At 44.3% G+C, this 125,000-nt stretch overlaps 6 protein-coding genes across 8 annotated transcripts; 2 read left to right on the plus strand and 4 right to left on the minus strand.

Moving 5' to 3' along the window:
- Positions 1–8,931: 8,931 nt before the first annotated feature.
- LOC307245268 (gap junction delta-3 protein-like) lies at positions 8,932–9,807 on the minus strand (the record flags this gene model as incomplete). The annotated part of the gene is made up of 1 exon (XM_080020744.1): positions 8,932–9,807. The coding sequence occupies one exon, from the start codon at positions 9,805–9,807 to the stop codon at positions 8,932–8,934; it is 876 nt and encodes a 291-aa protein (XP_079876870.1).
- Positions 9,808–15,786: 5,979 nt separating this feature from the next.
- Positions 15,787–42,139, minus strand: top2a (DNA topoisomerase II alpha). Its single transcript, XM_080020958.1, has 35 exons — positions 42,030–42,139; positions 40,941–41,087; positions 40,718–40,808; positions 39,311–39,374; positions 39,033–39,178; positions 38,782–38,879; positions 38,474–38,686; positions 37,057–37,230; positions 36,008–36,109; positions 35,554–35,691; positions 35,317–35,455; positions 35,066–35,223; positions 33,113–33,238; positions 32,561–32,671; positions 31,159–31,264; positions 30,918–31,027; positions 29,175–29,267; positions 28,963–29,077; positions 28,760–28,881; positions 28,517–28,665; positions 26,813–27,044; positions 26,238–26,372; positions 24,825–25,025; positions 24,544–24,739; positions 23,862–23,953; positions 23,608–23,760; positions 22,224–22,307; positions 21,912–22,121; positions 21,317–21,437; positions 20,371–20,547; positions 19,409–19,571; positions 18,430–18,482; positions 17,061–17,165; positions 16,346–16,572; positions 15,787–16,160 (listed from the first exon to the last, which is right to left on the minus strand). Exons 1-35 carry the CDS (start codon positions 42,045–42,047, stop codon positions 16,017–16,019), a joined length of 4,713 nt encoding a protein of 1,570 aa, XP_079877084.1. The 5' UTR covers positions 42,048–42,139; the 3' UTR covers positions 15,787–16,016.
- A 7,881-nt stretch (positions 42,140–50,020) lies between these two features.
- Positions 50,021–55,915, plus strand: lrrc3ca (leucine rich repeat containing 3Ca). 2 transcript variants are annotated; one of them, XM_080021025.1, is made up of 2 exons: positions 50,021–50,325; positions 54,572–55,915. In XM_080021025.1, exon 2 carries the CDS (start codon positions 54,658–54,660, stop codon positions 55,450–55,452), a length of 795 nt encoding a protein of 264 aa, XP_079877151.1. In that variant the 5' UTR covers positions 50,021–50,325; positions 54,572–54,657; the 3' UTR covers positions 55,453–55,915. The 2 variants fall into 2 exon arrangements, with proteins under 2 accessions (XP_079877151.1, XP_079877152.1); XM_080021026.1 differs by having other exon boundaries at positions 50,247–50,321.
- Positions 55,916–57,981: 2,066 nt separating this feature from the next.
- On the plus strand, positions 57,982–71,296 carry csf3b (colony stimulating factor 3 (granulocyte) b). The gene is made up of 5 exons (XM_080021108.1): positions 57,982–58,029; positions 68,975–69,153; positions 70,322–70,429; positions 70,522–70,662; positions 71,053–71,296. Exons 2-5 carry the CDS (start codon positions 68,995–68,997, stop codon positions 71,230–71,232), a joined length of 588 nt encoding a protein of 195 aa, XP_079877234.1. The 5' UTR covers positions 57,982–58,029; positions 68,975–68,994; the 3' UTR covers positions 71,233–71,296.
- Positions 71,297–72,336: 1,040 nt separating this feature from the next.
- On the minus strand, positions 72,337–104,724 carry med24 (mediator complex subunit 24). Of its 2 annotated transcripts, none has more exons than XM_080021696.1 (26): positions 104,659–104,724; positions 104,270–104,400; positions 103,785–103,867; positions 103,668–103,706; positions 103,504–103,577; positions 102,647–102,870; positions 101,731–101,842; positions 101,494–101,644; positions 100,488–100,601; positions 98,159–98,212; positions 97,569–97,651; positions 97,327–97,413; positions 96,875–96,974; positions 95,272–95,414; positions 95,113–95,150; positions 94,882–94,964; positions 93,518–93,696; positions 92,904–93,003; positions 92,297–92,472; positions 89,700–89,964; positions 89,405–89,586; positions 81,816–81,909; positions 81,634–81,733; positions 74,301–74,381; positions 72,901–73,049; positions 72,337–72,673 (listed from the first exon to the last, which is right to left on the minus strand). In XM_080021696.1, exons 2-26 carry the CDS (start codon positions 104,397–104,399, stop codon positions 72,557–72,559), a joined length of 2,958 nt encoding a protein of 985 aa, XP_079877822.1. In that variant the 5' UTR covers position 104,400; positions 104,659–104,724; the 3' UTR covers positions 72,337–72,556. The 2 variants fall into 2 exon arrangements, with proteins under 2 accessions (XP_079877822.1, XP_079877821.1); XM_080021695.1 differs by having other exon boundaries at positions 104,519–104,712.
- An 11,521-nt stretch (positions 104,725–116,245) lies between these two features.
- kcnj12a (potassium inwardly rectifying channel subfamily J member 12a) lies at positions 116,246–117,556 on the minus strand (the record flags this gene model as incomplete). The annotated part of the gene is made up of 1 exon (XM_080021626.1): positions 116,246–117,556. The coding sequence occupies one exon, from the start codon at positions 117,554–117,556 to the stop codon at positions 116,246–116,248; it is 1,311 nt and encodes a 436-aa protein (XP_079877752.1).
- Between the last annotated feature and the right edge of the window lie 7,444 nt (positions 117,557–125,000).

The raw sequence follows: 125,000 nt of genomic DNA on the forward strand, positions 1-125,000 counted from the left end.
CAGCTCCAGCTCTAGCTGCAGAGAGAACCGATGAGACAAATAACCGGGGATATTGACTGCATTTATCATCCGCTGACAGTGGATCCACACTAGAAAATTGACACTAGCTCATAAACATCTATCATAGGCCTGTGCATTTGGGAAAGGAATGCGTGCCAGCTGAGTCAGATGGGGGGAGGGGGGCAACGGGTTCTATCAGGGTTTTCCTTTTCCTCCATTGTTGTTGCGTATGTGAGTCTTCAGTTAACCTTCCCTTAGCTGTGCATCGGCACTTCTTCCCTCTCTCTCTCTCTCTAACCCGCTCGCTTTCTGTCTGTGATTCTGCGGTTTGACATTCTTTTTTTTTTACCTTTTTACCCATACCTTATCTGCCATCTTTGCAAGGTTGACTGAGCATGCTTTTTCCCCCATCAGTCACACTGCTTGAAGTGGAAAAAATAAAATAAAAATGTTCCGGTACTCCCCTTATTCACATGTTGGGGTGGGGCAGGCGCTATTGGTGTTGCCATTTAAGTTGGAATTTCAGAAATGATCGCTCTTGCCCGAGTTTACCGAGATAACAGACCTTCTGTTGCAGCAACATGGCAACCCCGGAGCTCACAGCTAGTGTGTTCTTATCTTTTTTTTTAAAGCTCCGACTCAATAAGATATGATATATTTCACAATATCACTTGATTTGTCCGCTCGTGAGAGGGCAGAACAGAGCACTGCCGGCTTGTGAGAAGTGCGCAAGAAAAAGTCCCAGTACGCCAAAGAGTAAAACGTAGAAGTGCCCGTACTGCGTACCAGTGAGTACCGGCACACTTCCAGCACTGGTCCCACTGCTTCACATTGACACAATTTGCAGCAACTTTCCAAACCACAACCAAACCCTCCTCTGAAACACTTGAGGATTCGATACTCTGTCCTCGCTTTCCGCTTCCTTAACTGTAGAAAAGGCCTCAGTCAGTTCCACCAGTTGTGGAAAAAATACTCATGGGGAAATAAAAGTATAATTAGCCAAAGAAAACAGTAAAACTATATTAAATGTATTGAAACACGTCATATTTCAGTGTGAAAACACAATGAGTTAAACACTCTCATTGTATCGCTCATATGAAAAACCCCTTTTATTAGAATATAGAATGATGGGGAATCCCCAGAACGTCTAAGACTCGTTTTGTGCCCACTCAAGTGGGCACAAGAGCGAGGAGGACCTAGCTCCGCCCTGACGCCTCCACCGGACCGGAGGAGACGCAGACCGGCCACATTCGAGGCTCCTCGACCACCAAGAATCCCCGGAGCCGCTCTCTGCTGTCACTGGAAGCAGATGTGTTAAGAAAGAATCCATTTTCCTCTTCTGTGTAAAACGCTCATTGCAGACATGGCTCTGGGCCAATATGAAATCTATATCTGTCAGAAAGGTCACGTTCACGAAGCGGAATGGATCCTTTTCCACAAAGACATCACAGTGGCGTAAGCAAGTTTTTTCGGAGCGATGTCAATGTTGTGAATGACAATTGTGTTTTAATCCATTATTAACTGTAATTCTGTTAAATAACTCTTATATTCACTTTAAAATTATCTTTATTTATTTTGTATTGTTTGAGGTTGGCTTCTGGGCCTCTACAGCTCATCACTCCCGGGAGGGTGTACAGCAAACAGAGGCATTCTTACTGAGATTGAAACGTAGGAGTGATGAGCTTGAATCTCCCCATTGGATAGAAGAGTAGGGCACAACAGGTGCATGCAGGGGAGGTGGAGGGAGGGCAGCCACACAGGAGAGCAGCCAGAAAAGCAGGCAGCAAGACAGCTAGGGCAGGATGGATTGGCTGCTGGAATAGGCCGCCTTATAGGGGCGTGGAAGTGTGTGGCGCCGTCAAGTTGTCTGACAGAACCAGCTACGCATCATTTCGTTAAAATGAATGATGGGTCAGTTCTATTTAGGTAGACATATTTTAAATGTATTGTCGATGTGAAATAATCCATGTTGTGTTTTTGTTTCCAGCTTTTTTTTTTTAACGGTTCGTATCAAAAGCAGTGTTGATATGTTTTGGGGGAAAAAAGTTAATGCAAAGTAATCACAATTGGGATGGTGCACAAAGCTTGGCTGCGAAATTATAAGAAAATAAAGTGCAACTCTGTGCAGAACGTCGTCTCTGTGACAAGGACGGGGAAAAAAACGTATCACATGAATATTTAATCAAAACCAAAGTCATTCCTCCCACACAAAACACATCCACGCGGTCCCTCTCCGAAACAAACTAACAGCGGCGGAGTCGCTCGGGCCCTTCAGGAAGAGGAGGATCAAAAAAGAGACGGGGAGGGGGGAGAAGGCTCCGAAGAGGAAAAATGGAAGCCTTTAGAGGCGATGTCTTGAAGTTCAGTGATCCACAATGTTTTTTGCATGCAGCCCCCTCCCCGAGGACCGAGAACAACATAGGGCAGAGAGAGGGGGGTGGGCGGCGGGGTAGGCCCGTAGAAAGAGAGTAGAAGAGAAAGAGCGAGAGTGCAGGAGGAAAAGAGAGCGAGGAGGGGGCGAAAGGAAGATGCACTGAGTCAGAGAGAAAACACAGGCACTGGGTGCGTTTGCCTTAATATAGATCCATCCATATAAAAGGTCAAGAGTGCTGCTTCTAAAGACCCCCACATACAGTATACATATATATATACATATATACATATATACACACACACATATAGATATATATATATATTCACGTACACATACACACATATATGTATATACTGTATATACACACACACATATATACAGTGTATACAGTATATATACATACATACATGCATATGTACACATATATTTGTATATATATATATAAATATTTAAAGTATATATATATACAAATACACAGTATATGTATATATGTATATATATACACACACATATATATATACACACACATATATATACACACACACACACATATATATATATATATATATATATATAAAACAGTCTGTCTGTCCATCTTATATCTATTAAGTATTAAAGACAGGGCATTGTAGTATTTGAGTTGTCTTTTTAAGGCACACAGCGTTCCTTTTGTAATAGATGCATGGAGCTTGGTGAACTCATCCTCCCGTCAAGGTGCCCTTGAGCAAGGCACTTAACCCTTGTGCAGTGGCCATTAGCACAATATGATGCGAGTCCGAGTTGACAGCTCTCAGGTGTGAATGTGTGGAAGAAAAAAAACAAAAAACGTGCGAGCGGGGAAGCGGCTAAAAATAGAGTGATTTTCCTGGAAAGACGAGCGAGGGTGTTAAGAGGAGAAGACAAGAGGAGGCAGCTCTGGAGGAGCGCTCATGGCCGTCCACCGTGCTGGCACACACCGTGGATTCGGGATGATATGGGGACGGGGCGGCTCGTCTCACGCCGACCCCTCCCCTGCTGCCGTGGCAACCTGGGGGGGTCGAGGGTCAAAACTAAAAGTAAAAAGCAAAAGGAGGAAGGAGGAAGGAGGACAAGGAAGAAGGGAAGGGAAAAAAAACAACCCCGGTAACGTCAGGCGACTCGAGCCCTGCTGTGACTGTCACCTCCACTCAGCGTCCAGAAGGCACTCAGCCAGAACAGAGCAGAGGAGACAGGACGAAGGGGAGGAAGGAAAGACAGAACGAAGGGAGGAAGGAAAGACAGAACGAAGGGAGGGAGGAAAGACAGAAAGAAAGAAAGAAAGAAACAAACAAACAAACAAATATAAGGAGGATAAGGAGGATAAGGAGGATAAGGAGGGATGGATTACTGCTTCTATGGCCGTCTGAGAAGTTGGGGATGCAGGAATGAAGGTATGTGGGTTGGTGCTTGGGGTCTGATGGTTCTGTCTCCGAGCAGAAGATGCGAAGGGGCACGGGGAACGGGCGGGAGCCAATGGGATGTGGGCGGAGCGGCGTGGCAGAGTGGGAGTGGGGGGTTGGGGTGGAGGGGTGTTGGTGGGTGGGCGAGAGCCGCGGCCAGTCGCTGGTATTTCTGTCCTGTCACATTGCGTTAGTGTGCAGCCGAGCACACCGCCGTGGACAGCTCAGGACAAACACACACACGAACACACACACACACACACACACACACACGCACACACGCGCGCACACACACTTAACTTTGGCTACATGTAGATTTGTGAACAGTTGCGTCCACACACACACACACATAAACACGTGCACAGAGACAACTAAATTCACAAGGACATAAGCAAAAATCGTTCAAATCAACTCGAGTGAATGCATTCCAACACACACACACCCACACACACACACACACACACACACACACACGCACACAAACACTTTCTTGTACTGGTATCAAAGTGGGGTCCAAGTAAATGCACCTGGTAAGTGAGGACCCATGTTTCTTGTGCACTTCTAAATCAAATAATAGTCAATTCGGAGACAGGTCCTCACAAGTAAGGAGCAAAACAAACACACACACACACACACACACACACACACACATACACACACACACACACACACACACACACACACACACACACACACACACACGTACATAATACACACACTGGCACTAAAGTTTGAATTCACAAGGTGACACACCCAATATCTTCTTCACTCAAGCACTCGAAATGTGTGTGTTACACACACACACGCACATACACACATGCACACACACACACACACACACACACACACACACAGATACTCCTGTCTCACGGGGACCGCCAAGGACATCCGACATGAGTGAGCTGCAGACGGAGGTTTGACAGGAAACAGAGAGAGCTCTCAGCTCGCATGCTTTACCCAATGTATACATATTCTCTGTGTTCTTTTCGTGCCTCCACTCGAAATGACATGTTAGGACTTTTTCCTTCTTGAAGGTCACACTTAAAAAATATATTATTACCATATCATTTCTGCTGGATAATTAATAAGAAAACGGTTTAGGGCAAAAAATCTAAGGAAACTATCAAACCCAAAACAGGGAGACCTAGACAACCAGAACATACGTGACTATTACGAAGCATTAGAAAAGTATAAAAATACAACATAAAGGAGGAATCTACAGAATTAAATCACTTCTGGGAAAATTCGAACGCTCTTAAAGAAACAAAAAAACTCAAAAGACCAACCAATCCGATCTCTCTGGTTCTCAAAGAGAAGGACAAACCAACCAAAGTACGTGAAAGCCATGAAAGACGCCAGAGTCCCCAAATGACACCCAAAGAACCACGCGACAAAGTAAAGAGCACTCCAAACCAGGAAGGCCTGGTGGAGTCGAAGGGCATGACGGGAAATACTGTGGACGTGAAATTCTAAGAATTGAGAACACTCAACCCTCAAAATTCAAAACCACCCTGAGCTCTGGGATCTTCCCCCGTCTGATAACTTCCCCTGAATCCTCTGTGTGATTATCAACCAGATATGAGGATGTGTGGTGAGTGTGTGTGCGCGCGTGTGTGTGTGTGTGCGTGTGTGTGTGTGTGTTCAGAGTGACAAAGTGTGATGTGCGGTGACCCCAAAACTCTTTGGCGACGCCGTGAACTTAGGGGCCGTCACGCTTCACTGGGCTCCGGCGAGGGAGCGGGAAGGCGAGGTGGGCGAGAGAGAGAGAGCGAGCGAGCGAGCGCATCATGTCATACGCTCACGACATTCCTCTCTAAAATGGCGACAAAAACACTCGAGGCCGCCCCGGCAGCCATCGTCCGGGGAAGCAGCGCTGTCCTGGGGACGCCGATGACGGCGCTCGTCCCTTTTTAGAGACTGGCTCCGTTGGAGGGCCTCGGAGGGGCTGATGCAGTCGAACCGAGGCAAGTACGGCCTCATCCGAGGGTACTCAGCGAGACGCTCGGTGGCTCGAAACTCGATTCTCCCGGAGACGACGTCACTCGTGTGAAAGCGACCGGGTTTGCTGTCTCGTGCAGGTCGACCCAGACGACGCGGAAAAAAACCTCGAGTATTGCCACTGGAATAAGAGGGTCTCTCACCGTAAATCCGGTCACGGTGCCTCGCGGCAGGAGGAAGTTTATGCGGCGCTGCTTCCACCTGGTGGCCGCAACGTGCAACGACGCCGCGGACGCTGCGCCACGGTCAGAGTCACGATCACGATTCGTTTTATTTTCGTCACGATCACATTAACGAGGAATTTCTTCTGGTGAGGATCACATCCATATCAAGTCTCAAAGCACTTATTTTTGTCAATGAATGTTTTAGTTACTAAGTAAAATAATTATAATAATAATAACAATAATAATAATAATAATAATAATAATAATAATAATAATAATGATAATAATAATAAATATTTCAATATTTCTTTATTCGAGTGATAGTATATGCAAGATTGAACGGGAAAATGCACGTCGATGGGCACATTTTCTTGGGAGGAGGGGACCCCCCCCGAAATAAATCTATTGAATCTATTCCTTTTAAAGTCTGTCAAATAACGAATTAATATTTGACAATAATCAATATTATATTTGTGGCAGAGGGTGGTGTACAAGTATTATGTGGTTAAAAAAATGGAGGATATTTTGGCCTCTGTGGTTCTATTTACTCGGTATCAATTTAAAATAAAGGGTCACACTTTGTGCAATGTGAAAGTGGCGATAATTGGTATAATTCTGCGTCACTTATTGGAAATGGATTTTTGATCATTGCATATGCAACACAAATTATGCTATGTCGCGCCTTTTCAACAAGTTAATACAGTGGTACCTCGACTTCATCTGCGAACGACCAATCCAAGATACGAGTAGCAATAGTCGCGAAAATTTGTATCCACTTGGGACCGACGGCTCCAAGATAGGACCGTGAAATTTGCAGTTGGCGCGTCGGCGGCCAGTCAGCAGTCAGTCAGCAGTCAGTCAGCAGCCAGTCAGCAGTCAGTCAGCAGTCAGTCAGCAGGCGACCTACATCATGTGTGCACGTAGTTTGTGGCTTATCGATATTTTATTCATATATACTGTGTTTGTGCTGTGTATTTTGTTTATTTTCACCCTTCATGATTTCATAATTCATATGGGAAAAATGGCTCCGACATGCGACTGTTTTAACATACGACCGTTTTTATAGAAAGAATTACAGTCGTAAGTCGAGGCACCACTGTATAGGTCTCTGAGGTCCCCAAAACATGTCTTTGAAGTTTGTTTTGCTGAAATTACCACTCAAATGATGCATTTAAGCCATTGTAAGATGCCTCAAAATCATAGAATTCCACAACGGGCTGTTTCTGCGTGTGTAGCTTTAAACGTATGAGCTGCCAGGCCCCTAGTTCTGTGAGCCAAGGGGCTTTGAGCTTTACTTTCGGATTCCGTTGTATTTCTCTGTAAACCTTCACTGATTTCACCTTATCAGTACACTACAATCTGTTTCTGAACAAATTTGAGGTGAAAACGAAGCAATCCAGCTGCTAAACCTTCACTCATATTAGAGCCACAAGACCTGTTTTCAAAGTTTGTTTGTTTGTTGTTGCTTCATTCAATTACGGAAACGTCGGAAAAGAAAATGCATAAAATAAATACATCTACGGTTTTGTTTGGATAAAGGTGGAGCGGATCACACGCCGCAGCCTACAGTCCGGTCAACTTTACGTGCACACACACACACACACGCACACACGCACACACACACAAATAAACACACAGCAGATACTTACATTTCCATCGTCTGCATTTTTGTCACAGATACTTGGTATTAATTCCTCCTCCTTTTAAAAGATTTGTGCTGGTCTCAACACAGCACTCCCCATAAGCCGTGGGTGGAGTGACTCGGATGGGGGATGCTGTTCTAATTCCAATTTGTCTCAATGCTACGTAGTACTGAGACACAAAGCAGAACGGCTCGTTTTAGGGCATGTTTTCTGAATTGGAATGCTCACAAAAAACTGAGTTGTCTTATTTCACAGCTTGTGTGTTAGTAGGCCCAGTAGAGCACTGAAAAAGAGAAAAGAGTGTCATATTGGCTGCACTTTAAAAGTCCATAATTAAAAATTCAATTCAATTTTTCTATATTTTTTTTATTACACATATGCGTATGATGCTGAAATATATGTCACTGCAAACTTGGAGCTGTGCAATCTCTTGAAAATGCGGCCGATTGGTCCAAAAGCTGATTGTGTTCATGTGTGACCCTTCATTTAAGGTCTGGCCGGGGTTCCAACTAAGTGCAGAGATGGCCGGCAATGAGTGACTCCTGCTTGGATACCCATTATGATACCAAGGCCCATTTCATCGACGTAATTACTGTTTATTTTGTCCATGAAATGGGCCTTGGTATCATAATAGGCAGGTTGTTCTCTAGAAAAACGAATTATACACTGGAACGAGGCCTCTGGGGCTCCGAGCTTGTAGGGCATGATGAAGCATATGAAACCTTTCATAGATTTGGTCTCATATGCAACTTTCAATACTACAGCACTTGAATGTTTGCTTACTATATTAGTGTTGACATGAGTAATTCCCCAACAAAAACTGATTACCCAGGGTATTTCACTTTTAAGTAAAATGTATGTGTATATATACATATACATATACAGTATGTATACATGTATATATATATATACAAATATAAACATATAGATATACACACATATACATTTTCCCACTATGGCTCATAGATTTGGATCAGGAACTGGATTAAGAATGTTTATTTGAAGTAAAACAGCATGTGTTTCCGTTGTCACGGACTAGAAAACACAAAAACACCTCGTATTCAGAAATCCCTTCTTTAAATAATGTCTAATAATGGTCTCAGGACACACAAAAGTCCCCCTAATACTGAGATTAAAATAAAAACCAGATCAAAAGTGAATGAAAGCAAGTGTGCAATGGGTTTCTATCAGTCATCTACGGTTCATAAATGTAACTGCCTCTAACAATATCTTTGCAGTTTGGCACAAACTGTGTTTTCGGTGGCTGAAATAACAGAAAGAAGCAGTGCCTGAGCGAGGGACTCTTTAATACTGAGGACGGATCGCTACGCGCTTCACACCATCTGCATTCTGCTGCTTGAGTATCTAGGGCTCTTGCGTCCCATGATGCCGTTGTTCCGGCCGGCGCTGCTCTTGGCGGAGCCTCCTTTGAGCTTCACGCTGCTGGATCTGATCTCCGGCATAGACCTGGCCCGGGGTTTCTTCTCCTCTGTCTCCACCTCCTTGTCCTCCTGTGTCAGGTTGTGGGGGTTCCGGAAGACGCAGGAGGGCTCCAGTGGGGGCTTGGAGGCCTGCTGCCGTCTCCTCCGAGGGTGGAACCACTTCAGACAGGCGTAGCACAGCTCGGCGAAGCTGGAAAGGGCCGCTATCACGCCCACAATGAAGTAGAAGCAGAGGAAGATGGTCTTCTCGGCGGGGCGCGAGGTGAAGCAGTCCACGGTGTACGGGCAGGGGAAGCGGCTGCAGGGGAACTGGGCCTCCACCCTCCAGCCATACAACCACCACTGCCCTACCAGCACGCCCACCTCGGCCACCAGGCGGAAGGCGACGTTGACCAGGTAGAGCCCCCTCATGTGGAACTTCCCCCCCTGCTCCTGGCTGCTGAGGCGTGAGCCGCCGGCCCCCTTGGTGTGGTGGTGCATGGCGTACACCAGGAAGAGCAAGGAGGGCGTGGAGATGAGCACAATGTGGAACACCCAGAAGCGGTACAGGGAGATGGGGAAGGCCGTGTCGTAGCAGACCTGCTTGCAGCCGGGCTGCAGCGTGTTGCAGGTGAACTCCTGCTGCTCGTCTTGGAACAGGTCGGTGGCCACGGTTCCCAGGATCACTATCCTGAAGACCAGCATGAGGAAGAGCCAGAAGCGGCCCAGCATCGGCGAGTGCACCTGCAGGTTTTCGAAGAGGCTGCCGATGAAGCCCCACTCACCCATGATGGGTATCGGTTCGAATCTTCCAATCAAATTTTCTTGGATAATATCTACTGTGCTTCTAGAGAGTTCCAGAGAGCCACCGAAGTCCTTGCCCCCTTACAGGTCAATCCGCAGGTCTGAGCCTGGGCTGCGGCGATGGGCATCACCCTCAACCGGCCTGAAAAGAAATCCAAGTCACGAAAATCAGGGAGTTCCCGCATGAAGACGTTTAAACTTAAAGTGGTAAACAGACAACTTTCTCCCGCTGGTGTTTCGCTTTAATTTAGACACTGTTTCAATTTAGACAACGCCGCTTAAACAAAGTTGCGAGTTCGTGGCGAGATTGCATTCCTTTGTGCCGTGAACCGAGCCTTCAATTTTTGGGAGATCGTAGCCGGTGGTAGACAGAATGCATAGTGATATCGAGGCTTACGCGAGGGTCACACCGCCGGCGACGGGAACCGAGCAGCTCCCGTCTCGTCGCCGCATGGTCACACCGCCGGCCTCTGCCCCTTCTGAGTTTCGGCGCCTTTCCTTGTCGCGTATTTGCAGATTCCTAAACGAGGTAGCAGGTTCATTTTTTTGAACACTTTCAAAAACCAAATTAAAACGTTCTACAGATCTGCAGAGAACCTGTTTGACAGGAAACACATTGCGGTCAGCCCTGGCCTTTGTGGGCGTGTCGGCTCAAAATCGACTGGCTGTTGTGGGCGAGCCAAACATTTCGAAACCTCTCTCCCCTCCCATATTTAATATACATTATATAGATAGATCGTGCCATGTCTACTCATTTTGTTTTTTTGGTGTCATTTGTTTAGTTAGCAAGATAAATAACCACTTGAAAAAGTTACGTAAATTGCCATCCATCCCTTAAAATAAAGAATTGTCCTTGTTGAAGAAACATGAAATGACGTGTTCCTCGTTTTATCGATCGTTTGAGGGACCTTTTTCATTTAAAAATCGAATCTAATCGTGAACAATTACGCAGTGGTCAGGGCCTGCGTCCATTTTTCACGGATCAGCACCATTGAGAGATTATCTTCCCTCCTATCGGCTGTCGCCCAGCGCTCGGCGCTGCTCGTCTGTATAAAGTTGGAAGCTGTGAGCTGGTCGCCGTTTGGAAAGCATCGCTGCCTGTCTCTCTGCGGCGCCCCCGTCGCCGGCGGTGCGACCCCTACCATTATAGGGAACCAATCTAAACGGCGACGGTGTCGTTACGGTCAGTCATTACACCGTGCAATCAACATTAACTTCATGATGATAAATAAAAGCAAAAAAGTTGTCTATCCCCCCCCCCCCAAAAAAAATAAAAGCATCACTTTCTCTCACCATCAGGAAATCATCTCAGCAGACGTTTAAACCATCGTCCGGCCAGCGACATATTGCGGGAGTAAGAACGCGGCTGAGGCTTTCTCCAGATCTCCTAAGCCTCGTCAGCAAGCCATGGCTTGCAGATGCCGGCTGACTGGTCGAGCTGCACTACGCCCCCTGAACGCTTCACCCACCCAAGGTGTGTATCGCACGCCCGCCAACGACGGGGGGATCACCCACCCCTCCCCCGAGGCATTTCATATAACTGAGAAAATGAAAGCAAGTGAGATGTCCCACGCAACGATCTCTACTCCTTCTCACGCTCCATCGACTCATGGCGAGCCAGCTTCCCGGCTCCACCGTGTGGCTTTCAGACGCTCGCGATGCATGTGTTTAGGGTTCGGTGACCGGTGGGAGGGCGGCGACAGCCGAAGGAAATTCCTGCTATGTCCTAATCAGTGCCCATCGAGCTCCAAAGCAGAACGCTGTTTACTGTAGCGAGGGGCCGAGCTTCCGACCGACACATTAAAAGCTGCGGCCCTAATGGCAGGAAGCCTCTCCGAAGCAAACATGACCGGGGGGAAACCGTTAAGTTTGAAATAAAAAAGCTGCCGCTGCTGTCTGTTTTGACTGGCCGGGATTTCTGCAATGTATCCGCGGAGCGGCGGTTCACCACCTTTTTCGGACTGCGGCGACTTGAAAATCTGGCCCGCGGCCCACATCCGACCAGAAGTAATACGGGAGCCAAACAGTGTGTTCTCAGAGGACGTTTATTCTGACAATCAAATGCATTCTCAATCAGACAGTGCAGTAGTGCAAAAAAACAAAAAAAGCGGTGGGTTAAAAATAACCGTAACGGTCGTGACGTAAAACGAACAATAACAGGAGCACATTGATATGAACCCACCTAATGAGAAGGCTGGTGTTGCCTGGCAGACACCAAATGCTTGATGTCTGGCTTAAGGACGACAGTCTCAGGTGAAGATCTGGCTCAACATTCAGTTTATTCCTGTATTTCGTCTTCAGTGCCACAGGCGATCTATCAGTGATGAGGCATTTTTGAAGGTTTTAAAGAAAAAAAAACATGAACTGATGTTTTTATTTTTACCTTTAAAAACGTTTTTGTAATTAATATATATATTTTTTTCAATAAAAATCTATGTGTTTGCCCATGATTTGGCAGCCCACTTGCAATACCCTCGCGGGCCATAGGTTGGGAATCGCTGCCGTAGAGAATTTGTGAGATTACTGTTTTAAGATGACCCCCCCCCCCCCCCCCCCGGATTTTAGAAGCTATTTGTCTCAGTGTCTGTATGCGTGTCGACATTTCTGACATTCATATTAGAACTTGGCTTTTCATGGTTCTTTGGAACCTCAGGAACCGGTTGAATCGGGGACGGAATGTGTCAGCGACAGAAAATCAGACACATGTCGCACCAAACCGGTTGAAGTGACAATCGGCAAGATTGTGTTGTTAAAAAAAAAACCTTAAACAAAAATAATAATAATGAACCCTGTCATTTTTCTACTTAAGTTATACACCGCGTTCCAAATAATGATGCAAATTGGATTTAAGTGTCCTAAACATTTCATTTTTTGTTTTTCAATTTAAACTCATGGATGGTATTGTGTCTCAGGGCTCTTTGGATCACTGAAATCAATCTCAGACACCTGTAATAAATACTTTGCCAGGTGAGCCCAATTAAAGGAAAACTACTTAAGAAGGATGTTCCACATTATTGAGCAGGCCACAGGCCCAGCAATATGGGAAAGAAAAATAATCTCTCTGCTGCTGAAAAGCGTCAAATAGTGCAATGCCTTGGACAAGGTATGAAAACATTAGATATTTCACGAAAACTTAAGCGTGATCATCGTACTGTGAAGAGATTTGTGGCTGATTCAGAGCACAGATGAAGGCATAATGAGGAAAGTTTCTGCCCGACAAATTCATGGGATTAAGAGAGCAGCTGCTAAAATGCCATTACAAAGCAGCAAACAGGTATTTGAAGCTGCTGGTGCCTCTGGAGTCCTGCGAACCTCAAGGCGTAGGATCCTCCAGAGGCTTGCAGTTGTGCATAAACCTACTATTGGGCCACCACTAACCAATGCTCACAAGCAGAAACGGTTGCAGTGGGCTCAGAAATACATGAAGACTCATTTTCAAACTGTCTTGTTGACTGATGAGTGCCGTGCAACCCTGGATGGTCCAGATGGATGGAGTAGTGGAAGGTTGGTGGATGGCCACCATGTCCCAACAAGGCTGCGACGTCAGCAAGGAGGTGGCGGAGTCATGTTTTGGGTCGGAATCATGGGGAGAGAGCTGGAAGGCCCCTTTGGGGTCCCTGAAGGTGTGAAAATGACCTCGGCAAAGTATATAGAGTTTCTGACTGACCACATTCTTCCATGGTACAAAAAGAAGAACCGTGCCTTCCGTAGCAAAATCAGTCGGGATCCAGATGGCAAAGAGAATGTCACGGACCCCGAGCGGAGCGGTCCAGCCGAGAGGCGTCCCAGCCGCCCCCCGCTGACAGTATGAGCGGCTGGAACAGGAATCCTCTCCACCGTCATCAGCAGCTGCAGGCTTTGGCGGTGAGGAGCAGGAAGGTGCGGAGGACCTGAGTCGCTACAGAGAAGAGATTGGTGCTGCTGGACCATCGACTCGACCTCGAGTTTGAGCACGAAAAAGACGCGTTTATCGAGGCCCCCCGTCCACTCGGAAACACGAGCGCGAGGGCCCGAAACGAAAACACGAGCCGACGCCTCGGGTGGGGCCGGAAGATGTCATCAAACACATGAACCCCGGGTGTGAGCCTCCCTACTCTGAGAATGTGGCAGGAGGCTTCATTTGTGGGCGTATCCGCCCTGGTGCCATCGCCACCAGAATCCACAGCATGCCTCTCCACTTGTGTGAGTGCATGGAAACACGCATGGGCAGTTCATCCCTGGGTAGAGAGAACGAGGGTTATGCGCTGCAGTTTGCCCTTCGTCCATTGGCGTGTGCTGGAGTCACACAGGCCGAGGTGTTGGACTCAATGTCTTTCATCCTGAAACAGGAAATGCTGTCCTTGCTGGAGAACGGAGCCATTCGCCCGGTAGTGGACAGGGGGAGAAACTTTTTCTTCTTTTTCAGAAGATATTTCCTCATTCCAAAAAAAAAAAAAAAAAAAGACGGCTCTTCTCTGAGACCAAAATTGGATCTGAGGATTCTTGACAAAACATTGAGAAAGCCTGTTCAAATCTGTCCCACGGCGAGACTGGTTCCCACCGGTGGATTTGAGAGGTGCTTACTTTCACGTACCAATTGTGAAAAGAATTGACGGATGAGCCATCAAATGTTGATCACCGCCCCATCAGTCTTCTGTCAGCCTGGTGGCTGCTGAGATCTCAGGCTTGTTGTTTGCAGTTATAAATTGAACCTTTTGAGGGTATAAGTAAAAATAATATCAACTAATTAGGAATATTGAATTGAACACTAAACTTCAAAATGTTTTGCTATGTGAATCCCCTTTTTTCTTACCCTCTCTAGTTGGAGCTGTGGCTACCTCGCCGGCGTCGTTGCGAGGCGTTTCAGGTCGAGGTGGTGTGTGTGTGTGTGTGTGTGTGTGTGTGTGCGGTGCTGCATCCTGGACTACCACACTACACGTCACCAGATTCTACGGTCTCGACATGACGGCGTCAGCACCGGCGCAGGCTGTTTTGACAGCTGCCGAATTACGCCGAGTGGTTACGGGCAGGTGATACAAGCCCAACTGTATGCGGAACCCACAAGCATTGCAGTGGGTCAGGGTTGTAGCGCAACCCAAATTGTTTTCCCCAATCTAGCTGTGAGCGCGCTCAGGTAAAAATGGCGGCGTTCGCGCCACACGACCAATCGCATGGTAGACTCGTCTAGACGCATATTTTACGGAAGATGAGCAACCTCCAATATTAAATAAATATAAAGAATTTTCAAATATAATCCAGCCTAAAAGCAAAAAAAAAAAAAGTGTGAATGTGAAGATGATTAGGCTTATCAATACCACTGTTAATACCTGTATCATGCCATCGTTTCATACGCAATTGAGTCCAAAAATCAGAAAACCAATCAGGGGCTGTTTTGATTGTTCTGAAATTAAAAATGGAACGTGAGAAAATGATGTTTTTATCATTAAATATTTCAGGTTTGGTGCGCCCGAGCCCCGACCGGGGGTGGCTACGCCTTCCCTGTCACCTCCCTCGCAGTCAGGATGAGAATCTATATCTTTCATGTAGATACTCATCAAGGAAACCAAAAGGGTTTTAGCGTTCTCTAAAAACTCTTGCCTTCCTCAGAGACCCTCTCACCATTCGCACACCGAGATCCACGGGATCTTCTGGGAATGGTGGTGTCCTTTCCCAAGAAAATGGATTGGTCGGCACGGTGCTTTTATACGTGTTGATCGTTTATATCCAACATAACCTGCTCTGGAGCTATGTTCGCCGGTAAAAAGTGAACGACTAAACCTGAACTTAGCTCGCGGACCCCAAACCCTGCTTCATAGTCCAGGCCTCAGCTCCCAGACCATCAAACCTAACCGTGTCAAATTGCTGACGTTTAAGTGAAAGTTACAATTTTACACCGCTCCTTTCTGACATTGTGAAAACGCAGCACAAGCTGTTCCATATAAACAACTTTTATTGTTTGTAAACAAAGGTAAACGTTGACAGCCACTGAAATATTTACAAGAGGAAAACATGTATAAAAAAAAACAAAAAACAACAACGTACATAAGAGAGCTCAAAAGCTTTGCAGTTAACACCATCTTTAAATGCACCTTCATAGGAATTGAACACAGTTGAACAATTCATACGAATAAAAAAACATGAATAAAAATTCAACCTTGAGTGTGAATGCAGTCTATTTAAACTGTTATAAGCTAAAGTGGTGCGTAGAATATCCGCTAAAATCCGAAATCTTCGTCCGAGTCCAGTTTGTACGTGACTGGCTTCTTGGCACGTGACGGCTTGCTCCTGGCTACCACGGCAACCGGAGACTCCTGGTCGGACAGCTGGAAGCTAGCGTCGTCCTCCCATTTTTTAGCTTTCTACAGACGAGAGCAAACAGGACGGGGGGCTTACAAAGTTATCATAGTGACCATGATGCTGATGAATGTTAAACGTGTTGAAATGAGGAGTTTCTCCACTTTATCTCCATTTCAATGCTCCGTATACTGTTCTGTATTCATTTCTACTTATCTAAGGAAGGGGCGGTGCCGGGCCCGCTGCTCACCTTGCTGGCTGCGGCGCTTTTGCCTTTGATGCGGGACATGAGGTTCCCGCTGCAGCTGTCCGAGTCGTCGCTGCTCTGGATCTGTTTGCGTTTGGCGACTGCTTTCGCCGGCGCCGGGGCCGCGACCTCCTCGTCAGAGTCGACGGACACAAACGCGGGCGCCTTCTTGGCGCCGGGCTTTGGCTTTGGCTTGGACAGGGCGTCCAGGATCGACGGCTGCTTCACATCTGCAGTACGGACAGGGGTGTGAATCCATTAATAATAATAATCCATTTTAAGCACAATCCCCCCCCCCCCCCCCACACACGCACACTCAAAAACAAAAAACACAAACTGAATTCTATAATGTTAGAAATATACTATGTGGCCAGACCTGCCAACCTTGGAAAAACATTTTGAGGACCACAGCAGTGTAACAGGGAGTCTCCGGGGTGTTTGAGTCACTGTATTATAACTCTCCCACTTCCCATTTGAGCTCACAGTGCAGCGTTACACCTCGGTGGATAATAAAGTACTGCTGCACTCAGTGCTGTGTATCAGTGGATGTTGAGTGAGAGGGGAGGGAGGGCTTACAGAACCACAGGTCGTAGCTTCAGGTCAAATCAGAGGGATGGAGTTTAAATACACAATAAATGCTCTCTCTCTCTCTCTCTCTCTCTCTCTCTCTCTCTCTCTCTCTGTCTAAAAATCAAAACAAAAACAGAGGGTTCGGTACCTGCAGCCTTCTTCCTGGGCGCTGGGGGCTTCTTGGCGGCGGCTGCCTTCTTGGCCTTGGGCTTGGCTGGAGGCTTGGACGGCACCGGCTCGCCCTCGGACTGCGCTGCAAAAAATATAAAAACAAAACAGGAAATCAACCCCAACACACACACAAAACAGGTCAAACACTGAGCTCCTAATCACATCTCAGGCCTGTGCGTTGACATTTAGTAAAGCTGGTAATCTATTACAATATTAAATAGTGATTAATCGCATGATTGTCCATGGTTAATTGTGATTAATCACAAAGTATTTGAACTTTGTTTATCTGCCCAAAATTTACCAAATGACACATTTTTCAATCGTTTAATCCTCTTGGGAGTGGACAAGTATGCTTGCTTTATGCAAATGTGTGTTAATTGGAGATCAATTAACAACCCAAAACAATTACATATATTGTGGAGAAACTCTTAAAGGTACTGCATTAAGCATAAATAATGTTAAAATCACAACATGGAAAACTCAAGTCCAACAGGCAACAACAGATGGGCAAATTGACCTGCGGTGACTTGAGTGTGAGCCTCTCCAGTAGCTCTGTCTGTGTAATTCATTTTTTTCCCCCCTTAACTTTTTGGACTGCTTGCATTGTGCAGTATCATATGGAAACTGCTTTTTCTTATCTGCAAGACAGTGCAGAAACCTTGTTTATTCAAGGGAGCAGCTGCTCTCACTCCAAACAATGGGGCACACCGGCTGTGTTTACCCCATACAGGAGGAATGTACCCGTCCGCTCTCACAGTGGTGAATTCCGGTAAATCCACATTAGCGTCCAGAGTGTTGCCGGTTAGCCATGTTTCCGTGAAACAGTAAGTTACATTCTGTAGATCTTCTGGTTCCTCACCGGAGCTGCCAGCAAGTTCATATTCCCAATCACTACCGACACATTATAGAGCTTGTACCTCCACCACTTTACCATGAGCTAGCCTTAGCTTATTGCCAGCTCTGCGGCCTTGGAACTGTGCCTAAGTTAAGTGGCGAGCGCAAAGGAGGAGGACTCGCACTCTGCAGTCAGCACACTGAGCAGCTGGCGGTGAGTCGCCGACCATAATACATGGCCAGGGAGTTCTCGCACGGCATTGTTGTTTGTGTGTAAGTCTCTCTGTGGGCGCACACAGAGACCACTCCACTATCGCAGAGCTACAAACACAATACGTGTTGGCGCCATTTTAACTACGGGTCCGGCGGTCTGAACGTGTGTGAATGCGTCAAAATATTTAGCAGTGTTGTAATGAATTTGCGCTTACGCTTTATTGTTGCTTTAACCATAAGCACATAAATATTGAATTATCCTGGGGTAGTAAGTGAGTTTGCCCTGCGGAAACACTTACAGCTGGATTTGCTTTCGGGTTCTTTCGCCGCCGTCGACTTGCTCCTCGCCTTCCTGAGCGAGGAGATAGAACAAAGTTTACAATGTGAGGTTTAACCGTCAGTTAGATCAGCAAAAACACAGCTGTGTGTAAAACAGAGGTACTCAACCTTAGAGGGTCACATTTACACCACAACCGATGCAAATGGGGACAACTTGTTATTAACACATTTATACAGTTTTATTGACTATTTACTACTGCTGTTTAACCATTTATATTTGACGCTAATGTTATTGTCTGCATTGTCTCTACAATGCACTTATTTTAAATAAAAACACTTTTATCAACTAAATATAATTAAATTAAATAATTAAACTGTGTCATATTGATATCTGGTCGGGAAATAAGAGTCTCCCCACGCCTAAATAAATAAATAAATAAATAAACCTGGCAGATCCCACGGTGCACCATGCACTGAATTGGAGTGGAGTAGATTTATTTGTTACATCTCCTCTAGTCAGTGGTGCACCGTGCGCACGCGCCAGTTCCCGACTCCCGTGCCGATTTCCCTGTGTTTTTATTTTAGATGTATTTTTTGTGTTCTGTCCGATTACAAAAAGAAATATTGAACATCTAACGTGTCCCCACTGTCCCATGCTGCTTCACTGCCCGTTGCTATGGGACTTAATTTACTAAAAAGGTCATGTTTTTGTGTAAATAGTTGTAAATAATAAATTCTGCACCTCTGTAATGGGGATACGGCATTTGCCGTATTACATAACATTGTATGCACCCACGCTACTCCCCCCTTCCCCATAGAACCGGCAATCGCAACCCCCCGCCAGCCATCGCCGATTGTGATTTTGCTCGACCGCCCAAGCCTATTATACATTTATAAGCAGATACAACCTGGGCCGTAAAAAAAAAAACGGCTCATGAGCCGCCAGTTGAATAAGTTGGGCGTATAATATTTTGTACCGGCGCCGTGGCTACAACTCACACTGCTGGAGCTTTCGGGGGAGGGGCTGGGGAGTCTGTGTCGCTGGGCTCCGGGATGAAGCTGGTGTCGTCGTCGCTGACGACCGCCTTCCGCGTGGGAGCACTGGACCTGGCACCGTCGTCAAACTCGTCCTCACTGTCGGACAGGATGAAGTTGATCGAGCCTTGGGAAACCCGAAACACACATTTGTTGCATTAACAACCTGTAAACAAATTCAGGGTTTTTTTGTAGTATGGGATTTATTTGTGTTTTCTTGGAATGATTTATTTTAAATTAAACGTCTGTGTCTGATTATGGGGACCAGCAGTTTGTTTCCCTAAAGTGAGAGGAAGGATGAGGAGAGTCTCAGGAAACTTCCTCAGAGTTTGCGTCAGTGTTTAGGTTTTCAAGCCCTAAATATTCTTGCCTTGATTGCATCTCATGGGCCTTAATGTTAGTGTCTGGTAGGAACAAACCAACAAACAAAACAAATTAATAATATATATTTTTTAAATAAATTCAAATAAATAAACAAACAAACAAACAAACAAAAATAATCATGAAATTAAAATAAGAAAAAAAGAAAAAACAAACAAACAAAAAAACCCACCCAAGACTCACTGAACACATGTCTGACAGCTGTATATTTAATACAACACAGACAATTAATCCTATTATATAATTATAGAGCCCAGAATCGTGATTGTGACACCGCCCCTTGCGGCCGCCTGCGTGAGAACCGTGTGTCGATTACGCACGTTTGAGTATTTTTCGAGCTTATAGAGCTTGTGCGTAATCACCGGGTGTCATGACATTTCACTGCATATATGTACGACCATATGTGTATGTATGTGACAAATAATCACTTGAACTTGAACTGTTCCTGGATCGGATCAGCTTAAAGTCCTGATGAAGTAATAAAATAATTGTATTGTTAGAATAGATCAGGTCAGGATTCGGGGGAGGGGTGTCAGAGGCCTCACCTTTGGTCTTGCGCTCCTTCTGCTCCCTCGGGGCCACAGCCTCCTCTTCCTCGGCAGACACCTCCATCTCGCTGTCGGCCCCCGACTCGTCGTCGGCCCAGGGGTTTTTCTTGGTCTTGGGCTTCTTGGTCATGGGCTTGAACTGGAGTGTGCTCTGCTTAGCCGTTTTAGACGCCGCTGCAGATGGGATTCAATCTCACGGTTAGTTGCCAGAATAAAAACTCACCCTTTTTACGCAAATTTAAATGTATTTAAAAGTATTATTCATATATTTTGTGCAAAATTGGCCGCTCTCGATACAAATGAGCCAATTCACAAAAAACTGGCGCTAATAGCCACATGCAGTTAGAATGAAACTTTTACTGTCTTCAGAGAGCTGGTGCAATTTAAGCACATTAATAAGGGGTATCATGCCTTACAGATCACTTTCAAGTGATCTGTAAATTATATTGACAAAATTGTTATAATAAGAAAACCCAGGGTCCATCGCCACCGGACAATTTATATTATTTTCAAATCTCCCCGTCAGGTCCCCACAGCAGCCCCTCCAAGGATTTCCTAATATTTTCATTAAACACTTAAAATGAAAACAACTACTGTCCAACAATTATTTTAAGTTGTAAATTGGCCTAAATGCGTACTGACTCTCAAATGCACAATTCATGGTGCTATTCGCGGCCGAAATCCATTTCTTGGTGAATTCGCCCCTGCTTTTTGGACAAATCATTTCTCAAACATTAGCTTCAGTGGTAGCCTAAGAGTTTCAGAACACCAGAAATGTTGAGTCTGATGCAGAAGAATATGACTCATTTTGACGGAATAAATATATAGATAAATTAAGACCTCAAATTCAAGACTAATTAACACCTTTAATGGATATTTGCACACATTTTAAGGGCCTGTGGACAGCCTCATAAGAGATGTCACTTGGACAGTGTGTCCTCACCCTTCTCCTTGGCCGGGGCCTTGGTCTTCTTGCTCAGTCGCGCCGCCAGGCTCTTCTCCTCCATTGGCTCCATGTTCTCCTCCTCTCCTTCGAACTCCATCTTCATCACCACGTTGTCAGTCTGAAATAAGGCGACAGCATTCCAACACTTCATATTAACACACACACTATAAATTTTTTTTGTTATTTTATTGTATGTTTTTATTTGTTTTTACATATTCAACTCGAATGAAATGAAATGTATTAATATATTTAGGGGTGATAGAACACCAATGAATGCATGTAGAATAATAAAAGCATCTTTAGTTTCACACTGTCATCATTTACCAGTTGCTAGTAGTGGTAATAGTTATTTCTATTTATAGGTGCTTTTTGCTGTTTTTGTTTTATTTTATTATTTTGAAAAAGTAAAATGGAAAGGAATTAAATAACATTTTCCAATAAAAAGACAACTTGAGCAGGACTACTTATATCAATAGCATTTGCAGCTTTCACACTGTTTCAAAATGACAAACCAGGGACATCATATTGTTTTTTTACGTGTATTGACAGCGAGAGGCAATATTTCAGGAGAGGCCAAAAGGGAAAGACAGACCTTGACTTTGCGACCGCGCTTGCCGTCTCCCTTCTTCAGGTCCGCCTTTTTGTTGGCCTCCACCTTCATGGCACTGGTGATGCACGGGACGACGCGCCGGCCCTGCGGCGTTGGCAGCGTCTCCTGCTTCACCTTCATGGCTTTGCCCCTGCCGGTCTTGCCCTTCACAACTTGAGGGAGGTTGCTCTCCTTCTCCTTCTCCTCCACACGCTAAGTGAGAGATTTGTGACAGTGATGACATTTCCTCAAAAAACAAACAAACCAAAATTTAGTTAATTCATAAGGGGTTAGTTTCAGCTGGTGAGGATTTACCTCTAGTTCCTCGGTGAAAAGAGCCAGGTCTTCCTTCCACAGGTCGGACGGAATCCTTCTCTTCAAGGTGTTTAGCTCGGTCATCTGTCGCACAGCAGCAGAGTAAGAAACGAGGAGGATGTACTTGGGACCAACAGATCGTCTAAATTACAGTGGAATCTCATTATTGGAATCCAGTATTACTGGATTGGTTGAAATGTGAGCAGCGACAATACTCAATCCACACCTTGTGAGAAAGATCAGAAAAGTAACAGAAGGTTCAAAAAGCAGTAGAGACTATTTGAGGTATACATGCTCCAAGACCATAATAAAGTCGCTTAACTGACCTGATAAATTACTTTCACACCAACATGGCTTGAGATAACAGAGCCTGCCAGTCCATTTACGTGTCCTAAGACTAACGTTCACAACTTACCAAGGAACAGAAACGGACTGATTACTCAGCAGAGTGCTCTTGATGGTGACAAGTGTTCAAAAATGTTCATTTAAAAGCATTGAGTTAAGAGTTAAATTACCTTTTGTAAATATTTATTGTTGAAGTATATCGGCCTAAAATTTCTGTTCTTTATCTTATTGATTGCCAACAGTGGCATCTGCTCCCCAGTAGGCTTGGGCGAGGCCCAAGTGTTATACTGTGATACACGATATGATCATCATCGTTGTGGGGGTTGGTAAGAGGGACTGTTCACAGGGGTTTTTTTTTTTGTTTCATTCGATTACAATAAAAACATTCTGAATTTGTTTTGCCGGATCACGGCGAACTGATCACAAGTTGCGCGGGGGCGTTAACGTAATGTGCGTGTTGAAAGTATCTCCTGTTCACCACACGAACAGTGACGGCACTAAGCAAGTGCAAACGAGGAAATATATACGTAGAAAAAGGAAAGAGAAAAAAAAAAAAGGATGTAATGTTGCTTATTTTAGCATTCTGAACGTGAGAAGTACAAGGTGTGGCGCGTGAACTGGTTGATATGCGTCTCACGGTCAAAGCGTGACACTTGGCAGCTCTGTACAACATTTTTTTTATAATATAATTTTAGTAATTCAAGTAATAACCTGGAGCCGCAACATAAGCACCACCCACGCCACCACATCCAAATCCTCCCTATGCTTCCTCGCTGTTGTGCGCATACGCGAACATACTGTACATCCTCTCTGTGCGTGCAAGTGAAGGAGCTTTGTCTGTGTGCTCCGCTTCTCCAAACAATGCTCCCGGGGTCCCGCAGACGGGTGGGGGGGTATCGGAGGCAGATACCTCGATGTTCTATATTATCGACGATCGGCTCAAGCCTACTCAACGGAGAATATTTCAACTTTTGGAACAAATTCCTGAGAGCGAGATTGTCCGAGAGCGAGCGTGCCCTGGGCCATGTTAGGATCGCACCTTGGCATCCCTCTGTTTGCACAACTCCTCTTTCTTCTCTTTGCTCAGGTACCACATGGGCATGCTCAGCAGGTAGTTGTAGTCTGGCCCGCTGGCGTCCTCCTTATCTTCCCCCTCCTCCTCCTCCTCTTGGTTATCCAGCTCTTCCTCGTTCTGGCAGCACATGAAGCAGACATTCACATTTTAAATGAATGAGTCGATGGAGTCGGCCGTGGCAGAGACCTGCTGCTGGGAGTTGTTGGCAGAAGCCCTACCTTCTCCTGAGCCTGCTTCCAAGCCTTGACCGGGTCAGAGTCGTAACCCATCTCCTGCAGCATGCGGATCAGCTCCTTCTTAGGCTTGTTCTCTGAAGGCCAACAGAAACATCTTTAGACAGGCACTCCAAAGTCACAATTATGGGGTTGATAATAGGGATGGGTATTGGGCTGGAACTCTGGATCTTCTAGTTCTCGAATGGGGGTACTCTTACCCCTAGAGGTACTTTGGGTACTGCTGGGAGTGTGCCAAAATTTAAAAATAATGCGTCTGTTAACCCTAACCCCAAAAAAATATTTTGTTTAAATATAATGCTAATAAAAAAACAAACACATACCACTACACCAACAGTACACAATTTAGGTTACTTACAATTTTTTCCCCTCCCAATGCCAGTGAAGAGGGTACTTAGCTAGAAAAGGTTTGAGAACCACTGGTCTGTTCTATAGGAATCTATATTGATATAATAACATTTAATAGATAACATGACCGGCTACCACTTACAAGTCATAATTAATTCATTACACATTCAGTTTTACACTGATGACATTGTCAACTTCAATTCCATTTCTGCCATCTTTCACCTCATGTTTTTCAAAGCAATTATTCAAAGCTCTCCTTCTCTACTGTTTGGCACTTCTATCAGAATGTTTAGGAGTTTTTTTGGAGGGTAAGGCTCACCGATGACAAGCGTTCCCTGGATCTTCTCCAGGATGAAGCGGGCCTGGTTGGTGAGCCGGGCGGCCTCCGCCCCCAACATGCCTACCAGCCAGTCCTTCCTCAGCACGTAGTATTTCATCCTCAGCTCAAAGAAGCTCTTCAGGATTTCCTGCACGGACTCGTACTTTTTCAGGCTGCCCACGTGGTCGAACAGCACCTAAAACATTATCAGCTCATTAGCTTACGTATTTGAATAAGTAAGGGGGGGAAAACAAGAGGACAACCTCAATCATAATTGTTACCATTGAATTGCACGTCAGCGGGTTCTGCAGCTTGAAGACCTTGTGAAGGCCGGCGACTTCTGCCTCCCTCAGCTTCTCTTCGGTCATCTTCACCAGGAAGCGCACGGTGGTGTCTGTGTGGTACTCCTTGTAGTCTGTGATGAGGGCCGGGATCTTCTCCGTGCCGTTGAGCATGGTTTCCAGGACGTTCTCCTTGTAGGCCTGAACAATGGTAGGAGACGGACGATTAAGGGGGATGGGTCTCTTCGGACACCACTTTGGGCCTTTAAATTCCAGACTAGATAGCACCCTCCAGGGCTCCAGGCTAACTTTTTCCACTAGAAGCACTGGTCCTCACTTCTGAAAATGTTAGGAGCACCAGCACAAAAATTAGGAGCACCACTGAAATCAACATGCAACGCAAAACATTCATATTTTTTCCATCTTAACTGTATGACTGATATATGCTTTGGTTACAAAGACAATTTACAGAAATAACAGCGTGCAGTTTAATTTTAAAGGAAAAAGTCACAAAGTTGCACTTAAACAGGGAATAAAAAAAGGTTAAATTGTGATTTTCTTTAAACTCAAAACACCAAATAATAAATGAGCAAATGTAAACTTAAGATATTTGGTCATTAATGTACACTACTGTCATTAATTATGACAGACACAGGGTCTCACCAGGGGGCAGCACAGTGATCCGGTTATAAAGTGGCTTTATCCTTTGTTCTTTATTTTTATTGGGGGGGGCGCTTTCTACAATCTAACAAAGAAAGATAAAGAGCGTAGGTGCCAAATAAATGTGTAATAATTCCCCCTCCCGGTCTGGGTTCTCTTCCCCCCGGAGAAGGCAGTGGCTAGGGGCCGCGATTGGACAACTCAAATTTGGCATGATCGCCCAAGACACACACACACACACACACACACACACACACACACACACACACACACACACACACACACACACACACACACACACACACACACACCCACCCCTAGTGTTTCACATGATATATGTTGATTAAAAATAAAAAAATATTTAAAAAGGCAATCCAAATATTGACATATTTGCATGATGCGCTGGCGCTCCAAGTTACAAAATTAAGTAGCACTGTCTCCAAAAATGATTGCTAAAATGAGACTAAATGGTCACAGTCTGGAGCCCTGCCCTCTATAAGCATTCCCTCCGGAAACTCCAATGCATACGAGGCAATATCACAATGGTCAATTATTCTTCAAAGCAACAATGATTTGAAAGAAAAATAACACTCAGTCATTAGTTTCCGGGACATTTTTTGGCAATCTCTACTTGAATACTATATAAAGTAATATATAAGATATTACCCTGTAACAATAAACATGAGAACATAAGCATGAACATGAACCCTTGCAGGGCCGCTGCACTATAGGGATCAAGTGGGATTGGCTGACCTGTGTCCAGGTTTTGACGGGCAGCTCGGAGATCTCGATGGTGGTGGAGTCGATGATGGCGACCTCTCCGATGTTCATGTACTGGTTGGTGTACAGTTGCTCAATAGTGCCCTTATAGCCTTTGTAGTTGGGAAGCTGCCAAGAGCAAAGCCAATTATTCTTTTTCGGCATCGACATAAGAAATTAAAACCAGAATGAGTGATTTTCGAGGTACAGATGCATGATGGTTCATCATGGTTCATTTCAGGAGGCAAAAATAAATAAATAAACAAACAAAAAAGCAAACATACCAAGAAACCTTTTCTTTTAGCCTGCCAGTTCTATCACCTCCCAATTCCCATTATCACTGACTAAACCGGCTCAATGTTCACCATTGATTAGGAACAAATGAGATTTGTTTTAACCGTAACCATATTTTTTCGTCATTGGGAGTCACCCAAAGGACATCCACAATGTGTGTAGTATCTAACTTGTCTGGGACAGCCAAATCAGGGCTTAAATTGAATTTAATTGTTCCCACTCATCCCAAGCTGATCGGGGGCCGGACACAAGAGGAGCGTCCTTCACGTCCTCACCATGACCAGAGGCTCCTCCCCGTTGAGCATGCGGTGAATGTTCCTGACGATCTCTCGGACATCGTAGTTGGGGATCTTGCTTGCCCAGCCGGTGCCGATGCCGTCGGCGCCGTTCACCAGCACCATGGGGATGATGGGGATGTACCACTCAGGCTCCACCCGCTGGTTGTCGTCGTAGTTGTACTTGAGCAGGTTGTCGTCGACGGCGGGGAACAGGAGGCGGGCCAGGGGGCTGCGGAGAAACCGGGCAACAATCTGTGTTCAACCCCTGAAACACTGCTCATTTTGTGTTATACAGTAAGAGCTGTAGCAATAATTACATCATTGGCTCGGGCAGATTTATAATTAAATCGTCAGTCGGCGACCGACTCCATCGATCGCGACTGACATCTATAACGGACGTTTTTTTCCATTTTATCTGCCAGGACAAATCGTGCCCTGTTCTGAGTCTGGAGCAGAGATATGCAGATCTTTTGATTATAATATAGCAATATATTATATAATATCAGAGAGAAAGGTTTTGATTTATTTTGCTCCCTAAGTTTCTTACTTGTACGGAAAATGAAAAATCTGAACCTAAATCAGAGAATTAGAGTGGAGTACTTTTTGTTTTTCTTTCTTTTAAATACATTTTTTTTTCATTTCTCCTCCAGACAGCAGTGCAATGGTTCCCAACTCCGGTGTCTGTGTTTTTATTTTAGATCAATTTATTTTCTATGTTTACTACATGAATGAAACAACTGAGTTAAGGCACTATCCCATTATAAAAAAAATAAATAAAAAAACAAAACAAAACAAAAAACCTGTTCGCCTCCTCTCTCGGGAGAATGGGGACGCACATCTCCCCGTTTCTATGGGACTTAATTTCGTTTTTGTGTAAATACTTTACTCGGAAATAAAATATCCCGCACTTCTGTAACGGGGAGACCGTATTTGCCACATTACATGACGTTCTATCCATGTGCGCAGGCAGGCTTAGCGGATTTTTTCTTTGGCTAAGAAAACCAAAATAATAAATGAATGCTGTACAAATATTCTATTTCTACAGATAGCTCTGAGGGTAAAGCCAGGTGCTTGACTCGCCCATCAGCTCCAGCAGCAAAACACTATTATAGCTATGAATGTACAAGAATTGTTGATTTAATGTGACCGTTTAAGAGTTTATTTAAATTCGGTTCAAGCTTATTCCCCTTTGAAAAAGTATATTATCATTTATCATTTATTCAAATATTAATATTCGGCATACATGCCTAATTTTATATTCTATTTTTTTTTTTATTGTTTATTTTATCAGTCAGTTTTATATTTGTTTACCAAGTTAAATCCTTTAGGGAAAAGGAGCATTGTAATTTATGTTCAAACATAACATGTTCAAATGTTATTAGGCAGACATTCTACACTCCGTTAGGATGAACGTTTTTTAGAAAACTTTCAGTGAAATAACAACCCAGAATCCTAAAAAGTAAGTACAATGTAGCAGGGGAACAGAATCAATAGTCCACTCCCCAAAATCTAGGTTGTTTTCATTCTCCCGCTCTGCCATTTGACAAAAATCGAAAGAGAGCCTTATAATATTTAGGATACTTAAGAGTACAATTTGAGGTAATTCAATAGTTTTAAGACCTTTTATTTGCTTGATTAGGCAAACAAGTCTGAGACTGTTAAACCCAAACGGTTTTGTTTGTGATAGTGTCCCATGCTGACCTGAGCATGGTGAAGATGTATCGAGGGCTGGCAGAGTCCTTGCCACCGTGGAGCCGGGTCCCAAACTGACCCTGAGGCTGCAGCAGGTTCAAGTTGTTGCTTCCCACAAAGTTCTGGGCCAGATTGATGATAGTCATCATCAGAGAGATCTGCAAGATACACCGATAGCACTAACATTAATTACACCGTCCCTTTCAGCTCCTGCACCGACATGTTGCTGGGTTGAGAGACGGGAACCCCGACCTCGCCGTGGTGGTAGGCGGACATCTCTGCAACAGAACCTGCCAGCTGGGCCACCTTCACCTCCCGCTTGTCGTTCCTCTTGAAGCAACAGAAGAGGACCTTCCTCTGGCCCGGCTTCATACCTGAGAGAAACATACAAACACACATTGTACACTCTGCAAAACCCCGTCTTCCTACTGGCTGGTTTTGGTCGCGCTACTCACCGTCCACCAGACAGGGGATGGACCTCTCATTGTCCGAGTTTGAGAACAGCACCAGCTCCTTGTTGACAAAGCTGTTGTAGGAGAGGGAGGTGGTGGCGTCGCCGTACAGGTACTCCTGAGCGCAAGATGGACAAGGTTAGTATAAAGCAAAATGATTGGGGAGGGTGGGGCAAAGGTTGACAGTTCAAATCGTAACTTTGATGGAGACGTACTTCAGGCAAGTTGTTCTCCTTGCGCTGACGCCGGTTGACCATGAAGTTGGTCAGCCACTCTTTGCGCTCCTCAATCTTCTTCTTGCTAAAGGCCTGTCAGAGCAAAGAGATTAAGGATTAAATGTAGATCACTATAATCTGATCGTCTGATGTTATTCAATGTACAGTCCCGCCAGGAGATTGTGGCCGCAATAATTCATGCACATTCCACTGATGAATGATATATTTACGAGCTTGAAATTTTCCCTCAAAATTACAAAATCAGAGTGCGCACTTGCCTCCCTTTCCCTGAGAAGGGAGAGCCTCATGATACAGTACTGATTTTATGGCGCTTACTGTATGTAAGCTCCATAATAGCCCCCATTTGACGTGCAAAAATTGCCAATTCCAACAATTTTACTGAACCCCCACCCCCCCCAAAACCCCTCAAATCTCTGAATTGTAGGGCTCCCCCCGACTAAAGATTTTCCTAGTTGACTATAAGTCAAGCCATTAGTCGACTGATCGTCGCACGTTTATGATATTACTTTAATTATTTGAATATGTTCTTAGGGCATCAGAAAATGGTTTGAGTTCCGAGGCTGAGAAAGAATGAGCTAACATTGTTTACACTGTGCAACATTACAGATAAATCCAAAACCTAATAACCAACCAGCTTTTAAAATATTAATTGAATTTACAAGCGCTGTGCACACAAATGAAACCGGTTAATCATTACAGCAACTGAACTAATTTGGCCCTATTATTATTTTATTGATGTAAACCTTTAAATTACATATTGACATAATTTGCACTGAAAGGTGGCGTAAAGATAATTTCTTCTGTGTCGCCGTCCTGTCAGGGACCACTTGACGGGCGCACTTCCTGGAGCCGCGGACTCTGTTACTCGCCGCCCCTTCCTCCTTCCCCCTTCCGGGGAACTGCCAGTTTTAAAGTGCTGAACTTGCCGTTTCCCAAGGCCACGGACTCACTCACTTGCTGCACCTTTCCTGTTGGGCACTTAAAATTTGATTTGGTTATTGAAGAATATGATTAACGGCTTTAAATGGCTCTTCATTCATTCTTCTGAATGTGTCAGAACCAGCAGCAAGCTAGTTACTAGTTACATTACAAACATTTAATTTTGTTAAAATTTGTTTAAAATTAAAAACCATCTCCCGTTCAAAACACGGGTCCAGCTAAATAGGCTTTTCAGGTTAATTTTGACAAGAAGCTCCTGAATAGTTAATTTATTTTCTTGTGACTTTCTTTCTTGACGACTAAGACTCTTCTCGTCGACTAAGGTTTGGTCGACTATTTGGGGGTAGCCCTATTGATTTGCGTTGCATTTTGAGAAAAAACGCCACAAAACCAAACATTTTTGATCACTACAATAGTGAACCCCCCCCGACAGCATTGTTGTAGAGCAAGACTGTTGTCATACTGGCTTCATCGCCCCTGCCGAACCCAAGCTGTCAGCATGACAAAGAGGGGAGAAACATATTTTATGTGTGTATGTGGGCTTGACCAGTGCTGCCTGAGGGAAGGTTTGCGTTGTTTACCTTCCCCTGTAATGAAGTCATTTATCAAATCAGGATGCACAGTGATTAATCAAACACTCATCCAAAATCAACTGATGTTGTTTGATAAATCTATATCGCCGAGGAAGCCAAATCCATCAGAGCGGCCCATTCCCAAGGCCCTGGAATGACAGCCGCGTGTGGAATGACTGAATAAACCAGGTAACACGGCGGCCTGGCTCACCAGGGTAATTGCTTCATCGTCCTCTGGTCCAGCGTACTTAAACAGAATGCGATGCCTCTGCATGTCTGAGAAATACTCCTTCGCTTCCTGCGATGTGCTGGTACCCAAACCTGGAGGGATGGACCCATTGGAAACCCCGTTAGATATTATATCGCACACATGCGTGGATGTAGGCAAGTTCAGAAAGGAGCGTGTGGCTTACTTGTTGCCGTTTACTACCACACAGCGGTTTGGCACAAACCTTTGTAGTACTTGACTTTCCAAGATCTGAAGTTGGGTTGGTTATCCTTCCACCTGTTGAACTCTGGGATACTGTAGAAGGACATCTGCGTCTTCTTGTGGGAGACCTGAGAGGAGACGGTTTGAGGTTCAAGAACCATGCCAATGTCAAATCAAGTTTTATCCCTTTTGACTAGTGAGCACACCATTTTCCTGATCACATTTTTTATATATTCTCATTCTGGGTTTTTGAAAATTTGTACAATATGTTGAGAAAACTTCCTTATAATGATCTCATGGTTCCTCTGAAAAAAAATTTGCGTAGCGATATTTTATTATATATATTGCAAACACAAAATTCTTCGATGGGGGGGATTAATAATATATTGCAGTATCGCATCCTAATTCTTTGTGTATTGCAAAACAAATAATTGCAATATTATCGTTTTGGGACCCAAGTAAAAGAGATAGTGTAATATAGTGTTGTATCGTGAGGTCCCTAGCGATTCCCACCCCTTATATATGGGTCACAGTTACTTACTTTTGCCGTAGTTTGTAATTGTTAATTCCATGTCAAAGAAATTTTGCTTCCTTTTCAAATAGAATTAACAAATTAAAAAAAACATGCCAAAACAAAGTGACTTAGAACAATCAATCTTCTTCTCAAGCCCGCTGCTCTGAGCTCCACGCTGCTCCAGACACCGCAGTGAAAGTTGGAACAAACATTTAAATTAGGCCTTTTAGATCTAATGAGTGAAGATTCAGCAACTGGATTGCTTATTTCTCGCCTCAAATTGTTTCAACAGATTTTAGTGTACTGATAAGGTGAAATCTCTGAACGTTAACAGAGAAATATAACGAATCTGGAGTAAAGCTGAAACCCCATTGATTCATAGAAGTGGGTGACAGAGCCACAGAGGGTGGCTCAACCCACTGGAACAGCATGTTTTCAGACAAGGTAGATTGGACACATGTTAAAATGGATCAAATGCATAATCTGAGTGGTACTTTGAGTAAAAACAATTAAAAAAATGTTTTGGGGACCACAGAGACCATATATCAACTTGGCGAAATGGAGCACAATAGGTTGGCTAGGGGAAAAAAAAAAAAAAAAAAAAAAAAAAGGGAATTTGAGACATAGTATACATTTTTAAAATAGCTTAGCGTTGCAAACTCCCATTACTGACAGCTTAATTTCAGTGAAATACCATTTAATTCACCAGATGGCAGTGTTAGACTACCATCTGTTGTACCACTGTACAGTGGACTGCTGAAACTGATGTCGTTCTAGGTCAGGAAACTTTTCCGGTGCTGGATTTGGGCATTTCAATTTTTTTTTGTTAAACAAGATAACAGCGGCTCCAAATGATGGGTTCTTGCGGAACTGGATATTGTTTTAAAACAAGACCAGAGAATATGAGTACCTTGATGATGGGGGTGATGAACTCTTCCAGGAATTCGTGGCGGAGCAGAGAGGGCCAGTTGTGGTGGATGAAGTTGATGAGGAGCCCCTTGATATGGGAGCCATCTTGGTCCTGGTACAGTTTGGGAAACAGGAAGAGTCGGCTTTTATAGTTTTTCCAAATTCACTGTGGCTGCTTTGTACTTTGTATTCTTGTTGGTAAAGGTGGACCTACATACATATATACATAGCGTAAATTTGTTGTATGGCTGTTATGGCAGCTAAATAAAGTAACAAATATGGGATTTTTTTTTTAAATTATATATACACAAAATAGTATAACAGGTGACTACTTTAAAGTAATGAATAATTTAAAAGATAATTTTCTTTGGGCAACCCACAGCAAGAATGATAAACACGTGATCAAATCCCTGTGACTGTTCCACTTACAGACCTAAATAAAGTTTCAGTTGAAAGTTTTGAATCTGCACGTCACCCATTTTTTTTCTTTCTATGTCCTATAAGTGAGAGGTTATAAACGAAACAATAAAACACGCTGTTTTAGCATGCAGACCTGATCTGTCATGATCATGAGTTTGCCGTAGCGAAGGCTCTTGAGGGACTGGGGGTCGCTGTAGTTCTTCTTGTACTGCAGTCCCAGGATCTTGATGATGTTGTTGATCTCTGCGTTCTCCATAATCTGAGAAATAGGAAGAGGAGGTAATTTACAAAACATATGCATCTAAACATCTTATGTATTCAGAATCTGATGTTATATCATCAAACCGTGTATGGGGGTGTCATGTTTGGTGTGAAACCAAAATTCTAGTTTTCAAATAAAACAGCCTTGCATTTCAAGAATCTTTGTCCATTTTCTTTACATAAAGTCTGAATTTGGACTATAGGTACTCCGCACTTAACGACCGAGTTGCGTTACTAGGACCGGGTCGTTAAGAGAATTGGTCGATAAGCGAGGACCCATGTTATTTCACGGTAAGGGGGCGTGGCCATTGTAAACACTACTGTAGTGAATACTGACAGACTGCGGGAACGAGACTGAGCACGATGATGAGATGAGGTGTATACAGTGAATATAGTGTATATATATAGTGCATACAGGGTTTATAGTGCATACAGCGTATATAGTGCATACAGTGTATATAAAGGGTGTTGTGCGGTGAGATGCTTGACACTGAGACGCATGGTATTGTACAATACAGACTGGTCAGAGAGCTGGTCCTAAGTCTGAACGATTGTTAAACGGGTAGGCCGTTCAGTGAACCTGTATATATAAAATGTTCCGTCACAACATGCCGAAGGTTACTGCACAGAGAAACTAATGCTCAATAAAACATCTTGTTTTATTATTTAGCACCAATAGTTTATCTGCCTTATCTGAAAATTCTATCTCAAAGATTACTGTCCTGGGTGTGAATAACAGTCTCAGGTACAGCCTCAATACTTCTGTTGATGTTAATAGAGTATTGATGTATTTTTTTTTTTTAAGACAGTTGTTTCCTCAGCATTATCTAGTGCTGGTCACCATCACAGCTACAAAGGTATTAATGTGAGAAGATCCCCTGCAAAAGTACAATTAACTGGATGTTTGATACATTTTAATTCAGAAAATTTGAAATAGGAATCAAATACAAAACCGTAATTTCCATTAACCTGGAAGGACACACACAAAGGCTAAGTGTTCAGACAAGGAGTACTTTTCTTGTGGCACAGAAAGCGAGCCAGAATTATAACCTCAATGTGAACAGTCAGCAGTACAGTGACCAGAAAACAGTATTGTGAGCAAATAAGGCATTTATTTACCCTAACTAGAATTGGCGCAGTTATTATGAACCGCCTGATGGCAATTATTTAAAATAACTGTAATCATTTTGTAATATTGTTCGATTCCGCAATTACACGTTTCCATCCAACTAGAAAGGCCAATTTTAAGCCATCACTAGAAAGGCTACTAGAATACAAATGAGGCGAGTTGTCATTAGCTTCAGGCAAATGCATAACCAGTTGCTTTGAAGCATGTGGCCAGTGAAATCTTCTGAATCTCGCTCACCATTAAGGCTCTGTATTGGGCCGGATCTCACGATTCGATTTAGATGCAAAGGGTTGCAATTTGGTTCAAAATCAATTAAATTCGATATTGATAAAATGGCTCGCAATAGGAATCTATATCGATATACATAGACATTTTATACATAATGAGAACTGCTACCAACTTTTCAGTATAAAATCGGCTGTCCATTAGAAACAAATTCGGTGTAATGGAGCTTAATTATTGAAATTTATGACTATGTTAATAATTAATTTAAGCTGAGAATGGTTGCATAACCGCCAAACTAGGTATTGATAGTCTCATTATCAAATTGAACAGAAAGAATTGAATCAGAGTATCGATCTTTTTTTTTTTTTTACCCCAGTCCTACTCTATCTAATCTCCCCAACTTGCGCTTTGCCACTTGCTACAGTGCAACATGCATCTGTAGGGGATAGGGGGTGGGTGAATGTGTGTGACCTGTTTGTGTGAGGCCTCCCGAACGTTGAGCATCTTTCCCCTTAGAGGGAAGACCCCGTAGCGGTCCCTCCCCACCACACCGAGCCCGGACACGGCCAGTGTCTTGGCCGAGTCTCCCTCCGTCAGGATCAACGTGCAGCCCGCCGAGTTCTTCCCGCCTGAGAGAGGACATGGCACACAGGAACCATGGTTTGTGCAATCTGCGAGAGGGTTGGGTGTCAAAATGGCAAACTGAAGTCATGATGTATTACCGGCATCGTTGGCGTCGTCCAGTTTTGGCACCCCTTTGATCTTTGTGTGTTTGACGGCCGAGCACTTCTTGTTGAGCTGGGTCTGAGCTTTGAATTTGACCCAGTTCATGATGCTCTCCACGATGCCACATGAAGTAGCCTAAGGGGGGGGCATAAAGTAAAAAATAAACAACAAGTGGCAATTGATTCCATTAATAATCAAGAGTTACAATAACCAGTTGGTTTGAAGCATGTCACCTGTTTAATGAACTTGTCGCTCAGTGGACAAGTGGACCCGAAGCTCTTCTGCTGCAGGGTCATGTTCTCCTTGGTCTGGGAGTCAAAGGTGGGGTTCTCCACCAGGCAGTTGACAAAGAGCCACACGTGGTTCTTCACCTAAAATGAAATAATGGAGGAGTAATTCAGACAAAGCGTCACTCATGGGTTCTTATGGATACAGATTTACCATAACAAACACAAAAAAGCAATTTCCAGTCGCAAACAAACAAACAAACAAACAAACAAATAAATAAATAATGAGATCGCTAATTTTGAAGACCAAGTGCATTTTGCCATTGCTTTGTTTAAACAAAACTTGATAAAAACATGAAACTGTTGAAATGTTGTTCGGTATATGTGTATCCCTATGGTCCGAGGCCAGCAGTGGGCAGACATGTTACCCCCAAAGCCGATGAGAGAAAGGAGACCATACCTGGAAGGGCTTGACTGTCACCCCAACCTTGTTCTTCTTCTTCACCACGTCGATTAGTTTGGCCACAACCTGGTCAGCCACGTAATCGGTGTGTCTTCCTCCCTGCGTTGGGGCAGCGAAAGCACTCAGTACAGACACGGTTGTCTCAACAACAGAAAGTCCCCACAAGTCCCAACCGCTTGGACAAGTTTGGCTGGGACTAGGCTTGGCCGATCATGCAATATTCCAATTGGCGATCGCTGGGGAGCAGCGATCGGGGGTGCGCATAGAACATAATTTAATGTGGAAAATTCAGCCTTCCGATTCCAGTAGTGCAGGATTTATGGTTTACAAGTAAATTATTTCCACTAAAACATCCAGTTTTTACTAAATTAAGTACCATAGCAACAGGGAGTCTTCCTGTTGCTTTCCATTTTACTGGACGGCACAGTCCCTTAACCAAGTTGTTTTTCAAAATGTTTTAAAAATGGCATTCACAACGCCTAGAACCAGAGCTGGGGGTCCATGTGCATTTTTTATTTTCATTTTTTTGAGAACCGCCCCATTAAAGTTTCGGCACAGGCCTGTAGAGCGAGGAAGTGAGATTCGATCACCAGTGGTTATTCGATGGCTCTGAGCGGAGAGGGCAAGAGCCTCCGCCCCCTCTCTCCCTCAACCCCTCCCCACTCCAGTTTCAGAACATGGTAAAAGGCCCTTACACAATTCCAATGCTCTGATTTTTCCTGGCAGATAAAAAAGAAATAAAATAAATAGTCTGTCATCAATGTCGATACGAGAAACGATGCGTGATTTAATTGTAAATCTGCCCAAGCCTAGCTGGGACAGCGGTCAAGCTAGTACCAAGATTGCCAGAGGTACACAGCTTGCAACTTTGATCAATCCCCAAATACTTCACAGCTGCCAAGAGACAATTTTAAAACATTTGTTCACAATGCAGATCCAATTTCAGACATACAATTCTCAGCCTTAAGGTCAAGGCTATTTCGAAGGCCAAAAAGTGAGTATCTATAGCACTAAACGACAGCACGCTGAACACGTTGGGACAGTACCTTGGTGGTGGCGATGCTGTTGACGAAGCTGACTTGCTGGAAGCCCTTCTCGCTCATGGTGAGGCAGACCTCCCAGCGCTCGTTGACCACCTCGTGGACCACGGTGAGGGGAGAACCCAGCTCGTCCACCTTATCCTTCAAATACATGTCCACGTAGCTGAGGAAATTGGTCACCTGCAGCACAGAGAAAGGGCTTGTTTCGGCATACGAAAATCACACACAATTTTCAGTGAGAATGGTAATGCCTAGGGCTAGGTGAGACAACAATACTGTTAATCATTTGTCAGTGACATCAGATAGTCATGATAGTCCAAAATAAATTACGGATTTAAAAAGTAGAAATTATCATACATTTTGCTGAGTATGAGTTTCATTCGAGAAAGTTTCATTCGAAAAACTAGAGGAAAGATGTCTATTTTAATGAGCATCTTTCTCCACAGACATTGAAAAATAGAAAGCGGTAGCCACAGAGGCCAATATTTGTCAAATAAAGTTTGGAAACTACGGCTGTACCCGACTCACAATTTTGTCAGTTGAATCAAATCCAGCTGTGCAATGCGAGTATTTTTAGGCGGCAACGGGTGGGCGGTGGAAGCGGGAGCAATTGGCACACCAGAACAATGAGTTTTTATTTTACATCTCCTTATGGAACGAAACTGCGCGTAATGGGGACACTTTCGCCGCGACCACCCCCTCTGTGAGTTTTGCGCAGAAAATAATCTTAGCAACGCTTCAAGTCATGCCCCATTCCTCTGTTCCCCGTCCCCACATTGTTTTAATTATTTTTTTATTTTTATTTGGAGGCATGGGGCTCGGCTCTCCGTGTTGCTCGTGCCATCAGGGTACATGAAGAGCCGTGTCTGGACGCGGCGATGATTTACACACAAAAATAGATTCATGATTCTCCTTATTTATAATTCCTCATTGAAATGTTATCCCTGTGCATTTTTGTAAGCTTCTCTTTTATCCTGATATTGCAATGGGCACTGACTGTAGATTAAAAAAAAAGAAAACAACAACAATGCTCGATTTGAACAATCTCAGACGACTGACGGGTTTCCGACTGATAATTTGATTGTTTCAGGGGGCAGCCCTATTGGAAACATCTTCTTTTCTGACGCCTACTGAGTGAGCAGCATGGTTACGTAATGAGTGAGAGCAAGAGAAACTGGACTGTTGAGCTAGAGCTTTAATTGTTGACTGCATTTAAAGATTTTAGTCGTAATATATGATTTATGCAGCGGTAGCCTGGACAAAATGACTGCCTGAGGATTTTTATTGCACTGAATAGTGGAACACGAGGATGGGTCTGAATTTAAGCATTTTATCAATACTTTCTATTTTTTGGTGGGGTGGGGTTTTTTGGTCTCCACTTTATGAGCGCTGTGAAACCATCACAACAACAAAGGAAACTTACAGGCAGCCTGCTGCCGTTCAGGAAGACACGGACGCCCTTGGAGGATCCTGCGATGTCGTACGCCCGCCGAGTCATGAGAGCCACCGTGTCCTTATCCAGGGAGGTCATCTTAAACTTGGCCAGGTCGGGTTGGAAGGTGATGCAGGTGTACTCCTCTCTGTCAAAGGCCTTGATCTTGACGTCCCCAGCCCGACCCATGTTGTCGTACCAGGTCTGTGGAACCGGAAACAAAGCAGAGCGTGAGCCTGGGCCGGTGTTTAGGAATATGGTCGGTTAAAGGCCAAGAGCTGGCGCAAACTCGTTCCCACCTGCTTGAAAGACTTGTTGGATTCCTTGCAGCTAGTCTCCACGGTGAACTTGGTGCTAAAGATGTTGCAGAGCTTAGCACCATAACCGTTTCGTCCACCTGGAGGGTGTTTGGATGGACAGACGGGTCATGCACAGCAGCCCGTATTTGAATATGATGAAGAACGTCTTGATACTTTTCTATTCTTTGGAATGAAAAGATCTCTGAAACCGTAACACCAACGTGCTCTGTGCGCCACCTTCCAAGCCTTACCAGTAACTTTCTTCTGTTCGTCGTCGTAATTACTGGAGGTGAGGAGCTGGCCGAAGATGAGGGCAGGCACGTACACCTTCTCCACCTTGTGCTCCACCACAGGGATTCCCTTCCCATTGTTCCACACGCTGATGATGTTGTTTTCACTGGAAAACAAAAAAAATATTTTTTTGCATAAAAGGACAAATGGGAGTCTGAAAATAGCCCCTCTTTTGTTACTCCAATGCCTTTTTGAGAACTGATTAGAGATATTCGGCCGGTGGCAGTCTGATACTCACGGGTCGACGTTGATCTTGATGCAGGACATGCTCTTGTCCCTCTGCTTGTTGTCCGCAGCGTTAACTATGTGGAACGTCAAAGATTTGGAGGTACAGATTTAGTGTCATAATCTGATAATTACAATGGTGCCGTGGTGAAAAGTGTAGAGCACTGTGTTCCATTTGCAGTAAACATTGGAAATTTGGGTTTCATTTTGTATCGGATTTATACTAGTATCATGTATCAGTTAGGGGTGTCACGATTCCAATTCAAAATCAAAAATCCGTCTAAATGACCGTTCGATTTCAAACTTCAAAATCAGAATCAGGTTTGCGATTCTCCCTGTATTTTTTGTGGGTCATTTTGTCTGACACGGCCGCCATATTAGGGCGATCAAGATTCGCCGGTAAACAAATGCAGTGTGCGCCGTGGAGTGTCGACTGCAGCTCGGAGTTGGGTGAGCTGTGGTCAGCTCTGGAGGGTCCGCTGCTCAGCATCCTTCAACGCACACTGCACCGCCCACCTGCCACTAGGGCTGCAGGAAATAAATCCGGAAGAAATGGGCTGCATTTGCCACCAGGCCTTGAGAACAAGGGCAGGATTTTTTCAGGAGTGATCTGTGATCTGCTCCGCAGCAGCAGGAAAAGGAGTATATGATATACATCTAGAGTTTTTATTTGCTCTGTTTGGAGAGAAAAAACACTCTGATCGAAGCTGCAGGTAGAAATTTGTCTTTCACTACCAGTGTCTGGCAAAAATAGCATTCGTTTTTTCTGCGCTTGTTTTTCCTTTACAAATCAAGACTCGATAGTCCAACAATGACAGCCGTTAGTGCTGAAAAAAAAAAAGTTTAAATAAAAATTTGAAAGTCAGATATCATTGTTTTGGAGAATTGTGACATGCCTAGTATCAATCCAATATTAGACTAATAGAATGTACAAAACAAAGTGAAGAAAGAATATTCCCTGTAACAGTGTGCGAAGTTCGCGTCGGCGGAGACGCACAAGCACACCGGCACCTTTCCCTCTACAAGGGACAGCGCCTTTGACCAAAATATCCAGTAATACCACAGATGTGGCAATGAAAGTCAGAAATAAACCCGACCATCTTTAGTGCAGAGGCTCCCAACCACTGGCTCGCGGATCGTGCCGGGCTGCGGGGTATTTAACACACTGGGCTGTGAGAATGCGAGCGATCGGCAGGACACACAGTAAATTAAATACATCAAGAGTTTATTTGCTTAATTTGGGAAACCGATCGCTCTGATCGGAGCTGCAGTACTGTATGTAAACCGCCTGCCCCCAGTAAGAAAGGCGTGGCTCAATGACAGTTACAATATAATAACAATTTTAACTTTAAAAAAATATCCTTTCCTATTTGAGCATTAAAGCCTTCAGTCGAGATGTAGCCCAACAGGCTTTACTTACCAAGGATCTCGTCAAAGATCTTGTAGAGGCCCGGTACAAACGTGACATCTCGGGAGTTCATTCCCACTTGCTCGTCATACACCCACATTTGCTGAGGAAGGAGACCCAACTGAGTTAACCGAGCACAAACATCAAGGCGCAACAGCAATGTCCTTTTCCCGGTTAAAAATAAACATCCTTAAGAATCTGGAATTAGAGTAGACTCTACGTGTAACCTTGGTACCTGCGTGACGGGCTCCACAGAGCCGATGTAGGAGTCGGGCCGGAGCAAGATGTGCTCCAGCTGAGTCTTCTTCTGGTAAATCCTCTCCACGGACATCCGCTTCGGGTCCTTCTTTTTATTCTGAAGCTGCTTGTTCTCAAACAGGTTCTGTTGAAAACAAACACAATGGTGCTTTTTATTTCGGGGTGAACTGACAGTCAAGACTGCAAACTACCATCCATCACACATAACCCACAGTATCTGCCACGCTGAAGGGCCCCGGGCCAATATTCATTTGGAATAAATCTTGTAATGAGTTGTACACCATGTAAAAAAAGAGTCCTCTGAGCATATAATGTGAACAGAAAAGGTGCCTATGATAATACCAGGATAGTAGCCTTCTTTCCTCACTGACAATGAAGAATACAACACTATGCAACTTGTGCAGTCAATTCAAGATCTATACTAATCAGATCCACGTGTTTACTAACCCGAATAGAATTATAGATTTGTTAAGGGGTAATAGAACAATAGTGGTTAATGTAGTGATAAACTCCATTTCCATACATTAGGCATATTTTTGTAGTAATATACCCCGCTTGAATGATGTATTGATAAGGCTTTAGCAAGCAAAGCTGGTTGGTTCAACATTTCAATTTGTCATTTATTTCTTCTGGATTGCCAGACTTGGGTGTTAGAATCCCTCAGAGCCATATATAAAAATCCATAAACATCTGAAACACTGGTTGCACTGCTCAGAATTGGCGGGATTTCATATTGTGCTAGAGGACACTTAATACATCTCAACGGTGGAAAAAAAAAAAAATCTAAATGAAATAAATAACCCAGCCACCTTTGCTCCTAAAATGTAAAAACAATAACAACTTAAAACCATCTTTATTGGTGAATATATAAAATAAAAAATAAAAGTCAAGCACGTAGTTTTAATATTCAGTGTCGTGCCAATTCAATCATTTAACATGGTGTTGACCCCCAGAGAGCAGAACGTGCTAAACGTGCTACATGCTAAATCTACAGAAGTTATCACGGTCACTTCCTTGCGCTTCGCCATCTCTCCAAAAAGCGGCGATACACTGCCACATTAGTTACCTCCAGCGGCTCCGCCATTATTGTTATTTTCTACGTTTTTTCGCTCACGGAGACGAACTGAAAACCAAACGTGTGGTGCTGCAGGAGTCCCTTCTTCCAGCCGGGCGCCCTTCTCTGATGAGCGGAGAAGAAGATTGAAACGCCCGGTCCTCTCCGCGCGCTTTCACCGGGGGCCAATCGGACACAGCCCGTTTGAATTTCCCCTCCAGTAAGAAACCGAGAAAGCAATCACTCCGCCCATTTCTAGTGAAAAGCCAATCACCGACGTGGTGACATATTTTAAGCCCGCCTGCGTATTGTATTTCCGTCCAATCAGCTTTCCGTATTTTCCAAACTAACCCTCCCTACAAACTATGCTGCGTTACTTTATTATTATTATTTTTTTTTTTTTTTTTTCCAAGTCGGAATTTTGGGGCAAAGCGCTCGGTCCCGAGTGTACCGAGTCAACCGATAAATACGTCACAGTAATATGGCGTCACACGCCATAACGATGAAGAAAGTTCTCTCCGCGTATGGATTTTTTTTTTTTTTTTTTTTTTTTAAACAGGTCTAACTTCGATTTAAAATATGATGTTGTTTCCGAGTCTTCTGGAACGCATCATAACCTTTGACTGCGGTTCTCACGGAATACAGACATTAATTAAAATGATAATAATAATAATAATAATAATAATAATAATAATAATAATAATAATAATAATAATAATAACAATAACAATAATAACAATAATAACAATAATAAAATAAAAATAATGGACATTGTGTTAAAGTGTAAGCGTCACTGCTTGTAAAAGAAAATGTGTATATATATCTACAAGCAGTGATGCTTGTAAATATATATATATATATATATGTATATATAAATTTATGATTGTAATTATAAATTACTTAATTACTTAATTACTTAATTACTATAATTACTTCTTGTGTGCTATCACCGGGTGCGTTGCATTACATTTCACTGCATATATGTATGGAAGTATGTATATGTATGTGACAAATAAAAATCTTGAATCTTGAATCTTGAATAAAATGACAACATTCAAAAGAAACCAAATTAATTAGCATCATTGTAGTGATATAATACAACCAGTTTGTACAGACATTTTGTAACACAGCAGTAGAGCCATATTTCCCGATTCAATGTTTCCTGCAATCCTGACGGTTAAACGCGACAGCAGATTTCATATTTGATATGGGCTGCAATGGAATTAAAATCCACGTTCCAACACATTCAAGAGTGAAACAATTCACCACAAGATGGGGCTTTATTTCCACCTGACGTTATTGCAGTCTCTCTAGCTCTTTCTCTCCTTCACACACACACATACACACACACACACACACACACACACACACACAAAGACTAAAGAGGAAACACAGAGAGCCCATTCAGCTGAGATTGGACCAGTTGAATCGACTTTGGGCCCTAACTGGACGTTCCCACAGTCATCTTTTACTGTAGTATAATGGAATTCTGGGAAACCGGGAGCTGCTTTCAGGGCTTCAGAGCTTCAAATCGGATTTCCATGGTTTTGAACCAGTCAAGTTGTCTATATCACTTCCACGACTTTAACAGCAATGAAAAAAAAAAAAAAGAAAATCTTCTCAGCATGTTGAAAACACACTGTGGCCGTTTCGCCTGCCACACGCCAGCCAAGTGGCGTTTTCAGGGATGTGGGGATGGGGTTTTTTACCTGTTTGTCCGTGAGACCAACCAACGAGCAACAGCTTTGCAGCCACTCTGACCCTGGGCCCCGATTTTCTAGACCCAGGACAGGTGCGGCCACTCAAACCACACAAACATACAAACATATAAACCTGGTCCCTTTGCGCTCGGGAGTGAGAAGAAGTTAGCCGCGGCGCCTCGCTTTCCGCGCTCTTCAAGCAACGTCGCTCTGATTTGAAGATATTCCATTGTAATCGGGTTTAGGCGCCTCGTCGTGGGTGGTGATGATCACTTTAGCTCATACGCCACTGCAGCCGAGTATCGTCGTGCATTATATCGAACAGTCCTGTTTGGCAGACATCATATGATTTGGACGTACGGCACGTGATTCAGTGTGATACGCCGGGAAAGACGGGTGAGATTCCATGTCAGGTAGGCGTCTGTGTTTCAGATTCAGCCCCAGCACTGGGAATACAGCACCCGGCTTTCGTTCTCGTTCTACCATTACTTTTATCTAGTTTCCTCCACTGAGTCACCCACTCATCTGACCTTCCTGCGTGGTAATAATAGGGCTCGGAAAAAAGTGGTGCGCCGCATGCTCGTGCACAGCCAATCAGCCGTATGCCAACGCATGCTTGTGCGCACACACGCACACGCACACACACAGACACACACACACAGACACACACATTAATATCGGAGAGGTATGATTTCTGTGCTCGGTGTCTCTGAGCGCAGTGACGAGGCTAAACCAGGCTGTTCATGGAAATGAACAAAAATTGCCTCTCATCACGAACACTTCACTGCCTTAAGGCACACCCCACCCTCTATGTTCGTCTTTCTCTCTCCACAACACACACACACACACACACACACACACACACGCACACACACACACACACACACACACACACACACACACACACAGGCAGATCCTCTGCCCTAAAAGACTTGGGCAAAGAGTAAATCCAGCATCCCTAAGAATATGAAAATAGGCACCGTAGTCATAGATGGTTGAACATAGTAACGGGAGGAACGCTTGCCATCCCAGAAACACCTCCTTTCCCCATTTACTTATTGATGGCCCCTGTCCAACAAACCCTGTCCGACAACCCATTGAAACGAGGATGCGTGGCTCCAAAAGACAGGAGGAGATGGCGAGCCGGAGGCTCTCTTCTAACGGACGGTACTGTATCAGAGCAAAGACTGAGATGAACGGCCTCTCAGCTCAGTGAGCGACAAGTAATTACTAATCTTACTAATCTTCCTGAGCCACCATCCCCTAAAGGGGATGGTGGCTCAGGCGGTAGAGCTGGTGGTCTAGTGATCTAAAGGTCGCTGGTTCGATCCCAGGCTCCTCCTGCTAGCATGCTGTAGTGTCCTTGAGCAAGACACTTAACCCCTAATTGCTCCTGATGGCTGCGTCCGTCAGTGTTTGAACAATTGTAAGTCGCTTTGGATAAAAGCGTCTGCTAAATGACTAAATGTAAATGTAAATGTAAATGTAAATCTCATCTACTCTCGCCCACCGCAACCTCACGCTGGCAGAGCAGCCATTCATTATGCTGGAATGTTTGCCATAGACCAGTGTTCCCCAACCCCGTTTCTGCCACGGCACACTTTTTACAATGACATAATCCCACAGCAGACCACGATCCTGTTAACCACTAAAAACATCACAAAACGTCACAAACCCATAGAACTGTGCTTATTAATATGGCCTCGTACTAGTAGGTGATGCAAGACTCACGAACAATTTCGTTCATAACGAACAAATCTTTTAAATTACTCCGGAGTCGGGAGTCACTCCGACAAAAGCGGAGCGGGTGAGCCAGTGAATCGACACACGATCTGAAAATAATTACTGTGGGCTAAATTAAAGAAGAACAACATTCCAGGCATTTGGCGTAATTAATTTCAATTTCAATTTAAATTTTGCATTCCACTGAAATGATTCATTTTGACAGGAAGAAATGATTCTTGGAAGAATTCCAGTCACAGCTCGGAAACCGACCCTCCTGACTTTCGTTCATCCTCCACAGGAAGTTCCTCCCTCGCTTACGGATGGCTACACCAACCGTACCAAACGAACAAAGAGTCAGAAAAGTGAACAACTCTGAGTGACTCTGAGTGCCAAGAACCGGATCTCAAAAAAGAGCCGAACCTTTCATCCCGGCTCATAGCTCTCACTTTCAATTTGAAATAAAGTGGTTCTGCTGAACACAGAGCTCCTATTCGGGCTGTAACTGATGAATTAGTGCGGCCTTGCGATTTTGATCTTGCAACACAAGAGCTAGTTTTCAATTTTTTATGTATTTCAAGTGGAATTTGGAACATTTTCACGGCGCAAATGGCGAGCTCTCACGGCGCAGTTGTTGAACACTGCCATAGAAGCTCTGCACATCAGAAAAACAAGCCTTAACCATTGTAAGCGTGGAGCACATTTTAAAAAAGCTGGACAAAAGTAGGACAAGAGGTGACTACCACCGTTGACATATTTGTTTTTTTTTAGTCCTTGTGTTTTTTCGTGACACATTTCCATCAGCGTGATTAGAGGCCTAGAACATGACCTTTGAGGCACCGCCCCTCTCCCCGCAGTCAGTCTTTGTGAGAACGTCTGAGAGACACAATAAGCCCGTTGAGAATTATTAATTACCCTGAAAGGTCAGCGGGAGGCAGGGTCAGGCGTCTGCAGCACGGGTTCATAGCGGAGGCACGCAGCATCGCATGGCCCGCTGCCGGTTGACTCGGAATCGCAGACCGCGAGGTAGTAAAAAGATCCCGGGAGCAAACCCAGCGGCGGACTTTGGGCGACACCAAATCGATCGCCAGGAAGGGTCTATTCATTGCACGCCGAGGTATTTGTTTGCAGTGAGGGCTGTGGAGCGCAATTGAAAATCACGACAAACAAAACAAAAAACCTCAAAATACATTCAACTCTGGAATACCAAACTCTTGGGGGGGGGGGGGGGGGGAGCACGGAAACGCAAGAATATCAGATCCCCCCGCATCGTGTCCTGTCCGTTCTATAGTATGACGACGAAGGTTAATGCGGAGATAAGAATGGACGTGGCCTGTAAGTTGCTATATCAGTCAATCTCCTCGGGCCTCGATTGGCTTACCGCAAGGCCACTGGGCTTGTTAAATCATGACTCACAGCGAGGGTTTTATAAGTTATTCATGCTTCTAGACGTCTCCGTATAAGAAAAAAAAAAAAAAAAAACCCCTAGTTGGATCGATGAAGCAGAAACCCACCCCGGCACGATCTGTTGGTTGGTACATGCCATCATTATCTGCTTTTGCAGAGGACAAAAGTCCCGTGGTTGGCGACGTTCGAAGGGGGCCCGTTACTGTGTTTGCTCTGTCGACGGAGGATTGGAGGGAGATCTGTGAATAGCTGCGGGACTAATACGCCATCCATTTCATATTGTCTATTGAAGTCGTTGACGGGGGGGACTTCAAAGAATGTACATGTAACTCTCCCGCCGTGAGGAGGAGACGAGGAGACGAGCCCCTCTATGACCGGAGGTGGTTCTTTAACATACCTTTTTTTTATTGCGGCTTTTAATTATAAGGTGTTGCATTCACAGAAGAAGGAGCGGCGCTTTGATCTTTCTCAGAGACGAAAAGCAAGCCGGGAGCGAGACTGACACTGTGTGAGGGTGTATGTGTAACCAGGCGGTGGAAAGTGAACAAGAAAATGAGAACAGGGGAGAGAGAGAGGGGTGCCTCGCCGGATGTGCTCGGTGCGGGCTGCTTGGGTGGCGATCTCCTTCGAGGGGGGAGGCGGACTCGGGTGGGTGTCCTTTCTCTGCCGCTGTAGGTGCATCGCTGAGGGGGTGGGCTGTGGGTGGGGAGTATCCGCTGCCATCTGTTCCACGGTCCACAAGTGCGGCGGCAGGGGCGCTGGTCGGACCAGGTGGGTGGTTTCTAGGGCCCCTGGGTGGCAGCTCGCCATTGTGGGTGTGGATCACGGTGCGGGGGGTGGCTGTCCGCCTTGCTCCTGCTGCACAGCTTTTCTGCGGCAGTTGCCCCAGTTGCCGGGGGTGTGGCTGCATGTCTGGATGTCTGCGGGCGTTAGTGGGGCTCTGTTCAATGTCGGGGTGCCCTGTGCCAAGCGTACTTGGTTGTGCGGGTGCTTGATCAGGTCTTATGTCCAGGTGTGGCATCTCACCGGTTGGGGTATGGCAGGCCTCACCTTTGCACGGGGTCATGGGTGGGCATGGGGGCCCCGCCGGCTTGCCCCCTGGGTCGAGCGTTTTGGGGGCGCAGGGATATTTTGTGCTCTCTGAGATTGGTCTGGGCACCTCGGGTCGTGCGTGGGTGCTGCTCTGCAGGTTCTCGGCTTCCCTGTAGGTTGGGGTTCTTCTGTGGCTGTGGTGCATTGTGCTCGGAGGGTTCTTGCAGTGTGGGGTGTACAGCGGTGGGGTTGATTGGTGGCTGAGAGGCTTTTCCACTGCTTGGAGGCACTGCAACATAATTTGGACTGCATGGACTGCATGCAGTCCATGCAGTCCATTTTCCAGTCTTGGGACCACTCGAAGCGCTTTACAATACACGCCTCACATTCACCCATACATTCATATGTCGATGGCAGCGACAACCATGCAAGGTGCACACCAGCTCATCGAGAGCACTTCAGGGTTCAGTGTCTTGCTCAGGTACCCTCGACCCGCTCTACCTCCTGTGCCACCGTCGCCCAGGTGGGACCCATCCAATCATGGGTGGACACATCACACACACACACACACACACACACACACACACACACACACACACACACACACACACACACACACACACACACACACACACAGGTTGACTCTTCACACACCCATGCATATACTACCAGGATCTACCTCAAACCCAGCCCTGAACACCTTCCTGATTACGTCCTTCTCCTTTCCTCTCCTTTATTGCAATAACTATCACGGGAAGAGGCCACGTGCTGTCATTGCTGTTCCAATTTTTGTCTGCTTAATTATGTTTTGTCAAGTACATGTTGTTTGTTTCTCTGTTTATTTGTCTCATCCATAGTGATTCTCCCGCTCATGGAGAAGTAATGATCATTAGTTGTCTATTGATCGAAACATGGTAAGATCATTCTTTCAAGAGGGGAATTGGTGGCGGTCACGCAGAACAGAAATGCTGTGTCCTTGTCTTCCCACAGGTCATCCAAAGGACAGAGTTATTTTAAGCTCTTCTTGATGATTTAAAAAGATTGGCTCTACAGGTTGAGAATTTGTAGTGTGAGTTCAGTGTAAAGCATGAATGGCTGCTGGTTTAACACTGGTTTAATTGGTGTTAAAGCACAGGTGTGTCGCCTGAAAGTTAATAAGAACTGGGATGGGAGCGGTGAACTAACAGACTGAAAGCAACATGGGCTAAGTTGGGGAGCCTGTGATGATAATGCGCACCAGGCACATCCATCTAACCGCCTACTCGGCTTCATATTTGAAGCAGCCCTAATCTGACAGTGTGAAGAATGGCCGCTCGTGCACCGCAGCTTGTCGGAATTAATCCCATTTTCCGCGGTTTCGTCACCGCTTTATTCACTGCCCTCGCATCTAATTTCTTGCTAATTGGCATGGAAAACCTCCTAATCTGATGAGCTTCTGAGCAGGCATTATGCGGGCGGTTAAAACAGCACAACGGCACAAAATCTATTTTTTTTTTTTACTTATTTCCTATTTTACTTGGAAACGCACAAAGGGATGAATGAAAAAAAGTACTTCCTGTGATACAGGCTGTTATTGATTTGATGGCTCCTGGGGGAGAGGTTTGGGTGGGTGGGGGGTGGGGGGGGGGGTGCTTTATTGATTTTAATTCCATTAATACCTCATGACCTGCTGCTTATACAGGCTGCCTCCGGGGCTGGGGCCGGGGCCGGGGCCCCATGTCTGTTATCGCAGTGGGGTTTTGATTGGGCTTATCTGCTGGCAACAGACAGGAAGGGACCCGAGGGCAGAAACCCCCAATTTATTAATAGAACAAAATTATGTCACTATGAGACTTAAGATTCAAAACTAGTGTTTGTGTGGTGTGGGGTGGGGGCGCATCCCTTGACTGACACCTGATGCATGTCTGTTTAAAGGCACCACAGCAGGCAGCCGATGCCTACAGTTTATTTATTCCCTCCATCCACACGTCCACACTCTTTGCACATTGCAATGCAGATCTGGAATGCATTGTGTGCATTTCTGCAGATTGTTTGACAGGGTTCGTCTTGGCGCGCTGTGTGCTTTTAGTATTTTTATTTTTTTTTATGGCTGCAACCAGAATGGACCATGAGATCCAACGAGCCGGCTCACCCTCGCGTCGTGTCGCGTCGCTAAATTGCCACGGCTCCGGAGATGTTGCTATAGTTTTCTGGTTGCGTGGAAACTAAAAGAAAAAAAAAAAGGAGCTGCATTGACCTGGGCGCTCGGCTGGAAGTGGAAGGTGCGTGTACAGTGACCGAGCCTCCGCGTCCACAAGTTGGACGAGCCCTTGGAAGCAGAGCGGCGAGGGACGCGCAGAGAGCGCTATTATCGGCACCAGCCGCTCCTGGAGGGATCCGCTTCTGCGTCTCGGATCCGCGGGAGACGGAGGAATATGAGGAGGAGAGGAAAAGCGGTGCAGATGTGAGTGAGTGATCCCAATGCGAATGTATATTTCCTATTTTTTTTATTAGTAGTTCTAGATTCTCTTTTGCATTGTTCCACAGTGAGTTTTTTTTTGAGGTATTGCGTGTTGTACGACCGTATAGGCAACATTAAAAAAAAAAACATCGCAGAAAAAACTTAACAAGAATATCAATTTATCTGTTTATTTTGTGTTGGTTGATTTTTATGCCCGTGAGTTGGATTTTTAAAAAACAAATAATATGACATAAAAATGGCTATATATAATATATATTTTTTCTATTTAAATCTAAATAAGCATTTCACACATTACAATTCAAATATAAATAATCCACAATAAACATGCAAAGTTAATTTGTTATTGTTGGGATTTTTGTTATAATTTTTTCTCCTTGACATTTTTCGGGCTAAAAGTGTCTGGAACAGGACAACCTCTAAACCCACGGACACGGTTGGGGCCTCGTTAGAACCGGGACGTGACAGACAGCCCGTGGTTCAACTTTGATCCATATTGATCCACATTCAGAGCAGGAAATAGTGACAAACCAATGACATTTGGATCTGCATCCAAGCGTTCGTGCATCGCCGTTAGGCCAAGGTTCTAAAACTTTCGGTCGGGTGGCGAAGAGAGACGAGGTTGTTGAGAAGGACGCTCTGTGACATCCTCATCCAATTTCTTATATGTGGGCAGGCTGTGGCTCTGAACGTCCATTCGCATCCTGCAAGCTGTGTGGTATGGACTCTACACCGCTCTGTAGTGGTTACAAACGGCGGTGTGTAGGTGTCTGTGTCTTCTTACCTGCTTGACGTCAGGGATTTTAGTTTGATATCTTATCTCTTTTGCCCTTTTTGTAAATACAAACGCATTCCGTTCGCCGTGTCCCTCCTTATTTTGCGGCAGTCGTAAGATACAAACTGTAGAGTTGAAAACAGTCCAAAAACATATTCCGTGTTTGTGGCCTCACACATGGAGTTCTCTTACGGCTTGCAGCCATCTTTAGGATAAAGTAATAACACCTCACAAGTGTATCGGCTTGTATTAGTTATTCTGCTTGTCACCAGGACTCGGAAAACTGGCGTCACCGCGGCATTACGTCAATTGTAAATCGTTTTAGATGTAATGCTGATGTAAAAACGAGTGACAGCACGAACTGACACTACGTTCCGTGGGAACTTGCGATTGGTATCGATAATTGACAACGTGTATTGCTTCCAGCAGCTTTATTTTTATTTATTACGCCCTTTAAATGTTTAGACCAGGATGAATGATGGCATTTCCAATTTTTTTAAAGATATAACTTGAAGTACCATGGATATCTACATGTGGGGGATTGTTTGTGCTCATTAACTCTGCACTCCATTGTCCAGTCAATAAGCTGAATTGTGGCATTTAAGGACCAACGAAAAAACCCACCAGAAGCGAAGTGATGCTTTTAAGGGGGAAGAGCAGATCTCTATTGATTAAGATTGGCAGTGACTGTAGGAGATGGATGGCGGAGGGGGGCTAAGAGCTGTGAAACCAAGTTACACTTGCATTAAAAGCCTTTCCCTCAAACTGGAGATACAAAGCCACATTTCGTCCTGCTCTCTGTCGGTCCCAACTAAGTAGCCACAAACAGTGCCCAAGCTATATAAATCCATTAAGCCGCTTGAAACACTGGGTACAGTAGTTCCAGTTGAGAAGCAGAAGCAGAATGTCAAAAGGGAAAAATATACAACAAAAAAAAAAAGATTTTAGATTGTTAAAATGTTTTTTTTTTTTTTCACGTGAACCAGAGGTGGGACAATCCGGGTTCAGAAAGTAAAAACTCCATCCGACTCCACCAGCGCCAGTCCAGAGGAACGAGGCCTGATGGATCAGTGCAGGCCTGGAGCCAAAACATGAATGGGACTTTGACTTTTCTGAACCTGGGATTTCTTCACCTCTGTGCAAAACATACGGTATTTGAAAATAGCATCGTTATTAGTTTTGAGTGCAATCGCCGTCCCCTGACGTACTGTATATCTTTCTGCGGATGTCAACGGGCCAATACGCAATTTATTTGGCTTCCACACTCCTCTGTTTGTCCTAATTGACTCTGGCTTGAGTCCACTTCCTCAGTTGTGCGGCGGGCCAAGCATGGGGGAGTCAGGATGATGCATGAACCGATGCGCTGCCGCACTACTGTACAACCTCTCTATTAAACAATGTTGATGTCTTGCAATACCATCCAATTTCGGGGGGGCGGGGGGGCGTCAGGTGGTGTTTGGGGCGAAGTGTATAAAGTACCCCCTTCGCGCTGGGGCACCAGAGACTTATTACCGGCGCATTGACTGCAGCAAATTTATGAAGCGAGTCTGACCTTTGGGTGCTTGAGTGCAATATTTCTGGTGTAAATTAAAAGCAAGGGGGATTGTTCATCACGGCGCCGGCCAGCGGCTTTGCGAGCATTGACGGAAGGGACCTCGCCTGATTAAGATGTCCTGCTGATTTACGGCACGTCGGGAGTTTCTGCCGGGGGGGGAGCTGGGTTCAGAGGTGGTGCCCTGCGGAATGGGGTTTTCGTGCACCGTTTTGGGCGCGGCGAGAGAACCCTTGATTGAACCCCCCTGGTTGTCCCACTTGGGTTTTTCGCCGCCCGCTTTCTCCACTTTCGCCTGCTCTCTCCGCTTTCATCCATACTTTCATTGACAGCTGTCCGTCCTCATTACCCCTTGACTAACATTCGCCTCCTTTCCCCGATACCTCATTAGTGGTCCGCCGTGTTCCCCGCAAGCTATCTGTATGGTATTGTCATTGTAATGTTACCTCTCTCCTCAGATCCACTCGATATGTCCCTCCCTCCCTCCCTCCCTCCCTTCCTCCTCCTCCTCCGGCGGCAGCCTCCTCCTCCCCATTATCTCTGAGCAAAAATGCCGGGCCCACATGCTGAGTGATGGGAAAAGCACTGCCTTTTACCGAAACACAGACACTAGTTTCGCTGTCTGTTCTTTGCACCCGCTCGCCTGGGTGATCTGTGATGTATCTGTTGTGTTGTGCCACCCGTGACCGACAGGATGTTTGCCTGTTTTGCTTTGGTGAAGACGGTCGACTGAAGCCTTGCGCTTGGTTCATGTCATAAAGCTGATCATACCCGCAGGAGTCTGTAGCTGACTGTTCTTTTCCATGGAATAGTGGAATTAGTCCAAATTTGTGCCGTCCCTTTGACAAATGACCCCCTCCCCACACACACACACACACACACTCACACAAACCCCCCCATCACCACCACCATCCCCGCTGTGTGCCGTCCACTACCCCTTAATGTCATGTGATACGAAGAGGTACTTAGAGATCGATTTCATTTTTTAATCTCGGTAAGTGGACCTTGCCGAGTCTCCGGCTTTTCGGGATGAGCGCAGAAGTTCATTTTGGGCTCCAGGGTTCCCTTTTTCACATCCCAACCAGGTCCCTATCTGCTCTCCTGGCGCTGGTACTGTTAATAGCGTAAGCATTTAGCCCGACAAAGGGCTTGGGTGGCCAACATTGGTGCTACAGTACGGTGACTAACAGAGTTTTTCCTAAGGGGATTAGTAATGGGATAGGCCGATCAGCTATTAATGAGGTGTGGGGAGCCGTGATATTTTTAAAGGCTTACATTCAGAATAAAAAAGTGTAGATTACAAGTACACATAAACAAGCTCGTGTGTCACTGTTACTTGCACTGCTGAATATGTCACAGGTAAAACCGGTGAGATGGACAAGCACAAAGCATTGAGAAAACTAATAAATGGTTAAGAACCATTTCGCCAAGAAAAAAGAAGGAGAAGGAGACACACACCAGTCTGGCCATCGCTGTTCTCAGTCTCAAAGCTGTCACCTCAAGAGATTTTAGGAACAAGGTACGGCACTGCATGAATAATAAAAGTGTTGTAGTGGAAAACAATTTGTTCACTTCTGTTGCAGGATTATGCAATCCACTGTGTACTGAAATAAGACGGCATTGCAGGGATGTCACTTACAGAAGACACAGAGTGAGACCAGAGCAGTTTACAAGCTTGTTTGTTTCTGCCGGTGATGTCTTTTGGCCCTAAGACACTGCTAAAAAAGAAACCAGTTATGTGCTCAATAACATTCTGTGGCCTCTCAAGGACATTTGCCCATGTTTACATGTGAGGAAAAGCCCTCCTCTCCCACAGCGTAATTCCCACTTCTCTCTCCTTCATAAGTCAGTTTTTCTTGCTCCACAAATTTCGCTCCCTGATTTGATTTGTTTTGCTTCCTTTGACAGGCTAGACAGCTACTGGGGAGGTTGACGTGGGCTTCCTCGCTGCCTTGGTCCAGGTGGTGCTCCTTGGGGCATGCCCAGAGACCACCATGCCGCTGCCGGCAGGCTGGCTGCTGCGACACTCGGTGGTGACGTGCCTGCTGCTCCACAGCTTGGTGCTGATGACGTTCTGCTTCCACCACGCTGCCACCAGCTGCTCCAAGAGCTGCTATTGCTCCGAGGGTGAGGGCGGAGGCAAGACGGTGCGCTGCAGCAACTTGCAACTCACCGAGATCCCAAAGGACCTGCCCAACGACACGCGGCGCCTCTACCTGGACTTCAACCTCTTCACCTCGGCTCCCGCCAATGCTTTTGCCGGTCTGCCCCACCTGCTCACACTGGACCTGTCGCACAACGAGCTGAGCCTGCTGGAGCCGGGGGCCTTCCGAGGCTTGGGGTCTTCTCTGCAGTTCCTGGACCTTTCTTCCAACAAGTTAGTCAGCTTCAATCCGGATGCATTTGAGGGCCTGCGTGCTCGGGCCAACCTGACGAACAATCCGTGGCACTGCGACTGCAACCTGCAGATGGCCCTGCCCTGCGTGGACTTGGAGCCGGCATCACTGACCGGCATCGTGTGCCAGACGTCCAACCCGGCGGACATCGGTGTGATAGGGCTGGCCTTCCTTTTAGCACCGGACATTGACCTGTGCGTGGTGACGAAGAAGACCACGGATGTGGCCATGCTGGTGACAATGTTTGGCTGGTTTTCCATGGTAATCTCCTACCTGGTGTACTATGTTCGGGCCAACCAGGAGGACGCACGCAGACACCTGGAGTATCTCAAGTCCCTGCCCAGTAGACAGGGGAAGTCAGAGGAGTCTTCCACCATCAGCACTGTGGTATAGGACTGGTAAAAATCACGAGGAGGTTGTGACCCATGGTGCACAGTGCGCACATGCCTGGGTACACCACAATATCATCTTCAGTTTCAGAGGGAAGCAAGGTGGGCAGCAAGACATGTGGCTGGCGGCACAAGAAAACCAGGCCAGAGCAATCTAGCCCAGATGAATAATTCATCTATCAGTGGCCCATTAGGGGTTTGTATTGGCTGAGTGGATGGGCTTTGCCGGCACACTTACTACACTAAAAGCAGGGGAATGTTTTTTTCGGTCAACGCCAAATACGGCATTCAAATGTGATTTGTGCAGTAGTACATGCACCTTGATGCACTGCACTCACACGAGTTGGCATGTCAAACATTGATCTGCTGAAATGGGGAAACATGGTAGTCGAGCTATAAAACAGTTAACACCGTTACTTGTATTCTGCCCTATACAACTGTTTTTCATTAAAATGATCGATGAGTTATCCACCAGTATATCAACGGTAAAATTATGTTCATTACCATTAAAATTACCTTTTTACCAGTTCCTCTCCTTTATTTCGGTTGGTTGCAAATATGCAGTATTATGGGAGGCTGGGGCCGAGGGTTGCCTCCCTCCAGCAATGATCTCTCCAAAGCAGAACCATGCGCTTCAAGATATATTAATTGGATTGGAATCTAAAATCAGCTGTAGGCACTGGAGTTATCTGCTGGCTGTGCGGAGGCAACCACTGTACCCCACTGTAACATGAAGGACTCAACAGGTCTCTGTATTTGCTCCACAAGGCTACCATACTGATGAGGCCTGTGGAGCTTTATGCCGCTCCTGTATGTTAAGATTAGTCGGTGTGAAGCTTCACCGATACTCTCGCCGAATCCTCTTGACTGGTTATGGTTGGTTGTCGGGTCCACAGGGGGCTTGTATGCCACCGCACAATGCTCTCGCACATAAATAACCCCCGTGGGAACAAGAGTGTTTTCCTTTTAGATGCCCATTTCCTGGTGCTTTAAGTGCACACTGAGGTCAGTCCCAGGAGAGTTGGAGTCCATTTATCACAGTGTGGTGACGTAGGCCACGCATAGCCAGGAGCAAAGAGCCCGTAGTCATCCTGAGGCGGGGGTGGAAGACGATGTGGCAGAGCTCTGTCGGTCCACCCGAGAGCAGAAACACCAGAAACATCTGCGCCTCTGCAGTTACCCCTCAAAATAATATGCTAATGTTCCACTTATCTTTGGCCATAGCCTAGTAGGCTCTAATACAATATTGTGCCATTGTTGGGAACTATTGATATGTTAAACAGAGTACAAGAAGTGCATTAGTTAGCAATATATTTTGTATTCACGTTGATGACAAAGACGCAATAGATTAATTGATTTCAAGCGATTTTTTATCTTCTGGGCACAGCCCTACCCCCGCCGTGTTCTCCTTCCCTGCAAAGTCTCCCGCCCCTGTAAGAGCCTTGGGTAGCACTGGAACCACGCTGTCTGCCGAGGTCATTCCCTCGGGCTTCCCAAAAAGCTATTGCTGCTGGGTCCGTGACCTGCCTGTCCATTAAGAAGCCGGTCCAGCCCAGTCCGGTCCGGTCTGCCATTACAGATCCCCTAATTCAACCGGGCTATCATAAAGAGGAAAATCCATCTCTCGTTTCTCTCGCTGATGTAATCACACCACCCCAGTGACACGAGAGAACAAAAACAAGAAAACGAGAAATGTAGCCGAGTGGAGAGAAAGGAGAAAAGGTGGCACTGAATTCAACCTGACGCAGAGTAAAGGCGTGGCAAATCAACAGAACCTTGTGACAGTCACGACTCGTAATATTCAAGAAATATTGCAATATCCTTACAATTTAGATAAGTGGATTGGATTGGATTGGGTAAAAGGGTAACTTTCTATTAAAAGACAAAGTATTATTAGAGTATGCATGCGTTTCTAAGGGCGATCGAACATATTGGGTAAGTGATTGTAAGTGCAAATGACATTAGTGAGTTTGTGCATCTATGCTCGTTTTGTTTTTGTAAGCCATAACGAGTCATGTAGTCAGATGTTCAAGATCCGGAGCGAGGCTTGTCGACACAAGGGTATCCCCGTATCACCCCCCCTTTCCACCCCGCCAAACGCCGCCCCCATCTTGCCTCCGGAGCCGATAAACTATGTATGACAGCCATAAAAAGACTTGGCCGGAGAGTCGGGGAAGGTAGCAGTCAGTTTTGCGCGACCCAATTCTGGGGGAGAAATTGAAAGAGCGAGAAAGAGAGAGAGAGACCGACCGACCAAGGCCACGGGGGTCGAGCCACCACCCGCCTCCCCAAACCTGATGTCACTTCTCCTTTTACAGCTTCTCTCCCCGGGGGGGTGACAGGTGACGGCTCGGCTCGGCTCGTGTCTCGGCAAAAATCCTTCTCAGACATGGAAAAACCTTGCGGCCCAGTGCGCTTCGCAGGGCGGCCTTATCGATCTCGACTGAGTTTGACTCCATGGAAGGCTTCCAGTACGGCCTGGGAAATGGATGGAAAGCCGTCCCCTGACATTCCCTGCCTCCCCGTCACACGTCAGGAGGAAGCCTAACGGATAAACATGGAGCCGGCTGTGTACTGGACGGTGTGTGTGTGTGTGTGTGTGTGTGTGTGTATTACCAGACCATTGTACTTACTGTACAGCTATTGTACAAGCGTGTATGCTTTCCATTGTATGCCTGTATGTACAACAGGTGTGTGTGTATGTGTGTGTGTGTGTGTGTGTGTGTGTGTGTGTATGTGGAGGACGGATAGCTGCTGCGTACTGTGGTAATGTAACACCGCTGTTCTCCGGGCGGCACACATAGCTGTCGCCGGCCTTAAGATAGGTTTCGGGCCCGCTCGGCTAACCCCGCCCGCTAACCCCCCCGGACACGTTACACTGGTGTGAGCATTACAACTGCTGGGTAATGGGACACATGGCCGGGGGGATAGGGTGACACATCCAATCCTGCGGAGAACAACTCCGTTTGGCGTTGGGTTGCAGGAGAAAATGTTTCCAGCGCTCCCGGATCACATGGGGTCTCTCTCTCGGCGAGGGCTCGCTTGGTCGGCTTTCTGTTCCGGATCTGGAAGGTATGTACGCGATGCAAGACGGGAACCATCGCCACCATCACCATCGGCCTCAGTGGTGGGGGTGGGATTCCTGATGGTCGAACACAATACCCCCAATAGATTATACACCTGGGGAGTTCGTAAAGAGATACATCAGGGTTGTCAAACGTATGTCCGCAGGCTGATGCGGACTGCAGAGGGGTCCAGTGAGGCCGGCTGGAGGATTTGAAGGCACCGGAGGCTTTGGCATCAACACGGCCACTCGCTCGCTGCTGCTAGTCCGCCCTGCCTCCTCGTTACCTTATGGAACAAAACGAAACAAAAAAAAACCAAACGGGGACGCTCTCTCAGTCATTCTCTTACCTGAAATTAGGCAAATACGCGAGGCAGCGTCTCAAAAGCGGAGTTATAGAAGCGGTACGTCTTGCGTCTTGATGTCGAGTGAAAATAAAAACGGGATCTTAGTTGTTTTAAATGCAGCTATAGCGCAAACTGTTTTTTTCCCTCTCAACTGTGTAAACCCATGAAACTCACTGTGATGGTGCTGTAGGGTTGCCAGTTCAGCGGGCTGAATGTATCGGTGAAATAACTCGGCCTTTGAGACGATGGAAAGTGCATTTCCATACTTTCACAGCAGCTAGGCTAGTTGTTTCCCCCTGAAGCCATTTGCTGCGCTAACACAGTGAGCACGGCCATTGTGTGTCACCCCTTTGTCCATCGCGTGGCATGAAGAACTGCCGTTTGACCATTCCGCCCAGTTGTATACCCCTGATATACATGATGAGAACAGAGCAGATCCAACACACACACACACACACGCACAAAACCCAGACTTTGAAGGAACCCATTTAATTATTTGGACGCGGCGCCCTCTGTCTGTTTAAACATGCAAGTGTGGCAACAGAAACTCAAAAGTCAAACCGATACCAGACTATGAAACAATAATGTTCATGAGCATTAACTTCATCGTAATAAATTTGTGAAATAATGAACGAGTGAATAAGCAACACACTTTAAATGTGTATGATCAAGCAGCACATCATTAGTAGTGACATTAGATAACACTCACAAGGCTTGAATGCCAATACCAATACCGTTTTTTTGAAAGCAGGGTCAACCCGCTAAAATAGGCGATCGACACCTTTCCTATTGCCAGGAGAAATTGCCTTTGTTTTTCTGGTGCGTCAGGTTTGACGGCAAGACCACAGCCTTTGTTACACAGAGCCGCCACCAATCCCCCTTTTTGGAGAAATATTTGACCATGTTTGGGTCTACAAACAACTAATCACCACTCCAAGAGGGGGAGATTCACCACGGGTGAGACAATTTAACATTGAACCAAACAATATTTACAGGGAAAACATAAACATAGTGTCCTCTCATAGTTATGGCAGTAAATGAGGGAGGAAAGGAGAGGGATGCAACCAGAGGGTGCTGGGGTGCATTCAAAGCGGGTGTTGGTGGTGTGTGTGTGTGTGTGTGTGTGTGTGTGTGTGTGTGTGTGTGTGTGTGTGTGTGTGTGTCATGAACTACTTGCATATTCATTTCCACTTACCTTTAAATATTTTGTAACTGGGTAGTGCATCCTTCACACACACACTGATATCTAATTAATTATTGTGGTTATAAATGCATATCTTTCTGCAGTACCCAAACCCAAATTGTTTGCCTACGTTCACATCAGGTGCATTGCCGTGTGTTGACACACTGAGATGTCTGATTCATTTCCTTATTATGAAAAAAGGAATTGTTTATTTTAACTAAAGCCGTCACCATGCCAGTAAAGGCTGTGTCTAAACATTTTTCAAGAAGCGGCGTCTGGGCGTCTCTCCACACACTCCCCCAGAGCCTGGAACTCTGCTTCTTCTGGGAATTGCATAATGCAGCAGTTCTTTTTTTAATATATTTTTTATTTTATTTTTTGAATAGGCACTTTTATTCAAGCACTGTGGTACATTTATCAGCAACCCTCGTGTCGATTACGCACATTTTAGTATTTTTAGTGTTTTTAGATCTTATAGAGCTTATTGTGCGTAATCACCGGGTGTCATGACATTTCACTGCATGTATGTATGACATTATGTATATGTATGTGACAAATAACCTCTTGACCGCTCTTCCCCAAGAGGTTTGGTCATGAAACAAAGCAGCGGCGTGGGTAGAAAGGGTTAAATCCCCCGGATGGCCTGAAGACACTAAGAGGAGCTCCCTAGGCTGACGAAAAAAACTGGACCCCTCGTGGTTAACCAGCAGAGACTAAAGCATTAAAGGTGGAATGTGCATTTTAGATACACATCCTGGAGCAGAACCGTGAACGGCGGGACTTTTACTTTCCCAAATCGCCAATCACAGCGGGAACACATATGGTATTGGAAACACCGCGGGGGGCTCGTGTGTCTATTCACGGCCTCAGTGTCCCGCAGGCAAATTCATATTGTAGATCAGTCTGAACCGATGCCACTCGCTTTAGGCGGCAGCCTGTCCGGTGACTTCCAAACGGAGAGCATTATCTCGGCCACACATTTCCATTTTTTTTTACAAAAATACAATCACACAGTTTAGAAACCCCGCACTGACTTTTACTTTTCTTTTCGTAAATACTTTCTCGAGCTTAAATCATGGCGCGGGCCGTCGCCGGTGCGGAAACCCAAGGTCCCACCAAATCAAACACATTCCTGTTTTGTTCTGTCACTGCAGGGGACGTCTGTATATTTGATCGATGCAGAATCCAAAATAAGCCTGCGTGGTCCAAACCTCTACATCCTTTGTCCTCCGTCCCTTCGTCTCTGTCTTGTGTTTCTGGTAAACGGCGTTCCCAATACTGAAGCCTTCTACCGGCCGCTGTGTCAGTGTTTGGGTCCACTTGCCCAGTGTTTCCCAACCTTTTTTTTTTTTTTTTTTTTGAACGTGACAAGACTTTTTACAATGTCATGATCCCAGAGGGCACACGGCTATTCTGTTAACCGCTCAAGATCACAAACCCACAGGATAAATTAAGTCCAAGGCAAAAAAAATAAAACATCCAGGCATTTGACGTAATTCACATTGAATGCGACTGATTTACTCTTTGCATTCCACCAAAAAAATTAATTTTGACGAACATAAATGATTCTCGGTAGAATTCCGTTCACAACTCAGAGTCAAACCCACTCTTCTGACTCTCGGTCATTGTTCAGGAAGTCCTCCCTGGCTCACTGTGCGTTTCACCAACGGAATCAAATGGACAAAGAGTTGGAGAATTGTCAAAGTCAAAGAATTTTATTATCAAATGCAACTAAGGTAGATGGCATTGAAAAGATATTCATTCAATTGTTAAAAAATATTCCGCGAATGAGGGCAACACTAGCAAAAACATGGCAAGGATAGAAAAAAAGATATACATAAACTTTTGTTGTTGCAGGCAGCAATGCACGGGGGTCCAGGTTAGTTGTGTTAATTACGGATTACATTTTTTTTGAGTTCCCATGAAATGTAGCATCACTTCATACTGACACGAATTCCAAATTTCCGAGTTGTCACGGAATTCAGCATCAATTCTGGTCTATAAAGTCGGTGATTGTGTATTTTACCAAGTAATCGTGCAGTACAGACATTGTCGCCATTACTGTAACGTCCTGCTTAGGCTGAGCGCCGTCATTTGTACGGTTTAAAGTGCTGCTGATGTTTGAGTTGTATTGATCCTTGCATTAGAATCAATTTGAATGTTGACATGTGTGGTCTTCGTCATTAATGTCTAATGTTTCCTGACCCCCCCCCCCCACACACACACACACTCTTCATGCATATATGCTTGTTTGTCAAACAAGCTGATGTTATCATACCGACTATTTCTAACAGTTCCTCCTCTGGGAGATGCATGTCTGTTACGGACACGGTCCGGTGAACCCAAACGCAGGACACAGAGGCTCAGGAGTACGTGCAAGGTTTAATGTAAAACAGACAGGGGTCAAAACCAGGGTAACAGTCAAACAGGAAAACTTATCGGCAGGGAACCAAGGTCCAGGGGCAGAGGCAGGGAATCAGGCAGGGAATCAGGGTCCCTAAACAGGCATGGAATCAGGGTCCCAAAACAGGCAGGGAATCGGGGTCCCGGAACAGGCAGGCAATCAGGGTCCGGAAACAGGCAGGGAATCCGGATCGTAGCAAGGACCAAGAATGCAATACGCACAGAGACACAACGATCTGACCGAGTCAGAGTGAATGGGGAACGGGTTAAATACAAGAGGAGTGACGAGGGAGGTGAAGAGAGGTGGTGACTGGGGACAGGTGTGCAGTGGCAGGGATGTGAAACCAGAGACAGCCAGAGGGAGCTAGAGAGAGACAGAGGGAGACAGATAACAAGCGAGAGCAGGGCAGGGTCATGACAATGCTAGTGTTTAGGACTGACACCTTTGACTTAGGTAGAGCTATCGTGTTCTACGTACATGTGAGACGCACATTGTTATCCTGATGGCGGGTTGTCAGGCTCTTTATTGTGTACGATTGGTCTTCTGTCAATGATTCGACTTGCTCTTCTCAGAGATGGAGTTTCATTCCCACTGTCATGTCAGCGATGTAGCATTCTAGCAATTCCCTGTCTTCTCCACGAACATTCACCATTTTGGTTCGTAACGCCATCTTCATGACTTTGACATGGATTTCTTCAACCTGAAAATGACATCCATGGTATTGACACTTATTATGGAAAGATGTAGAGCTGCAATTATGAGTAATTATATTATTTATAGAGATGGAAAAATACATGGGAATATAACGTGTCACGTACATTTCTTTGTGGTCCGAGGAATGCGACGTGGGTTTTAGTTCAAAACTTGGACATTTATGCATAAACCACAATTCAGTCCCTTCCATCTGCAAACTGCCCGTTACCACCACCTCAACACTCCAAAGTGTAGCCTACATATCATACAAAGAATAGAAACAAAAACGAATGTAATTCATGATCTATATTTTTTGTAGCGTGTAGCTCTTGTTTTAACTCACTGTGGTGCCTGTCAGAATAGACTTGTAGATGATACATGACGTCTCAGCGTTGGTGATCAAGACTGTGATACGCGTTGTGGACGACGGTGTAGCGGTGATCCACTGTGTTCTCCTCTCTGCTCAGACGGTTGATGAACTACTTGTTACTTTGGGGGTTCGTGTCTTCATTTCCCTTGTGTGCCGCGTCGCGCAATGATGAGGCAGTGACAGACATGTGACCGTTTGCGCGTAGTCGGGCGGATGGAGTGACGGAATGACACGGTGACCGTTCTCTGTGATTCCGAGTTCTGGTGACGCGCAGCATGACTACCATCACGAGTTACAATTCTCTGAGTGACACGGAACGCATCATCGGCTCCTACACTAAGGAGGGACATGGCACCGGGTTAGATGCAAACAGAATGCGTTTATTTACAAAAAAAAGCAATAGAGATAACATATCACACTCAAAGCTGGGTCTTGTTTCAGGTCGTCTCCACCCAGTGCAAATCCTACGCACAGCAACCACTACAGGCTGATGGAGTCTGCACTGCGTACCTCGCAGCACGCAAATGCCCTCCCGGAGCCACAATCTGCACATACAGTATATAACGAATTACATGATGATGTCACAAAGCTCCCCGCTCCACAAACACATCCCGCTTCACCACCACCACCACCACCACCGGAAGTTGTAGAACGTTGGCGTGTCAGCCACGCGTGAACTATGTCCTTGGGTGCGCCGGTTGCCTTGCGCCATACACTTTTGGCCGAAAAAATGCCAAGGAGAAAAATTATATTAAAAATCCGAACGAAATACTACTACTAATAATGAAACACTCACCGCAGCTCCAGGGAATGTGAAAGTGTGTCACAGCCACAGCCGTGCCTTACTGTCCCCTGGTCTCCTTATGTGTCTCTCCTCCCTTTCCCTCTTGTATCTAGTATGTCCACGTCTATACCTCACAGTGGAGTGTGGGCGTGGCTCCTGGTTCCAGGCCTGGATGGCAGAGCTGCTCCTTGTCACAATCATCACCACTCTCCATAAGAAGCCCGGCTCCTCACCCAGACCTCGTCTGATCATACCGTCACCTAGCGTGGTGTTCTCCAGACTGCTCGCCGTTGGAGTCACATGTATTTGTTGCTCCTTGCCTCGACTGACCCTGTCCGTTTACTCCAGAAAACCTGCCTGCCTGCCTGCCTGCCTGCCTGCCTGCCTACCTCACCGCCGGCCTGTGCCTTCAGCCCGTCCGCCTGGACCCCAATCGCCCTTTATTCCATTCTCACATCATCTTGTTCCCCCCTTGTAAATAAACATTCTATTTTTTTTTTATAATTATTATTATTATTTTTTAAATTATATATAAAAAAAATAAATAAAAAAAAAGTAAATAAATCTTCTATACTTCCCCCGTGGTGTGTGCTGTGTCTGGGTCCTATCTGCCTCGTTCATGACAAAATGGGGAATATATAATATGTATCCTGATGGTTGTAGACAGAGCGAGTGTATGACTGGGCAATAAGAATAGGAATATTGAATAATATAATATAAAGTGGAGGTGTGCCGATGATTACTTTTTTGGCAGATATGCCAAACTTTGTGAGTCTCCTCAGGAAGTATAGGCGCTTTTGGGCAGTTTTTTACTGTCGAGTGCGCTTGCCGGTACGAGGTGAGGTCCTTTTTGACTAACACACCGAGGACCTTGCAGGAGACTCTCCACTTCAGCTCCATCGACGTGAATGGGGGTATGACCCCTCCCCGGCCGCTTCCTGAAGTCCAAGATCATCTCCTTAGTCTTGCAGACGTTGAGAGAGAGAGAGGCTGTTGTTCTGGCATGTTGCCAAGACGCTGACCTCCTCTCTGTAGGCGGTCTCATCATTGTTGGAGATGAGACCCAGGATGGTGGTGTCGCCCGCAAACTTGAGGATGACGTTGGAGCTGCGCGTGGCCACACAGTCATACGTGAACAGGGCGTCCAGGAGGTGACTGATTACGCAGCCCAGAGGGGGTCCGGTGAGCAGGGTCACTACAGAGTATGTGAGGTTTTCCATTCTCATCACCTGGAGTCTGCCCTTCAGGAAGTCCAGGATCCAGTTGCAAAGGGGAGGGAACCAAGCGTGGGAACCAGCTTAGCAGGCACAATAGTGTTGTACGCCGAGATGTAATCTACAAACAGCACCCTCACGTATGTGTTGCCCTTATCCAGGTGGGAGGGGGTGGTGTGTACTGTCATGGCGATGGCATCGTCTGTAGATCTGTTGGGGTGGTATACAAATTGAAGGGGGTCCAAGTTTGTCAGGAAGGATGGAGCAGGTGTAGTTTCTGACTAGCCGCTGGAAGCACTTCCTGATAATGGCGGCCGGGGCCACCGGGCGGTAGTCATATAGGCCGGTGATGGAGGGTTTCTTTGGCATGGGGACAATGGTGGTCCGTTTGAAGCAAGCGGAAACTGCACACTGGTTCAGGGAGAGGTTGAATATAGAGGTGAATACCACCGCTCCGAATTGCACGACTCTTTTACTCTTCAATTGCAGAATCTCAAAAAAAGAGTCAAACTTTTCACCACTACAAATAGTTCTGACTTTCGGTGTGACACTTCAGCTTGTTCCGATGCACACAGAGCTGCTATTCTGGCCGAAACTGATGAATCAGATGAAGTAGTACAGACTTGCAATTTTGATCTCGCAACACAAGAGCTAGCTGCCATTATTCACGCCACAGTGGTTCAAAAACACTGCTCTAGCCTACTCGCTTCAGCTTGTCACAGGCAAAGGTACAGTTCACCCCAATACTATATTGAGCCGTCAGTGACTATTTTGTGCGACGATTCCCGACAAATAAACAGGGCCGGTGTGAGGGAAAACTATAAAATACATAATGAAACAGATGCCTGAGTCACCTTCCAGGGATGACTATACCGCAGCTGGAGATCTGGGATTTAGTTCAGTTCCATGTCATTTGTTTTCCATGTGATCTTTTCATTTCCTTGAGACACACATTTTTAGAGGAAATGATCTGATTGTTTGTAGGTGAACGTCTTTAACCCTTCTTTTCATCGTATTGACTTCAGTTATTTATAGCTAACTGTTGTTAATTAATCATTATAAAGGGCTTGATAAATTAGACTTCTAAATATTGCTGCACAATTAAGTGAGGTCAAAGCCTGGGTTCAGCACCGCGGCTTGCAGGTATTCAGTGCCTTGCTCAAAGGCACTTCGGCAGGGCAGACGCATAACAATGTAGCGGTTGAAAGTGGCTGTGGTTGTATATCTCCACTTCCCCTGATACCGATTCAAATGTGATCAAGATGTTATGTATCATGATGAAATTTTGACATAGAGGATAATTAAGAGCGTTGGTCACAGGGGGGCGCTCCTGTCATCAAGTAAAAGAAAAAGGAAAAAACTTAAAAAAAAAAAAAAGAAATCCCAAAACTATGACCACAGTAACTGGCACATGAAGACAATTCTTAGAAAGGGATTAATCATATGTTTGGTCATCGGAATCTCGATTTCTTCTTTTTTTTCTTGAAAGTGTAAATTACCTGGAAAAGGCTGTTGAAAGCATATCCTGCCTCGTTTAAATTCTACGTTTAAGTCTTAATATAATATAAAGTTGTGTGTTATAATATATAACATATGTGTTTTAATATAAAGAATTGCGTTAAGAGAATGAAAATGACACATTTCCATAACAATATCCCGTTTTGACGTGGCTTCCTGAATAAAGGAGGGTTTTTTTTAAGCGACTTTATTTATTACTTATTAATAAATAAACTACTTATTACTTATTACTTCATTTCCAGAATGAAATATTTCAGGACATTAATGAAAAGTTTCTTTTTTTTTTAATGTAATTATTAGTAATGAGCAATTAGAATAGTAGAATACATTTGATCAGATTTTGAGACAGCACATCCTGACTTGGTGTTACAAAGTTGGAATCCAGTTGTCTTCGCAACAGTGGAAACGACAGGACACACTTCTTGTTTTAGGGTTCCTGACGATGTTTGAGGCTTTTTCTTTCCTTCTATTTTTTACTTGTGTTCTTGCCGTGTGGTCTGTGGGGATATCCCATCGCATAGAAATTCAGGGGTATAGTATTAACTGTTTAATGTACCACATGCTATAATACATTTTGCATTGGATTTATCACCCAACGAAACAGAATGTTTTTTTAAAGGTGTATTCAATTCAAGAGGTTTATTCGTCACATACATATACACACTTCCATAGATAGGTGCTATACAAATAAAAAAATAAATCAAGAAAAAGCAAGAATAACTGGCAATATACACCAACCTATAATTAACTAGAGGAACATGGGAAGTAGGGAACATTTCAATATACAATAACCTAACCATAAACAATGACATAAACCTAACGATAAAAATAAAAAATAAAAAACTATGAACAAATGAAATGGTAAAGTAAATCAAATAATTTGTCAAAATACCTACTATTTATAATCATTTTTTAAATGAAAAGTTCAAATCAGGTATGCCACGATAATATTCTTCTAACGGCTGCGATAACCCCCAAAGAAAAAGTCAAAGGCATGGCTTATGAATTTGTGGAAAATCACTGTCGCTCATACTGATACTTCTATTGAAACAGAAATACAGGGAAATCCCAAAATATCTACACGATCTTTGGGTATATATAGGATAAAAGTCTTGACTGAAAATCATGGATACGGCAAGTTTTTTCCTGGAGGTCACACATTCACCAAAAGAGACACTCCTTGCCATGAACGCTCTGATTGGTGAGGAATGAGCTCTTGAATGAGTGTGTGTGTGTGTGTGTGTGTGCGTGTGCGTGTGTGTGTGTGTGTGCGTGTGTGTGTGTGTGCGTGTGCGTTTGACTGATCTCGCCTCATTCTAGTCGTATGGCTTATGGACAGGGGGGCCCACGAGGCAGCTTCTCCAGTCAGATGAGTTCGGGATAGATTTACTATGGATCTAGATGTAGTTTCGATGCTACACTCGATCCACGATCAGTGGGTAAATACACCAAAACGTCACGCTTTATTTAGAAGCGTGCTATTTAACTGGGGATAAGCTCTAGTTGGACTTTATTTGTTGGTACATTGTTGGTACAGTTAGCCAGACATACTAATCCCGAGGTGCCCGTGGTTGGCCCTCGTCCCGGTGGCGGGCTCGGCCGTGGGGTCGCGCCTCGGTGGGCACACGGCGCCGGCGATCGGGGGCTCGCGGGTCCGAACCTGCTCCCACGCCGCCCTGGTGGGCGATCAACGGCGACATCTGCGAAAATAATTGCAATCTAAAGGCTGCTTTTAGCTGCGCTGGCGTGTCGTGTCACCCGGACTATTCTCAACGTGCTTATTTCGGCCGCGGGGTGAGGGTGAGACCGTGCCCACCTGCTGAGGAGAGAGAGAGAGAGAGAGAGAGGGGGAGAGAGAGGGAGCGGAGGGAGGGTGGGGAAGGGAGGCACCCCCGATCGGACCCGGTTGCGCCGTGGTAACTCACCCGACTCTCGATCGTGTCCGGCAGTGCTCGCCGTCCCCTGCTTCATGGCCTCCCTGGTGCGCGGCGCTCCGCTGGCCGCGGGCGGGAGCCGCTCCCCGGCGCGGGACCCCGAGTTCAGTGCGTGCGTGCAGTGGAGCCACAGCCTGACGGACAAGATCCTCCTGGCCATCGAGGAGACGCACCGAGCCTGCATCGACATCACGGTAAGGAGGCATTTGAAACCTTCGATTTATTTATTTATTCGTTTATTTATTCATTCGTAAGCCCTTTATTCGGTAGTTTTTAACGCTCGCAACTCGGCCGGCAGCTTGTTGGAGTCTGTGTTCCATCCGCGCATGACGGTGAATGCTGCCGTTCTATCACCTCTATTGATCCTGAGGCGGAGAATAATAATTTTATTTAAAAAAAGCCCCGATGTTATCATAATAAACAGTTTTATAACTATTTTATAATTACTTGTCACCTTGAAAACATGACACACTGCACCGATGGTGATTGTGATTATCACTTATGGCGATGATAAATACGCCGCTTCGAATCCAGTTGACCCTCAATCATATTTCATTGCATCCTAAATAACCTGAGTTTAATAACATTATTATTGACCATTTTTGGACCATAGTTTAACAGTCTTGCGTCGCAGCATATTCCACACGGCTACAGTCTCAACATAGAAAACAAGTATATCCAAAGGCCAATCCGCAAGAGTATTTGGTGAAAGAAAAGATCAACCCTCGATGATCGCCACTGACTTTATTTAACTGTCACTTTATGAGGAACGGCCGTTCGAGCCGTTATGCGTGTGCGTATGCGGTTGCCGTCGGTAGCTGCGGTCAGTGAACTGTGGATTTTGATGAATGGAAAACAACAACAGCAGCATCCTCACCACCCCGCGCGACCAAGAAAACAAAACCGCACTTTTGAATACGGCTCCGGGACTTGGAATGTGTAATCCACCCAACTCAGAATATCTTAAGGATTGCCACTCTAACGGCCCATTTGGTGATTATTTGATGCAGCACTCGATATCTTATCCACGGAGTTGTTCCGGAAGGTTTTTCAGCAAATCTAACTGATTCACTTTTGACAGAAGTTATGTATGACGTCACATGTCGTCAACTGAGGTTCACCTTGAAACAGAATGGGATTCATCAAAGACAACCTAACTGACACCTTTGGATGGAGATTTTGGATGCACCCTATTAAATGAATCACCTGTAATATAATAACATATTTATATGAATGTGTTCGTATCAGACCCCGCAGAGGGTTTAAGCAGCGCTGAACCGAGTGAGAATAAGAAAGGAAGACTGTATTTTGTTGCTTGTATTGAAATTCCTTGTGTGTGTGTGTGTGTTCCCCATCGAACAGACTTTGCAATTCAACTCGTCAGACAACGCCAAGTTTGGTGTCATGGCAGAAAACATCGGCATCCCATCTCCGCCTGTTCTCAAAGTCATATCGGACAGCTTCCCTTTGGTAAGAAATGCCTCTCGGGTTAAAACGACGACGGAAAGGAAATGTATTGGGTGAAGGCACAAACAGGGCCTGAACTCCGGCTTTTTTTGCAGGAGACCAGCTTCAAACAGATGATGGAGGGATTTCAGATGCATCAGGCTTTACTGAGCAGCGTCCTGCCTCACCTGAAGGAGCAGGGGAGGATGACCGAGCTGCTGGCGGACACCAGAGACCTCCTCATCCAGATACGCAGGGTAGGAGATAGATGGATAGACAGATAGATAGACAGACAGACAGACAGACAGACAGACAGACAGACAGACAGATAGACAGATAGATAGATATATGGATGGATGATAGATAGATAGATGGATAAGATAGACAGACACAGATAGATAGACAGATAGATAGATAGATCGATAGATAGATAAATGGATGGATGGATGGATAAGATAGACAGACAGACAGAGACAGAGACAGACAGACAGATAAATAGATAGATAGATGGATAGATGGATAAATGGATGGATAAGATAGATAGTAGATAGATAGACAGACAGATAGATTGATGGAAAGTTTTCTATACACCCCAAAATCCGACTCTGGTTTAGACATGGCTGCAATTTCAATTGTGTGTTGTGTAGATGTGGAAAATGGTCCAACCGGAGGCCGACGTCCAGCTCACGCCCCCCGCGCTGGAGCTGCGTCTCCCTGGGGAGTACGACGTCCAGGTGGCGACGCATCTGACCCTGGTGCAGCTCTGGTCCTTCAGCCAGGACGTGGTGCGCTGCCTGAGGAACATCGCCCAGGACGACGAGAGCTGATCCCCAGCTGACACTAAAGTTAAAAATGTTATGCCGTTTATTTATTATTTAAAGCTATTTATTTATATATAGATATACTGTGTATATATATATATATATATATATATATATATACTGTATATCAAGAAATATATATTAATCTATTTATTTTGTATCATTTTGCTCAACAGTTTCTGTAGAGGTACACTGATGTCTACTGCTAGCAATAAATGCACAATATGGAAGGAAAAAAGCGGATCAGAGATCAACTAACATCATTATGGAATCGCCTATTACGCTTCTTTTTTTTTAAATCTCCAACACGTGGGCTTTCTAATCCACTGGTACAGTTCCGGTTCGTCTAGTCAGTGTATTTTTGTTTTAATTATTTATGTTTTTTTTCCATTATGAAGCCTGAAAAGGTAAAAAAAAAAAAAAAAGACCAAATTAAAAGTTTTATTTTATATGGTATTATTATTATTATTATGATTATTCTTATTTGAATTTCAGAATGTCACTGTGCTGTCTTTTAATAAAAAAAAAAAAAATCCCCTCAAAAGATGTTATGTATACTGTATTTTGGCCAATGGAGGTTGAGAAGGACACACTGCGACTTAAAAAAAAAAAAGAGGAAAAAAAAAAAAAGGGGGGCTGTTGCCTGCTGATTAGAAACGAGGAAGTGTTGCAAGAGGAGCGTGTCTGTGGACATGTGTATGAGTCATCATGTGGACATCGGGGTGTCGTGATAATATCCGTCACATGGGACCTTTTCAGGTGACGCTGCGTGACAGTGGTCGTTTCCGAATGACACCACAAGTTCAGCCCTAAAAAAAAACAAAAACCACAGTCTTCAATCATGGACTGACAGGAAGCAGACCCAAGGAGCCGGAGCCAATTCAAACGTGGATCCCTGATGTACAAGTCATTTCCTGTTTCTGAGTGCTTTTCGCCAAATATTTTGGACACTGACAAGAATGAAAAACTGTTGGTTAGTTCATCCGGATTATCCAGAGAGAGTGTCGGGAACTTTGGGGGGGACCACGCACCCTTCCCCACCAAAAAAACAATTTTATTCAGGTGATTCATCCAGACAAAACACAATGCACACTGTCATGATGATGTATTTATTACAAAAAACAAACTGAACAAAAAAAGAAAAGAAAAACACTGTACATTCTTTTTAAGGTAGCAAACACACAATTGTCTGTCACAGACTTGAGATAAAATTATTTCGACAGTTAAGGTAAAAAAAGAAATAAGGGTTCAGCCCTCATTGTAAACCCATGTAGCTGCGTTGGCAGCCACACTGCGTCGACACTTAGATCCTGGTGCCGTCAGTGCGGAGCTACAAGGCTGAGATGGCTTTGGCCGCCACCCTCCTCCCCAGCGGCAGGGACAGGTCGGTGATGGCCAGGACCACCTTGGGCTTGGCCAGAGCCGGCAGCTTCACCAGCTCCGACACCTGGATTTTGGAAAGAAAACGCTCATACTCACACTGCCGCTGGTCTCAATCGGCCCTTCGTTCCGCTGAACCTTGGGTTCATCGGGTCTATCTCCAAACATTCCAGACATTCCACATGCCAAAAAACCCCCCCCCCCAAAAAAAACCTCTTCCTCCGGTGAGAACTTCCAGAACATGTAAAAATCGAACCAGCTGTCGGAAGTCCACGTAACAGACCAGTGACTCACCATGGTGAAAGGCATGAACTGGAGGATGCTGCCTCGGCTTCCCTGTTCCAGGCACTCCACACATTCCTCCATGAAGCTATGCACAAATTGAGTGTGCGGGCCCGCCATCTTGGACCCCAGAATGGAGGAGATGAGGAGGAAGAGGTTGGCTGGGCGGAGAGAGAGAGAGAGAGAGAGAGACAAAGACAAAACTGTAAAAAAATTCTCGCACACTCTACACATGTTTACAGGCGACTGACCGTGTGATGCCGGTGCTCAATCTTTAAAAAAAACACACTTTTTTATGCCTAGTAGTCGTATTCCTCAAATAGCATACCTCTCTTTTTTGGCATCAAAACCTCCAAGAGATGATGAATGAAAACACACGGATCGCCATGTAATGATGATGCAAAGCAGTTGTGAAAGCTTTTTGTATCCCAAGGTCTTTTCAACATATTCAGCGAGCTGTTATAGCACAAGAGCATGTTTTGCTGGTTGTAGGCAAGGTTAACTAAGCTGCGCCCCTTTATTGACGAATAAAAAAAAAAAGCCTTTTTCTCGGTAGCTATTGATTTTAAATAGGTCGGATCAGATATAGAAAGATCATTTCAGGATATGTTTTAAACTACAAGTTTACTGCAATATCACAAGGTTGACTGTGACATTACAACATTTAATTTAAGGACTTTCAAGTACTTTTTCAAGCACTATTTTTTCCATTTTCAAGGACTTCACACAAAACAAATATAATCTTAGTCTCATTGTCTATTATTAATATTAGTATATCTATTAGACGTCTATATATATATTATTAATATCATTGTCCTCTACTATTATAAGTGTCTATTTCCAACCATGCTGGATTAAATTGAAATTTCCCAGGCATAATCTATGCCGTAAAAGCTATTTTGGAAATTTTTCATTAAATTACAATTTCAATTACCATCGTGTTTTTTTCCCCAAGGACCTTTCAAGCACTTCAAGTGCCTCAAGGACCTGGTAAGAAGCATGATGCTACACAAATATGGATTTTAGACGACAGGACTGTATCAGATTTACCTGACGCTAACCAAAGAGGATGAGAGCCATCACACTGAATTATTTGGTACAAATCTAGGCTGATCTATCAAAAAAAATGATTGGCATTATCTGAAATTTTTTTTTATGACTTAATGATTACTTTACACAAATAGAAAAAAAAATTGTTTGGACTTTGTTGATGTTTTGTTGAAGTCAAACTATCGCCATCTTATAGGGCTGGTATTTCCCAACATGGCAAAAAGTCTTCCGTGGCATAGTTATAAATTGAACGCAGCTTTTGCAACCCGCATCCACTATTGGGTGGATGAAGAAGATGAAGAAGAAGAAGATGAAGAAGATGAAGAAGACGAAGATGAAGAAGAGATTGACAGAGTTCTCACCCAGGACACGGTTGAGCGGGTCCCTCATGTTCACCGTGTGGAGCTGTGAGGCCGACAGGGAGCTGCTCATGGACCTGTCTCCTACGGGACGCAAAAACAAAACGCAACAAAACGTCTGCTTTGGCCGCTCTGTCCAAACTACTACACTAACTACCACATTAACTTATTTTTAATGTGTACATCCAACTGTATAGTTTCAGATTTTTCCATATATTGCCATTTTCTTTGTTATATTTTATTACTTTTGCCTATTTCGATGTGAGCTGCTGCGACGCTGTCATTTCCCTCTGGGGATGAAGAAAGTATCTATCCATCCATCTATCTATCCATCTATCTATCTATCTATCCATCCATCGCTCTCATATAATAAAAACAAATAGGTTGGCGGATTAAATGGGGGTTCAGCACCACTATTAAACATACAATAATAAACAGGTTCTGATGTGAAAAATCTGCTGATAATAAGGGGGGTGGCACCAGTCCAGCCAAAGAGATTAGATAATGGTCTTGTTATAGCTATTTCACAAACAAAAGGAACCCTGCATAAGCTCATGCAGGTTTTCCAAACTGACGCAACACATTCTGGTTCTGTGAGGGATTAATGACTCGGGGGAAGTTTCTAAAAAAAAATAACTGATAACCAATAAATATTGAGAATGAAAGATTCCCTACAAAGACAACACGCCCTATGGCCGTAGACTCACAGATGTATCCTCAGAGATCTTCCGGAGACTTGAAATATGGAAGAATAAGTTATTCCCCATTTCACTTTCACTTTCTCACACACACACACACACACACACACACACACACACACACACACACACACACACACACACACACACACACACACACACACACACACACACACACACACACACACACACACACACACACAATGTTGCTTGGAGCACAAGTTAAAACCTGATGTGTGGAACTGAAAAGATAATTTGCTGAAAAGATAAGCCTGCACTTGGTTATGCCGTTCCAATTTGGCTATAGGTACGAGCGAGAACAGACTTGCTGGTGATGGAGGCGTAGGAGCTATGTTATGTTAAGCAAGTGGTGTAGTGCAGGTTATACGCAGGTATAAGGAGTATACCTACTTCTGAATCCCCTCTGACGCGCATCATTCAGTAGTGTTCTGTAATAGCCTGATCATGAAAGACAGTCCAAGCACATGTTCCCTTAAAAACACCCACTTAAGAAATGATCTTGACATAAACGGCTAATTATGTGGTTGTCTTACCCTACAGTATTGTCAGTGGGCCAGTATTGATTAATTGCTCTTCTGTGCCTAATGTTAATTCTATCATGATCCTTACTCCCTGAAGTCAAGCAGCAGAATGACAGTTAAATGACAGTTTTCAAATACTACTGAACCATTTTGGGGAACTAAATATGCAAAAGTAGTCTTACATGTCACTGTTTATAACACAAGGTGTTTATCCTTTGCTGGACAGGCAGGTATACCCACTTCTCCAGGCACAACTACACCACTGGTTATAGCTGATTTTATGTTTGCTAGCTAAACCTCTGTGTACCGCATCAAGAAGACAGATGATTACAAATAGAATAAAACTTATTACAGTATTTATATCCTTTTAATGACAGTATAGCCTCAAACATACTGTCAACATATCTAGAGTATAAACAAGAATATTCTCAATCTAAAAGTGAATCAATAACTCAGAGGTTTGGCGGAACGGAGGATATATATATACACACACACACACACACACACACACACACACACACACACACACACACACACACACACACACACACACACACACACACACACACACACACACACACACACACACACACACACACACACACACACACCAATCAGCCATAAAACTACTGAGAGGTGAAGTGAATAATATTGACGATCTTGTTCCAATCACACTTGTCAAGGGGTGGGATATATCAGGCAGCAAGTGAAAAGTTAGTTCTTGGAGTTGATGTGTTGGAAGCAGGAAAAATGGGCAAGCGTAAGGATCTGAGCGATTTTGACAAGGGGCAAAATTGTGATGGCTAGACCACCGGGTCAGAGCATCTCCAAAACAGCAGGTCTTGTGGGGTGTTGATACAGTGGTTAGTACCTACCAAAAGTGGTCCAAGGAAGGACAACCGGTGAACCGGCGACAAGGCCATAGGTGCCCATGGCTCATTGATGCGTGTGGGGAGCGTAGTCTAACCCGATCCCACAGAAGAGCTACTGTAGCACAAATTGCTGAAAAAGTTCATGCTGGCTATGATAGAAAGGTGTCAGAACACACAGTGCATCACAGCTTGCTGCGTATGGGGCTGTGTAGCCGCAGCCCGGTCAGAGTGCACATGCTGACCCCAGTCCCCTGCTGTGGCATTCCGAGACTGAGGCTGAGAACATGTAGGACCTCCTGAGGGAGTTATTAGGATTTCGGCAGAGCAGCAGAGTATGGATCTGGAGCTGCTCGCAAAACAACAGCAACAAAAGGCCCTTCTCCATGCAGAGGTACAAAGGTGCATGCAGCGGCCTCTCCCCAGTTTTCCCAACCCCAGCCGGTTCATTCCCAAGATGAACAAGCCTGATGAGGTAGAGGCCTACCTGACAGCTTTTGAGCGCACCGCCACGAGGGAGGGCTGGCTGGAAGATACCTGGGCAGATCTTGTGGGTCCTTTCCTGATTGGCCCGGCCCAAAGTGTATGCCACCCTGAAGCAGGAGTTATGGCTAGGTATGGGTATAGCTTACAAGCACAAGAAAAAAAGGTTTCATGCATGGAAATGTAACCCTGAAGCATCAGCAAGAGCCCAGATGCATGACCTAACCAGGCTGAACAAGGACTGGCTAACGACAGACACAGAAAAGCCAAGTGTGTTGGAGTGGGTGGTCATGGTCAAATATATTTGGACCTCTACTTTACAAAGCCAAGAAGCTGGCGAGTCAGCAGAACCCAGCCAATCTGGATGAACTGGTTGAACTGGTGGAGAGCCACCAAGTTACAGATGAGCTATTGAAGTCGAGGAGGACTGACTGGCTGGATACAGGCTGAAGACAGACAACTGACCAACCCCCAATGGGGGGAAGGGACCCACCCCAGAAGGGCAAGGGTAAAGATGTCGGCAAGCGCCTCCACCCACCCACAGGGGATTATACTGGTGGGGCCCCAGAAGACCCTGCCACATGGTGGTTTCATGCTGTGTAAAGGAGAGCTACCTAGCGCACATGATACCAGTAAAGGTGAATGGGAGAAATGCGGAGGCGCTGGTGGGCGCTGGTGGACTCAGGCAGTAGGGTTTCACACATCCAACCCCAACTTCTGGAGCAAGCTAGTGCTGGTCTAGTGTGTTCATGGGGATACCAAGGAATATCTGACAAGTGCCATCAAGCTCCTCACTGTGAAATATATGCGTCTTGAAGGTCAAGGTGGTCCAAAGCCTTCCCGTTCCAGTCTTGGTGGGGCGGGACTGCCCCCTGTATAACCGGCTGCACCAGGAGCAGAGGGCAAGTAATAAGAGGCCCTGAGCTAAATCTAAAAAAGGTAGAAGAACTAATAACCCAGTTCCCTTTCCAACAGGAGATTCCCAAACTGGTGTGTGCTTCCCCAGCACCTGGGGATGGTAACGCCAAAGAGCCTAGTCCAGAGGACGAACTAACTAAACCTTTTGCTACCTTCCCGGGGGCAGAGCATGGATGAGGTGGTGTGCGAAGCCTCCTTACGACTTAGCATGAGGAGCCAGTTTGGAACAGCTCAGATGTAGGACCCCAATCTGGTGTACACCCTCAGCAATGTCACCGGAATAGAAGGGAAACCAGCTTGGTGAGTGAACTGAATTACCCACGGTTTGTCACCAAAAAACAGCTCTTGTACTATGCCAAGAAACTTAAAAGCCAGAGAAGAGAATGTGGTTGAGAAGACGAGGCAGCAGATTGCAAACTTGTTCCACTGGCCAAAGGTGGTAAGAGCAGTGAAAGACCATTGTTACCCCTGTTCTGGATGCCAGAAGGTGGCCCCCAGGCCCTATTTTAAAAATCCTCTGATACCTCTACCTTTCATTGATGTACCGTTTTCTCACATCGCCACGGACCTATTGGGGCACCTGGTGAAGTTTGCTAGGGGGCATCAGTACATCCCTTGATTATGCTTCCAGGTACCCCGAAGCCATTCCTCTGAGGAACATCACTACCAACTTGATCACTCGGGAGCTGCAACATTTGTTTAGCAGAGTCGGGATCCCTAAGGAGATGCTGACGGACCAGGGCACCCCCCTCATGTCTAGGGTAATGAAAGACCTCTGCAGGCTCTTCAAGGTAATGCACCTTTGAACCTTGGTCTACCATCAAAGAGGTTCCTCAAGCGTCCACTGGCTTCTCCCCATTTGATCTGCTGTATGGGGGCCTGCTCGACATTGCCAAAGAGGCCTGGGAGGGCAACCCGGCCCCCATCGGAGCCTCATGTTCAGTGTTTATCGAGAGGGAGAAAGTGGAGCCACTTCCTCCCTCTGCACTCAAAGCTGTTTTGGATTTATAATTTATTATTTGTAATGTTCATTGTGTAAAAGCGTTTAGATTTATTATTGATCATTTGTAATGTTTGTGCAAAGGTGTTCTTGTATTGCATGTAAAAAATTTACTGTGATGTTTTCTCTCTCGTTTTTGTGACTGTGTTCTTTTAACCCTCATTGTAAAGTGTATTGTCTGAATCAACTACGACCAAAGAAATGGAATGGGACAATGAATTCAGTCGTTGTTAATAAGTACATCTGTTTAAGCCTGGCATTAGAATGCGTCTACATGCGTCTCAAGTAACCACTTGTGATCGAATCTCACTCCCCTGCTCTATATGCAACTTGAATATATTGTGATTGTAATATAGCAATATATCATATTATTTCATTAAGAAATACTTTGATTTATTTAGTTTCCTACGTTTCTTACTTGTGTATGTAAACCTACCTCAGAGAATAGGAGCAGAGGTTTTTTTTATTTCTCATCCAGACAGCGGTGCGCTGTACGTGCTGGTTCCCAACTCCTGTGCCAGTTTTCCTGTGTTATTATCTTAGATCTATTTATTTAGATCTATTTTTTTATTTGTTTCATACTTGGATGAAAGGAAATTTTAAATACAACTGAGTTAAGGGACTGTCCCATTCCATAAAAGCCTGCTTATGCCCACTGTCCCCTGCTGCATCATGCACGTCTCCCCGTTGCTTTCTGTTGCTATGGGACTTACTTAAAAAGTAGTATGTGTAAATACATTACTTGTAAAAAATAAATCCTGCACTCTAACTTCTAAGAGCACTGTGGGGATGGTTTGGTTTGAGCAGCCAAACCTGATCTGATTCCAACTGGCCCATTCTCTACAACAAACTGGTGTTTACAACCGCCATCTTCTGTGTCTCTGTGCCAGAGGTTCCTGAACACGCCACTTGGGTGGTGCGTGGTAGGCTAAACTGCCACAAGCGCATTTGCTGCATTACATTATATTCTATGTGCGCACGCACCCGCCCTCCCCCCTTTCCGATAAAATCGTCTATGCAATCGCTGCCCCACAGTGATCTCTGATTGGAATTTTGCACAATCGCCCAAGCCTACCAGACGGGCAGCCATAGAGTGGGAGGTTGAGAAGATGCTGGAGCTGGGGCGTAAAAAAATAAAAAGTCCCACAGTGAATGGGTCAGCCCTATCATTCTCGTCCATAAACCAGATGCCACATAAGGGTTCTGTAATCATTTCAGAAGGTTAAATGTAATTTCAAAGTTTGATGCGTATCCCATGCCCAGCGTGGATGAACGTTGGGAAGATCAGTATATCAGCACCCTTGACTTGACAAAGGAATACTGGCAGGTAGCCCTAGCGAGGGGCTCAAAGGAATAAATAGCCTCTGCAACTTCGATGGGGCTGTATCACTACACAGTGCAGCCCTTTGTTGTGGATAGCGCCCCGGCCAGGTTCCAGAGGATGCATATTAAGCAGCTGCATATTTTGATGATGTGGTGATAAACAGTGATGGGTGATCCTAAAACAGCCACTTGGTGCAGGGCAGGTCCGGCAGCTAACCTGAAGAAGTGCAAACTCGGTTTGGAGGAGGCAGAATATCTGGCTTTCACCATTGGCCGGGGCAAAGTGAAGCCGCAAGAGCGCAAAATCCAGTGGCCACAGCCTTCACCAAAGCTCAGGTTAAGACCTTCTTGGGACTCACCTCCTATTATTGTCACTTTGTCCCTAACTTCTCTGTGGTAGATGCTCCACTCACAGAACTGACCAAAGCTTCTCAGCCCCTCACGGTGAAGTGGACTAAGGAAGCAGAGAGGGGCTTCCAAGCCTGAAGGGGGACCCTGTGCATGACCAGTTCTGGTGACCCCTGACTTCAACAGAGATGGGGGTACAGACGGATGCATCAGAGGCGGGCATATGAGCAGTACTCTCCCAGGATGTACAATGTGAGGAGCTTCCCATCCTGCTTATCAGTAGAAAGCTCAACCCATAGGTACAAGGATATTGGAGCTCATCCTATATTATCTTTTCAGATGATGGTTCACTCTGGTGACCGTCCATCCAGACTATGCGCTCCTGGTCTGGATGGCAAAAAAGAAGGACACTAATGCCAAAGCGGAGGGGGGGGGGGGTTGTCACTCTACAAAAGTTTGACTTCTCTCTAATGTCCACAGATCCAGAGCCAAGCATGGGAATGCAGATGCCCTGTCCCAGAGAGACACCCTCTAGGCAAGGGAATGGTAGTGAAGGGCTACTTCATTCCTGCACGTTAGCGCCACCCACCTAGTGGCTGTATTTCAGGCAGGTGTCCTACACCTGCAATTAAGTAGGCTTGTTGCGGGCAGCTCGAGCATAAAAGGCGTACTCTGGGAGAAGGTCTGGGGACTTTGATACCGCGGAAGCCTGGGGTTAGCTCTAGCCATTGGACTAGCTTACGTTGACTGATAAGTCGAGTAGCGACCCGGTCCAGTTAACTTTCTTAAGTAAGCAGGTAGCCGCTCCAGAGGGAGACAGTTTTTGTTTTGTTTTGAATCCTCAGTTCTGTTTGTTACGCATCAAATAAAAGCCTGTGGAACTGTTGCCTGTCTCCTAGTGTCTCATTGTCACACAGCCACTTCCCATCTGCCTACCTGCCCATTCCTGTTACAATAGTATAAAAAATATTCTTTCACTCAATATTGAATAACTGTTGTTATGCATGTTGTTGCTGTTGCATGTCAGGGCTCATTATATAAATACATAAAAAAAAAACAACTGAAAAAAAAGAACAAGGCTGAGGTTTGAAGGAGCGGTGGATTCAACTCATATATAACACATATTTAGAGGTACAGGTTTTGCCTCGGACTGACCTGGACTGGACAGAGCAACGGGCTCGTCCTCGTTGGAGCTGAGCAAACGCATGAGCTTGGAAGGCTGGGTGTCGTCCAATGGGAAGAGGCTGCAGTAGTCCTGTGTCGGAAAAATCGCACATTTTAAAGGCGCCAATACCCATAGTATGGATACCAACTGTTTCTTTACGTTCATATTTTACCTCGATATCCTCCCGCTGCCTTTTGCGTTGACGGACTGACGCCTGGCCCTTGTGGTGAGAGGAGAAGGAGCTGAGAGCGCACCACACGGATAACCTGGAGGAACAGGACAACGACAATTCAACACCAAAAACAACTCCATAAACACTCAGCAATGTCAGCGGTGTCAGCAACACAGTGAAGGTTAGCATCGCACGCCTTTCCCGCTGCTACCACAGAGCGGATCTGATTTAATCTGGGCACTTAGCATTTAAAGGAATTAAAGGTCACATATTATACCCCTTTTTAACAAGTTAACATAGGTCTCCGAGGTCCCCAAAACATGTCTTTGAAGTTTTTTGCTCCATGCAAGAAAGAAATGTCGCACTTTCAAAAAGCTGTGGGTGGAGATACTCAGATGGGGGAGCAGTCTCATTCTAACGAGCCCCTACTTGACGTAGGAGGGTGAGGGAAATCTGAATGGCTTGTTGAATCACATGTTTTCTGACCTCGGCTGCCCACAAAAAACTGGCTGGGTTTTCTTGTTTCACAGTTTGTGTATAGGCCCATCAGAGACCTGAATGTATGTGCACAAGCACTGAAAAAGTGAGTATTTCATAATATGGGACCCTTAAGGCCTGTCACAATCATTACATTTGAATTGTAATTGAAATTATTGCAATCTATAAGTGAATTGTCTTTTTTGTCTAGCCTATAATAGTGTAATAATACATGTGTATCTATTGTGTGAAAGCTATTTATTGATATTGAACATAAAAACCTTTCTACAACTTCTAACATTGGTTTAAAATTCCTCTGAAATATGGATGGAATCATATGATTGATAGTTTCGTTGTGTTAGGTATGCATTTGAGATGGACAGTTTTAAGGGTTTTGTGGGGTTCCCCTAAATATAGCTGCAAGCGGCAATGCATAGGGTCCAGGTTGGTTGCAGCAATTGCACCAATGTGAAAACAAGTGAAAAAACAGAAATAAACGGCAAATAACGTACTACTACAGACTGTAAACTGATTAGAAATCCCCGTTAACCACAAATAACACATTCATGTCAAACTCTTGGGAACATTTCAGTTTCACTGCTTATTTTTGTTTGAAATGTCACCAAAATCCAGATAAATGTGAAATTATTTTAATTAGTTTCAATTAATATACTGTCCCTTGCACTGCCACTTTGATGGTAGGGCGCTGCAAAGTGACTGGCTGCAATGCATTTCAAACAGAGCTCGCCATCATCCAGCTGCAGGGAGCGAAGTGACGACTGGTGTTGAGCTGACAGCTTCACTGTGACAAGGAAAGTTGAGCAGGTTTCAATTTGATGCAAATGAGCAACACAGAGCGCCAGGCGATAGCCAATGGTTAGGGAAGCTACATTAAATATGGAAAGGGAGAGAGGTTTGAAATGTTTGGCTCGCCCAGAACAGCCAGTCGAATTTGAGCCGACAACAGGCACAAACACCAGGGGCATAGAAGTCCCTGCTTAAGCCAAGAGCTACCTGGCTTCACACTGCACCCCCGTCATTGGCGGTGTGACGGTAGCTTGAGAGTTTAAAGCCCCTTTCCCATTTGCACTGAAAGCTGTAAATCTCCTGGCATTGGGGAAAATTGCCGGAACGGCTGTGAATGGAAGTGTGTGGGAATGAAAGCACTAAGATTGTCGTCAAGAATGGGTGGAGCCGAATCCAAATAAAGCACAAATAGTGGCTTTTGACAAATATTTATTTTGTACAAATATTTTAAAAACGATTTGTTTTGGGGAAGAAGAAAAAACCTTAGGAAAAAACGCACTTGCACTCGGCTGCAAAGACGAAAAACTGAAACACGTTCAGTCTCTACTGCAGGGTGGAGGGAGTGAGCGGACAAAGGTAGAACGGGTGAAGAACGTTCCTTCTCTGGAGGCAGAGTGTCTAGGACAGGTTGAAAATGATTGCACTGATTTATTAACTTTGGGTTAGGGTTATTGCGTCCAGGAACGGGGACTTTGTCAGCGGAGTGAACCAAGACAGTCTGGGAGGGGCGAGGAAAAGAAGAGAAGCGCTGGTCTAAAAGCGAAACCGATTCTGTTGCCTAGTCTTGCGTGAAATTATGCACCTCTCACGTGAGCATTACGTAATGTATCCGTAAGAGTAACCGTCTGTGGGTACAGACTCCATGTGGAACTTTTCCATAAAGGGGGGTGAGGGGAATCGGGGTATGCGGTAAAGGGCGCCACTTAATGATGTATTTTCTCTGCTGTGCTCAGTTTTCGCCCAAGGCAGCCGTGGTGGGAACCTCTTTTACAACGCTTACACAGAACACAACACAGGTGTGGCGGACCAAGGGGCATGGTCAAGCACCGGCTGCAGACGACAACACAGTTCCCTTTCCCGCTGTCTTGAATCGGCCTAATCAGTGCCCGTGCGTCAATGATTAATCCGATTCGAGGCAGGGAGATTTCTTAATGGTTGACTGTCTTGCAGAGGAGATTTGCACATAGGCTCGTCAGCCAACCAGGAGCAATCTGGGAACGCCATTCCTCCTGCGCCCGAAATCATCATCATTATCATCTTCTGTTCTGTTGAACGCTTTAATAAAAACCCTTGCCATGTTGGCCCACCGCTGCAGAAAGGACTTTGTCTCCCTCCCTAAACCCTTTCCTGTGAGCAGAGACTCCCACAGCAGGGAATTCACATGTTAATGGGTGTTCAACCAGACCAGACTTTCATTAAATACAAAGCCCACACAAAAACACACAACTTTTGAGCGACACCGGGGACGCCCGCGGAGATCGCGGCAGAACCTGCGCAGAGGTCGGCCCAGTTCCTGGAACAAAGCATCACCTGCGGCTGTCTCTCGTCTCGACACAGTGCAGATCCTGCGTGGCGCAACCAACAGACAACTATGGAGTTGAGAGCGCAGCGTGCAGAGCACTCCATGCGAAAGCCCTCCAAGAGCCAGAGCCCTGCACATACACTACTCACAAAAAGTTAGGGATATTCGGCTTTCGGTTGAAATTTCAGGATGAACCTAAAATGCACTATTACCTTTACAGGTGAACTTAATTTGACCTTGAATGCACATGTCCAACTGTTCAATGTTTCAGTACTTGGTCTGACGTGACACCCAAGTGCCATGTCAGACCATTCACAACCGTTTACATCAGCGTGGTCTGCGTGCTAGACGACCTGAAAGGGTCCCTGACCACACCACCAGGCACAGGCATAATCGTCTTGCACGGGCCAGGGAGCATTTACGCTGGACGAGGCAGCAGTGGGCTTCAGTGCTGTTCTCTGATGAAAGTCAATTCACGTTGAGCAGAAATGATGGCCGCCAACGATGTTGGAGACGTCAAGGAGGGCGCTATGAATCAGCCACTGTTGTCACCAGACGAGCCTTTGGAGGTGGTGGTGTTACAGTGTGGGCAGCTGTGTCTAATCAATACAGCACTGCCCTACACTTTGTGAATGGTACAGTGACAAGCCCATACTACCTGAATAACATCATTAATCCAGTCATTGTGCCCCTGCATGAACAACACAGGCCTCATTTCGTCTTCATGGACGACAATGCTCCAGCTCATCGAGGTCGCATCTTTAGGGAACGGCTGCTGGAGACAGGGGTACCTCAAATGGAGTGGCCTGCACTTTCTCCGGACCTGAATCCCACAGAAAACCTATGGGATCAGCTGAGTCGCCGTGTAGAGGCTCGTAACTCTGTACCCCAGAACCTCAACGACCTGAAGAAGAGTGATGTGCCAGGCCTCAGCAGACAATAAGTCGACTTGTGAACAGCATGATATGTCCTTGTCAAGCTGTAATTGATTCTAAAGGGCACATGACATTTTTGTTGTGGTATAGCCACCACTGTTGTTGGCTTTTGTTTCAATCAATTGTTTGAGATGAGGAAATCACCATTGCATGCTTCTACTTAAATGCCCTACTTTCATGACATAATATCACTGTAGCGTGAACTTTTTACATTTTCCATAAATTTCACCCGAAAGCCAAATATCCCCAACTTTTTGTGAGTGGTGTATGTGACCCACTGCAAACTTTAGGTACATTTGGTGGCTTTTGACTTTTTTCCCCATAAGTGAGGAATCAGAGCTTCAAAACAAGGTGTCACTTGTGCAAATAAAGCAAATATTTTTAAAGCTATGACTTGTTACTGACAAGGGTGTGGCAAACTGTGTTTCTGAGATCATAACCTTCAAAGTTTTCCCCCACACTTGGCTTCATTCAGCCAGCTCCCAGAATGCAAATTGTAGGAGGTCCGACACAGCCGCATGGCCACTTAACACCCTGCTGAATGGGGCAATCTCTGCATTGTTTCGTGTTTTGAGGGATTGTTGAACAGCGTCATCGACACACATCTTTTGTTTTAAAAAAAGGCTTTTATTTAACAGTAAGAACATACATGTTTTATAAAAGTGGAATTATTTAGGAGTTTAAAAGTGCTGACAACACAACAAAATGTACAGTCTATCAATAATGTGAGTCTCTGTATATCAACCTCGGTGTGTCATGAAATATATTAATGTGCGTATGCCAAATATCTTCAAAGTTGTTGGAGTTATTATGTGGCTAACTCCACCCTACCCCAGCTACACTCTGAGAGCCTGTTTGGGGCCTAAATTTGAGAATCTTGTGCATTACTACTTGACTTCATCACGTCATCAACTTGTTCGGTTGTGACAACAACGGGCATGTCGTCGGTCTCCTCCGGTGGTTTTTGAAAATATTCCGTTTCATCATCACATTCATGTTGAAATCCGCTGTTTGAAATGTTCTCCAAGTCTGGGATAACGCCGCTATCAGTTTTAGCATCGCTGTCGGAGAACTGACTATCATCGCAGAAAATGAAGTCCAGTATACGCTGCTTATACTGACTTGGATCTATCACACTGGTCAGATTAAGGTCTGCGATATGATTTAGATCTTCCGCCCTCCACTTCTCGTAATCCATAACAACACGGAGACTAAAGTTTTCACAGACAAGTGAAACTGGATCCTCGACTTGTTTACGGCAGTGACGTCAGCGTGACTTCTTGGGTGGTTTACGTTGGTACACGGCCCCTCCACAATGATGTCTCTGTGTGTGTGTGTAAAAGCAGTACGATTTAAAAGTTGAACCCTATCAAAACAGTTTCACATTGTGACTTCACATCACATGGATCGGCGTTGTTCAGCCCCGTTCAGCGTCTCGGTATGTGAGCTGTGTTTCCCCATGTAATCTAACGAGAATATTTAACTCCAGGGTTTAATTTTTTTTTACTATCTATAAATCAAACTTGGTTTGAAAATACGTTGAGAGATAAAAAAAACACAAAGGAATACCACACTGGAAAAATCTAATTATCCTTCTAGAAAGGTTTTTTTCAACTTATATGGCTGCTCCTGGCGATTTTAGAAATGCACGAGGTAGCGGGTTTTGCTGCGGTGGGTCACAAATATAACATTTGGATGTCATAAAGTACTCTGCTCCATCACTCTCCACCACTTCCGGTCCCTTCGCTCGGCTACTCACGGTCGGCTCCAGAAACACGTTTTTTTTTCCTACTCCTACTACAGATATAGTTCCGACTCTCTTCGATCAAGTATATTTCCTGCAGCATTTAAAACAGCTGTTATTAAAGCACTCCTGAAGAAGAGCAATTTTGATGCAACAATTACTGCCAACTATAGGCCCATTTCCAACCTGCCATTCCTCAGCAAAATACTTTAAAAAACAGTGTGCCCTCAGCTTAACAACTATCTAACATAAAACAGCCTTGTAGACACTTATCAATCTGGTTTTCAACCTCACCATAGCACAAAACAGGACTTATTCAAGTTGTGAATGACCTGCATATAAACATTGATTCTAAAAAACTATCTGTTCTTCTGCTCCTGGATCTCAGTGCTGCCTTTGACACTGTTGACCATCCTATTTTACTAGCGAGATTACAAAAATGGGTTGGCCTATCTGGCCGGTTCTAAACTTCTTCAGAACATACCTACAGGACAAGCAGTTCTTTGTGTCCATCGGAGATTTAGTCTCAAACAAAGTGGATATTATATGTGGAGTGCCCCAAGGTTCGAGCTTTGGACCACTATTGTTTAATCTGTATATGCTCCCACTTGCACATATTATAAAGAAACACAAAGTAAATTACCATAATTATGCAGATGATTCACAACTGTACACATCCATATTCCCTGATGACCTACACCCCATACACTCCCTCACTCAATGTATTATTGATATTAATGTATGGATGTCACATAACTTCTTACAACTGAACAAAGATAAAACAGAAATTCTCATCTTTGGTGCAAAGGCTCAGAGACAGAAAATTGCAGCTCATCTCAGTTCTCTGTCCCTGGAGAGCAAGAATGAAGCCAGAAATCTGGGTGTAATCATAGAAGGCGATCTAAATTTTAAGAGCCATATCAATCACATAACAAAATCAGCCTTCTACCATCTAAAAAATATTTCAAAATGAAGAGGCTTACTGTCAAAATCAGACGCGAAAGAAAAATTAATCCAATGCATTCATAACGAGTAGATTGGACGACAGTAATGGCCCACTGGCCTACTGAAATAAGCTGTGCAGTGGCTACAGTTAATCTAAAATGCTGCACGCAATTCTTACTGGGATTAAAAAGTTTGACCACATTACACCTGTTCTTAGATCTTTACATTGGTTCTCTGTTAAAACTAGGGTTGATTTTAAGATTCTGCTACTTTTATATAAAGCTCTAAATGGCCTTGCACATCAGTATATAAAATAAATAATCTCTTGAACTTGAAATGCTCATTACACATGAAGCAGCAAGAACTCTCAGGTCCACAGGCAGTGGTCTTTTAACCATCCCTCGTACTAACTCTAAAGCAGGGGAGGCTGCCTTCTGTATCTATGCCCCGAGTACATGGAAAACCCTGCCTGAAGACCCGAGAGAGGCCACCACACTCAACACTCTTAAAAGCAGCTTAAAAACCTTGCTGTTCACTACTGTCTGACTGAGTTCTGTATGTGTGTGTGTGTTCTGTATGTTGTGAGGTTTGTTTATTCTGTAGTGACTGTTATTATGGTTGCACAGACATTTTATATATTTTCTTTGATTGCCCCGAATACAAATCTCATTCATTTATGTCTGTGGGTCTATCGGTTTCTAAGTGCCTGACACTTTAACTGGTGATAATGGACAGAAGAATAAGAATCCGAGCCAACACAATAGAAATCCCGCCCTTCGGGCTGGACCCCGAATAATAATGATAATGTTATAAGGTGTGTGCACACACACACACACACACACACACACACACACACACACACACACACACACACACACACACACACACACACACACACACACACACACACACACACACACACACACACACACACACACACACACACACAGTTATTGTTTTCTGTTTGAAATAATCTAAAATTAACACAGTTTGTTGTGATGTTGGCACAAAAATATACACAGTAGGTTTCAACGTCAAAAGTTGCTCCACATTATATGGATGGTTCTGGCAAAAGAAAACCCTTCCCGACTTCAGAAAGTATTCCACCATATGAGACAAACGTAAGTGTGTACATTCATGAAAACAGATGCTTTCTTACTTGGCCAGGGCCTTGCCAGGCGGGTCGGCCAGGCTGTGCCAGTGGGCACAATCGGAGAGCAGGTTGGGGAGGATGGTGCCCAGGAGGGTGAGGGTGATCTGCTGAGTGTCCAGGCAAAAGATGCTGTACAGCAGTTCTACCACCCGGTTGGCCCACTCCCTGCGTGTCTCTTTCAGCAGCTCCTGAAGGCAGAAAGACGGAGCAGACACTTTGACTCTCAGTGGTTTAAACTCCCACCCTCAAAAGGTTCTGCAAATGAACTCTCTAGCACCTATGGACTACCTTGACTGCTTACCTTGACCAGGTTGTTGGTGAACCAGAAGACCCCGCCCATGTGCAGCAGGCTCTCAAAAAGGTGCAGAGCGCGACTGTCCACCCAGCCTTTATGCAGGACTGCCTGGAACTGCTTGCTGAGAGCGTCGTGGATGGGCTCCTTGGCGGGCAACAGGTTTCGGTAGGGGATGGGCTCCTGGCCTTCCATGGGGGCACGCAGGGTCAGGCCTGTCTGTTGGAAGACGTCGGCACACATGCGCTCCAGGATGGAACTCATGATCACCACCCTGGTGAGAGAAGGCCACCTCGGCTCAACTTACATACTTTCACTGCTTACGCCAAGTCCCCATGCCGACCAGCCTTTATGCCATCCAACTCTGTGGTTCTTTTCCTATGTTGCCAGTGTGTAGGAAACAGCAAATGTTTACATTTGGAGAACATCAGGCTAAACTGCCTAATCTAGTGCACTGTCCACCGAGTCACCTGTTACTAACTGTGCAACCTAAAAGCTACTTGGGGGATTGTGAGAGCAAAAACTGATGAATTGGTGTTGGCAAATTCTAGAGGTCGAAGGTCAGAATCAACATTAGAACACGCGTTGGACCGCTTGCATTACATGACACTCAACTAAAAGGAATTACAAAAGTCAAAGACAGCTAAAAAAGTGCCAGCTGTTCTCTCAATTCCTAAGAAACAATGAAGTGAGCACTAAGATGGAAATCACCGCATGAAGCACACTTCCAGCAAGTGCGAGGACGACTCAAAAACTGAACAGACTGGGGAGGGTTATATGGACCAGAGGAAATCTATTGTCATCAAGACAATCATCTCCATGGGCTAAATGTGACCCACCGCAGACTTTAGGTACATTTGGTGTCTTTTGCCTTTTTTTTTTCCCCCCCTCGCATCATTAGGAAGTGAGGAATCAGAGCTTCAAAACAAGGTGTTACTTGTACAAATCAAGCATATATATAATATTCTTAAAGCTATGACTTGTTAATGACAAGGGTGTGGCAAACTGTGATTCTGAGATAATCACCTTCAAAGTTTTCCCCCCACACTTGGCTTCAGCCAGCTCCCAGAATGCAAATGTTTGGAGGACCAACATAGCCGCATAGCTACTTGACACCCTGCTGAATGGGAACTTGACACCCTGCTGAATGGGGCAATCGCTGTATTATTCTTGTGTTTTGAGGGAATGTTAAACAGCGTAATCGACACACATCATCTTGTTTTTAAAAAGTCTTATATTTAACTGTAAGAATATACATGTTTTATAAAAGTGGAATTATTTAGGAGTTTAAAAGTGCGGACAACACAAAAAAATGTACAGTCTATCAATAATATGAGTCTCTGTATATCAGCCTCGGTGTGCCATTTAATATATAAATGGCGTATGCCAAATATCTTCAAAGTTGTGGGAGTTATTACGTGGGATAACCCCAACTCTACAACCCCCAGCTACACTCTGAGAGCCTGTTTGGGGCCTCATTTCATTTTCTTTTCGCCCCTGGCTGCATTTGTAGGTAAATTTGAGAATCTTGTCCATGGCTACTTGTTCAAAATCTGCATCAACAACCTCAACGGACTTCATCACGTCATCAATTTCTTCGGTTGTAACAACAACGGGCGTGTCGTCGGTCTTCTCCGGTGGTTCTTGAAAACAATCTGTTTCATTGTCACATTCAGGTTGAAATCTGCTGTGTGATATGTTCTCCAAGTCAGGGATAACGCCGTTATCAGATTCAGCATCGCTCTCGTTCTCAGCGTCACTGTCGGAAAACTGACTATCATCGCGGAAAATGAAGTCCAGTATGGGCTGCTTACACTGACTTGGAGTTATCGCACTTGTCAGATTGAGGTCCGTGATAGGATTTAGATCTTTCACCACCACTGATTTTTGACCCTACCACAACCTGACCTGCCATTCAATACAAGCTGAAAACTAGTTTTCCGCTGCTCAGACAGGACTACAGAACACAGCCTTTCCGTTTGCCTGCGTCACACACTCCACAGCTGACACTGCTCCCATCTTCTGACCTCCTCTACTCACCACTCACTTCCGAACTTTGCTTTTCTTTCCTTCCTCTTTATTTTCTGTTCTCCATTTACAAGGGTGTCATGCAAGAATTACAACTCGTTTGTGGCTTTTTTGTTGATGCCCACGCAGAAGTACAGGCCACTCAACCTTACCATAGGCAGGATAAACTATGTGGAATAAATCACCTTCTGTAGCCCAGCATATATTTGCACATTTATATATACGGATCATTTGAAAATAAGGTATTTATTTTGCTTTATTAACCTGCCACCTGTTCAACCTTCACGATTGAATGTGTGGATGTTGTGTTAAGTGTGTGCGTGTCCACTTGCTTATTACCTCCATTGATGAAGCTCTTATTTTGACCTTGGTGTGATTATTAGCTTGTCTGTCTGTCAGAATATATATATACACAAATTGCGTCAAAAGTGTTATAGGTTGATTCTCTTTGGACATATTCGCGTGGTATCAAATTTTTAGGGCAACTCAAATTTGGGCTGGCTTCACTTTGCTTACGTCACTGTGAGATGCAGCTAATGACCATCATGACGAAATGACCATCATTCCAACATCTTTACCGTTCGTTGTAAAACTGCAGCGTGTTCTCCCCATACAGGGGCGTCACCAGCTGTCGGATCATCGTCTGGGGCTTCTCCCGCTCGTCGCGGCCCAGCATCCTGACGTGGGCTACCAGCCAGGCCACAGCGCAGATGGCCATGCTGCACACCTTCCCCTTGATGTTGTCGGTGATTTTCTGTGCTCAGGTGGAAAGGAGTAGAAGAGAGACGGAGACATTACTGGAGGAAAAGAGGAAGGAAGCGCTTACAGAGTGGGGAGACGACAGAGGGAATATGAAACTTGAATAGTAGCTGAGAGCATGGGCGGACATTGCGTTTCCTTGTATTTGAGGGAATGGGGAAGTGTGCCACGGAAAAAAAAAAAAAAAATCACTAGATATACACAACCTTGGGACGTCACATCCATCTCAAGTCATAGGCAGTGAGTGGTTATTTCCTTCTAGTTACATCAGATTTTTTTTTTAAGTGCTGAGTCATTTAATCCAGCCAGGATAATCATCTTTCTTCGTCAAAAAACAATATTTTACAGAGTCAAAACAAGTCTAAAGCAAAATGTGATGAATAAGAGGAAGATGATAATAAAGAATAAGTAAGGACATGTTCAGACCTGTACAGCCTCCACAGAGAGCACACCGTTCTCCCAGGCGTTCAGTACCTCCAAGATGGCCGCTGGCGTGCTGAGGCAGATTTCGTGCCATTTCATCTGACTGGCATACAGAAACAAAAAATACTGTTGGTCGGCAGGTTGACGTTGCAATGAAACAAGCAAACAATCAAGCACTTCAAGCAGCTCAAGGAGCTTGTAAAAACACTGCTGACACGATTTTCTAAAAATGTCAGGCGGTACAAGAATAAGTAAACCTCGCATGCCTTTTCACCGTCTAAAACCTGGTTGTACCATCTGACATTTTTACATGTCAATTTTTTTTTTACATGGTTTCCAAGTGAGTATACTTCATAGAGATTTCTTCTATTTTACATGCGCCTTCATTTGTAGTTTATTTTAACGATAACTGATTCAGACACAAAAGGAGTTGTCATTGACCCTAATAATACTGTCGTCATTCGAAAGGGAAATTTCCAACAGCACAACAACAATGATGTCCGAAGGTTAAACAGGTCAGAGATATTTCAGAAGGGTGATGGGATGAAAACACTCCCTAAAACACCACTTTAACGCATTCCAACAACACACATGACTGTTTCGAGACAGTTACTCACACAAGCTTCATCTCTGAGGAGTTATTGAGCAGGGCCACCAGGCTTTCTACCTTCCCAGACTCGGGCCGGAAACAGGGGTGGTCTGGGTTGAGGATCTTGCCCTCCTCCGGCATGCAGGTCTTCAGCCAGGTCTCGAAGAAAGGGGTCTCCCCTGAGGGGCTGGGATCGGACAGAATTACCTGCGGACGGGAGACAGAGGATGGGGTCAGGGGTGTCCTGGTGGCGATGGGACCACCAGCCTTTATTGCTTTGTCTGTACTTTAACTGCTGTCTTTTGCTTGACTTTGTTTTGAACTTAAACCAAACCAAACCAACCAATACTCTGTTCAGAGCAGTAGTCTCAAAGCCAGATGACCTGGGGGCTGCTGGCAATGTTTCCCTCTTCTAGGGGGACTGTGTTAAACTTCAAGGGTTAAAACTGCGTGTTTTTCTTTCGTTTGCCCCCACGGCCTGTAGTTTGAGACCCCTGCCTAGAGCTTCAAACAATGCTCTACAGCAGCTGTTCTCAAACATTTTACGGTCGCCAAATGCTTTCTTGGGGTTGCCAGATGATTTTCTGAACATGCACAAAAAAAACGAAAATTTTGTTTTTTTTAATACATTTTCAGAAAATAAAAATGTTAAATTATTAAGTAGATGCACAATTAAGAACTTTCCCAGTAGACTACGTTTTCCCCCAGAGAGGCAGAGAGAAAGAGAGGCGCACATACATGTGTGTGTGTGTGTGTGTACATGTAGAGTTGCACAGGGCGTCCCTGTAACCATAGCAACTCACTCTCCCACTCCTGTCCCCGAGTCCAACAGCGCAGGAGAAGAGGAGAGGTTTTGCTGACAGAAAGGCTGCTGCAGCACTGACTCACTGCACAGCATGCATGGTAATAAATGTTGATATGATATAGGGTGGAAAGTTACAAAACATCTTATGAATTATAATGTTAATATATCAAAAACCACAGTGGCGCAAATTATAATTTTTATGGCACAAATCAACATAAACGCAGCATGAATGGCAATCACATAATCTAATCACATGGGGTGCCAACGCCACAGAGGTTTGTACATGTACTTAACTATGCTGTTGTTAGATTGAACATCAGGGAGTCAAAATGACAGTCATTCTGCTGTAGAGAATGGCTATTCCATTTCTTGCTGTGTGCAAGAAAAAAAGTTTAATTTGTCTCTCTGGACATCTAGTGGCCTTGAGGTGAAAGAGCAGCTTCAGCTTTATGCAGCCCACAGACACACATCCCACTATTCCCATGAGATAAATAGTTATACACGCACGCACGCACGCACGCACGCACGCACACACGCACACACGCACACACGCACACACGCACACACGCACACACACAGGACTTCACCTCGGAGCCGTAGGTCTGCACCACGTGACACAGCATGAGGAAGGAGATGTCGAAGAGCAGAGCCCTCACTGACGCCGACTTGGCTGAGGGAGCGCGTGGGGGGGGGGGAAATAAAATTCCCAGATTTATCATCTCAATAAAAATAAAATAAAACAACTTTTAATAAAAAACACAGCACCACAATATATTCCCTTATTGGGGAAAAAACATCACTCTGGATTCTGTACTCACATCCCTCTCCGCTAATGTGCTTGGGAAACTCGTTGAGCCTGGAAGAACAAGACACAAGCACAACAACAATGAGATGTGAGGTTACTATAGTGGAACAAACTTGCACTCTGAAATTTTGAATGAAGTGTAATCTTATGAGAGCATCCGAAACGCACTCACTTGATGAACTTCCGGGCAAACGACTTGAGTTTGCCGGTAGCGGCGGCTGCAGCCAGCAGCAGATCCAGACTCTTGCCGGACAGCATGTGGGCCAGGACGCCTAGCAGACCCTCCGGGGACTTGGAGTGGTCCGCGTCAACGGTCTGATGGAAGACGCAGGATGTCACGGAACACGTGCGTAATGATATTCTGTTATGTTCCGATTCTGATATTCAGATGATATTCTATATAAGCTGTCATCAAAGAAGTGAAGCCGCTGATAGGCAGGTTTATTTTATTGTTCACTTCTCACGTTTATTGTCCTTTTTGTGGCAAAGCATATCTTATGTAGATTGCCAATCTTGTTAAGTCATTTTTCACTGTTCTTTTCTTTGCTACTTTTTATATTTATATTTATTGTTTATCGAAAGGTTCATTGCACATTGCCATAGTTATATTCTACTTTTATATATTTTACTTATACATATATTACATAATTTTACTTGTATATTTTCACACTTTTCCCATCTAGTTAACCTCTAGTCGAGGTTTATTGTGTATTGACATTGTATTGTCTTTTTCCAGTTTTCATTGTCTTATTATCACTGCCTATTTTGATGTGAGCTGCTATCACAGTAAGTATCTATATGTCTATATCCCTAAAAAAAACCCTCTATATTGTTGTTTTGATATCAATGTTAGGTCCACTGAGATTATAGAGACTATTGATTTACTAGTTAAGTCTGTTAAAAAGTGGAATAGTGGAATAATATGTGATAGAAATTAGGGGTGTCTGGATTCTCCAAATCCACAATTTGATTTGACTTTTGATTTTTAGGTCACGATTTGATTCCATTTTTGATTTAAACATAAATAGTTTAGATCGAAAATGTAATTGAATAAAAATACAAGAAAAAAACTAAAACATATGTATTTTTTTCAGCACTGACGGCTATGCCATTGTTAGACTATCGAGTCTTGATTTGTAAAGAGAAACACTTGTTTCTTAATAAGTAACTTTGAGACCAGTCACATTAAATCATGATAAAGAATGTTATTTTTTGCAGTTGAATAAACATAAACAAAATATTTCATAGGTAAAATAAATTCTTAGAGCTGGTGAAAAGTTTGTCTCTTTTCATACTTTCACTTTTTCTTTCAATTATTAAAATACACAAGCTGCAAGCTCCGGCTCCTGCCCCCCCCCCCTGCGCGGGCGCACACAGCTCGGCTGGAAAAGCTCTGCTTCAGTGATACAGTGCGTAGTTTATTTTCAGATAATGTTGCGCCCCAATATGGCGACCGTGTTGGACAATATTACCCACAAAATCACAGGGAGAATCGCGAACCCACTTGAGATTTCAAAGTTCTTAATCAACACTCTTGACACCGCCCACAAATATAGAAGATAGAAGTGATGATGTTTGATTAAAAAAAAGGGAAAGATGAAAAATAAACACACACACACACACACACACACACACACACACACACACACACACACACACACACACACACACACACACACACACACACACACACACACACACACACACACACGATATAAACCACACTGAAAGCCTCCAAAAACAACTCTATGTTGAGACAAAAGGTGACAATGTACCTTGAGGATGTTAGTGACGGTGGGCTCTGCTCTCAGGATGAGGCCCGGGTTCGGCTGGATGTTGGCATTTTCCGCAGTCTTCAGCCGTGGGGCGTACTCCCTGTCCTCAGCCGTGAAGGAAACGTGACAGGAGAGGGACAGACAGATAGAGAGAGAGAGAGAGAGAGAGAGAGAGAGAGAGAGAGAGAGAGAGAGAGAGAGAGAGAGAGAGAGAGAGAGAGAGAGAGAGAGAGAGAGAGAGAGAGAGAGAGAGAGAGAGAGAGAGAGAGAGAGAGAGAGAGAGAGAGAGAGAGAGAGAGAGAGAGAGAGAGAGAGAGAGAGAGAATAAAGAAAGAGATTGGAAAAGAAAGAAGACAGCGGGAGAGGAAGAGAGGAATGAAGGGGATTAGTGCCGAACTTGAAATGTACAGTATTCTGGTGGAACGCCACAACAGCCGTTATGGGAGCCGTACCGTTTCGAAGTGAGGTTGGTCGTGTTGGAGTCCGACAGCAGGCCCAGTTTGTTGCACTCCTGCAGCAGCATGCTCAGGCAGTCACAGCTGAAAAACAAAAAGTGTTTCTGTGAGGAGGCACGGTCAGGAATTTGAACATGAAATTTATCTTACGCTCTGTGCACTTCCACGGGAGGGTGGTTTACAGCGCATCATGACATCTGGTTCTTAGGGAACATGGGCTTTGGATCTGAGACACTTACTTGCACCTCTGGTCGGCCTTGTCCAACAGGGGTGTGAGCTTCAGCAGGTATTCAAAGGCCACGTTCACATCCTCCATGAAATCCTAGATAGAAAAAGGAAATCCCCTAAGTAAGAATCTCGGCCCTTCGGGTGAGTTGTAATCTGGACCCTCACTTTGATGACTAGACACTATTTACAATATGCATTTCTTTTGTTTCAGCATTGGGCCTTGTTTAGAAAGTTTTTCTTAATTCTTCGCAGTTTTGTCCTTGAGAAAATAGTATTGTATTTATTTGTACATCTAGCCATCCAGTCAACATAAAGAGGTACACAGACTTTTCTTCAGGGGTTTCTGAAGAAGAGAAGAGTGCTCCATGTTCTCCAATACAATTTAGTACAGTTATAATCTTTAGCTTATTGGTTCTAACAATGAACTGAAAGTTTTTGATGTAAATATGATGTTTGGCACTACTGTACATTATTTCTCGAAAATAACATACAACATTTCCATTGTACCAAAAACAAACAAAAAAAATAATAAGAGGGACGCACGAAACATGGAACTTTGGTTTGGTGAATGAGTTTGATTCGTACTGTAACAGTGGTATACCTGTGCCTTTTCCCCCTGGGGATACTTCTTAAGCCGAACAAGAACCTGCGGGATCTAGGACGGAGATACGAGGCAAAAATATGAATATTAATGAGCCGGTAAAATACAGAACAGTTTAGAATTAATGTCTCAAATTGAAATATTGTTGTCATAAAAGCAAGAGCAGAAGCAGCACCAGACAATGCAGCAGGATGGAAATACACATTAAAACCAATAACACTCAGGGCTCCAGACTACAGCCATTTACTCGCATTTTGCGACCTTTTTTGGAGACAGTGCTACTATATTTTATAACTAGGAGCACCAGAGCGACTTGCAAATATGCCAACTGTTTTTTTTTTTCCATTTTATCGTATATCATGTGAAACACCAGGAGGGAGCGAGAATTGATGTAGGGTCGGCTCTTCCTATAGGTGATATAGGCGGACGCTTAGGGCCGCATCCCAAGGGGGCAAGGAGAGGGAGCGATCGGAGAGCATTTTTCCCCACCTGTCTCCCTCTCCAGTGATGGGGTGCCAGAACAGTATGTTTTTATTCAATGGAGAGCTTAGGCTCTGGTCATGGTTGTTAATGACAGTTATGTAATGACCACATAACTTATGTTTACATTTGTTAATTTATTATAGTCTATGTTTAAAAAAAGCACAATTTTACTTAATGGTTTTTTTTGGGACTTTCAGACTTTTTCCTTTAAAATAGAAGAGCACGTTGTTATTTCTGTAAATCATCTACATTACATTACATTACATTACATTTAGCAGACGCTTTTATCCAAAGCGACTTACAATTATTCAAACACCGACGGACGCAGCCACCAGGAGCAATTAGGGGTTAAGTGTCTTGCTCAAGGACACTACAGCAGGAGGAGCCTGGGATCAAACCAGCAACCTTTAGATTACTAGACGACCAGCTCTACCTCCTGAGCTACCATCCCCAGCCAATCTATTGTTGTTACCAAAACGTTTATCAATAATACAGTTACAATGGAAAAAATATGAATGTGTTGCATTACATGTCAATTTTAGTGGTTCTCTTACATTTTGCAGTTTGTGCTGGTGCTCCAAAAAATTTCAGTAGTGAGTACTAGTGTTTCTAGTGGAAAAAAGTTTAACTGGAGCCATGACAGTCTAGTCAATATAAGATTTGAGTGTTTCATGTTTGCTGAAGTATTATGGTTGAAATATTGCTGGGAATTGGTCTGATATTCTATTGCACATGACTGGGATTATAAAATGCTTCCATACGGGGCTCTACACTAACCACATTTTGCTCGCATATGCAAATAAAAATAAGAGAAAAAAATCGACTCGCACAAATGCAAACTATGATGCAAGAAGGCTGAATCATAAAAAACGAAACAATTTGCAACGATGTGATTAATTTTGTTAGTTATTTTGCTATCAGCTATAATTTCAGAGGGATGTGATGCCTTCAGGGTTGAGGAAAAATACAGCTGATGCATAATATAGTTGTTTAATATTATGTATATGGTTGTTTTTTTTAATTGGCATAAATACACTTTTCATTGCGCTTCCAAATGTCTGTGTTACTGGTCCAAATATCACATGGAAAATATCAACAAGCTGTTTTGTCTAGTCAGTTCTCGTGACGGGTAAAATACATTGTTACTGTTAACAGCAAAATGTCACTAGTAACCGCAACAAAAGGCACTAGTCACTCATCACTACCAGTACTCAATTAATAGTAACTGGTCAAATTTAAATGGATACTAGTCACAATCAGAATAGATAGAGATACTAGTCAGAGGCAAATATATAATCTCTGAAACACAGAGCCCCATAGGATTCAATGACAAAATTGTCAAAATTGTTAGTAGTAACAATTAGAACAGTTACCAGTAGTAGTACATAATATATTTTTACTATTAAATCTAAAATAGTAACTAGTAACTGTTGGAATAGCAACTGATAACTAAAATATAAGTACTAGTAACTTTTAAAAAGTGACTTTAAAGCAACACTATGTCACTTTTTTTTACCTTAAAATAGCTTCAGAATCATTTTGACGCCACACTGACTTGTAATATGGAGAATGGCACCTGTTCCATTTCCACCCAGCCGAGCGCCTGTTAATGCACTATGTAAGTTTAGTGTTTGGGTACGAAGCCACAGAAAAAGTGCCTTATGCTTTACAGCACTACGTCACTTGCTTAATGTTTGGCTCTGGTAATTTGCCTTTTTTGCTGCCAGATAAAAAAAACATAAAAAATGTGGAACCCCCCCCTTTAGGAGCGCAAAATCCCAAAGACTAAAAGTTACATAGTTCTGCTTTAAATGTTAAAACAATCTGCCATAGTTATAAAACCAACCTTGAGGAACATGAAGGCGGTCCATTTGAGTTCCTCGGTACCCTCGGGGGACTCGATGAGGCCGGTGAAGCAGGCCTTCCAGATCTCCAGCACAAACAGAGCGGCAGGGATACGCTGCGGAAAATAAATAATACGCCAAGACAGCACCACAATGTAAATAAACAGAGCTACAATAAACGGCTGTTGCACTACGTGCCGTTAGGGTACACCTGGATTATGCCTAAGTGCTTTTGGAAAAAAATGGTTGGATCCCAATTACCGGCTATATTTCCAGGAATCAATACGAGGCGATCAATCTCCCTCCTGGCGAAAGCTTTAACGTGAAACTTATATCTATCAATACACAACATAAAAGTTAGTAAGTAAAAAAAAAAATAATAATAATAAAATAAAAGAAGTAAGGACCAAGGTTCATTCTGATATTACAAAATGAAATTCAAGGACTTTCAAGTACTTTTGTAAGCACTATTTCTTAATTTTCAGGGACTTCAGGCAAAACAAATACAATCAATTTTCAATGTAACTGTTATTATTTAAAATATAATAATAATCTTAATCTCATTATGTATTATTTATATTAGTATATCTATATTTCTATTATTAATCTCAATGTTGTCTACTACTATAAGTTGCAATGCCATTTCACTGCTTATATGCACATATCACACACACACTGCATATATCACATACATACTGCTTGTATGTTTATATATGTGATAAATAAACATCTTGAATCTTGTACACAGTATCGCCAACCATGCTGGATTCAATTCACATTTCCCTGGCGTCATCTATTTCGTAAAAGCGATTCTGGAAAATTTCAATAACGTTACCATTTGAATAACAAAATCAAGGGGAATATAACAGGTTTTCAATGATCTTTTGATTTTTTTTTCCCGAGGACTTTTCAAGCACTTCAGCAGAAAGGGGTCCATTTTCAAGATATTTCAGTACTCGAGCATAGATAAGAACCCTGAAATGACAAAACCGTCTCTTTGACATTCACCTGCATTCTTTTGATCATCATCAGCTGCTCCACCAGGGGCTGTGTCTCCCCTGTCAGGTTCATGGTCCCCTCCAGCATGACGAAGGCGTGGACCGACGGGAACGAGGCGTGGGGCGGCGGGTCACTCGGCACCGACAGCATCTGCGGAATCCTGGACGCGAGAGACGGAGGGTTGAGGCGGTTAAGTGAGAAAACAAGGGAGGGGACGAAATTAAAGGAGGACGGGACCCTCCTCACCCCTTCACCAGCGACACGCTCTCCTCTAATTTGCCCCTCAGTGTCTGGTTGGTCACGCTGACGAGGCCCTCGGTAACTTTGAGCGTCGCCTGCTCCACGTTGCTCCAAGAGCCTGTCGGTGAAGAACCAGTAGAACCATGCGGTGAAAGTCCAGTCCCAACTGTGTCGCAATCCATATGTGCTGGGTAGCTCAATTGAATGTTTGAAATAAGAATTTGGGTGCTCAGCACAATTGCTCTTGTAACAGTTATTTCAAATATATATATATATATATATAAAAGAAAAAAAAAGAAATAGGAAATTTGCAAGACTTTTGAAAAAAACGATCCCGACATGGAAACAAACCTAGTTAATTCAGATTAGAATCAGTTTTTATTCATCAGGTACATTACAAATACTAGGAGTACTTTGTTTGCCGTGTTAATGAATTTTAAAATTAAATAATAATAATAATAATTATAATAATAATAAACAATAAAAACCAAAGCAAAAAAAAAAAAGGCAAAATATATACAAATAACCAAAAAATAAAAGAGAATATAAAATCAAAATATACATAATATGCAATGCAATACTCTCTACAGGATACATTCGTTATGGGTATAAGTTATCAATTATATATACAAATTATTACTACGTACTATCTTATTCCAGTATGTACAGTGTATTCTCTCCCCCTCTGCTCTGAATCGGTCAGAGCGGGGATCAGTTTCAGGACACGGTAAACTGCACTTACACGGCTTCAATGCTCTGATTTTTCCTAGCGGATAACTTTTTTTTTTTACGTCGATCGCCGATTGGTGATCCGCTCAAGCCGACAGTATATAACTGCATGAGTTGTGTGAAACTCATATGAACCTAACGTACATACACCACAAATCAACAACAACAAAAACGAACACAATAAAATCCCAACCTTGTTCCTCTAGCCGTGCAATATGGACCAGAGCTCTGTTTTTTGTGCCGTTCATCAGGCTGTAGAGCCTCGCCTGGCAGGCTCGGAGGCTGGCCTCCAGGCTGGGCGAGGGACCCAGCTCCCTGAGCCTGTCGCAGTACCAAGCACAGCCCTGCAGCAGCCACACCACCACGCTCAGCAGGGCCCGACACAGCCCCATGCACTCCTCCGCTTTCCCATGGCAGCTACAGAGTTAAAACAGCACAGGGGTTCACTTGGTGTTATGGAAATTCTAATATGTTTAAACTATAAACTACAAAGAACAATTAGAACCCACCAAATATTATTGTACAGTCGTAGTCCGAAATTTTTTCACCACACTTGGTATTCACAGTTTAGTAGCATACGAAAACAATATAAGACGGCTCTGCATAAAAATACAAATGGACTTTCTCCATTCAATTAAGATTTTATTTTATTTTTATATTCAAAGGTTTATGATCTACCTAGACTAGATTGTTTCACCATCTGCTAACGGTTGCGCTTTTGTTGAACACTTACTGTGACGCGCTGCCGTAAATCGATCATTTCCGAATCCATAATGATATCGAGGCTTATAGGGAACCAATCTAAACACCGCTGGTGTCATTATTTTGTAGCCATTACTCTGTGCAATCAACACTAACTTCTTAATGATAAGTAAAAGCAAAAAAGTTGTCTATTGCTCCCTTAAAAAAATCTTAAATAGTGAAATAATAGATTTCACAACTGGATGGACACATTTTTATTACACATCATTTATTTGTGTAGCTTAAGCTAAACTGACTTTGAAACGAAACATGAATTGACAGTCGTCGGGATGACATCGTATACGGTACCTGAGACGATGGCAGAACATGTCCATTATCTCCAACAGCGACTTTACACACAGCTCCCGAGAGAAATCGTCAAACTAAAAAGGGCGCATAAACAGGGAAATGTACTTAAACAATAGATAGCGAATACAAGCCTTAAAAAAAATCATAATCTGTCATAACCTCACCTTGCTGATAGCTGTGAGCACACTGCAATAAGACACCATCTGTATAGAGATAGGAATCTGGCCTGATAAATGCTCTTTGATTCAAATGACACATCACCACATTATTTTGAATCTCACCTGTGAACTTATGGCATATTTGAGGTAGGACAGAATTAGTGGGTTAGGAGATGGTCCTATCAGCGCTTGTTCCATAAGTGCCTCTGAAAATTTTTAATAGATAGATACTTTATACATAGGGGTGTTAAAGCAGCGCACATCAAACAATAGGCAATGATGACAATACGTAAGAACAAAGAAAGAGGATAGTGGATAATAAAATCAAATCTGCACGTCTACTGTGTGTATCGGGGTGGAAAACAAAATGGTTCCAAAAAATATAATAAATACTGTCAAGGAAGTGAAGCCAGCCAGAGGAGGAGTTGTACAGTCTTACACACATAGCAGAGAATTGAAGTAACCATACGCTTACAGTAGCATTGCTTCATACCCTTATATATATACACCCTTAAATATATACCCTTATATATATATATATATATATATATATACACACACACACACACACACACATGACATAACATCATCTCTGGGTGTACTCTTACCAGCTAGGTTGAGGTAGTCCCATGTTGCTCCTTTCGGGAAGTTCTTCTTGATGTTGATCGCCCACTGGTAGTCGCTCCAGCGCTCCTTCCAAGCCTGCAGGATGGCTTGTTTCAAATTGACCATCTTCATCCTGGGAGAAAGGGGAAGAAATACTAAATACGCCCGAAAACATGCACACGAATCAAACCGAAATGAGCGGATGAAAGCGAATTCCTCGAATGCGAGTGTATTTCGTGCTCGGTATTTACAGTAGCTGAGCCGGCTGCGGTTGTTACCGATTTGATTTGTCGACGAACTAGGTAAATAACGACAAAATAAAACGCACAGATATTACTGTAGATGTACACCCGTGTAATGCAAGCGGTTTTTCGGTTAATTAGCACCCAACCTGAACTCTTCTGCATAACATAAACACCGCTTAATAGGTTCAGGCCACTTTTGATTTCCTGCTACATCGACGCCATCTTTGTTTTGGAATGTCGTTCGCGCTGATTGGTCCACTCCGCGGGAAGTCGCAGTGTTCCCTGAGCTGATTGGTCAACGTCGTCCGTACGCGCGAGACTCGCGCACTGCGGAAGCAATTCCGCGCGTATACCGCTAGGTGTCGCCCTCCTCAAAATTTAATCGAACCTAATTATCGCGCCGTAACGCAAGAAATGTTCGGTCAAGACTAAACGCACTTGCTTAAACATGTGTCGATGGCCTGGTACCCATCTGGAAATAAATGAGTGTAGGACTGTTGCTCAACCCAAGGCTCTCTGTTCGCTCGGTCTTTTGATTCCCAGCGTTATTCAATCGTCTTATGCAATAACATGCTGCATTGTCCACACGATGAATGGTGTCTAGACAAAAACAAGACATGGACCGCTTATGTAATTACAAAATGTAGATTTTGAGGTTCACAATGACATCCCTATTTGTCTCGGGGTCTTTCAGAGCCTGGCTGCAATTTCAGCCTCTCATTCAGCCGATGCCCCCGCGCACACACACAGGCCTCAGTGTTTCAATCCCCTTGGCTTCGGTGGAACACCCCTTTATCAGGAGCTGTTAGTGCACTGGTGCATCTGTTTAGTATTCACAAAACTTTATACGTGTTCCTCAATGTTTTCATGTTTCCATTAACCATTTGGAAATTCTGCATGCATTTATGCATACTGTATGAGTCACAATCAGGCTTTATTGGCCAAGTCTGCTTACACACACAAGGATTTTGACTGCGGTTCTCACTGATTCCCAATTTCGTACAGAACATGTAAGAAAACACAGCAAAAAGGAAAAAAAAACAAGTTAGAAAGTAGTGAAAGATATATACACCGAGTAGGATCTATAATGACAGTATTTACAATGAGTGCAAAAGGCCACAGCATATCCCATGTGAAGAGATAATAGTAATGATAAATAGTTAAGTAAATTTTAATCGTACCTTTACTTATTTAGGTATATTACATTTGGGAGACTTTTCAAACTTAGATCCAGTACATTTAAAAGCAAAGTATATATTCTTTGACTCTACTAAGAGAAGATGACATAATACTTTAATAAGTTCAGGGACACTTCTATATTGATAACACAAGCACATTAGTTTTGTCTTTAAAAAGGCTGGATTTATAATAATATACACTACTCACAAAAAGTTAGGGATTCGGCTCTCGGGTGAAATTTCAGGATGAACCTAAAATGCACTATAACCTTTACAGGTGAACTTAATTTGACCTTCTCTAAACTTTTTGAATGCACATGTCCAACTGTTCAGTGTTTCAGTACTTTTTGCACAACTTGCTGTTCTCTAACAAGGAGCTGAACGGCAAAAGTCACAACACGTGTTTGATCCATGAATCGACCAATACATTTCCTGGTTCAATTGGAATTGGTATTTAAACAGTCCTCTTCATCATGCTGTTCACATTTTGACATCATGAGACCAAGACGACACCAAACAACTGATCAACAGTACCTCGCCATTGTGAGGCTTCAAACAGGATGTTCTCAGAGGGAAGTGGCCACTGAGCTTACAGTGTCACAGAGTGTCATCAGCAGCTTGCAACAGAGATACAGAGACTGGAAGAGTCACAGAAAGGCATAGAAGTGGACGTCCTTTGGCCACATCCCTCACTGATGAACACTTCATTGTGAACAGTGCCTGCGGAACAGGATGATGAATGCCACTCAACTCCAGGCACATTTAATGGTGATGTGAGGCACCCAAGTGTCATGTCAGACCATTCGGAACCGTTGACATCAGCGTGGTCTCCCGCAGACCACCTGCAAGGGTACCTGACCACACCACCAGGCACAGGCATCATCGTCTTGCACGGGCCAGGGAGCATTTACGCTGGACGAGGGACCAGTGGGCTTCAGTGCTGTTCTCTGATGAAAGTCAATTCACGTTGAGCAGAAATGATGGCCGCCAACGATGTTGGAGACGTCAAGGAGAGCGCTATGCATCAGCCACTGTTGTCACCAGACGAGCCTTTGGTGGCGGTGGTGTTACAGTGTGGGCAGCTGTGTCTAATCAATACAGAACTGCCCTACACTTTGTGAACGGTACAGTGACAAGCCCATACTACCTGAATAACATCATTAATCCAGTCATTGTGCCCCTGCATGAACAACACAGGACTAATTTCATCTTCATGGACAACAATGCTCCAGCTCATGGAGGTGGCATCATTAGGGAACGGCTGCTGGAGACTGGGGTACCTCAAATGGAGTGGCCTGCACTTTCTCCAGACCTGAATCCTACAGAAAACCTATGGGATCAGCTGAGTCGCCGTGTAGAGGCTCGTAACTCTGTATCCCAGAACCTCAATGACCTGAGGGCCGCCCTCCAAGAAGAGTGGGGGGCCACGCCTCAGCAGACAATAAGTCGACTTGTGAACAGCATGAGACGTTGTTGTCAAGTTGTAATTGATGATCAAGGGCACATGACAAGTTATTGAGACATTGACAATTTTTGTTGTGGCATAGCCACCACTGGCTTTTGTTTCAATAAATTGTTTGAGATGAGGAAATCACCATTGCATGCTTCCACTTAAATGCCCTACTTTCATGATATAATATCACTGTAGCGTGAACTTTTTACATTTTCCATAAATTTCACCCAAAAGCCAAATATCCCAAACTTTTTGTGAGTAGTGTATATATATCAATGCAAGAGGAACCAATCCACGGAATGTATGATTGCTTTGAAAAATTGTAATAAGGATAAGCATGAGGTGCAGTAGCACTTTATGCTATGTTATAGGCTCTGTCATATATGGGCACTCAATGGGTTATTTCACTTTTAAATACTTTAAGAAAGTTTAAGAGCCATGTACATATCTACTCTAATTCAGTTGAAATGTCAATGTGGTACTTTCACTTTTGCTATAGAGTCATTTTCTCATCAGGGGCATCATTGTACTTCTACTGAAGCAAAAGGTCTGAGTACCTCTTCCACCAGTGGGAATCCGGTGTCTGGTTCTCTATTCTACTGTACTACTTCACGGTAGTAAAGCAGCTGAGATGCCAGCGTTGGCACCGGTGTATCCCCTACCCCCCAAACACCACCCGCCGACCCACCATCCTGCCTGACTGCTTCTCTGTGCATGGGCCCGGGTATTGAGTCCACACAACAATGGAGTCCATTCTGCCACTGACACTGGACACTGCCTTGGATCTCGGAGTGGCGGCCATATCCTGGGATGCGGCGATGCCAACGAGAAAATACACCCACTGGCCCCGAGGGACGGAAGGATGGAGACAGAGAAGGGAGAACGAGTTATGAGAGCAGGGGTATCCAATGCGGCCAATAGCTCCGACAGTGAGGCGTGTTAAAGCAGGGCGATAACAGATTTGCTTGTAGATCCCCGGTTGGGGGGGCACCGGAGAGACTGTAAGATGCAGGTACTTGCCTGTTCCCATGACTTCAGCGCCTGTCGAGACCCAGCAAGGACGCCGTTGTTGCCCCCGTTGCTGTTGTTGCCACACTCACACTTGTCCATGCCTTTGTCAAAGAGCTGGTTGGCGCTAGACCGGTTTTTCCATGAGGCCAGAGAAGATGTGACCAAATCGAGTGGGAGAGACAAGAGTTAAGAGCTAAGGTGGCGCTTGACTGGCTTGAGCTCCTTGCCTCAACGGGGTCCTTAGAGCTTGAGATCTCCCAGAATGCCCTTTCCGATGTCTTCCACCCACATAAATCTTGGACTCTGGTCTCGTGTACACCATAACCTTCGTGACAACCCTCACTGACAGCCAGTTGTCAATCCAAAATCACATTTTTATTCTCTATTGACAGTTGGCCGTCACTGAGAGCTGGCACTTGATGGCCATATACTGATGCACCCTTGGAATATCCTGGACTCCTTATCAAGGTTTGTCACAGTGTAGTTTTTACACTATTGTGTTCTGATAAACATAACTCTCTCTCTCTCTCTCTCTTTCACTCTCTCTCTCTCTATCTCTCTTTACCGTCCTCTCACTCACCCGCGCTCCATTTTGCTTTAGGGCCGTTGGGGAAACGAAGGTAATTACACAGGTGGAAAAGCAGGAAATGAGTGTGACCCCTTCCCCCCCCGGCCACCGTCATCCATTTCGGATCATGAATCAGGGTCGAGCCGAGGCCGAGCGTAACTCAAAGTCAAAAAGAATTTGGGCACGTGAGTTTTGATAAATTTGATCGTGTGATTTAAATATTTTAGGATAGGATGTGGCAGATCTTTTTTTTTTAATTTCATTTTTTAAATGTATCTGTAAGATGTTGGGTTTTGAGGTGACGCAGAGGCGATGTTGTTAAACAGGAGAACAGATGTACCGATATGCTTAACACCTCAGACTTAAACATCTCTCTCTCTATCTCTCTCTCTCTCTCTCTCTCTGGCAGTTTTTGATTTCATTACCGTTCCTAATTGCAAGAGGAAGCGCTCTCAGCCATGAAAACGGCCGAGGAGCCACATGTGGGCCGCTCCGCACCGCAGAGCTTTATATAGCTCCTTCAACACCGCTCCCCATCACTCTGCGATCACCGAGAGCCAGGGCCGCGCGCTGATTATGATCCGGGGCTAATTAAACTGACGATATACTGTAGCGGTTTGCTTAGCAGAGAGTGGAGCCGGGATGTTGAATGGGTCTTCTAGGTACTCCTGGGCCGTGCAAACTCTAGTTTCTTTGCGTGCTTCATAGCTGAGAGTAGTTTTCGGTCTCATCTGGCTCAACCTGGTGATCCTGGGGGAGGCACAGAAGGGGCATTCCCAAAGGATCTTGGGATTTATCCTCGCCGTTGCATAATTTAGTCCTAACATCAGGACGAAGTATGGTGTAATTAGCCTTGAAACAAAGACCCGGAATAACTCACGGAAGCTAGATTTTGAGACATCGGTCGGTGTTCGTGTTGTGTCCATTTGGTTCCCCAGCGACCTTTTCTCTGGACAGTGAGTCATTGGGCATCAGTCTCCGTATGGTGTTTAATAGTTTAAATTTGAAGAGGGGCCATGGCTGTGAAGACAGAGGCTGGCGCACTGGTGTGGTTTTACATCTCCGGGGCACAGACGGCCATTAATGGAAACATTACAGAGTTTACGACTTCACTGCCAGAGGGGTGGGAGGCAGCTGGCACTAGAAGCGGATTTCGACCCTTGGCATTATACAGTTCAGCTAGTTACTTAACTTGTTGACCAAACCTTGACACCTAAAGAAAAATGTAGCTTGTTTGACTGGGTTGAGGGGCAAAAATACCTGCGGGTTTACAGTACCAACAATCCCACAATGGGGAATGTGGTCCTAAGGACCCCGCCAGTCAAGTCAACAGGTGCTCGTTTCCATGGTGACATCGACACCATAGAAAAATTACATTTTATTAGCCCTTTCTACATGAAGGCTGAACATGTCTTTTTTCCAAACACGACTGTGAGAGCTTTTTTGGTTCAAGCCGCTCTAACTAGGCCTCGCGCACACGTATATGGAAATTTGTGAATAAACAAACGCCACAGAAGAACATTAGGAGCATGCATATTGAGCTCCTTCATAACATTCATACACAATATTGTATGTGCACCATTCCTAAAGTTGGAGAGACTTAAAAATGGTAAAAGTTGAGCTCCTGACGTCAGCTTTTTCAAGAAGCCTGGTTTTACTCGTCCACACGAATACACGGAAAACTGAGTTTTGAAAAATCCCCACCCCGGAAGGCATTTTTCCAAAAGCTTAGTTTTGAGTTGCATAAATGGACGGAAGGTCAAAACGCAGAGAATATACTACTGTGGTAGTGGGAAGTGGTTTTGGCGCCGTCTGCAGATGGGGAGAGCAAGAAGGGGACACAGCTGCAGGAGATTGGGGTGATTAGGAGAGTCTTTAAAAGCTGCAGTGCTCTCTCTCTCTCTCTCTCTCTCCCTCTCTCCCTCTCCCTCTCCCTCTCTCCCTCTCCCTCTCCCTCTCTCCCTCTCCCTCTCCCTCTCCCTCCTGACAGCGAGGCCGGGCTTCCATGCGACGGCTGTGTGGTGTGTGTGATGCACCGATTGTTGATTGTGTTGATACTTCTCCGTTCGCCTGCCTCCTGGTCCATCTCTCTACCCAGCAAAGACAAGAGACTTGTTTTCTTGTGTAACAGGTTTTTTTTTTTTGTGAAGCACATTGAGTCTGCCTCCTGTATGAAATGTGCTATATAAATAAAGTTGCCTTGCCTTTCCTTGCCTTGTTCCGACTAAGTTTTCAAAAAATCTGTGTACGTGTGGATTGGACGGATGTTTTCTGCTTAACGCTTAACTTGATCTGCTTATTTTCTCGGTGGGATTTACTGAGAGTTTACCCAAAACATTACCAACCCATCAAATTTGTTTCGCTTTCGTAAGGGCACGTGTCCAACACGTGTTAAGACAATTGGGGATGAACCGTTTCATTTACAGGACATCTTATCCCAGCGCATTCTCAATTACCCAGCGATGCTTAATCTTCCATCGCAGCTATCGGACGATCCCTCAATTTGTGAATGAAAAGATAATATTCTGGCTTCCATTGCCCATCCCCCATCCCCACCACTGAATAAATCCACCGGACAATGTTCTGTTGCAGTGTCAGCCCTGCTGTCCATGTGTTCATTAACGCTGTCCATTGCTAATCCGGACCTTGTGTGCGAGACGCCGAGCCCCTAAAGCCGAACGTGCTCTGTTACATAACCCAACGGGGCCAAACGCTTGCAGCACAGCCCCTGATCCCAGTGACACTCGCTCGCCTTAGTCCCAATGCCTGAGCTCAGCACAAACCGCTGGCCACTACGCTAATCCTACATCTGTCGCTCACTGCGGGTGACTTAATTGCTCACATCGAAATTATAGGGACTTGACGCCCGGAGGATCGCATGCAACGCGGGAGAAAATTCATTTGCCATTCAAAACTGTAGATATATGCAGGGGCAGAGACCCGCGGACGCCCTATCGCCTGCCATCCCGCTACGTTCTTCATCTGTACCTTAACCCCTTTGAGCACTAACAACTTTCCCTTCGTAGAAAGTACGGTGATGATATTCTCTCTTTGGACTTGGTCCCCCATTGATCTGACAGGTTCCGCTGTCGCATGCGACCCCCCACCACCTCCCGGATCGGCTCTCCGGGGCCAAAAGCCCCCCCGGCTTTGCCCATTGTTTGTATGTCACAGTGATTAATTGATGAGCCTTCTTGAATAATTGGCCCCAGTCTGGGGAATAATGTGACTGTGGAGTCACACGTCTTGATCTCTCATCTCAGTGCCCTCCTTATGGTGATGTACTTACTTAACAGCCTCCTCATCCATTGATTGGCCTAGGCCAGTGTCTTTCAACCTCTGTGCTGTGAACATTTTTCAAATTCCACTAGAAATTAGATTTTATGTTGCAAGATCAAAATTGCACGGCTGTAAAAATTCATCAAACTCATCAATTCCAGCCAGAGCTTAGCAGCTCTGTGTTCATCTGAACAAGTTTCACTCTGAAAGCGATGACTATATTGAGTGATGAAAGTTTCGACTCCTATTTGAGATTCGGTTCTTGACGAGTCAAAAACAGCCATCGGATTTTATTTCACATTTTTCACATCATTTACATTTTACTGTGAATGACGAACAAGTGTCAGAAGAGTCTGTTTTGTTCTGAGTTGTGAGTGTAAATCACAGCCGCCACAGCCGGAGTGACTCCAGACTCGCTAGTCATTTAGAAGATTTGTTCGCTACAGACAAATCGTTCACGAGTCGTGCATCATTATCTATTAGTCGGCGATGATAATAATAAGCACAGTTTGAGATACATGTTTCTGACGTTTTAGTGGTTAACAGGATAGTGGTGTGCCGTGGGATTATTTCATTGTAAAAAGAATTGTGGCAGAAAAAAGGTTGGCAAACATTGGCTTCAGACCTGGCCCAAATAATGTCATTATTTCCATTTTTTTACCTTCATAACCATGACAACGGTGACAAAAATCAAAAAACAAACATTTTTAATTTAAAATCAGGTTTTTAATGATTCAATAATTTAAATTACCTTGCATTACTCATTTAAATAAAAAACCCGGCAGACACTTGAGCCGGGCGGTAGGAAGACTTCTACAGAGGTCAAAGGTTTTTCCAGTCGTCCCTTTAAGAGAAATACTCAATTAATCACTAGCTCCTGTGCTGAACTCAAACGACGGAGATCCAATCAATGAGACCCACGACAGGAATCCCATTTTTGGTCTCTCATTTATGACCTTGTTCTGAATGGATTGTTCTGATATAAAAAGGATAAATATTAATAGCCATGTCTAATGTAATGCAAATACAGAAGCACTGAAGTTAACTTTGTATAAAAATAAATGTGATGGGTTTGCCAGGCTGGGCTGTCCCTTATTTCAGCTCCAGGGGGGTCGGAAGGATGACATTCAAACTGAAACCGCCGTGGAGACACAAGCAAGTAGGAACATTGGAACAAAGCTTTTCTTGGATGTAGCATAGAAGCCGACGACGTCCAGCCATCTCTTAAAAACCAGAGGTTTGTTCTTCAGAACGGATACAGAAGTCACACGTCGGGACAGCGCGGCCTTCCCAGAAGGCAGTGAGCGTTCTAAACTGAGGTAAGGGGCAAGAAGGCTTCGTTCATTTTTTACTGCGACGCTGCAAGTTTCTATAAAAGAAAAAGCAACCCGTCATTACCCTGGGAATCAAGTTTAAAATAGGAGGAGGTGGAAGTCATTGTAGCCAGCTGAATGACCCTTCTTGCCTTGGACACGTGTTCTATGTCAGAGACGTGCGGACTTTGTCACGCGCCAAGGGGAGATACTCAACAAAAAATGTTGGTGGGTGATGATAAACACACATTCAATAAGGTAAGAGACAGGTTTTGTATATATTTTAACCCAATAGACGCATTGTGTCCAAAATAAATAACTCAGTCGGGCGTTTTGAATAAGGGATGAATACTAAAATGCTACTAATCATGCCAAAGACTAAAAGAAAATAAGCCTGGTGTGTATCATAGTCATCTTATTACTTACACAAAATAACCTCTCTAATTTGGCATTTACTTCTTTTCTGTCTGGGATTTTCCCCCTGAAACAAATTTTTGAAAGGTAATCAAAATCGGAAAGAGTTCTCAAAACACGGTCATTCGTACATCGAAGTATGCTCGAAACCTTTTTATTTTCATTATTATTATTGGGAGGGGGAACATTCCCGGTTCAGAAAGTGAAAATCACGGCAGATTCCACTCATTAGCCGGAACATCTGGGGTGGTGCTCGGGAGGAGATCCACAGTTTGAAAATTTCGAAATCCCGAAGTGCAGTTTTACTTTCTGAAGCCGGATTTTCCACACGTGCAAATATCATCAGATACGGTTAACTGACAAAGCCAAACTTCCACCTCGTTGTTTATGCTTAATGTACTGTAGATATGTGTAATAAAAGAAAAGGTGATTTCAGGGATTATTGCTTTAGTCTTGACCTGGATCTGGCTTTTAAGCATATTGCTTTTGGGAGGCTGTGGATTGCAACTTTATTTGCTACATTTCTTTACTCTATGTGGGCTTTGCAATTGCAAGAGGACAATAAGGGACGTAAGAAAGGAGGCAGCTGATTGTTTTGATATTGTCTTGGATGATTCGCTCATGCATATTCTGCCGTTGCGTTGTGGCCATTCTCAATCACATATTCATTCCGCTTCCTTAAATCCATTACATATGCTGTATATTTACCAGGATCATACACGGAGTCACACACTGGTTAAACTGGTATTTGATTATGTCATGATCAGCTGTCATGCAAAATGAATGATGACATAGGAGCAGCCATGGCGATGTCCTAATTTTAGGCAAGGAAACGTCCCTTTGCCATTAAAAAAATATCAATCGGTGTTCGAGACATGGTTTCCCCTATGGCACTTGTTCATTAAGAATTTGTTTTAGCCACATTTCAGAGGGCCATTACTAGACATCCTCGCATTCCGCCCCAAAATTAGCCTGAACATAGACTACTCCTAGGCTAAAGAAATATGTTACTAAAAGAATAGAATAGAATAGAATATTTTTTTTATTCAGGTATTTAAATAAACTCAAATCACGAGTATTTATTAGTAATTTTTTTCCTATCAAATTTTGCTAATAAATATAATAACTTCTCTCTGGTAGGATTTTCGGCATCATTTTCACGTCCGGTTGTTCCAACCCCGTTTTCCTCAGTATAACGTAACAAGAGCCCAGAATGTCTGTCCCCTGATATTGTCAACATTATGCATAGATTTGTTTTCAGAGAACAATGACAAAGAAAAAACCCTACACAAAACAAAACAAAAACAATTGTACAATTGTAGTGAAATGATGCCCATGTATTTATGCCAATCTGGAGTTATTACTGGAGGATTTGCTTCCAAGCTCCCAAAGATTTCCAAGACAACTCTTTGTCAATTTTCTCTCCTTGAGACATTTTGGGCAATCTCAGGACTGATCTCAGTTAAGGTGTACATTTCAGGGGTGGTGCGTAGCTGAAATCGATGTATTGATTAACACCACTTATCAGAAGCTCTGTTATTCTCGTGTAGATCTTTGAAGAGATACAATTACATTTAGAATGTGATTTTCTGAGGCTATGAGGCTAATGTGTTTTTTTTTAATGATACAAAAAATAGAAAAGCGCGTAAAGCGTCAGAATTTTGTTCGGAAGTATATTTACGTGTAGATGGGAGGTATTTAAAAAAATATATTTTAAGAAAAAGAAAAAGCATTTCAGAGATTTATAAATGCACTTTTGATTTCACCATGTACCTATACTCCTCTTATGGTAATGATATGTTTTGGGATGACACTGGCATGGAGGGAAAAAAAGGCGTCAATTGATGTTGCTCTGAGGGGCTCACGGTCAGATGTTTTGGCATGGCTCGTTGCATTCGACTGCTGCGGTGCACGAATTTTCAATGTGTCATTGAACCCAGCTCCAGCAGTTTCCAGCAACGTGAGAGAAGCTTTAGGGACACCTTGTTTCTGTAACACTATCATTTGTGCGCAAGGGCATGGTGAAATTGCAAAGAATCTTTATTTATTTATTTATTTATTTTTTAAAGATGTTTTTTGTTTTTGGAAAAAGGAAAAAAGAAAAGAAAAAGAAAAAAGATAATCCACACAAAACTTAACTTACCTAAGTGATGTATTTACAACTAAGAATTTATAATACGTTTTCCTACCAGCCTTTTTGATACACTATGATTGTACACTCTGAACTCAAAATGACCATATGAAAAAAAAGATTCAAGTTTCCGTGAAGGAATAAGGTCTTTCTTTAGCCTTTTCCTTGATTGTTGACATTCTTTACCACAGTTTTCTGAGCTGTGTACTCTTGTCTTTCTCCCCATTCATTCCCGCTAGGTCCCTCTTCCCTTTCACTGTAGCACTGTTTCTCTTCCAATTCATCACAGTTGTCAGCTTTTTCCTATGGCACTTTTGCATTGTTCTGCGTTTTCCCTTTACGAGAGAAAGTTATCAAAACGTTGACCGAAGGTCAAAGGACAAGGGTCATATTTCTGATTCTCTGCGGTATGACCGTTGATCCAGTCCCCTGGTCGCCTGTAGCCGCTCAAACTCATGACGACTGTTCCGATCGGGACTGAGGTTTGCCAGCATTCTGCCTCCTCCACCTACAACCTCCTCCTCCTCCTCCTCCTCGTCCCGGCTGAGGAAGGCCAGCTCATTTTCATAGCAGAAGGAGTTAGAGCTGGGAACCAGAAACTTGTTCTCCACCATGTCCTTGGCACTACAGCGGGGGGTGGACGGTACCTCGTAGGTTTTGTGAAAGTGAGAGTAATCCACCTTGTACAAGTTCTTCTCCTCAAACAAGACCGGCTCAAACCGGTGTCCCCAAAGGACCTCGGATGCCAAGTAGGAGCTGCGAGCCTGTGTGGTCATGGCGGTGGCCTCGACCATCCCCTCCAGGATAACCACGATCTCAAAGTCTGCCGTCTCCAAGTCCTGTTTGCCAATCCCGAAAAGTGGGCTCTCCTCATCGATCTCGTGGAGAATCGTGATGGGCGAAACCAGGAAAATTCTATCCAGGCCTTTGTCAAAACCCACGTTGATGTCTATCTGATCCAGAGGAATGTACTCGCCCTCATCTGTGATACGGGGCTTGATGAGCTGTGCCCTCACGTGGGCCTCTACAATGTGGCTTTTGCGCAGGTTTCCCACCCTCCACATGAGAGACAGCTTCCCATCCCGCATGGCGATGACCGCGTTGTGGCTGAAAAGCAGTGTCTGTGCGCGCTTCTTCGGCCTTGCCATCTTGGCCATGATCGCGCCAATCATGAAGCAGTCAATGATGCAGCCCACTATGGACTGGAAGACAACCATGAAGACGGCCACAGGGCACTCTTCGGTCACACAGCGGTATCCATAGCCGATGGTAGACTGCGTTTCAATGGAGAACAGAAAGGCGGCCACAAAGCCGTTCACCTGTAGGACGCACGGAGTGAAGTTGTCATCCCCGGCTGGGTTGTCCAGGTCTCCGTGCAGCAAGGCGATGACCCAGAAGGCCAATCCAAAGGCCAGCCAGGAAACGACAAACACGAGGGTGAAAACCACCAGCATCCATCGCCAGCGGATATCGACGCACGTGGTGAAGATGTCCGCCATATAACGCTGGGATTTGTCGTCCATGTTGGCGAACTGCACATTGCACTGGCCGTTCTTCTTGACGAAGCGGTTGCGACACTTGCGGCGTGTGTGGATCTTGCCATTGCCAAAGCCATTCATGCCGTGCATGGTGTTGAGGCGGAGGCCCTCCTCCTCGGATGACACAATGCTGTAGCGATTGAGCCTCCCTACGCTCATGCTCCCAGTGGGGCCTCTGGCTGAAGGGTTGAAGCAGCCGGAGGAAAGGTCCAGGAGTCCCCGTGTGCGATCAGAGGCCCCTCACAGTGTGGATATCTGACTTTTGCCGCATTTCAGTCCATCGCAGCTGGGAAGCTGAGTGGCAGCGCCGTGCTTCAAGTCCAACCTGTACCTGTGGAAAAACGAGAGCAGTAAGTGACAGCATGCCCATATCACCCTATACCCGAGTATCCAATGTCAAACAGACACAGAACACAAAACATGGTACATAACGCACACATACACATCCGTTCCATTGTGCTAATGTCTGCCAAACGATTGTGAATACTGTATTCAAGTATCAAACATCACATATCCTGTTGCTTATCCCTCTGAATCCTCTTATCACGATGCAGACGAGCCCTTTCCCCCTTAAAATAGCTGATGCCAAACTACTGACCTACGATTGATTCAGTTGCTTCACTAAGCTTTGATGCTCAAATACTAAACCTTTTACGGATCAATGAAAACCCTCAAGCTATTAAGTGGGAGTGTAATAGATTAAACAATGGATTAACGTCAAATACAAGAGAAATCCATCTGGAAAAATCAGACTAAACTATTGTACAAGAGCTGCTTATTTGTCTCGCTTCATGTCTATGAACAGGCAGAATCCCAAGGTCCTGTTACCCAACAATTCTGTTATCAGTCCACCCACCAGCCATGCAATTTTTTCTTCGTATTGTAGGTGTGAAAGTCTCTGCAATTTCCTGACTGCCTGGACTGCCTTTTGTCACTTGTTTTTTGGGAACAACTCAGCTTCCTGTGAGATCTACTTCCAGCCCTCTTGATGTCGTCCCTACGAAATACTAAAAGGACATTGGGACACAGTTTCACACCCATCCCGAAAACCATAACCCTTGACCCTTAAATCCAAGCAGCTAAACTGTAATATGCATATTTTCATTGTTATTGTACAACACATGACATACATACATACATACATACAATACATACATTTAGCCTCAAATTACTATGAAATCCTTTGTCTGAAGGGAGCTACTTTAAGCCTTTTAAGCTTTTTAAGGATTTAAGCACATGCATGTGCATGTGCACAGCGTGCATGTTTTTTTCAACGCTTTTACTGGAAATAAGTTTTTGTTATGAAATCTATCCATATTTAAAAATCGAAAAAGATCTTTGAAGGTCATGACTCGGAACACTTTAAACTGATATTATATTTTCACTATTGCATAAGCTCTACAAAGGTTTATACTGCTCGTACATTTCCTCCATCAACTGAAGGGTTACACCAGTTCTTGGCCTTCTTGGTTCTTGGAGCTCAGGTTTATGCTCCTGTTTAGTCACAAACATATTATCTTCCATTGTTATGCTGATGACACATTGATGTATATGGCAATTAAACCGATTGTTTGTATATTAACTGTGAGATCAATTTAATTTGCACAAGTGAAGTTGAGTAAAAATGTTGATTGTAATCCGGGAATTGAAAAGGTGTTTTATTATATGATATTATGATGTGCAACACCAGATTATAAGAGGTTGTGATACGCATCATCAATATAACAACGAAATACAGGTTCTGTCAATGTTGTTCCAACACTAAAAGATAAATTGCAAATGTTTCTTTAACATAAATGTTCTAATTGTTTTCTTCCAAACAGTATTGATTTTGCATTGAAATCAGTTTTCCAACTTGATCCCAGTATTTATTAAGCTCTGCTCTTGCTCAGTTTATTTTCTTTGATGATCCATTTCAGCATTAATCATGATTAATCTCATTATAATAACAATAACAGTAAAGTTCTGTTATTGTTATGTACAGTATGTTGACCTCCTATACCAACCTTTCCGCCCATATCACAAAATGATGTGTCATATGACTGGATCCAGTACTACCTATTTTATCATTGAAATTGTTTTCAAAGCTTTACATCTGCCCCTTGCTCCTTGATCAGCAAAACTGAAAACGCTGCCTCCAATCGGCCCTCATATGGAGGGCCCTCGCCTCAATTGACTTCTACTGTGTGACTGAAGGAGGAGGGCCTGGCTTCGCAGAGCCACTTACATGACATGACGTCTCCCTCGCTTTCACCCCTCAAATTATAAACGCAGGGCGGCAGCGGCGACACGACCGCTGCTCATTCGCGCGACAGCTGTTTCTCATTTCCAAGAAATTCTGATCATCTGATCATTCACTTATTTAACTCGCGCCTGGGTATCGTCTAAGGAATTACATTTCGTTAATCACATTTACCCGGCCCACAAATGACAAGTGACATCGCCACATACACCGATCAGCTACAACATTAAAACCATCACTAATAACCACTAATATGTGTGTGTAGGTCCCCCTTGTGCTGCCAAAACAGCTCTGACCCGTCGAGGCATGGACTCCACAAGACCTCTGAAGGTGTCCTGTGGTATCTGGCACCAAGATGTTAGCGGCAGATCCTTTAAGTCCTGTAGGTTGTGAGGTGGGGCCCCCATGGATCAGGCTTGTTGTTCCAGCACATCCCACAAATGCTCCATTGGATTGGACCCTAACCCCGACCATCCACATGATGTAGAAGAAAACGTGATTCATCAGACCAGGCCACCTTCTTCCATTGCCCCATGGTCCGGTTCTGACACTCACGCGTCCATTGTAGGCGCTTTTGGAGGTGGACAGGGGTCAGTATGGGCACTGATCGGTCTGCGACTACCCATCCTCATACGCAGCAAGCTGTGATGCACTTTGTGTTCTGACACCTTTCTATCATAGCAGCATTAACTTTTTTCGGCAGTTTGTGCTACAGTAGCTCTTCTGTGGGATCGAACCAGACGGGCTAGAATTCGCTCCCCACGCGCATCAACGAGCCCATGGGCGCCGATGACCCTGTTGCCGGTTCACCGGTTGTCCTTCCTTGGACCACTTTTGGGAGGTACTAACCACTGCATACCGGGCACACCCCACAAGACCTGCCGTTTTGGAGATGCTCTGGCCGAGTCGTCTAGCCATCACAATTTGGCCCTTGTCAAAGTCACTCAGATCCTTACGCTTGCCCATTTTTCCTGCTTCCAACACATCAACTTCAAGAACTGACTGTTCAGTTGCTGCCGAATCCCACCGATGGCATATAGGTCTTAAAAGCGGGAGATCTGTCACGCCTGACCTCGCAGCTCAGGTTTGCAATTGTTGTGTCAGCACTACACTTTCTGGCACTCGCGTGTCCTATCTGTGTATGTTTAATCACCCCCCGCGGGACCTACATGCACGCCGCCGGGTCCCAGATGCCGCATACCACGCCGTGAGAGAGAGAGAGCGAGAGAGAGCGAGAGAGCGAGACTCGTTGTTTGGCCTAAAAAATTTGCCTTTTCCATCACTATTTCAAGCTCTATTTATTTGACCCCATTCTGTACAATTTGCGCCGTTATTAATCACAGCGGGAGAATGCGTTGAGATTTATTGTGTTGCCTGTCCACAGTGTCCCAGACAGGCTGGATCTGTATGCAGATGGTTTTCCCCCGTGACACGTCCTCTATTACATGTCTCTATGACTCTTTACCGGGGAAATTTATCTTGTAATACGCCAATTTCGCTCACTTATACCAGTAATTCAATGTTGCACCGTGTGAACCTGTGTGTACCCCGACGGGTTGGTGTCCTCTTCTGGTCTGAGGCCCCGCCTCTCACTCCAGATCGCCTTTATCGCCTGACTGCCTCCCTGTTGTCGCCGTCTGCCCGATTCCGACCCTGGAGATTTGACAATCCGCCGCACTCCCGATTCCCCGGTGTCCAGTCCCCCGTCTCAGTCTCAATCGCCTCACATCCTCATGCGCTCTTTCGTCGTCGCTTCTAGACTCAGGTCAGACACGGAGACCCTAACCTTGACCCTTTGGAGATGAGCAAGGTATCTGACTCGGGAAAATACTGACGGATGGAATGTATCTGTCAAAGGCGCCTTTGATCGATTGATGTGTCCACAGCGGTGTATTTATATTCAGGCAATGCTCTTACAGCATGAGATATGCACTTGAAGGTAGAATAAAGCCGAAAAATCCTAAATCCCTAACATCACAAGTGGACAAAATGGAAGACTCTGTGTTGATGGTGTAATTATGCTGATATCTAATTAGGTCCTCTGATCTTCACTCATTTCAATTAGGTAATTTATTATTTGTTGTCAAGCCCCCAGCTTTTAAGGGCCCTCTCACAAGATCACCGCCAGGTGTTTTTGGGTTATGTCCCGACCTCATTCGACGTATAATCAAACAGAGGGAAATCGTTTCGCTCATTGCTCATTCGGAGCCTTTTCCGTGATATGCTTCTTGTTCTATCTATTCCTCAGTGCCGTACAGATGAGCTCCACAGCCTTCCCCGGTAAACAGTCTCCATATATCATGTGGGACTCGTCGTCCAGTTAAACCAACATTTATAATGCCTGTCTGTGAGCTAAGAGTGATTAGATAATAGTGGCCGGCCCAGGGAAGCGGTCACTGCGAAGGTACACTATGAAGTACTTTTTAATGGAAGATTCCACTCAGCGTCTCTCATTTACCCTGTACAGTGAGTAGAAAGATACTACATAGAATGAAATGAGCTCAAATGAACCGTATTTCGAGATGTAATAAGTCTGTCTCTGCATACTCTGGCTCCCCCCTCCCCATCTTAGGTAATCTGTTTTTCTGGTTAGCAAGTTAGAAAGCACAAAATATCCATTGTGCGAAAGCATCCATTGTTCCCAAATGAGCTACAGCATGTCCAGTATCATTTTGATGTATACCTCTACCAAATATTCTCCTGCTGCTGCAGTTCGCTTTTTGCAGACGTGGCATCAGTCATCTGCAAACGGAGAATTCGGTCCCCGGGCCAACACAGCAAAATTTGAGACCGGGTAATTATGCACCAATTTAATTCATTATCATTTATTTGCCACAGTCTGTACATTCACCTCTGTTAGCAGAGTACATTGTCGCAAAGTTTGGCACAGGGTTGACGGAGTCGCTTGGGCCACGTTGACCGTTGAAGGAGCGGTCATGCTCTCATATTAGCTGTAGCTGTGTCAAATCACCGATGCCACACAACTGCACATCACACAAGACACGCGTGGGCTTTGTATTGAGTCACAAGGCGTGACCTAATGCTGGACATGACGTTTACTTATGTTTGTTTAACTGTTTTCAATTGGTAAGCGGGTTAGTTAGTTGGTTCGTTGGCTGGTTGGTGAGTTAGTTAGTTAGTTAGTTAGTTAGTTAGTTAGTTAGTTAGTTAGTTAGTTAGTTAGTTGGTTAGTTAGTTAGTTAGTTAGTTAGTTAGTTAGTTAGTTGGTTGGTTGGTTGGTTGGTTGGTTAGTTCATTAGCTAGTTATTTAGTTCGTTAGTTTGTTTGTTAGTTTGTTCGTTTGTTAATTTGTTAGTTTGTTAGTTCGTTATTTCGTTTGTAAGTTTGTTAGTTTGTTGGTTTGTTGGTTTGTTGGTTTGTTAGTTTGTTCGTTTTTTAGTTAGTTTGTTAGTTTGTTAGTTTGTTAGTTAGTTCCTTAGTTATTTTGTTAGTTATTTCCTTAGTTAGTTTATTAGTTAGTTGGTTGATAAATTAGTTAGTTAGTTAGTTAGTTAGTTAGTTAGTTAGTTAGTTAGTTAGTTAGTTAGTTCGTTGGTTGGTTGATAAACCAGTTGGCAAGTTAGTTAGTTAGTTAGTTAGTTAGTTAGTTAGTTAGTTTGTTAATTGGTTAGTTCATTAGCTAGTTATTTAGTTAGCTTGTTAGCTTGTTAGTTCGTTAGTTAGTTAGTTTGTTAGTTTGTTCGTTTGTTAGTTTGTTAGTTCGTTAGTTTGTTAGTTTGTTAGTTTGTTAGTTCATTCGTAAGTTTGTTGGTTAGTTAGTTAGATAGTTAGTTAGTTAGTTAGTTAGTTAGTTCGTTGGTTAATAAACCAGTTGGCTAGTTAGTTAGTTAGTTAGTTAGTTAGTTAGTTAGTTAGTTAGTTAGTTAGTTAGTTAGTTAGTTAGTTAGTTAGTTGATAAACTAGTTAGTTAGTTAGTTAGTTAGTTAGTTAGTTAGTTAGTTAGCTCGTTGGTTAATAAACCAGTTGGCTAGTTAGTTAGTTAGTTAGTTAGTTAGTTAGTTAGTTAGTTAGCTAGCTAGCTAGTTAGTTAGTTAGTTAGTTAGTTAGTTAGTTAGTTAGTTAGTTAGTTGATAAACTAGTTAGTTAGTTAGTTAGTTAGTTAGTTAGTTAGTTAGTTAGTTAGTTAGTTAGTTAGTTAGTTAGTTAGTTAGTTAGACAACTTAGAGATGTTAAAGATGACTTCAAATGACTAAGGGGTTAATAGTTTCATGTCTGTCTGAATGAGGCTGACTGGGGGAGGGGGGGGGGGGCTGTGATATCACTGTCATTGTACGGACACCTCGGCAGAATCACTGCTTATGGAAGTATACACTATGTACTACAGGTCCTCCTCACTTAACGACCGTTTAACAACCTTTCGGACTTAGCATATATACTATATACACAATATACACTATATATACTATATACACATATACACTATAAACACTATATACCCTATATATGCTATCGACACTATATATATTATATTTACTATAGACACTGTATATACTTTATACACTGTATATACTATATATACTATATGCACTATATACATATATATGCATACAGTATATATACGTGTATGCATCTCATCACTGTTCTTAGTCTCTCGTTCCCGCAGTCTGTCAGTATTCACTACACTAGCGTTAACAATGGCCACGCCCCCTTACCTGTCCTCGCTTATCGACTAATTCACACAACAACCTGGTTGTAGGAACGGAACTCGGTCGTTAAGTGAGGTGCACCTGTACTTAGACTAAAACATTTAATCATTTGCTAATTAAAAAAAAAATTCAGGCTTTAGAGGCTTTAAATGAATTAACATGACGAAACTACAATAGATAGTGGTTGTAAATTGCTGCATGAATCATGACAGCACGTGGAACGCAGCGGCCTCAAATCAAATGCAGTGTGAAATGGGAGATCTGCACAAGTAACACCAACTATACACCATAATGATGTCTTGCTAGAAAGCACAATAGTATGTGTCTAACCATTAATTCAATTTTGCCATTACTGGCACCGCCGGCAGCAATGGAGATTTGGCATCAACCTAAAAAGGAACACCTCTATGTGCGGTGATGGCACCATGAGATTAAAACATTGTTTTCATGTCCAAACGACCAACACGCTGTGAACTTCATTTCAGGTCGCTTCAAAGGGTCGTGGATTTAACTCGAAGATGCTAATCCTACCCCACCGAGCCCGACGTGATGAGGGGTTCATTTCCCTCACAGGGTCCACGACGCACCTGGCCTATCAAAGCCAGCGCTTCATGGTTGCCGCGCCGTCGGAAAGGCTACGGACGAAGGGGGAGGCGAAGCTCTGCGGCTCTGGAGAGAAGCCACCGTGTCGGGA

This window comes from Zeus faber (assembly GCF_960531495.2).
Source record: "Zeus faber genome assembly, chromosome: 20".
Classification (NCBI taxonomy): domain Eukaryota; kingdom Metazoa; phylum Chordata; class Actinopteri; order Zeiformes; family Zeidae; genus Zeus; species Zeus faber.

Bases quoted from the DNA above. Each gene is read 5' to 3' on its own strand.
- med24 (XM_080021696.1), bottom strand. From the start codon at position 104,399: ATGAAGATGGTCAATTTGAAACAAGCCATCCTGCAGGCTTGGAAGGAG. The intron at 92,473-92,903 runs GTCTGAACATGT...ACCTGAGCACAG, and splicing joins TCTCTGTGGAGGCTGTACAG to AAAATCACCGACAACATCAA. The intron at 73,050-74,300 runs GTGAGAACTCTG...CTCTCCGCCCAG, and splicing joins CCCGCTCAACCGTGTCCTGG to CCAACCTCTTCCTCCTCATC.
- lrrc3ca (XM_080021025.1), top strand. From the start codon at position 54,658: ATGCCGCTGCCGGCAGGCTGGCTGCTGCGACACTCGGTGGTGACGTGC.
- csf3b (XM_080021108.1), top strand. From the start codon at position 68,995: ATGGCCTCCCTGGTGCGCGGCGCTCCGCTGGCCGCGGGCGGGAGCCGC. The intron at 69,154-70,321 runs GTAAGGAGGCAT...CCCATCGAACAG, and splicing joins GAGCCTGCATCGACATCACG to ACTTTGCAATTCAACTCGTC. The intron at 70,430-70,521 runs GTAAGAAATGCC...CTTTTTTTGCAG, and splicing joins TATCGGACAGCTTCCCTTTG to GAGACCAGCTTCAAACAGAT.
- top2a (XM_080020958.1), bottom strand. The intron at 39,179-39,310 runs GTGAGTATCAGA...TTTGTTTTCCAG, and splicing joins ATCAAGATCAACGTCGACCC to TGAAAACAACATCATCAGCG. The intron at 35,456-35,553 runs GTGACATGCTTC...CCCCCCCCTTAG, and splicing joins GCGACAAGTTCATTAAACAG to GCTACTTCATGTGGCATCGT.